Source organism: Cupressus sempervirens, chromosome 1 (assembly GCF_028749045.1).
Source record: "Cupressus sempervirens isolate cs-2001-9-10 chromosome 1, ASM2874904v1, whole genome shotgun sequence".
NCBI classification, from domain to species: Eukaryota; Viridiplantae; Streptophyta; class Pinopsida; order Cupressales; family Cupressaceae; genus Cupressus; species Cupressus sempervirens.
Window position 1 is genome coordinate 849,629,029 of NC_143118.1, and position 144,179 is coordinate 849,773,207.

The window sequence follows — 144,179 nt, forward strand, 5'->3', positions numbered from 1 at the left end:
CTAAGTCACCCAACTCAAATTCTCGAGGTTTGTCTTTTTTGTGAAACTGGACTTGAATGAAATTTTGATACATGTGGAGGTGGTTTAGGTCAGTAATGCATCTTTCATCGAGGAGTTGTAGCTCTTAGAAGTAAGCAACTTGGTATTCTTCTTTGGACATCAGATTCTTGAGAGAGATTTTGAGGGAAGGGAGCTCAATTTTGATGGGTAAAACAATTTTAGAATAAAAAACAAGGGAAAATAGAGTGGCTCCTATGGGGGTATGGATAGAGGTGCAATAGGCCCAAATGATGAGAGCAATTTGGAGGTGCTAGTCACAATCAGCTGCATCAACAATTTTCTTTAGGATTTTCAAAATGGTTTTATTGGTGGCTTTAGCTTGGCCATTCCCTTGGGGGAAGTACTTGGTGGAAAAATGCTGGGTGATTTTGAATTTCCTACACAATGTGGCAACTTACCATTTTTTGAAAGGAGTTCCATTATCAATCAATGATATCCTGAGGGATACCAAAATGATAGAGAATATAGTTCAAGATGAACTTAAAAATATATATTTTGGTGATGTAGGTTAAAGGAATAGTCTCAACCCACTTTGTGAAGTACTTAGTGGTGGCAATAATATACTTGTGGCTATTTGTAGAATTTGGATATATTTGACCAATGAGATCAAATCCCTAATGGGAAAAGGGCTATGGTGTGATGGTGGGTTGAAGATCTTGGGTGGGAGCATGTATCAAATCTCCATGTTGTTGATAAGGAACACATCATTTTGCAAAATGATAGGCATCTAGTTCCATAGTAGGCCAATAGTAATGCATTCTAAGGAGCTTTTTTGCTAACACTAGGTCACTAGAATGGGCACCAAATATATCTTGGTGAACCTCTTCTAACACCAGTTTGACTTCATCTAAACTGAGACACCAGAGGAGGGTTCCATTGAAGTGTTTTTGGAAAAGTGTATCACCTAGGATAATATATTAGGTAGTGTGAAAAATAAAGTTTTTTCTTTAGTTTGTGGAAAGGGCCATGGGGATCATTTTTTGATGAATTTAGGCAAAAATTTTAGAGTACCATGGAGACTTAGGACTGACAATCTCACACACCAACTCTGATTCAGGTTGCTCATAGGTAGGAAGAAAAAGATTCTCAATAAGAAACTCACAATTAGGATTGTACTCAAGCATGGTGATAGGAAATGGTAGCCATAACATCTACTACTTTTTTATTAGTCTTTGGTATCTACTAAAAGACTATCTCAGTGAAGTGTTGTTTAAGATCTTCAACTATCTGGTGATATGGCAACAACTTTTCATCCTTTGTTTGGTATTCATCTATGACTTTCCTAATGACCAATTAAGAGTCTCCAAAGACAAATAGGCTCTTAATGTTCCATCTAATAGCTTGATGGAGCCCTGCTACTAATCCTTCATACTTAGCTATGTTGTTTGTGAAAGGGAATTAAATTTTATAAGACTTAGGAATAAGGTCTCCTTGTGGTGTAACAAACAAAATTCCTACCCTTGATCCCTTTTGTGTGAAGGAACCATCAAAATATAATTTCCATTGTGTACTAGGGGTAATATTCATAATTATGTCATCTTGAAAATTTTCTATAATAGGATGGTCTCCTTGAAGAGGAGCTTTGAAAGGCTGGTTTGCAATTACTTGTCTTTTAAAGACCTTGCAATTTTTAAAGACAATGTCGAATTCACTTAAAATCAAGACCCATTTTGCAGCTCAACTAGAGATGGAAGCTTTTGATAGAAACTATTTGATAGGATCTATCTTGGCAATGAGATGTGTAGTGTGATTAAGCATATAATGGTGTAGTTTCTACTTGCAAAAGACTATTTCCAAACAAGTTATTTCAATAGCAATGTAGTTTAATTTATAGCCAACTAATGTTTGACTGAGATAATATATGACTTCCTCATTACCTTTATCATCTAGTTGTACCAAAAGAGCACATAGGACAGCTAAAGTGGCAAAAATTTATAGAATCAATAGTCATCCTACAATTGGACTAGAACTAGTAGATTAGCTAAGTATAATTTAACTTGCTCAAATGCTTTCTGACATAGGCAATCCCATTGAAACTTAGTGTCTTTTTGAAGAAAATGTTAGAGTGGATGAACCTTATTTGCAAACTAGGACACAAATCGCTTAATGGACTATAATCACCCTTCAAAACTGTGGAGTTGTTTCAATCTAGTAGGTGGAGACATTTCTATGATGGCTTTCACTTTGGTGGGATCTACCTTAATACCTCTTCTTGACACTATGTAACCTAAGAAATTTCCTAATTGGACCCAAAGAAATACTTATTTGGATTAAGGAACACTTTTTATTCTCTAACCTTTCAAAAATGGTTGTAAGCACAACAATGTGGGAATCATGTGTCTTAGATTTTCCTAGAATGCCATCAACATAGTCCTCCATTATGACATGTAGAAGATCATGGAAGATTGTAGTCAGTGTGGATTGATAGGTGCCATTGACATTTTTCAAGCCAAAAGGCATGACTTGGTAACAAAAGGTTCCCCATGAGGTAGTAAATTTCATTTTATGTTGATCTTCTTCTACAATTTTGATCTGATTATAATTGGAGAAACCATCCATTAAAGACAAAATTTCATGTTTGGCAATCAAATCCACTATGATGTCTATGTTAGCAAGTGGAAAATCATCCTAAGGGTATGCAAGATTTAAATCTCAAAAATTTGAATAGATGTGGATACCCCCAGATGCTTTTCCTACAAGAACAATGTTGGAAACCCACTCAGGATAACCAATAGGTTGGATGAATTTTCCCTCTAGCATTTTTTGTAGTTCTTCTTTGACCAAAAGTGCTACCTTAGGATGCATCTTGCACAAATTTTGTTTCACAGTTTCAATCTTTGGATCTATTACTAAGTGATACACAACCAAATTTTTGTCTAAATTAGGCATGTCTTTGTATATCCATGCAAAGTTGAATTTTCCTTTCTGTAGGAACTCTATCATCACTTTTTGTTCTTCAGGACTTAAGGTAGCTACAATGTCGGTGATTTATGGATTATCTACTATACCTAAGTTAACTGGAATTGTATCCTCACTCAACATAGATGACTTTTTGGGTGGTAAAGATTTGAATGGAAATTCAATCTCTCCCTCTTCTGTCTCCTCTAGGAGGTTTTCACTAGAAGATGCGTGCTTTATTTTTTATTTTTCTTCATCCAAAAGTGCTCCAAAAGAGTTTTCACTAGAGCAGTGTCTTCTATTTTTTAATTTTTACTTTCTTTTTCATTTTTTTGACTAAGAGAGTTGACTTGGCTACCAAAGTAGGCTTCTTCATTGTATTAGATCTCATGTTTGTAATCATGGAGATTCTTAAGGCCAAAGAGTGCCATCACTGCTTTGTTAGAGTTATAAATATCAAGAGTTGGTGGTGTGTCCTAAAGGTTTGTGTCTATCATGTTAGGGTTAGTAAGGGGTAAGTTGGTAGATAGGTTGGCTATGGTAATGAAGTAGAAATATTTATTGAGGTCATCTTCAATATATTGGAAGGGGATTTCAAACAATTCCTCCTCCTCAATCTTAGAATCAAGTTCAACCATACAATAGTTGTTAGCAAAGGACAAGTTGGGTTTGATGGAGCCCAAACCACATCCTTTAGGATATCTATTACCCTCAAGGGGTTGTATGATTCCATTTTCTTTAGGTCCAATGTTGGCATTATGATATCCTATGTTTTCAATGATGGGAGGAGCCTTAACACACTTATTTTTAGGGAATTCCATAGGATCATCTTTTTCATCAAAATATAGCCAATCTAAGATATTAGACTCCATATGTTCATCACTAAGTGAATCCCAATGCTTAAATATTGTATTATTAACATGCATAGTATCCTTATTTGTAGAAGGTGGTATTTGGGAAGGTTTTCGAAAGAATCGAGAGGAGAGTGGTAGTTGTCCAACACACAAGGCATTTTCAAACTTATACTCTCCCATTCCTTGGTCAACAAAAGTAACCTTCTTCATTGTATTATTGAACTTAATATCTTCAAACTTTTCTTTTCCTTTATGGGAACTGAAACCAATATTGGATAGCTCTAGTTTTATTGTGGAAGGTGATTCCATTATTGTGAGAGATCTAGGTATAACCTTAGCAAACTCACTAACTGGACAAAAAGTCATTGGGGTATCTTCCAATCTCTTATAAAAGGAAAAAGGAAAAGAATCACCTAGAATCATGACCTCTCTTCCTTGGTGGGGAAATTTCAAGAATTTATGATATGTAGATGGTACCACTTTGAGTGTATGTATCTAGGGTCAACTGAGCAAGATGTTATATGGCAAGTCCAAATCTAGGACATGATATTCAATATTTATTATAGCTGACCCAACCTTTAGTAGTAGCATGATAACTCCTTTTGATTCTCTTTCTCTTTCATCACATTCTTTAATTGTTATCCTTTTATTGATATTTGGGAGGTCTTTTGGAAGTCCCAAGAAATGGATCATCTTTAATGTACAAAGGTTCAAAGTAGATCCATTATCTATAAGGACTCACTTTATTTTATGTCATTTTATAAGGACTTCAATATAGAGCAACATATTTTGGTGTTGATTAGGACCTTGGAAATATTTCTCTATGAAGACAAGGTGTTGTTGTGTGGAAATATTTCCAATCATGGTGGTGAATTGGGATTCATTAATGTTTTCAGGAACACGATACTCTAAAAGAGTAGTCTCCAAAATTTCCTTGTGGACAGGTGAGGTGGTGAGAAGCTCTAGAATGGATATCGGTGTAGGAGCCTTCCCTAACTAGGATAATACATCATAGTGAGAATCAAGTCTTTGTGAAGTGGATGGCATAGCAGGTGCATGCGAAATTAATGGATTAGTGAGATTGGGAGTGCAACTTGCAAAGTAATTCTTCCCTACCATGTGGTTGCACCATAATCAGCTGCTTGTATGACAAGGGTATTTATATGAGTGTCCACTTCTTCAATGTGGCCACACATGGATTCAAAACCACATATATCATATGTTTCTATTTTACCACACAAGGAGCCAAATCCTGATATGTGGTTAGTAGAATAGTCATAGTGTAGCGCATTAGACATGGAAGCTTGGTTGACATTATTCATATTGTTGTTTCTATTTTTTTTATTGTCATTTTTGTGGTTGGGGAATGACTTTTGAAATATCTTCAGTTTAGCAGTTTTAGAGGGTGGTCCTCCTTTAACCTCAATTTCTCCATCATTGACAAGATTTTGAATGAAGACTTTGAGTTTGATACACTTGTTTGTGTCATGTCCTTTGATGCAGTGGTATTTGAAATATTCATTTTCCCTAAACCATTTTTATTTGGGTTGATTTTCATCAAAGGGTCCTGTGTTGGGAAAGATCATTAAAATGTGATCCACTAATTTCTAAAATATGGCATCCAAGGGTTCATAAAAGCTAGTGAATTTTTGATTTCGATCATAATCATGACTATAGTTTTTTTTTTTTTTGTTATTGTAGGGAAATAATTATGTTTGATTATGAGATTGTTGGTTGTTCTAATTGTTGTTTTGATTTTTTTTTGGATTTTCATGGTTCAAATTGTTGTTGTTTCCACCTTGAAGGTTTTGTACACTTTTGACATCAGTGACACCATCGTGGGTAACACCTTTTTTTCTGGACCAAAATTTTGGTTTGCTATTGTTGTTTGTATCATTCTTTGAGGATAAAGAGCTATAATGTTTAATGGAACCCTTTTCTAGGAGTCCATTTTCAATATTCTTTCCTTTCTTGACTAATGTGGCAAAGTCCTCAGGACTAGCCATCTTCATTTGGAAAGACATCTTCAAGATCAAATTCTTGATAAATATGTCTACTAGGTGGGAATCTTCAATTTTGTATGGCATGTGATTAGCAAGATGTCTCTACCATTATAAAAATTTGGTAAATGTTTTACTATTTTATTGTTTCGTGTTGCCCAAATCACTCAATGAGGCATGCTATTCAATGTTGTAAGAATATTGAGCTATGAATTTCCCAATCAAGTCATTAAAAGAGGTGATGTAATCTCTAAGAAAGTTCATTAGCCATTCAAGTGTAAGGCCTCCAAGACTTCATGTGAAGAGTCTCCTAAGATAATCCTCACTATAGGAAAATTCTTGACATAAGATGGAAAACTCTTTGAGATGTGTAATGGGACATGTTTCTCTCATGTACTTATCAAATTTAGGAAACTCAAAGTTTGGTGGAAATGATATCATGTTAATGGATCTGTCAAATGGAAAGGAAAAAATTTCCTCAAAAGAGAAATCCTTCCCCCCTTTGTTGTTCATGTTATGGACCAAATCTCAATGTTCATTCAATTGCTAGGCTAGATCTTGGTTTGGTTGCATTTGTGATTGTTGAGAATTGATGAAGCCACCTCTAAAGTTGTATGGATTCCCAAATGTATTATGAGGTGGTGGAGGTAGTGATGGGCCACTTTGGCCAATGTATAATATGCAATAATTGGAATTGGCATAGATATTTTCATCATACTTGTTGGCATTTGTAAATAAGAGGAATATATCAGTTGTGTCAAGATTGAAATATATTTTAAAGGTACTTTCCCAATGTTTAAGCATCCTATAATTGGACCTGTCAAGGTTGATTGTAGAATAATAACATGTGTAGTAGTATTGGCCATAGCACTAATGATTTTTTGAATATGTTCTACATTCAATTGGAATGTAGGTTGTGTTGAAGCACTTGATGTAGGTATGGAATTAGTTGTCACCACATGTTCTTTTTCCTTGCCAGATGTTTGGGCTATGTTTGAAGTTGGCAGCACAGGAGCACCATTGTTGGTAATTTGTCTAAACAAAGTGCTCACATCAAAACTCATAGAGACATTAATACTATCTTTAACCAAGTTTAGGAAGATTTCAATCTTGTTTTTCCTAATGTACTTTTCCAACATTTCCAAATTTTATGGATCTACAAGAAATATTTGGACATCAATAGGGATATTATTATTTTCAATAGGATCTTCACCTTGGTACACTTCTTTGCAATCATGTGAGTTACTCCTTAGAGTGGTATTTCAAAAAGTATTCTATGGTTCTTGTGTGGATTTTGAGCTAGGCATACCAAGGTTTTTTATAGGGGGAAACATGTTCCCCAATGAGGTTGATCATGGAGGAAAATGATTCAGCATCTCTTGTTGTTTTAGTGATTCCAATAAATGAGACATAGGGTTAAATGTGAGTCTGCCCAATCATGTTTGTACCATACAATTTTGATCAAACCAATGAGTGGAAAATTGTGGGAGAAAGAGAAGATGTGAGAGAGAAATTGAAAATTATATGATAAAAGGGAAAACAATCTAAATTTAAACAAAAGACCTTGTTGATTTGGTAAACAAAGTGTGATACAGTATAAAAGTCTCTATCTCCTACCAAAGATGAACAAGTGATCTTTGGGAAAGATAGGACACCGAAAGAATTACTCACTATTTGGAGATGAACTTGTGATCCCAAGTGAGTGAGTGTAACTATGATAAATGTTTTCTTGTGGATAAAGGTCTAGTGTTGTAATCTTAGAAGTTTTGTAGCTAAGATGTTCTTAGGCCAAAAGATTAAGGTTCAAATGGTTAAGCTCTCTAGAGGAAATTTTACAAATGGAAAACTAGAAATTTAAAAAGTAAATTAATGTGGAAAATGAGGGTGATATGGTCACTATGCGGATAACTCAATCTTCTCTCATTGGAAACAAAAATTTTGGGTTTACTCTAGGGAAAGCAGACCAATTTTGAAGTTTACCATTGTATAAGATTCATTCACAATGGTCCTGTTTGAATTTATTCTTCTTGATGTCTTTGATATCATATTGGAATTGTTTATCATTATGTGCTAGGTCTTTTTTTCCTTGTAGATAAATTGTTTGGATAAGTTCACCTTCTTAGGTTTGACTTTTTCGATCATGGCAAGAATAAAACAAACCCAACTACAAGACCAAGTACAAAAATTTTGCAAACAAGTTTTTTACTAAAAGACCCAATGAATTTCACATGCTAGACCAAACATAAGAACTTATGAAAATAACCGTAGGTCAGGAGAACCCACTTACAACTATTTTACTTATGTTGAATTTTTAGCTCACCATTTCACTCATTTTTGGACTTATTTGATGATTGGTATGATTTTAGATGTTTAAACAATCAAGCACACTAGACACATCAACAATCCTAATAAGGCTACCACTAGGATGTACAAAGATTATCTAGAGGGCATCCTTGATATAAGCAAGGTACATGAGGCCCAGATATGTAGATGAAAGAAAATAGTGCCAGATAGCTGGGAGGAGACGGTAACCCAAATATCCACCTTCACTTCCCAAAAATATAAAGTTCTTTGGGGCTTAGCCAAGAGTGACACAAATTTTTTCTTCCAAGAGAGGTATCTTTCAATTCACCTCCCAATATTTATGCTCCACTAGAATGCTAGAGTTGAGGTCATTCTAAGGGGTGATGAAATCACCAAGTAGGCCCCCTAAAAATAAAATTAAGACTCACTTATTTCTTGTGCACTCAAGATCACTCGAAGGCACAAGAGGAGAGAATACATAAGTGGCCTTGGGGTTTAAAAGAAACTTGTTCTTTTCCAATGAAGCTTAAATTTTATATCTAGTTTTGAAGACACTTGTGTTTAAGTATGCATTATTATTTCCAACTTGATAGAGTCATCAGCATAATAAAAAGTGAGGATTTATCAATAAATGATAAATCAATCATCTTCAACATAAGAAAATTGTTGGAACTCAACAAATTCCCTTAAGTCATTCAAGATTGAGTGTATTCATTTTAAGCAACAAGTCCAAATGTTTCATAGTATTTGTCCCTTCGTCATTCAATATTGTATAAGAGTGTTTTAAACTCAAAATTGAAATATTTCATTGCATTCTTCTTTGACCTTAGGCATTCAAGATTGTATACATTATCTAACCATTCATTCCAATGAAAGCATGTTGACTTCCTTAAGATGCTCAAGATTGTATTTAATTACTCTACACATCCATTCCAATGAAAAGCTTGTTCATTCATTAAGGAATTCAAGAGTGTGTTTGACAATTATTCATTCCAATGAAATGTGTGTAAATTTCCTTAAATCATTTGAGAGTGTGTGTAGTGTTACCTTAATGCATTCAAGAGTGTATTTGACCTTTCAACATTAGTTACAACATGCATTACAAGGAAAAATGATTAGTTCATGCAAGTTCATTTATTGTTTTACATCCTACAAGTGATTGAAATTACTACAAATTTTTAAGTCATTAAAATCACTACAAATATTCAAGTGATCAAAATCACTACAAATAATCCAAGTTTTTTCTCCTACAATAAAAACTAGATTAAAAATCTTTGTATATCAATAGAACAATGAGTTAGGTATTAAAAAGAAAAAGTCAATCTATCAATGCTTGGAGATGATAGACACTAGGCATAGATGACAAAATAATGTAGATGATAAACCTCGTAGATGATAGAACACAGAGAAGTACTATTTACTTTTTACAAATAATTTATAGTCATAGATGATAGATTAATCTTGAAGATGCAAAAATTTTCAGATGACAGAACACACAAATGATAGAAAACAAGAAATATTGATTTTCCTAGATGATAGGGTACTAGGAAAAGACAATAGTTTAATGATGTAGAGACAATAGTACTGGAAAATTACTATAGATGATAGTTTAATAAAATAACTAGTTTTCTAGTCACCTGCTATGCACATGATAGGATGGTAAAATTCTGAGATGACAAAGTAACTTCGGAGATGTCAAAATGTATCAAAGATGAAAAAATGTGTTAGGTCACAGAATCAACAAGGTTTTGTAAAAAATACAAGTGCAAGTGGAGATGCCAATACACAAAGATGGTGATCTACATAGATGACAAAGTGTCTTCACATATGACATTGTGTCCTAGTGGAGTTGACAATGCATAGATTTTGATAGCAAGTTATGGGCTTTTGATGAAATTTGATAGTGGAATATTGATGTGAGTCCTACCAGGCATGCCAAAATGTATGCAAGAAAACCTAACCTATTAGGAGCATGTGTAAACAAGAAAAGTTAGTTGCACATGTGTATCAAAGATTTAAATGAGATTGAACTACAACTATCTATACTTGAGTTTTAAAAATTAATACAACCGAAATGAAAAGTCCTCATGCAACCTCAAAGTAGCTCAACAAGGGTAAGAGGTCTTGTTGGTGTGCTCAAATGTGAGGGATGTGAATGTTCTCTCCCAAACACAACTATGAATGAATCCCTTCAATGATTAAAGTATGAAAATGAGATGAATCTAAGCTAGATGATTGATCAATGTTTCAAGAGGGGGCTATGAAAGAAACCATTCTCAAAAAATCCTAAGAAGTGGAGGTGAATGCAAGAAATCAAGCTAAACTATAAATGTAGGAGTGAAATCTAACATCTACCAAAGGGTTAGTAACAATGCATAAAAATCTCTAAATCCACTAGAAAGCTCTAACTCCAAACTAGCATGATAATAATGCAAATGAGGGAGATGAAAAATACTTGAGACAAGGGCTCTATTTATAGGTTTGAGAAAGGCTTTAGGGAGGTGGCATCTATGTGGTATCCACATAGGTGCCACAAGGGAGACACATGGACTAAGGGGACAAGCCATGCAAAGGTAAACATAAGCCTTTTGGATAAAAGTGATGGCTCAAGGTTTGCTCACACATGTGTGAGAAACCTTGGATAAAGGAAAGGGGGACAAGTGCATAAGAGGTGTGAATAAAATAATAAAATGGAAGCTTTATTAGATCTTGAGTTGCTCACACATGTGTGAGCAAGTACTTAGGGACTAAGATGTGTTTAGAAAGGTGTTTAGGATTAATTAAGTGGGATTAATTAATGGGTAGGTTTAGAAGGATGAGAGTGATGGGTGGTAGAATAGGTTTTAGGTGGGATTATGATTAAATTAAATAGGATTTAACTTAATCATAGGATTAAAGAATTTAATAAAGTGAAGGGAATTAAATAAATTAAAATTTATTTAAAAGGGGATTTATGGAGTAGTATGCATTAAATAAATTTAACACATTAGGGGGAAGTATTCAAATTAAATTTAAATATATTAGGGAAGTGAACTTATTTGAATAAATAAGTAGAAAAATATGACAAATATAATTAATTAATAAATAACCAATTATAGTGTCAAGGAAAATATTAGATAAATTAATATAGTGTTTGGGATGATTTTAAGCATCTACAGTATATTCAAAGGGGGAAGTTAATGAATGGAGTTATGACTTACATGTCAAGAAAGAGAACTTGATGAAGAGAAGAGAAATTGTTGTAGAACTAACATCTTCAATGGTTTGATAATTTATTTTATAATGTCTTAATGTAATATTGTGTTACCATCATTGCTAAAGGGTGAAATTGTTAGCCCCAACTGATAATGATGAAGCTAAGGTAGATAATGTATGTGAAAGAGTCATATTAGCTGTTATGTTGTCATTGATGTCAATAAGAAATTAGTAAGATGTATGCTAATTTAGTAGAGTGCCATATCATTTGATTGATGAAGAGGAATTGAAGAAAGTATGTACAATGGAAGAAAGTATTTATAAGTATGTGGATTTTAATGGGCACTTAATGAGTTATACTTTGATATAAGACTTGATTAAGTGTTGAGATCATGGATAAACATGTTATGAAGTCATGCAGTGGAAAGAAAAAGAATATTAGTGAGTTGCACTGAGCTAAATAGTGAGGTTGGTGAATGAAGGACTAATGGTAATTGAGCATATATTAAGAAAGTGAAGGATGAAAAATATTAATTGAGAAAGCAAATGTTTACCTAGCTTGAGAATTGACTAACAAAGTGTAGTGTTAACTGAGAAAAGAAAAGAAGAATAAGATCTAGAATATTCAATTGATGAATGCCAATTGATGAAAATATGGATTGATCATGAAGTTTGAAGGATAAGGATGAAGTTTTTCATGAGATCTATAGATGGACAAATTCAAACAAGATGTAATAAAGGAGATTTAGTTATTACAAAGAATCTCAAAGTACAATGAGAATGTGTGATACCCAAGTGTCTAGATTAAACAAATATGAGATGAATGAAGATGAGATGGTTGTTGTCAAGTGGCAAAATTTTGGACAATCTGATGAAGCAAAAATAAATTATCTATTTAAGGGATGAATGATATGTTCATTGTTGTTGATCAAGTTTATAGTTTAATTGATAGCTAGAGGGTCACCAAGAAGAGAAGCATTGTGAGATCTAGCAAACAAAGTGTTAAGTTGATGTTTATGTGAGTGGATCAACTAGATGGAAGGAAGATAAGAATAGAGGAGAAAGAATGTGAGAAACAAAGATCTGAAACTGTACATGGTGATTCTCATATTTAACAAAAATTAGTGTTGAAGATGCATAAAATATACCAAATCTAAATGTCTAAATACTAAGATCAAACAAATTAGAACTTTCAAAGACTATCTTTTGTCTCCCTAACCAAAACTTCTAAAATGACCCTTAGAGAAGCATCTTAGTGACAATTCTTAGCAGGAAATGATATGATAATGCTAAATGGATGTAGATCTATCAATAATTATGTATATCTAGATGAAAGATGGATGAATTAGGTAGAAGTGAGATGAAGAAACTAATAAAATATGATTCTAAACATGATAATGAAATATGACAATGCTAAACAAATTCTATAATATCTTAACCAAATGCTATGATAAATGCTTATAGCTTAATGCAAGAAACAATTCTAATGTCTATACTTCTAGATTGTGGGTCCCTTTGCTCTCAATTTTGCCTCCTATTTATAGGATTTTGGAAGGGTTGGGATAAAGATTTAAGATTTACTTTTTTACAAAGGGTAATGGTGAAATTGAAAATATCTCACTAAACCCCAAGAGGAAAAGTCCAATAGACTTGAATTATGAGGATAAATTGGTTTTGATTTCTTTTTAAATCCCAAAAAGATGGATTTTTACTTTTGAGAGGATAATGACTTTATTTGATTTATTGAAACTTACATTTCTTTTCAATTTTTGACTTTTTCTTTTTCATTTGATTCTTGATTTTTTGAATTTTTTTTTTGAATTTTTTCTTTTAATTGGTTTTTTTATTTTTATTTAATTTTTTATTAGATTTAGTGACTAATTTTTGAATTGATTTTAATGCCAATATTAGTGTGACTATAAATGCCCCTCATTGAGACAATATATGAATCATATTACTTCAAAGATTATTGATTTTTTATATTTTAAACTCATTTTGTCCACTAAGTCTTTGATCACTGATGATTTAATAACTCTAATTTTATCATTGTACCTTTTTGTTGATGATTTGATGATGATGTCCCTATGTGATTGATTGATTTATTGATGATGATTTTTTCATATTTGCATGATTTTGTGTTGACAATACTAATTTTTGAAAATACCCAGGTTAGATGGCTCGATGTAGATGATTGGCTGATTTTTGTTGGATATAGGATAGGTTGGTGCCCCCTTAGAAATGAAATTGAAATTAGTGCCAAAGGTAACGATAGGGAAAATTTGACAGATCAGGGGGATGGCCTTAGGTTGGTTGAAAAAAGAATTTAGAACTTGGAAAATTATAATCATAATTTGGCAAACAAGATGATTTCAATTCTAACTTCTCTTAATGAAAACATCTCCTCTCTTGCTAGAAAGCTGAAAGCTAAAAGCTAGGAGTTTCCTAGAGGATAATGAGGAAAAAGATAGAGCCAAAGATAGGATGGATGAGGACATGACTATAGAAAATACCTTCAACAACTTGGATCAAATGGGTTAGAAGAAGTATGAGCATATGGTTGAGGAGATTCAAAAAGCCTATGAAGCAATAGAAACAGTGCAGGAGTTTGAAAGAAAGGTAGAGGAGTAACAAAGGTTTTTTATTTCCTATCTTTTGGATTGTTTGGTTTTCTATAGTTCTTGATTTTTGGCTTTTTGCATGTTTGTCATCTTGGCCTTTTGGTTGGCCATAGTATTGTGGCTGGGCTTTTGTTGCTTATTATCAGCCTTTTGATATGTGTTAACTTTTGGGTTTCAATATCCCTGCAAAACCTATTTTTCTTATAAAAAATAATAGGGAAAATAAAATTTCAATTTTATTTCTAAAAAATATGATGTTATAGAACATAATACCAAAAAGTGATGTGTGTTGATCAATCTAATAGGTTGGATAGGATAAGATATTCCCCTACACAAGATATAGTGGTAGGGAAATTATAATTGGTTCTATATCAAAATATTAGTGAATTAGATAAAAATGGCAATCATAGATTGATGTAGGATGATCACTTTGAAATATTTACTGATATTATTGTTTTGATGTACAAGAAAGTGCATGGACATAAGCCAAATGTTTGTAGACTTTGCCTATGGACATTTGAACTCATAGAGAGATTATCTACTAGGAAACAATAGTTGATTGGTAGTTGTAGGATGGGATAACAACTAGATATGCTCTGATTATGAGTGAACTAGGGGATACTAACAATTGTGGCTAAGGGTTGGCACTTGGACCTCAACACATTTCATATTCTCATGGGTGAGATGACCATCACTCCAGAGGATGTTTCCTAGATATGTCATATTTTAACAGTCGGGGAGCTAGTTTAGTATGATCAAAGAAATGATAGGATGGAGTTCAATGGTTATCAAGATATTTTTATATATGAGGGTGTGTTGTTATTTTGGGTGAAAACAAGAGATGCCACAAGGAGTGGTAGAGTATGCCAGATCAGTCACAAGGTGATGCTTCTAGTGCCCCTTGTGATGAGACTAAATAATCACCTGCCTGATGTAAGCAGACTATTTTTTAATATAGTGACATTATTGTTTCTATTATTATTGATATATTATTGAGATAATTGTTGTGGGCCTTTGATAGAGGACACACATAATAGGTCTGATTTGTCTTTATATCATTGATATCATTATCTTATGGACTTTGCATTTTGTGATGCTATGCAACTACATGATGGATGGTCTATCTTTAAATGCTTATAGATATGTTTATTGATGTTATGTGATGTGATGATGTGTTCAAATTTTTAGTGATGCATATGTGATGCGGGAGTAGATGGATATGATGTATGGATTTATGATTAGAAGAAAATGCATAGGATAGATGGATATATATGATATGTGAAATGGTAATAAATAGAAATGCATAAGTGATAAATATAGTAAAAATGTTCGTGATACAATGAAATGATGTAGGTATGGAAATGAAAATATAATGTTAGGATTTATGGATTATGTAATACATGTAAATGAATGAGAAATGTAGCCTAGATGGATTTGCAAAATGGTATGAATAAAAATATAAGATAGATGGAGAAATAGTGAAACACAAAATGTGTATGATATGAGGTATGGATGAATATGTAATCTCATGATTTTACGAATTGTGTAGATAATAATATACAATGTTAATGAAATTATAATAAGGGAATGATTTATAAAATATGATGTGAAAGGAAATACATTACATGTAAATGTATGTTTGAAATTATACATGAAATATGATAGATAGATGGTAATGAGAAAAATGATGGGGTAACTAATAAGATGCAACTAAAATGAACCTAAAGAAAATGGTATGATAATTGATAAAAGAAGAATGAATGAAAATAAAATTGATATGAGTGTAAGTGTATGCATGTAATGTGAAATTGAGATGTAGTGAGATAAAATGCAAGCTAATGATATAATAAAATGAATCACAATTTATCTAATGATCAATGATTCCTTTGTCATGGAAATTTGAGATTCAAATGCTACCTAAATGATGTGATGCAATATGTGACATTGTTGTTTAGCAATTTTTTTCTTTCTGATTCTAACTCTTAAATGCCCAAACTATGAACAATATCTGATTACTAACAGTTGAAAAGTTGCTTCTGAAAAGGCTAATTTTTCTTTGAATTAATAGGTACAACTCCCTATTGTGGATTTGCAATGAATTATGTTTTGTTCCTAAAACTTATATGGGGTGTGTTCTTGACTTGAGAATAGGAGAGGTAAAATTGAGCTAGGCCTAAATAGGATCTAACTCAGGCAAGAAGTGATTTCTAAAGAATTGATTAAGTTCATGAACCCACACATCTTGTGAACTCACAAAGCTTAATAACTCAAAATGGCGTAACAACTAATATGATCTGATTCAACTAGAATCTAAGCTATAGGTAAAGAAAGATTGATTGAAGGGAAATACATCTAAGAGGTTTCTCTTTGAACATGCAATGACACTACTTATCACATCTATTCACTACTTCAAAATAGGGAAATGAAACTCTGTTTGTTCCTTTCTTCAATTTAGATTAAAGAGAAAATATATAAGTAAAAACTAACAGAAATAGAATAGAAAATAATTGATACAAAATACCATTCAATTGACTCTGCAACATCAAGTGCTTTACACCAAAAATTAGCTGACCTTTTATTAATCTTTCAATTTCATACATCTAGGATTCCCAGATGACCGTTACAATAGAAGTTCAATCAGTTCATCTTCTCAAAAGAATGACAAATGGAAAGAAACTAGTTTGTCATATTACAATGATTACATCAGAAAATAAAAGAGGTGGAATATGAATCACTTCACCTTCTTTCCCTTTTCAACTTTTTCCCTATATGCCTTAGTAGCAAAAATGATTGGGATTAGCTCTTCATGCCTAGGCATGTGTATGTTGGTGTATCTCAAGAGCCACTTTGAATGCTCTCTGGCCAAATCCTTTACAAATTTCAATAAATCTTGCAATTTCTCCATGGCCACATGTATACATCCATTGAGTTTATGGAGTTTCACAACTCTATTTTGATTACTGGAGGATATATCTGTTAGACTATCTATGAATTTGGAGAAATTCTCCTACATGACAGTTATTCCAATGAGTCCTTTCCCTTGGCTACTAGTTTGCAAATCTATATGTAGTCCCCTCATGATCTCAAAACTTCTACCTTGGTCCTTCTTTACTTTCTCCTCTACTTCCTTAAGTCCTTTATCTACTAATAGGACCATTTCTGATTTGAACTACATGCTTTGAAGCCATTCGAACAAAGGCTCATCTCCCTTTGGCAAGATCTTTGCTTTGACAACTTCCTTTGACTTTATTTGAATAATAATCTCTAAAAGAGAGATACAATCATCAATCTTCACTCTTTCTCTAGCCAAAGTATTTCTATTTTTCAAGATGTTATCCTTCTCTATTTTTAATCTTAAGATAACATTGCCAATTTTCTATATAATAGAGACTCCCTCCAATTTGACCTTTCCAGTCCAGTCCTTACCAATTTGAACAAAGTGCCTATCTTCTTAAAGATGAGAGATAAGGGCTTGAACCTTGGTAGTATTAGGATTACTTGTTACTAACATTTTACAAATACTTGCCAGTGGAGTGACCAATTTTCTAATAAATCTATTCAGTTCCTCTATCTTCACCTTCATCCTAATCTTTGACAACTTGAGGCTTTCTATTTGTCCTTCAACTACTTCATTGGTTGACTTCCACAAGCCAACCTTGGTGTCATGTCTAGCCTCTCCAAGATGTATTAAGTGCAGAGTGAAATCATCTATGGTCATATCTTCCATTCTTCCATCCTTGGTGGGCTTCACAATCTCCATTATTAGGTGCCTAGTTTCAAGATCTTGTCCAAGGATAGACAAGGTCTTTTGCTTCTTGATTTTACTCAAAGTAGACACAAAGTGAACTACAAGGGATAAAGAATCCTTGTTTGGAACACCTTCATCCTTCCTTTTTTTGTTCTTCTCCAAAATATCCTCCAACTAGGAATCTATGCCTATCACCTTGCAAGTCGTCCCAAGTGAGTCTATTCTAAACATCTTATTCTTGATTGGAGTAATTTCCATCATAGTTAAAGAGAAGGGGTTCTTTAAGGCCTAAGAAATGAGCTTGGAAGAGCTATAGACTTTCTCTACCTCTGAGGTTTTCTTAGTTACCTCATTAGATTCAGTAGATTCACTATTACTACTCTTTCCAGCTCCCAAATCCACTATCTACACTGGGGAGGTACTTAGTTGTAGAAGTGTAGCAATTACTTGCAAAACTTGACTATGATGGGGTGAGTGAACTAGAGTGACATGAGGAGAGGAAACTAGGGTGGCATGAGGAGAGGGAACTGGGGTGATGGCACTATCTTTTGGCTCCTTTGTCTTCTTCTTCTTAGCCTCAGTTTGGGTTCTAATAACTGGGAGGGAGCCATCATGGCAAGTCTTAGTCATAGGGATGTTCTTGTCTAGAGGTTGGTCACTCCCCCTAATGGTTGAGCTATTCCTTGAGTGATGGCCAAGGTTAGACTTGTTGTGCCACCTTGAGAGGATGAAGGAGCTGCTACTACTTGAGAAGCTTGAGCTAACGTGCTTTTACTTCTCCTCTTTGTAGTAGTCCATTTGACCTACTTTCTAGTTCTTTTGATGATTCAGTCCATCATGACATCTAAGTCTTCCCCAACATCCTCATAAGGTTCTAAATTGATACAAGTGCCTCTTAGCTTAGTCAGATATGTATTACTATACATATTTTGCCCATCATACTCTAATCCTTCAACATCAAGATTGGTATTATATGTTTTTATTTGCTCCACTATAAGCCTAGCGAAAGCATGATCTCAACTTTCAAATTCATCTTTACAATTTTCCCAATAATATTCAACAATGTTAATGTGTTTGATCACACTCCTAATCTGCAACACCTCCCTAGCATATTTGTTTGGATAAAACATAGGTCTTAGGACCTCGTACATCTCTAATTTGTACCTCATCTTGAACACTTTAAGCATATTCTTTGCATCAAATTGGGACTCGCAACTAAAAGTTCCTACTCTCATAGGAAACTCATACCCTTTCTTCTTCAAGCTCCCACTCAGCATGTTCACTTGAATTGTCTGCCTCACAATCTCTATCAACATAATCATGTCACTCAGATATCTAGGCAGCTTTAAGGGGAATCCATCAAATGTTACAAGGGGAAAATATGAGAAGGATGAGAATTGGATAAAATAACTTCTAAACTAGCTAATAGCCATGATTGGTTCTAGGCCAAATCTCCTCTTTGGGCAATCTTAGTGCTCCCTGCAAATTCTCATAGTGAATGCATCATTAACTTTGACATACTCTACATAACTATTTTGTAATTGTAAACAAGGGTAAAACTCATAAGACTTCACATCATCATGAAATTCTTCTACTCTTGGGAGTCCTAGCCATAATTATAAGGAAGCTAGTATATAAATGAGAAAGGAGGACATATAGAAGGTGCTGTAGAATTTCATAGCTCAGAGAGCATTGGACTTTGTCTCACTTACCTCATGATACCAATCAATATACTGAGTATCAAAGCATATAACTTGCACTAAAAAAAAATATTGCTCAATAAATTTTAAAGCCTCTACTTCACCTCTTGCTCTATGCAATAGGACTAGGCTGTCAACAATCTCAGGTCTAAGATTAGTACAAAATGAAGTTTTGGGGACCTTACTCTTGGTGCTCCGTAACTTTTGAAACCAAGATTGCATAATATCCTTCCTCTAGGGCATCTTCTTAGTGGAAAACTCAGAAATTGCTCCTCCCACTATCAAATCCAAAAACTCTTCCCATTCTAGAACTCAGAGACAATTTACCATAGTTTTCCTATCAATGGAGATCAACACTGTATCATCTGGTAACACAATCTATCTGGTATCTAGATTGTAGTGATTTATGCATTCATAAATTAATTTTGGAGCTTGGACGTAATCATTGAGAAACTAGCTACTTCCACTAGCCCACATCCTCAGAGCTTCTCAGTTATGGTATGAATTAGCTCCATTTTCAGCCTCCTTTGAAAATCTTGCATATCATAAAAATGGAGTAAAGTATTTGTGATATTTTGCAATGTGGACATAATTCCATTCAGCCCATGAAAACCTACAAACCTAGTTGCCATTTTGTCTAAAAATGAAATGAGTTGAAATTTCAAATCTAGAAGAAGAACAGGGTATTGAATTCACAATTACAAGTTATTTGAAAAAGTTGTGCAATTTAATAGAATAATAGTTCAAGAAAAAGTGGTAGTTTGAATAACTATTATGTTTCCATCTATATAGGAGCTTCAATTCATCCGTTGATCTTCAAGATTTGTGCAACACAAATGAACTAAAGGATAAATCCATTGAAATAGTAAATGCAGGAGCTTTAATGGATATTTTGGTGTCTTTTCATTGTTTCCATTAGCCCAACAATAACTTTCCATTCTTTCATACTTACTTTCCCATTTCCCTTTAAGTTTCAAAAAATTATGAATAGAGTACCCCATAAGGAAATATCTACTTGGTCGAATTCTACTCAGTATACCTTTCCTGTAATGGTTAGGTTATTTCCATTATCACCTTAAGATGTTTTTGTACAATTTGTGGGTCCAATCCACTTACAGAGTTGATTTTATTTTGAATGCAAAAAATCATTCTCGTGGGTTGAAAACTCATCGAGGAGAAGACAATTTTCATTTCTCCACCCAAACTTTCTTTTAAATTTTATCCTTTGAGTTAATACTTCCTTTGGGTTTAGAGAAGTTTAAAAGGACTATGAAAGTTGAAAGGGGTCCACTTCCTTGTTTCTTTTCCATTACAATTGCCTTTGGCAGAAAATAGACTTCATGGGTTGAAAACCTGCTGAGGAGAAGTTAGTTTTGAGTTTTCTACTTAAGATGATTTTGAGCATTGTGATGAATTCTAAATGTCTCCCAAGGTAGTATATTGAAGTGAAAATAAGAATTTTCCATAAGATATCTCATTATTTTCTTACATGGATCCGTAAGCATCATTTGTTACTCTTCATGGGAAATTTCCTTCATGGGTTAAAAACCTGTCGAGGAGAAGGCAATGCTCAATTTTCCACAAGCTTCTTCTTTTTATTGAAAATATGATAAGCTGTGAGCAAGCTCAGCTTTGTGAATAATTTTTGCCTGTTGCAAGAATCTCCATCAGATTAGGTACTAAGCTACCTATAAGACTCACAACATAAAGGAAAAGCACTTGGCTATGAAATGCAAGGTAAGGGAAAGATGAAAAATTTGATGAAGACTCTTTCCATCAAAGGGAACCTAAAACTAGCCTTAGACATACCTAGGCTTAAATGAGACACAAAATTCTCCACTTTTGCAATATGGTTATAGGGTGAAAAGTGAGGCAACAACTGGCTCTAACTAGGTACTTGGGTAGACTATACCCAGGCAAGGAATCCAAAAACTTTGGTTTCAAAAAAATAAAAGATGACCACACAACAAAAATAAAATGAGGAAAAACAAGGAAGCACAAGGAAGAAAGGAAAACTAACTAGGAAAACATAGAAAGGAACTAAATGTAACTATAATGCAGTATAGGGGTTACCTATTTTCAGTTTGAAATTTGATAATGCTTCAGATCTTGATCATCATAGGTTAGAGGTAGCACTTCACCATCTTGATAAGCCAATTTGAATGAATTATTCTCAAACACTTGATGAATTATGAATGGGCCTTTTCGTAAGGTATCAAACTTTTTATGCATACCCCTTGGAGCTCTTTGCTTATCCTATAGTTACACACTGTCTCCTACCATGAATTTCCACAGACTGACCCTCTTATCAAATAGAATCTTCACTCACATTTGGTGTTGTTTGATGTGATCCATGATTTATTTTCTATCCTCTTCAAGCTTTCTCAAGTAGAAAATTCACTTTTCTAAGCCATCTTTATAGACATCATCTTCAATTAATATCCTAAGTTTGTTCTAGCTAGTTTTGATGGTAATGAGAGATTGGCCTTCGTTCCATATACTAATTCAAAAGGAGATATACCAATCACCCTCTTAGGTGTCACCTTATCTGCCCACAGTGCCTCATGAATTTTCTTGTGCCAAGTTTTCTAATTATTTGATGCCAATTTCTCGAAAATATTCATCAATTTTTTGTTACTAGACTCATCTTGGCCATTTTCTTGTGGGAAATAATCAGATGAATGACTAACTATGGTTCCATACTTAAAGTACAAATTGGTAATCTCAATTGAAGAGAAATATGCTATGTTGTCCATAACCAATTTGATGGGAACACCAAACCTGACAAGTATGTTTTCCTCAATGAATTCACATACTACTTTAGAAGTAGTTTTCTTTGTTGCTTTGGCTTCCACCCACTTAGTGAAATAATCAATTGCTGTTATAACATACTGGTGATGAGCACTGGATGTTTGGTTAATCAAACCAATGAAATAAAGACCCATTGTTGAAAAGGCCCCTCAATGATGACAGCTTTAGCGATAGCACTGCTAATTGAGGATGTCCAATGAACATCTTACATTTTTCACATTTAGCCACCTAGGAATAGACATCCTTGAACATTACCAACCAATAGTAACACTATCTTAATATTTTAAAATCCATGTCTAAGGATGAGAACTGCCATCCACAAGCTTCATCATGAAATGTTTTCAATAGCTTTTCTTGCTATTTTTTTTCTACACATCTGAGGAAAGTACAGTCTGTGGATTTTTATAACAATTTGCCATCCCAAATTATATACTTAGCTACTTTCAATTTAAGATCTCTTTGTCTTGTAGATAGGCCCTCTATAAATTCTCTATAGGTCAATAAATAAGTGATATTCTCAAACCAAGAATCTTGCATGCGTACAGCCAAAACTAATTTCTTTTCTCCCAATTCTTTTGATTCTTCAGCAATATTGTTTTCTACAATCACTCTCCACAAGGCATTACCCCTTACTAGCTTGGTAGGCTTAATTTCTATATCATACTCTTGTGTCTTTTCTATCCATGTTCCTCTGGCATGACATCACACGTCCTACTATGTTAGTACACTTTTTACTGCTACATCTAGGACATAGACCACATAATGTGAATGAAAAATGTAAAATCAAAAAATTTTAAGTTCTTTGAATATTGCAAAAGCATGTTTCTCAATCTATTAGTATTTCAACTCATGATTTTTCATGGGTATGCTCATGAAAGCTATTGGGGCTTGTATCCCTTCATCATTATCTTGCATAAGGATTGCCTATAAAGTGTGTTTAGAGGCATAACAGTAAATGATGAAATCTCACTTATAATTTGGGTGGCATAATACTGGAGCATTAGCAATAGAAGTTTTTATATTCTGAAAGGCTTTCTTTCCCACCTCATTCTATTTAAAATTTGAATTTCCTTTCATCATGTCCATAATACACTTGATGGTTTCTACAAAATTTGGTACAAACTTTTTGAGGAAATTGACCTACCCAAAGAATGATTTAACTCCTATTTTATTTGATGGTAGGCTCAATCTTTGAATGGCTTTGACTCATTCAAGTTCAATTCTAATGCATTCTTGAGAAACTATATGAGCAAGGAGGTTTCCCTTTGTCACACAAAAAAATAGATTTTTTGGGATTAAGTGAGATTCCCATGTTCCTGACATCTTTGCAATACCTTCTTCAAATCTTCTATGTGGTCTTTCTTCTTCTTTGAAAACATAGTCAAGTCATCTAGATATATAACTATAATCTGGTCTTTTAAATCAATGAATGTTTTACTCATACACCTTTGAAATGTAGCACGAGCATTAATGAGCCCAAAGGGCATTCTGTGATATGCAAATGTACCCCAAGGAGAGGTGAATGCTATCTTATGCTAATCCTTTTCTTCCACTTTAGCTTTATGGTAACCTGAGAACCCATTGAGCATGGACATCATTTTGGCTCCAGCCACTACTTGTAGTAAGTAATCCATATTGGGGAGAGCAAAATTATCCTTTAGGGATGCCTGGTTGAAATTTTAGAAATCAACACAAATCATTATTTCTCCATTCTTCTTTCTAACTGGTACTATATTAGCTACCCAAGTGGAGTGATGGATGGGATAGACAATTTTTTCCTTCAACATCTTGTCTACTTCCAGAAATATAGTATCTACTACCTTCAGATTGTAATTCCTCTATTTTTGTTGGAAGGGGATTGCATTGGGTTTTAGGAGAATCTGATGTTTTATCTTCCCACCTCTATAGCTCTTCAAGTCTTTGTAACTCCAGGCAAAAAAATCCCAGTATTCTATGAAGAGTTTTCTTGCAACTTCTTTCTCTTTAGGCAAACAACATTTTCCAATATTAATCATTTTGGGATCATGAGTACCTCCAATATTCACCCCTTCATACTCACCAGTAGTAGGACCCTTTTCTATTCTATTTTGTTTTATGTTAAGCATCATGTCTATTGAACACTTTTTCTAAATATATAAAGTATGGGGGAATGATATTACCTTACAGTTGGACTTCATTATTTTGATTCTCTTTCCACTTGACATCAAAGATTTCATGATTATCATCATTAGATTCATGTCCAAAAATAGGTTTGTCATTTTCTAGGAACAACTACAAACTTGTATCATCTTCAAAAACTTGCCAAGACTCCACATTGTTAGGGATAAAGGCTTGGTATATGATTTCTACTTGATACTTCTTATCCTTGAATTCTAGATGATGTAGCAATAGAAAAGTCAAAACAACTAATGAATCTATTTTGGTATTCATTTCTCTTGGCATTGATTCAATTGAAAAGGTGTCAAGACCTTCTATTTCATCCCAAACTCTATTTCTATAATTCTTCAACTTGTGATTCTTCACATAGTATTGCCCCTTAATTTGTCTTAAAATGACCTCTGCATTGCCTCAAGCTTTCAGGACCTTTATTCCTTTTTCTTTCACAAACACTATCCCAAGAAGTAGGGCTTCATACTCTACAATGTTATTTGTATTTCTAAAGTCCAATTTGAAAGCCATGGGTTTGGGTTCTCCTTTAGAGGGTATTAAAACTACACCTACACCAGATCCTAATGAGGAATAATTTCCATCAAATTCCAATGTCCATATAGATGATGACTCTTTCTCTTTACTTAGGGCTTTCATTTTTGAGTCTTTATTTTCTTGCTCATTTAGAATGTCTTCAGTAAATACCATGTAATTGCCAAATTCTTGTTCTTGGTAGAGGATCTGAGCTTTAGGATCATCTAACTTCAACACAATGAATTTTTCTTTTCCTTTAGTTTCTAGTTTAATTTTCTTATTCCCTATCAGTATTACTTCTTGAGAAAAATCTAGTTTTATTTCTCCTCCTAAGTCTCAACAAAAACTTGTGCTTAATAGGAGCCCATAGCTTGTTGGAATATCTACCACTAGAATGGTCAATAAGAGTCACTTTTCTAGGTAAGAAGCTAAGGCCACTTGAGCATCTTTAATAATGTCCAAGTAAGGGAACCTATTTGGCATCCATAGAATAACATCTCCCATGAACTTTAGTAAGGTTAAAACCCAGGGCTTTAGTTATAGAATAAGGCATAACATTGTCTGACACACTTGAATCTATTATGCAATTTCTCAATTTGCATCCATTGATGTATAGTGAAATATAGAATGGGTCAGGTTTTTGCCTAGAAGAGGTTGCTAGGATAGTAGAATCTTCTTGATTAAACATGTTAGATGTCAAAGCTTCATCTCTTTCTTCCATATTCACATTGTGATTTAAGTCATAAGTATTCCCTTTACAATGATCTACCAGTTTTTGCAACTCGAAGGGATGAGACTTCAAATAATTTATGGGCAAAATTTGGATTTTTGATTCATCACAGAATTGAATGAAATCAAATGGAATTTTTTCCTTACCTATTTGAGATGTGGATACTACTTGATCAACATGAATTTTATTTGTTAAAGGACTGGGGTCATTCTTGTGAGCATGATTATAGGATTGACTCTTTTTCCTTTAACCTTGAGTCAATATTGTGTATGAAGTTCCATCAATAGTTGCATAGCATTCACCTTTTGGTTTAGAATCTAACTCATACTCCAAAAATAAATTTCTAAAGTCACCATTTGAGTATGAATCTAACTTAGCATAAGGAGTTGTAGTGTTCAACTCATTGGTGGATAAAAACTACATCATACGAGTACTTTCCAGACAGCTCTCACTATCATGATCTATTGTTAAATGAAACTACAAGAATCTCCATTGGATTAGGTACTACGCTACTCATAAGACTCACAACATAAAGGAAAACCAGCCGACTATGAAATGTGAGGTAAGGGAAAGATGAAAATTTTGATGAAGACTCTTTACACCTAAGGGAACCTAAAACTAGCCTCAGACATACCTAGGCTTAAATGAGACACAAAATTCTCCACTTTTGCAAAATGGTTACAAGGTGAAAAGTGAGGTAACAAACATAAAATTTGAGATTCAAATGCTATGATGTGATGTGATGAAAATGCAATATGAATAATACAAAAGTCCACAATACTTGATTAGGATCATGATTATTTCAATGTTTTATTATTTTTACATCTTTATAGTGTGAAATACTTTTTAAAAAGTCTAGTGTTTGTCCCTTTCAAGACAATGCTAAATGCCAAATTTTTATCCTGACCCATTGAGAAATGCTATAGATAGGAGGAAAAACTAAGAAAAAGGATAATGCAAATTGTAAAATGGATGGATGAACCTAATTGTCACTTTTCATTTAAAGAAGATTATTTTCAAGTTTCATCATTGGGCACTAAAAGTATATGATAAAGTACAACCACCACTAGTTCAACCATGGTAATATGAATACTTTATCAGTCAAAGAAGATAATCAAAAAGAAAACCATACATGTGAGACAAATATCTTCGATAAACACAACCTCTTAAATATAAGATTTCAAAATATACATCAAATATAGGTAGTAAGGAAACAATCAGGAAAACAAAGGATAGTCATGTTTCCATCCCAACATCTCTAGTCTCAAACATCATTGAGTTTCTAGAAAAGCATGATTATGGAATACAACATATTATATAATCACTTCATGTCTACTAATCATACATCAATTTGGTTCTTTGCATATAACAAAATTTGTTTGTATAAAAATGTAAAGTTGTGTGCTAAGTCTATACCATAAAGGCATGCCCGTGATGTTGGAAACTACAATTGGAACAATTTTTATGTCATCATTGATGTCAAACATTATTAGTGACAAGATTTTCTATTTGATTTGAGTATCATATCTAGATGATTGATGAAGAGGATTTGAGAAGTTGGTCATAACAAAATCACTTAGAGGAAAGGTTGTGTTATGAGAAGAAATTACAATGGACACTTGATTAGTTAAACATTGACAACATAAAGTGATTGTTTAAATCATGTTAAAAGTGAAGAAGAAATTTGTACTAAAGATTTGAAGAAGAGATCAAAGATTGACCAAATGCATAGGTTTGACCAAGCAACAGGGGAAAAGATTAAGAAATTTGTTGAATGATGCTAGTGTCGATCGAGCCACAATATGTGTTGAGTAGAAATAGTGTTGACTGAGCATTAGTATATGTGTCCAAAAAAATGTTAGTAGTTATTGAGTAATCTAGTGATGACCAAGTGTTAGAACATAATGTTGGCAGAGGGACATCTTTTTGAAAATTTATGAGGAAATTATGACTTCTAGTTGACAAAGTTGATTTCTTGGAATATGTAAAGCATGTTGAAGATAAGGATGGATGACATGGAACAATTAAATCAAGGGAAACTATGTTTTTGTATTTCTATGCAAGGATTCAAGGAGAAGTTTGGAGAAGTTTCTAGAAAAAAAGATGAAATGTTGGAATGATTTGATGAATCTAACCTAACCCTAAGATCTATAGTGGTTTTTAAGCAATAAAAGATCATAATTACCCATTTAAAGAGGTACAAGGGCTAGCGCAAAAGGGTTAGAGCTATAATTGATGCTATGGATTGGAAAACTTAAGCAAAAGGTTGAGAAGAGTTGAGAAGAGGTGAAGAGTGACTGCTTGAAGGATTTCCAAGTGAATTAGAGACTAAGATGACAATGAAGGCCACTTAATGGATCAATGCTTGAGCCAAATTGAGATCTTTATTTGCAAAGTGAGTTGTATTTTAATCAAGGTTGACCTAATAGACATGTAAGTCCAATAATCAACATGAAATTCTAATGGAATTTTCTAAAGTCCTTTAACAAGACCACTCCTAATAGGGTGATTAAATATTTTAATAGGGTTAGCTCCTTTAACAAGGTTTTCTCCTTACAAATCTTACTTCAGAAGACTGAAAAGATTGGTGACATGTTGTTGGTTGTTTCTCCTAAATTGGGTTTCCATGTTAAATCCTAGCATCAAACTTGTGTGGATGTTATTTTTGATGATTTACTATTAATATTTACATTTTGCAAGTCTATTATATTTAGGACAATGGACTACTAGTTTATGTTATTGAAAGTTTACTATAGAGGTGAAGATTTAATGGATGTTAAGATCTAAAGTTATTTAAGTGTTTGTTTGTTCAATTGGTGCATTTGTACCTTGGCTTACTAATTCTCCCCCCACTCCTTAGTTATCCTAAAAATTATAACAAGTGGTATTAGGGCATTGGTGTATGTAAAGAAAATTTTGAAGGTACTTGAAGCTAAATATCAAGATGTATAAAAAGGAAGTGTCAAGATTGAACAAAGAGAACATTCCTGCATGAAAAAATTTGATGAGGCTACATCTACTAAGAATTGGAGAGGGTGCAATATATTTGTGGAAATTACAACATTTCCTCTAACAACTCAGTAGCTAATAGAGAAGAAAGAACACAACCAAGCTATGTTGGTGATTGCTTTAGCCCTAATTTATGCCATGTTTGATGACATAAAATACTATAAAACTACTAAAGAAATGTGGGACACAATAAAAACCATCTATGGAGGAGAAAATAATGTCTTGAGAGAAAAATTAGAGAGCTTGGGAGGTAAGTTTCATGAAATGAGAATGATAGTAGGTGAGAATATAGTTTAGTATTGTGAAAGAATCAAAGAAGTTGTAAATTCTATAAGAGGAGCCAAAGGAAAAATTGATGATGAAATTATAATCAATAAGGTATTAAGAACTCTACTTACCATCTATACTATTAGGGTTTCTATACTCCAAGAAATAAGATGTACTCTAGGCAATGGCCTAAGTCTAGAAGGTGTGATTGATAGGCTTACTAATTTTGAGATGTCAAATTTTGATAATTTCACTACTACCATTGTTGAATATGCTTTTAAATCACAATTGGTTTTTAGTAAGAAAGGAAAAGGAAATATGTGAAAAGTGATAGTGATACTTCTGATGATGAACTAGATGACCTTGAAGCATTGATGGTTAGGAGACTTTAAAGAGATAGAGGAAAGTACAAACGTATACTTCCTATAATCTATTTTTCATGCAATAAAGTTGGTCATAGTGCTGCAAGATGTCTTAACAAAGAAGACAAGGATAAAAAAAGGGAACTCAAGTACAAAAGAAGAAGATATGACTGAGACACCAAGATAAACAATGACTACCAAAAAAAAATTTAAGGAATCTTGTTACATTGTTGAAGAAGAAACTAATAATGAGTTTGAAAGTAATAATGAAGAAGTTTTCTATGTTCCTATGAAAGAAGATTTTTATGAAGATGAGAAAACTACATTAATCTCATATGTGAATAAAAGTTATAGGTGGATAACTGATAGTGATTATTCAAATCAAATGATTGGTGATAGAAGTAAATTTGAAACTACTAGACCATACAAGGGTAGTTGTGTTAAGTTTGGTAATGATGTACCATTTCTTGTGAAAGGTAAATGATTAATAAAACTAATTAATAAGATCAATTGTGACAATGTTTATTGGGTTGAAGGACATAAATATAACTTGTTGAGTTTTTTCATAGTTATATAAATTAGGATACAAAGTTCAATTCCATCATAGAAAGGCCAAGATATTTGATATTGATGGTGAACTGATTGGAAGTGGTGATAAAACAAGAGGTAACTTGTTCTATTTGGATTTATCTCAGGAGGCATCTTTTTTTGAACAAGTTGAGAATATATGGTTACAACACAAGAAGTTATGTCATATAAATTTTAGCAATTTGGTTAGCATTTGTAAGATGAAAAGAGTAAGAGGATTTCCTAAACTAAAGAAACTTGACAATGCTATGTGTAAACAATGTCAATTGGGAAAAATGACAGTCTAGTTTCAATAGAAAGACATATTCATCTAATGATATTTTGAAATTCGTTCATACTAGCCTATGTGGACGTACTGATGTTCAAATCTATTGTGGAGACAAATATTGTTGGAATTGTTTAGAATAAATAAGAGGGAGGGTGAATCAATTATCCAAGGTATAGATGTACAAATAAAAAATTTCACAGCTTAGTGAACCCATATCCATAAAACATTTTCATCATGCATGCATCTATTAGATTATGCAGTCACTCAAACTTGTAATTTACTGTCAAATCAATTTGAGAAATGTAAACATGAAACATAACAGATTCAATATCAACATTTGACAAAATGATTTAACGTAGAAACCTAATTTGAAAAAAACCACCAATAACATGCTACTCATTCTCACTCTTCTAAAGTGATTCCCTATGAAAGGCCAACCCTATTAAGGGTTACAATACACACTTTTAAATGTAACCTAGTTAAAGGATTTCAATCACCCTATTAGGAGTGAACCTTGTTAGAGGAATTTAGATTATTCACTTGGAATGTCACCCGGTTGAAAGATTTACAAATGACTATTTGGTCAAACTTAATCCAAAGGATTTACCCTAGACTGATACAATGATTAGAGAATAATAGTAAAGCTTGATCTGATAACAACTTACAACTTTATTTGCAGATTAAAAATCTCTATTTTAGTTCTCCATTCTGCTCGACTTTCATATACTTCAGCTCTGATAGCTTGTTCACCCTTTAAGCATTCATACCCTTAAGCCTTCTTGCTTTGGTTGCAAATGAAATCTCTATACTAAATGAAGAAAATAACCTAGACTCCTTGTCTTCCTTAGGTTCTCACACATCAACTCTTGCTTCTAACCAACCATCTCTATAAATAGAGAATTAAGATATTTTACTATTCATCCCCCATCGTCCATTATAGGGTTAGGTTAGATTAGATAGGATTTAGGGAATCTACCCCTCATTTCATTTTATTCCCTTCTAGAAACTTCTCCTTTAGTCCTCTTTGAAGTCACCTCAAAATGGTTTATCTTAAATTTTGTAACACAAACTTATTATTCTTATCTTCCACATAGTCGACACAATCAAGGATATCAAACTTGTTGACTCAAATTCATTTTATTCTCGATCTTTCTCATAATGCTAACACTCAATATTAACTAGCTTTTGATGCTCAACACATACTGCATTATTTGGAACCCACTATAAAAACACTTGGCACAATCTAAAGCTTACTAGTGCTCGACATCAACTAGACTTTACTTGACTTACACTGTTTCACTTGGCTTACACTAAAATTGACTTTTCTTGGCTCCAACTAATTTTCTACTCAATTTGCACTAACTTTTCTTGGAACCTACTATCCACTTGATCAAGCTTGATGAGAAAACTTCACTTAACTTGTTCTTCTAAACTTACTTAGTGTAACCAACCTTTGTAAACTTTAGTAGATTATCAATGCACTATAATATCACTATCTTAACTAATTCTTGTCTCCTTTTCATATCATAACTCATCCTTTCCTCTAGGTGCTATTATTACCTCATTTGATCAACTTCTCTTCATAAATCAAATGAATAATAATACTTAATGTTGGAATTATAGATGGAGTAACTAAGAGGGGCGAGAGTGAATCAGTTACCACAAAAACAAATCTATAGATTAGATGTCAAACAAGTTACTTACTGCTATCACTCGGTAAACATTCACAAAAATGTTGTAACTTGGTAGATTAACTTGTTACTGATCTTTAAGCATTCATAAATTTTAATATGCATGCAAAAGTAAATAACATGAACACAAGAGACACCAGATTTAAATTGGAACCCCAATATGAGAAAAACCACCAAGTAACTAGCTACCAATTTCCACTCTTCTGAAGTGAGCCCTATTAGGAGCCAACCCTGTTAAAGGTTACAAAATACACTGTTAGGTGTTACCTTGTTAGAGGATTTAATCACACTATTAGGAGTGGCCTTTCTAGAGGTCTTTAGAAAAATTCAACTGAACTGTCCACCTTGTCAGAGGATTTACAAAATGGCTGTTAAAACAACTCTATTAAGAGATTTAGGAAATATTGCTACAATGGTGAGAAAGTAACAACAAGTGACCTGAATGAGATGCAATTGAACTTTGCTGATACAGATCTCTACTTTTCTTCAATAGATCCTTGCTGAAAAAATACAACTCTGCTTCTCCTTCAAGGATATCTGATCCTTCTTCAAAATTTGCTTACACTGCCTTTTCACACAATCAGCTCATTGCATACTCATTCCTTACAATTAGAATCCACAACTTGACCTTTTATTTATGCATTACAAATTGTCAAGTCGGATCAATTAAAAGTTACATTTACCAATAAGACATACATTAGTTGGCTACAAGTATTACATTTAAACAAATAAACTTTATTTTCCAAAACAATGAAATCCTTCATTGGTTGACCCTGCTCAGTAAACATTGCTCCAAAAAAAATTTCCTAAGTTAACCATCTCAACTTGGTTAACACTGCAAATTCTATGAAATCCTTTGGTTTCCGAGTTAACTCGGTAAGAACTAAATTTTCTTCGCTGACCATGAGAGCTTGGTAAGAACTGTTCTCTGCCATAATTTCTTTTGATGACCAAGTGAGCTCGGTAGACTCTAAATTTCTTTTGCTAACCTTAAAATCTTGGTAACAACTGTCTGCACAAGGTAAAGTTTGAGAATGCTCAGTAGACACTGTAAACCTTCTTACAAACCATCTATGATTGGTAGACACTATCTTTTTCCTTGCTGACCAATTAAGCTTAGTAGACTCTAACTGATAACTAATATGGCATTTGTGTAACATCAAAGATAACACACAATTGAACAATTATATCCAATAGTCTCCCTCTTTGGCATTGATGGAAACACAACATGTCATAGTAGAATGAAATTTGAAAATAAGTCTTTTCTTGATAGAATGCTTCTCCCTCTTACATTTCATTCCACAAAACTCCTCAAATATAGTAATCTCCCTCTTTCATAGCAGTCTCTTCCTCTTGCATACACTCTCTTTTTGTTGCAAATTTTAGAAAGATATGATAGTAAACTCTCCCTCTTTGACAACACATGCCAAAGACAACACAACTCAAATGAATACCAATGTACCTTAAGTACTAATTCATATGCAATGTCTTCATTACTTTGCTGCATCAATTGATAGATCTTCAATTTTGTTCCTATTGATGCACCACTAAAACTATATTTTAGTGAGCTTATGATAGGGGAATAACCCCTAACTTACCTCTTAGATACAAGAATACATACTTAGGTAAAGGCTTTGTGAATATTTCAAATTTTTTTCTTTTGTATGGACATATTCCAATCTGATCTCCTTATCTTACACCAATTCTCTGACAAAGTGATACTTTATAGCAATATGTTTGGTTTTTGAGTGCATCACTAGATTCATTGATATGTTAATTACACTTGTATTGTCACAAAACATAACAACAGGTTCTTTGATTTATTCTTTCATACCTTCCAATAATTATTTAAACCAAACAATGTTTGAACAATTTACTACTACTGCAACATATTCTGCCTCTACGATGGATTGGGATGTACAATTTTGCTTTTTACTTGTCTAAGAAACCAACCTCTTTCAAAGAAAGAAAGCTCCTCCACTTGTACTCTTTTTGTAATCAATGTTTCCTACCCAATCTGCATCAGTAAACACTTTTAAATCTTAATTTCCTCCAAATTTATACCATAATTCATAATCTTCAAAACCTTTCAAATATCTCATGATCCTTTTGATTGCCATTATGTGATTTTCTCTTGGTTTTGCTAAAAATCTTGCTATAATACCAACTGCAAGGGCATTGTCTGGTCTTGTATGCATTACATACTGCAACTTTCCAATCATAGATCTTTACAATGTCTAATCTAATTCCTTTGATTCATCATCCTTGGTAAGTTTCAATCCAGTACACATTGGAGTCCCAACTGGTTTGCAGTCTTCCATACGAAACTTTTTCAGTATCTCTTTGATGTATTTTGACTGAGTGATGTAAATACCATTCTTATTCTATTGAATTTGAAGACCAAAAAAGAATTTGATCTCACCAAACATTGACATTTCAAATTCCTTGTTCATTTGTTCTAAAAATTGTTCGCAAAGATGATCATTTCCTATGAACAAAGTATCATCTACAAATATTTTTGCCAAAACAATCTTATTATCTGGTCCTTCCTTGATATACAAGCTATTATTATCATTAGTTCTTTGAAAACCAATCTGAATAAGATAGTTATGCAATCTCTCATACCATGCTCTAGGGGCTTGCTTTAGACCATACGATGCTTTATGTAATTTGCAGACCATGTCCTTCTTGTCTGGATCAACAAAACCTTCAAGTTATTCAATGTAAACCTCTTCATCCAGTATATCATTGAGAAATGCTAACTTGACATACATATGATAAAATTTGAATCCTTTTTATGCAGCATATGCAAGTAAGGTTCTGACACCTTCCGATCTTGCAATAGGAGCAAACGTTTCTCCATAGTCTATACCTTCTTCTTGAGAGTATCCTTTGCATTCTAGTCTAGCTTTGTTTCTTGATACCTTACCATCTTCATTTAGCTTATTTCTAAATACCCACTTAGTTCCAATCACATTTTTTTCTTTAGGCCTGGGTACAAGAGTCCATGTTTTGTTTTTCTCTATCTACTCTATCTCTTCATTCATAGCCTCAATCCAACTTTCATTTTCTAGTGCATCTTTGAAACTTTTAGGTTCAAAATTAGTAAGTAGACAAGTACCTTTTAACTTAGTTCTTGTCATAGTTCCTCCAGATTTATCTCCAATGATCTAATCTGGTGCATGATGTCTCTTGACATACTTGGCTAGCATAAGCTCCTTACCTTTTGAATGACTTGCATTGTTATCTTCTTGAGGTTCAAGTTTTGGAACTAGTTGCTCGGGCTCGGTAGCTATTGATTCAGGAGCTTCTATTTATAGCTCAGCTCCTTCAAACTTGGTAGGCATTAAATTAGTTTGACCTTCCTACAACTTAATTATAGAAGACTCTATAGTAGAAGATTTCTGATTGATAGGTGTACTTTGCACTATATCAGGTTCAATGAAAACAAATCTCCTGTAGTCTTCTAGTTTCCTTTTTCTTTCTTCTTTAGTTCTTTTTGCAAACTCATCAACTTTCACATGTGCACTTTCTATGACTTTGTGAGTAAACAAATTCAAACATCTATATGCTTTACTCTTGCAAAAATATCCCAAAAATATTCCTTCATCACCCATCATATCAAATTTATCTTTTTTAGATTCTTTCAAAATGTAACATTTGCATCCAAACACTTTTAGGTAACTAACATTGGGTTTGTAGCCATACCATAACTCATAGGGGATTTTGAATGAGTCCTTCTTCAATTGTACTTTGTTCAAGGTATGAATTGTAGTGCTGATAGCTTCCTTCTAGTATTTGATAAAAATGCTCTTTTCAATCATTAAGGTTCTTGCACAGTCCATGATAGACCTGTTCCTTCTTTTAGCTATTCCATTTTGTTCAAGAGTTCTAGGTGCTGAAACCTACCTTTTAATTCCTCTTTCAATGCAAAAGTTATTGAACTCATTTGAAATGAATTCACCACCTCTGTCTAGCCTCAAGCATTTTAGTCTTTTTCCTATTTCCTTCTCTACTCTGGCCAAATACTGTTTGAATTTATTGAATGCTTCTAATTTATCTCTTATGTACATGACAATCATCATTCTTGAGCAATCATCAACAAAAAAAATGAACTTTTCACCAATATAACTTTCAATTCTAGTAGGTCCACACAAATCAATATGCACAATTTCTAAAACTTCTTTAGACTAATAGTTCTTTCCTTTAAAGCTAACAGAAAAAGCTCAAGAAATCACTCCTAACAAATATGGACCTAGTCTTAGGCTTATGAAGCATTTTGGTTACAAGGGAACCGGACCTATTGGGTGCAATAACAATGGCCTAATTGATCCTAACAAAGCAAGAGCTCGAAGCAACCATGATACAACTAGCCTAGGGTTTAAGAAGGTCCCTTTCCATTTGGGATCAAATCAATTCATCCCCAAACATGAGAGTTTATTTGAAACTAAGTCACAAGATGAGTTAGATACTCAAGAGGAAGAATTTGATGATGAGGATTCCTATCCTTATCCTATCCCTTATGATCTCGCTAAATTCTTTGCTGACTTTGTGCCACGTGTTAGCACTATGGATGATACTAGTGATTCTTTTGAGGACAATGCTGAGCAACTCAAATATCATTTAGAAAAGGGAGAATCTAGTCAGTCATGTCATGTTGAGTATTTGTGTAAGAATCCAAACGATCAAGGAGACTATGTCCCTATCATTGTGGGAGAGTTCTATAATCTCCCGCCATGTAGCACTGATTCGAAGGAATATGAGTTTGACTCTCTTTCAGAAGTGACTACTAATAAAGACATTGACCAAGTGCATGTCTATGAAAACCAAATTGAAGTGGGTGAAATGTCTAGGGTTAGGCCACATGGGTTAGATTCAACTAGTGTCCTAGAGTCATCAATTACTAACATTCATACTCTGAGGCATTTGAACAAACCTATGGACGAAGTCACCATAGGTCTTGAATTGCTGGTCCACACACTTAATGAGTATACTATGAACATAATTGAACCAGGCACTAGTCTCTCACTCACACATCTCGAGCTTATAAACTGGAACCCTAATACATCTAGTGAAGTCCCCACATTCCAGAATGACTACGCTCTCACCTGTTACCTAAATGCTATCAAACCTGTAACGTCTTCCACCAATGAGTAGAGCATCAACATGACTAAGGCTGACATCAAATATCTCAGTCACACAATAAAAAAGAAAAAATGCAAAAGATCTGATGGTGAAAACCACATTGTGGCAATGTCGGATCCCAAAAAAGTAAAAACAACAGATGTATCCAAGGGTGAAAATGTCTCTAAGGCACCAGCAGATGAGATATTTGATGTCCTTCCCAGTCACTTTTAGGAGAGATCATCAGTGTTTATAGATCCAACAGAGCCAATTAACCTAGGCATAGAAGAACATGCTCATATGATACATCTAGCGCAATCACTATCACCTGAAGAGAAGGAACAATTCATTGCCTTTTTCAAGGAAAAGAAAATAAATTTTGCGTGGACATACTCTGACATGCCAAGATTGGATCCTGATCTTATCATGCATCATTTTTCCATAGCACTAGGCATTAAACTAGTTAAATAGAAGCTTCAAAAAATGCACCCTCACGTTGCATTGCTTGTCAAAATAGAATTGGAGAAACTCCTAAAATCTGGTTTCATCTGTGTAATTGATTATGCTGAATGGACATCCAACATTGTTCTAGTTTCCAAGCATGATAAATCTATCAGGGTTTGTATAGACTTCCGTGATCTTAACTTGGCATGTCCTAAAGATGACTTTTCGCTCCCTAATATTGATATGATCATGGACATGACGGCTAGCTATGAGATGTATTCACTTATGGATGGTTTTTCTGGATACAATCAGATAAAAATTGTGCCAAAAGACTAGAAGAAAATGGCTTTCACATGTGCATGGGGAACCTTTTGTTGGAATGTGATGCCATTTGGTTTGAAGAATGTTGGTGCTACATATCAGCGGGCTGTTACTACAATTTTCCATGACATGATGCATAGAACCATGGAGGACTACGTCGATGATACCTTGGTCAAAAGTGCTAAATGCAATACTCATCTACAATATTTGGGACCCATTCTAGATCGTATGGAAAAATTCAGTCTTTGACTCAATCTAAAGAAATACGCATTTGGTGTCACATCAGGGAAGTTGCTGGGATACATTGTTTCTACAAAAGGAATTGAAGTAGATCTGGAGAAGGTACAAGCAATAATGGACATGCCACCACCTTGAAACATCAGCCAGATGAGAGGTCTATACGGAAGGCTTCAATCTATTCGTAGGTTTATTTCACAATTGGCAGATAGATCACAACCCTTCACAAAGACCTTACATAAAGGTGTGAAATTTAATTGGAGCCAGAATTGTGAGAAAACGTTAACATAGATCAAACAATACCTTGTTAATCCACCCATCTTGATGCCTCCTATTCATGGGAAGCCTTTGCTTTTATACATTTTAGCCACTGAAACATCTCTGGGCATCCTATTGGCCCAGGAAGATAATGCCAAAAAAGAAAGGGCTATTTACTACTTGAGCTGAACATTGGTCTCTTATGAGAAGAACTATAGCATTATTGAGAAAGCTTTTTTGACAGTTGTCTTTTCTTCCCAAAAGTTGAGACACTACATGCTTGCCCACACCACATGGCTCATGGCTAAAATAGACCCACTAAAATACTTACTTAGTAAGGCAGCTCTCACAAGGAGATTGGCTAAATGGGTTATGATACTCAGTGAGTTTGACATACAATATGTTGAACACAAGGCAATTAAGGGACAAGCAATTGCAAACCAGATGGTTGAGGCACCCCTACAGAGTCTTCTACCAATGAACATTGATTTCCCAGATAAGTCAATTCTGACACTCATGCACCAAACATGAATTGTGTTCTACGATGGGTCCTTCACACAACAAGGATTAGGTGTTGGATTACTCTTTATTACACCACAAAGATACTCATTGCCCAAAGTGTACAAGATTATGTTTCCTTGTACAAATAACATTGCTGAATATGAGGCTTTGATCAATGGCATGGAAATTGCAGCTAAATGGAGAGTGGGTCAGTTAGACATCTTTGGTGACTCTTAGCTTGTTATCAACCAGGTAAAAAATGTGTATCAAGCAAAGGATGAGAAACTAATTCCTTACAAGCACATGGTTGATGACTTGAAGAATTATTTTGCACACATTACCTTCCAGCAAGTTCCACAAGCAGATAATAAAGTGGCTGATGCCATGGCCACTTTGGCCTCCCTGCTACAAATGCTAGAAAATGAGCTTCGACATGAGTTCTTGGTGGAAGCGTTACACTACCTAGCCTATGAAACCCCTGATTCCAGGATGATCTATTCTATTATAGGACAAGAATCATCCCACTACAATCACATTTATTCCTACCTTCATAATCAAACCATTCTGAAAGGTCTAACCAAGAATGAGAAACATTACCTAATACATAACACTTCACATTATGTCATTATTGCTGACGATTTGTATAGGAGAGGTCTCAATGGAACTCTCCTTAGGTGTTTAGAACCCGACGAGTCCAAACACGCACTAATTGACGTTCACGAGGGCATTTGTGAATCTCATTCCAATGGCCTGACACTAGCCCACAAACTCCTTCGTGCTAGTTACTACTGGCCTAAAATGGAGCAAGAAGCTATCAAGTATGCTAGGTCCTACAAGAAGTGTTAGCTACATGGGAATCTCATCCATGCTCCAACCAGAGAGTTGATTCCCTCTACTACAGCATGACCATTTCAACAATGGTCCTTTAACTTGGTGGGACAAATCCACCCAACCTCCTTTAATGGACATAAGTTTATTATCACGGCTATAGATTATTTCACGAAGTGGGTAGAGGAAGTACCTCTCACAGTTGTTGATGGCAAAAATGTAGCACTTTTCATCACAAACTACATCATCTATAGATATGGTGTACCATCCTCAATCATTAATGACAATGAAGGATAATTCAAAAATAAAGACCTCAACGAACTGTGCAAGAAATTCAAGATTATACAACATTGATCTTCAATTTATTACCCCCAAGGTAATGGCCAGGCTGAGGCATCCAATAAGGCAATCCTCAAAATTCTTCATCGCATAGTCTGTAAGTTAGGGAGAGATTGACATCTCTAGATCAACCCAACCTTGTGGGCATATAGAACAAGTATCAAAACTCCAACGGGCACAACTCCCTTTTCTTTGGTGTATGGAACAGATGCTATGCTTCCAATAGAGGTTGAGATTCCTACCTTGAGAATCTCTATGAAAGGCCTTATCAATGATGATGACTACAGGATAGCTCAACTTCAAGAGATTATGTTACTGGATGAATGATGACAAGTGGCATGTGATCATCTGCAAGCATACCAACAAAGAATGGCCCAAAGTTACAATTGGAGGGTCAAGCCACATGACTTCCAGCTGGGTGACCTCGTCCTGAGAGAGAACCCTAAGAATCAACAACAATAAGTGAAAAAATGAAAGTTCAAACCAAACTAGCTAGGTCCTTACATCATTACTACCATATATGGATCTGGCTCCTATCAGCTTTCCACAACTGAAGGAGAAGTGCTTAAAGAGCCTATCAACACTCTCCACTTGAAGCATTATTACAGTTGATTTAATCTTAGCAAGCTCTCTATACATATCTATATGTCCTAAAAAAATATAGAAAATCAAAAAATGTATTGAAAAAATTGTTACCCTGGTGAAAACCTAGCAAATAGGAACCTTCGTAACACAAAAAAAAAAAAAATAGTGCCATTGATGAAAACTTGGAAACAGGCATCATGGTAGCAAAAAAAGAGAATCTTGCTAAGAAGGTAAAAACCTAGTAAATAGGCACATCTTTTGGCTACTCTGTACAGTCACTTTCATGCTTTTGCTTTCCTGCTTTTCCTATTTTTTGCTAATGTATCCATGGATTGAGTCTTGTCATAGCTCAGGGGCATTCCCCCTTTAGTGTCACTATTTTTGAGATTCTCCTCACAGAATCTCCTTCACGACAATCAACAATGGTTCTCACTGTGTCTGCCTACAGTCGCTAGTTTCACTATTTTTGAGATTCTCCTTAGAGAATCTCCTTCCTGACACTCACCATTGGTCCTCACTGTGTCTGCTTACTATCACCAGTGACACTCTCTTCAAGATTCTCCTCATAGAATCTCTTTCGCAATAGTCACCAGTTGTTTCAACTGTGTTTGCCTACTGTCACTAGTGTCACTATTTTTGAGATTCTCCTTAGAGAATCTCCTTCGTGATAGTCACCAGTGGTCCTGACTGCATCTGCCTACTGTCACCAGTGACACTCTCTTCAAGATTCTCCTTATAGAATCTCTTCCGCAACAATCACTAGTTGTTTCAACTGTGTTTACCTACTATTGCTAAGTTCATGTCTCTAGATTCCTTTATGGAAGATCTCTTTTGCATCAATCACCAATCATCATGGCTATGTCTGTCTATTATTGCTCAGTCCTTCTTAGGTTCTTCATCATGAAGATTCCTTTTTGACCTCAATCACTAGTTGTTCTGGCTATGTCTGCCTACTATTGTCACCCTACTAAAGAGATTTCTTTCAAACATGTTCTGGACACTGACACTTGACATCAATCCAAAAAATAAACTCAAAAATGATATACTTGTTTGGATATGCTGAGATTTTTCTTTGTTTGCTTTTTTTTTTCTTTATCATATATCCTCAAAAAACTCAATGATGTCATCTTCAACTAGAGAAGTAATGACTAGGGGCATGATCTTTTCTTGGCTTTCTATTTGTGGTTTAGTTCCAACAAGTTGATATGTTCCTATAAAAGGGTTTTCCACTATAAGAGCCTTCATCTCATATTGGATAGCTGTGTGTACCTTGACTCCTTTTATACAGATACATCAATGACATTGGTTCTTCTCCTTGTTTGTTGGAGTGAACTCTTCATGCTATAGTACATACTGATACTCGTCCTATTAAGTGAATGTATAGGTCACTACGAGTATATCTAGCACACTTCTATCTTAGGTTATGAATGCAAGGGTCATTATGGATAGTATAAATACTAAGTACTTAGCATAAGATGGATCTCCCATGTGTTTAGTGTGTCTATTATGCAAGAAACATTCAAGTCATCCTAGCGTCTATGCTTTGATGCTTATGTTAACTTGCTACATTAAAAGGGACAAATGTTCTGGTCATTCTGGCTTCTTGTGCCTTGAATGCTTACATTTAATTCCAACAAACCAATAACGTATGCTATATTCATATTTCCATGATTGCAATGTTAGTGGGAATTGTATAACATACGAGCTTTATTTTATATCCGGTGATGATTAAATATTGAGGCTTGATAACCAGACCTAGGGTTGCATTTAACATAGTCTTGCATTGCATACTTCACTTGCATAAGCATGTGAATCAATTACATATCTACTTTCACCTTCTCTGATGAGGGATTGCTAATCTCTTCAAAGTATCATGTTCTTTCATGAACTACATAATGATTGATTAATCACCCTCTTGGCTACTTTGGTTGCTCTGAACCCATTTTTTTTGCGATCAAATTCAAAATCTGATACACTTAAGTGGCTCAAAATGCATTTATATTTTTTTTGTGCAATCCAAATCTTTTTGATACTTTGCAATTCTTGGAATCTTTTGAACTCAAACTTGGTCTTTTGGATCTCAAAATCACTTCGGATCAACCTCCAAATTTCTTTTGATCATTCTGATCTCTTCATATTTCTTCAAGATCATTCTGATCTCTTTATATTTCTTCAGATCATTCTGATCTCTTTATATTTCTTCAGATTTTTTTGATCTCTTCATATTTCTTCAGATCATTCTGATCTCTCCAAATTTCTTCAGATCATTCTGATCTCTTCATATTTCTTCAAGATCATTCTGATCTCTTTATATTTCTTCTAATTGTTCTAATCTCTTTATATTTCTTCTAATTATTCTAATCTCTTCTATATTCTACTAAACCTTGGATTTCTTCTGTATCTTTCATCACTCTCCTTACATCATACTTCTGGTGTGTCATCTTTCGATTTCACTCTCGAGGGGGTAGGATGATTATATCATTGAACTAAATTTTAACTCATTTTGAGTCTCATTGCTTGGGGCATCTAGTTCCCATTTTAGGTCCTTCTCACTTGGGGCATCTCATTACTCAGGGCATCTTGTCCTCCTCTTTCTGGCATCCTTGTCATCTACTTCATCTTTTCATCATTTGATCACATCTTATAACATTTCTGATCTGAGTCTGATGGACAGGTATTGGGATAGTCTAAACCTTGACTCCTAAGGTTCAAGCCTCATTTTGGGGATGATTTTGTGACTCATAATTAGATCTTATCAACTTAGGTATCTAGGTGTTCTACCTGGATCCCTTAGGATTAAGCTTCATGTTGGAGATGATCCTTAAAAGCTTATTTGTTTCAACTTAGGTATCTAGGTGTTCTACCTAGATTCCTTAGGATTAAGCTCTGTACTGGAGATGATCCTTAAAAGCTTATGTGTTTCAATTCAAGTATCTAGGTATTCTGCTTGGATTCCTTGGGATTAAGCTCTGTTCTAGAGATAGTCCTTAAAAGCTCATCAATTGGTCTCTATAGAATCAATTTCGAAACCAATCTCTTTTTTTTTGATCTACGCATCATACTTTCTGATTTTCTTTGAATTGAATGTGTTGCTTGCACATTCATTCAAAGAGGGGAAAAATGTAATACCCCAAAATTCTCTCATTGCCATGATACCAATTCTAGTCTATTTTGATCATTGCTAAAGTCCTATTTCATTAGACACATTCTTGATCTAACTCACTACTTGACTTAATTGTCAGATGCAGAAGACCCTAATCTGCATTCATCATATTTCTTATTTAATTCCTATAATACGTACTCATATTAGTCACATTAAACCTACTTGATTTAATTATAATTTAATTTAAAAGTATTTATACTTTATTAAATTAAATTATCTCCTAAGACTAATGTACTATGGGATTAAATTTATTTAATTTAATAAATACGCATATCTTGATTAATTAAATGGGAAAGGTATTTCTAATTAATTAAAGAAAATTATTTAATTAAATGGAAGGCTATTCTTTAATTAATTAAACAAAGTTATTTAATTAAATAGGAGTAATTCCTAATTAATTAAATATAGTTATTTAATTAAATAAGAAAGTGCCTCTAATTAATTAAATGAAATTATTTAATTAAATAGGAAATATATTTATGAGAGCATATCTCATTTTATTAAATTAAATATCTCTCCAAAATATTTCTTCAGTTCAAAAAGGGAAATTCCTAGTTCACTATTGATCAAAAAGGAATTAAATCAGTTAACTCCTTATTCTACTCAAATTAAACCAGTTAACTCCATTTAATTTGGGAATCTTCCTTTATGACTTAACTTCACCTTTAATCCTGACCGTTGATTGAAATTGATCTCAACCGTTGATGGATTCCAGGAAAGTCTATTTAAGAGATCCTCATCTCTTCATTTTGGAGATGATGAATTTGGAATTTGCATCAAATTGCTGTTGGAATTCATACTCACATTTGCTCACATTTTCTCATATTTTACATACATTTGCATCCTTAGCTTAATTTCATTTAGCATAATATGCATATGATTAATCTAGTTTCCTTTACTTGTTCTTAGATTAGAATGCATTGCTCATTCTAGATTAATCTACATAATCATATAGATTAATTTCATTTCTTAAATCCTTCATTCTTAGAGGGTCTGGTTGCTTAACACCTCAAATCTAAGGATATCTAATAAGAAAAATCCCTTTAGATAGAAGGTAACAAGTTGCCTTGCCGGCTGATTTTTAGATGAACAATCCAATGTTCATTCTGGGATGAATCTATAAATAAAGACTGTGTTGAAGTGTGTGTGTTAGTAGAGGCCACATATTCATGCATACAAGTCTTTCCCATCTTGCCAATTTGACAATTCTTGCATAAACCAACCTCAAGTTTCTTTATGTTAGGAATTCCTCCTACTTTCCTGAATTTACTTATTTTTACCAAGTTATCAAAGTTCACATGACACAACCTCCTATGCCATAACCAACTTTCTTCAACTTGAGGAATAAAACATGAACATTCACCAAGTTCAAGATAAAACAAGTTACCTTTTTTTGAGTGCTTAAGCCAATCAACTTTCCATTGCCATCTAACAGTCTTGCTTTTTCATGCATGAATTCCACTTTGAATTCATTATTGAGTAGCTATGCCACAGTCAAAAGATTGTGTTTTAGTCCTTCTACTCAATATGCATTATCACATACAAGTTCTTTGGTTAGTGAGATTCTTCCTTTTCCTTTTATGCAACAGGGTTCATTATTACCAAACCTCACACTACCACCATCATAGTCTTCAAAATGTTCAAACTTAGTTTTATCACTAGTCATGTGATGAGAACAACCACTATCTATAATCCATGTATCTTTTTTTCTCACATGAGAAATAAGTTCCATTTCCTCATCATTATCAGATTCTTCCTTTACAGCAATGTAAACAATTTCATCTTCTTCTTCATCATCAAAATCATTAGAATCTTTAGCCATGAAACATGTTTTCTTACCTTTGTCCTTGAGTAATTTGAATTCTTTCTTGCCATTGCACTTGTGACCTTTCTTCTCATCCTTGTTCTGCTTATTTGGGCACCTACCAGCAATATGTTCAATTTCTTCACAAGAAAAATAGATTAGAGGAACCTTACCTTTGTATTTCCCTTTGCCTCTTGAATATTTCCTTGCTAGAAAAACTTCAACCACCTCAAGATCATTGTCTGAACTCTATTTTGATTCATCATCATTGTTTGACTAAGAATCCTTTATCTTCTTGCCTTTCTCCTTGAGTGAAATCTTGGCTTCAAATGTTGATTCAATGTTCTTGGTAGCTAGAACATAATTATCATAGTTATCTAGCTCAAATTCAATCAATATTCCAACTATGGCCTACAAATTTATCATATGATTTTCTTCACATCTTCTTTACTTATAAATATTTCCTCCTTGATATATCCTCCAGATGCTTTGATATCACTAACACTTTCTTTAACTCTTTCAACATATTTTGCAATGTTTTCATCTTCTCTCATCCTCATTTGATCAAGTTGACCTCTCAAACTTTTTGCTTTGACTCTTCTCACATTATCATCACCTCCATAGATCTCTTTCAGCTTGTTCCACATTTCAAAGGCACTTTTGCAATCTTTGATATCATCAAATTCTTCATAACTTAGGGCAGATGCAATATCTATCATCATGTTATTATGAGTCTTCTTTTCAACAATATCATTGATAGATAATGTGACAATAGGTTTTGCATTTTTTTCATCAAGGTACTTCAGCCCTATATCACCAATAGAAGCTAGATGAAGTCTCATCAATCCCTGCCATGCTAAGAAGTTGTCCCTATTAAGTCTTGAAATTTCCCTCTTGTAAGATATCCTGATCTTTAGCTTAGATCTTTGAAATCTTTTCCTACAAGCACCAAAAACTCTAATACCAATTATTGGAATTATAGATGGAGTAACTAAGGGGTTGGGAGTGGGGGGGGTTGAATCAGTTACGAAAAAAAAAATACACATATCCCTTAGATATCAAACAAGTTACTTACTGCTATCACTCGATAAACATTCACAAAAATGTTGTAACTGGGTAGATTGACTTGTTACTGATATTTAAGCATTCATAATTATTAACATGCATGCAAAAGTAAATAACATGAACACAAGAGACACCAGATTTAACATGGAAACCCAATATGAGAAAAACCACCAAGTAACTAGCTACCAATTTCCACTCTTCTGAAGTGAACCCTGTTAGGAGCCAACCTTGTTAAAGGTTACAAAACACACTATTAGGTGTAACCCTATTAGAGGATTTAATCACCTTGTAAGAAATGGCCTTGTTAGAGGTCTTTAGAACAATTCAATTGAACTACCCACCTTGTTAGAGGATTTACAAAATGGCTATTAAACCAACTTTGTTAAGAGATTTAGGAAATATTGCTACAATGGTGAGAAAGTTACAATAAGTGACTGAATGAAATGCAACTGAACTTTGCTGATACAAATCTCTACTTTGCTTCAATAGATCCTCATTGATCAAACACAACTTTTCTTTTCCTTCAAGGATATTTGATCCTTCTTCAAAATTCACTTACATTGCCTTTTCACACAATGAACTCATTGCATACTTGTTCCTTACAATTAGAATCCACAACTTGACCTTTTATTTATACATTACAAATTGTCAAGTTAGCTCAATTACAAGTTACATTTACCAATAAACCATACATTAGTCAACTGCAAGTATTACATTTAAACAAATAAACTTTATTTCCCAAAATAATGAAATCCTTCATTGGCCAACCCTGCTTAGTAAGCATTGCTCCAAAAAAAATTTCCTGAGTTAACCATCTCAACTTTGTTAACATTGCAAATTCTATGAAATACTTTGGCTATCGAGTTAACTTGATAAGAACTAAATTTCCTTCGTTGACCATGAGAGCTCAGTAAGAACTGTTCTCTGCCATAATTTCTTTTGATGACTGAGTGAGCTCAGTAGACACTGAATTTTTTTTGCTAACCTTAAAAGCTTGGTAACAATTATCTGCACAAGGTAAAGTCTAAAAATGCTCGGTAGACACTGTAAACCTTCTGAGCTCTGTAGACACTATCTTTTGCTTTTTCTAACCAACTGAGCTCAATAGAGTTTGACTGATAACTGATATGACATTTGTGTAACATCAAAGACAACACACAATTGAAAAAGTGATTCCAACACTTAAATCATATAAGTAATTGTCTTACCAACAAGTGCAGGTTTGACATTAGTGACAAATTAATGATTGAAACACATTTATCATATTTATATCAATCTATTTTCAAAAAATTTCCTCTTTGGCATTGATGGAAAACCAAACTAACTAGACTTAATCAATAAGACCAACCAAATACCAAAAAAGAAAATAATTCCTTGTATTGAAATCTCTCCCTCTATTAACAACTTCCATCTTCTAAATAGGTTAAAAAATTCTATTCTGATCAACAAAAAATCAATCATCTCATCCTTATGACTTCCTTTTTACCACTTCTTATATCTCCCTCAGCATTATTGCCCTCTTACTAGGTAGATGTAATCAGTAGGTACACTTGTAGACTTTCTCCCTTAGTAGTCAAGATTAGGCAGATTAGGATTTATCCTTCATCTCCCTCAACTTTCATGAAACTTGGTACACTTTCTTGACAACCAAATCTATTTCTCCCTATTTGACCATAATTCCAAAGATGTGTTGTCGTCATATGTAAATATGAATATTTTTTCATTTCTCCCTTTGTTACCTTGCTTGTGACTGATTTATAGATCCATCTCTTTGATTACTTTAGGTAGCTCCTAACATAAGATCCACTACATCAATGTGTAACATATGTCAATCAACTTATTTGATGTAGGGCACTCCTCATGCTTCTCAGATAGCCTTTGATAAGGGTATCACTGCTATTTTACCTCTTAGATACTAATGAGCATCCTTAGATAATACTTTTGTGAACATATCAATAATTTGTTCTTTGGTCTTGACATATTCCATCTTCACCTCTTTATCTTAAACTAATTCTCTCAACTAATGATATTTGATTGCAATGTACTTAATCTTGTTGGAATTACAAATGGTAAATGTATACTTCTGGGGGGGGTGAATCATGTGTACTAAACTCTAATCAATAAAACTTTTAACTTTAAAATATTGTATGTATAAACATATTGAAATAACATGTAAAGGAAATGCATCCACATAAACACTTAACACCAGGTATGACTACCTAGAAACCCTCCAATGAGAAGGTAAAACTTGGGTGGGGATGACATCCACAATTCTTCACTACTATAGCAATAAAATTCACCTGTTAAGGTTACATGATTTGACCATTCTCATGATTTTACCTATGAAAGACTTACAAAGGATTGTTAGATCCTACTCTATTAAAGGATTTTAATACCCTGTTAGAAGTGTGCCTAGATAAAGGACTTTAGAACACTCACTTGAAATGTCACCCTATTAAAGGATTTCTCTATGACTGTTCAATCAACCTTGATACAAGGATTTTGTCCTACTAATATAGTTGTTAGAAAGTATAGTAGAATGTTTGATTTGATACACTTACAATCTAATATTGCTGATTTTAGATCCCAATATAGTTCACCTCAATCCTCTCTGATCTGATATGAAATTGCTATAACCTTGATCCTCTATTCTGATAGCTAACTCTACAATTCTATCCTTCTTCTAAGTCACCTTGAATGTATGTTTGTCAATTCACCCCTTTTACTACCATTATCACCTTCTCACATGCATTCTCTAATAATCTCTCTCATACTCTATAAATTATGGGGCTTTTTCTCCCTTTAAAAAGACTTTGGTGGCTTAGGGTTAGGTATGAATCTACAATTGATATTCATCCAACATTCTCACTCAATTCCCTCCATTTTACTCATTGGTTGCATGTTGATCACATAAGGAATCTAAATAGATTAGATCTTATCTTCAAAGCTTTGAGATCTATCCATATGTTGGCTCAAAAATAGTTTACATATTTGTTTGTGCCATCACAAACAACTAGGTCATTTCTATGTTACTGGTCACTTGTTTAATACTAATGCTTGAAACATAATATAATTTTGCCTAGCTTAACACTTGAACTTGCTTGGCATCTATACATATTATAATTGACATATGTTACTAGCTTGACATGAACTTGGTAAAAGACTTAAGTGTGTTGACACTCAATTATTAAAACCAATCTGACATCAACAATCTCCAACTTTGACATGAGTGGCAAAAACACTCAACTATACATGATAAATCTAATCTCCTTGAGTATAATATACTTCCAATTTGGCATATATACAAAACTTCAAAATTTGTTCAAATTTTTTGTAAAGGCCCCAAAATTTTGTAACCCCCCTTAAGTTAATGTGTCTTTTTTATATCCAAAATCTGGTAGAGTACATTTATTTCTGCTGATACTCCATACTCCTTGTCTTTATTTTGAATTTTGATACTTTTTATCTGATGTGTTCTAATATGATGCCTTGTTTCCTGTTGTTTTCTCCCCCTTTTCTTCTCTTGGTTTATTGTGTAACTTCCCCTTTCACATGTCTCCTTGATGCATAGATATTTCTCCCCTTTAACCATTTCTTCCCCTTTTTGACACTGATGTCAAAGGGTTTATACACAAAGTGTGTATTTATCTAAGAATTTCTTGTTAACTTATATTATAATCTTGAGAGCTACATCCCAATTGTTGATTTTAACATCTAGGGACTTGATTCGGATGGTTGTCTCACTTGCATGGTGAACTAACCATCAAGTGTTGAAAGATTAGAATCTTTCTTGAGTACTATCTCAGCATAGGCTAGTTCTTTCTATAGGATTTCCATGTGTGGGGTCAAGGAAGCTTGAATTTGAACAAACTTGGCTCTTGTATTAGCCTCTTCTACTATCAATACAACTAGTTCATTTTGTGTGTGAAGCATGGAATGAAAATGCTTCTCACTTTAAACTAGGTTCTTGTGGTAACTACATACTAGATACTTTTAGGTTTCTCTCCAAATTGAAAATTCTTTGGCTCATTTCTTGTGTGAAGAGTGTGGGGTCACATAATTTAGTGTATAGTGAGAATATATTCTCAATTACCTTCTTCACCCTTTTTATCTTTACAACTAATTCCACCTATGATAGTGCTATTCCACTTGATATTTTCTTACCTTTCCTTGAAATTTCTTCTTAGACCATTCCATGAGTTTTACATTAGTCTCCTGGTCTTCATTGGTCACCTGTTCAACAATTTATGATAATTATTCCAATATTGGCTTGTTTTCATAAGGTTTTTGAAAGAAAAATGCATCTAGAAACAAGACTTTTATTTCATGCAGTGATTATCTTTGTTTATACTCTCTTCTAAGTATCTCTTGGTTCTTTCTCGCCTCTAATGCCTCCTAAATTTCATTTATCTTTTCAATGTTCATGGTTGCATAGTCATATTTAGGTATGAAAATTTCTTCACCTAATGTAGGGTTTCCATAGTGTAGTACCCTTGCAACCTTTGTGGAGCTCAAGCTTGGTGCTGAAATTTGAAGTGGCATTGCTTTGGTGCTTAGCTTTTGAAGGAATTTTGTAGGAGGTTTAGTAGTTGGTAGATTAACCAACATTTGAATTTCTTCCTGCTCCTTTTCCTTTGGAATGTCCTTCTCCTCTTGTGATCCTCCTTGATCAATCACTATTATCTTTGGTGCACCTTGTGTCTATGTAGTAGAAATAGATACTTTTTCCTATCCTATTTGTTCCTTTTTTGGCTCCTTGGTAGTTATATCAACTTTAACTATGGTATCAACCTTAGCTAATGTATCTATTGATGTTTGTTGTTGTGGTTGTCCATTGGTAGTTTTAGGGATGGCAGATGATGTTTCTTGTGTAGCTACCTGGTCTCTAGTTAGATCTACTATTGCTTTTTATTGCTCATCTACACTAACCAATACTAGATTCTCACACTGACCAATACTGGATTGTCACAATACTTTTCCTGTAAATTTGATAGCTCAAGGATCTTCTTTAGATCCTCTATAGTGAGTGGGTTGATGTTCTGAACTAAGCTGTTAGGACCATCCTTTACTTTGATTGTCTCTATAGGTGTGGTGCTATCATGTGGAGGGCTTGATGGTGGCAATTGTGTGTCTAGCACACTTTGATCTGCTTGTTGTTCCTCAACAATTGTCATTTCATCTTCTTTTTGTGGTGCCTCCTCCATTGTGTTGCCTTCCTTTTCTTTTTCATCTTCTCTTTCCTTATCATTCTCTTCCTCTTCTTCATTATTTCTTCCCTCAGAGGGATCCTCCTCTCCTTACTTGATAGTAGTTAGTCCATATATCAATTTCCACATTTGTGTGGACTTCTTTACAACAACTTCAATCTTATTTTGAAGAATGTTGAAGGCTCTATATTTAGGTGCAAATTTTCTATCATGCTTTTTATTTTCCTTTGTTATTTGTCCTTTTGACAAGTCTAGCATCACTTATGTCAATATAGACTCCCTTATTTCCTTCTCCATGTTTAGGCAATAATGTCATTTATTTTCAACTATGGAATATAAATCCCTAGGCATAGTAGTGTCAAATTGAAGTGGAGTATTCTTAAATTTTGCCATCTTGGCATATATTGACTCCTTAATCTTATTTTTATCTTCTCTATTTAATTTATTGAATTTAAATTTTTTCAAACTAGTCAAGTCTACATTATCCCTAATATTTTCACAAATATTATCAATATTGGACTTGGGTGCATGACTTACCACTTTGAACTAGCTATTTTCATCTAACTCAGTCCTTTCTTCATCAGATTTAGGTTGTGCAACATATTTGCTCAGTAGCCTTCTTCTTTTCTTTTTTTTCTCTTTTCCCTGTTGGGTGGTGGCCCTTGTAGTTGCTCTTGTTTCTGGAGTAGTAGGCCTGGTAGGGCTTGGTTCATAAATCTTCTTACCCTTAGGTTAAGCTACAGGCTATTTCTGAGCCTTTCTCTTCTTTGTCTCTTTTACTACTAGTGATTCCTTGTGTATACATGAAAACAAGGCCTCAATTCTTTCACCTACACTTCAACATGGTCATTGTATGTGGATCCATCCTAGAATGAACATGGAAGAGTTCATCTAAGAGGTCCAACAATGTGACATGTTGCCTTCTATCTAGAAGTATTTTTATTATGTGCTCTTAGGATGAGATGTAAACAACCAAATCATTCTAGAATGAAGGATTTATGCAAAATATGAATGTGCAAATAATTTATATTCTATGCAATCTATTCTATTAAACAATAAAAGAAAACTAAGCTAGATGCATGCATCTTTTAATCCAAATGACAATTTAAAGTGACAATAATGTAAAAGCCTAGAAAACAAGTGAGTACTTGATTTGACAACAATTCAATAGCATCAAAATCCAACCTCTGTAATGAGGGATTGAGAGCCCCTTAAATATAATCCAAGAATGGATCAATGATTAGGATCAACCTTGATGAACGGTTAAGATTAGAAAGAATTCAGTTAAGATGGAAACTTCCTTGTGTAGGTCAAGTTAACTATTTCAGATCTAAGTGTGATAAGTAGTTAACTAAACTTTTCATAAGTGTGAGAGCAATTTAACTGGATTGATTCTAATTTTTAGAGGTAGTTTACTCAGAGTTTCCATTTTAGAATTGAAGAGAGGATTTTGAAGATATTATTTAATTTAATAAGTGATACATGATCTCATAAATATCTTTTCTATTTAATTGAACAATCTAATTCAATTATTTAAAGTGGGCATAATTATTAAATTAAATATTTTAATTCCCTAGTACATTAGCCTTAGGATATGGTTTAATTTAATTAATGTATAAACACTTTGAATTAAGTTAAATCTTAATCAAATAGGTTTAATGTGACTAATATGATTCAATACTTAGGAATTAAATAGATGTCCTGATTAATGTAGACTTAGGGTTTTCTACATTTGACACTTAGTTCAAATAGAAAAAGTTAGAACTAGAATTTCCTAGTGACATAGGACTTTAGAATTAATCAGAATAGACCAGAATTGGTGATCATGGCAATGAGACAATTTTGGAGTATTACATTTTGCCCCTCTTTGAATGAATGTGCAAGCAGCATGTTCGATTCAAAGAAAATCAGAAAGCATGATACAAAGATGAATAAGTAAGATTGGTTTTGAAATTGATGACATAGAGACCAATTGATAAGCTTTTAAAGATTATTTCTAGGAAAAAGTTTAATCTTAAGGAATCCAGCTAGAACACCTAGATACCTGAATTGATAAGTATTTAAAAGGTTTTCTCCAGAATGAAGCCTAACCTTTAAGGATCTAGATAGAACACCTAGATATGTGAATTGATAAGCTTTTAAGGATTGTCTCTAGAATGGAGCTTAAAAGATAAAAGATAACACAATCCAATCATGAGTTTTAGAACCATCCCTAGAATGAGGCTTGATCCTCAGGAGTCAGGATTTAGATTTCCCTAATACCTATCTATCAAACTCTGATAAAGATTGTTATAAGATATAATTAGCTAAATGAAAAGATGAGATAGATGAAAAAGATGCAAGATAGAGGGGAACAACATACCCCTAGTGATGAGATGCCCTATGTGATGAGGTCCTAAGATGCGAACAAGATGCCTTGAGCAATGAAGATTCAGATTGAGTCAAAATTTAGATTCAACAATGTAATCATCCTGCCCCTTTGTGAGCAAAATTGAAAGATGACACACGAGAAATGTGAAATAAAGCAGTATGTTTGAAGACACAGAAGAAATTGAAAAATCAACAAAATATAGAAGAGATCAAAAGGATCAGAAGAAAATTCAGAGTTGATTCAACATGATTTTAAGGTCTAGAAGACCAAGTTTGACCAAAAGTTGACCAAATTTTACCAGAGTTAAATTTTCCCAAAACAAATTTGGAAAATTTGAAGAAATTTGAGTTCAAAAGGTTCCAAGATTCTCAAAATATTAGAAAAATTTAGACCACACAAGCATTCAATTGCATCGGTCCCAAAATTTTAAAATGCATTTTTTAGTTGCCCTTATGTGTCAAAATTTGAATTCATTCAGAATGGTCAAATTAGCTAGGAGGTAATTTTTGCGCAAATCAGAGCACTTTGAAAAATTAGGTCAAAACCTATATAAGGGCCCAAGGGGTCATTTTCAAATCATTTGTGCATTTGTCTTTAGATAGAAGAGAGATCTGAGAGAGATGTGGCAATCCTAGTGTATTTACACCGTTTCAAGTGCTCCAGACGACACAGCTAGCTGGCAGACTATGGACCTCTAGTGAGTAGTCAATAAACTCACTTTGTATTTTATTTTTCATATAGTTTGAGGTTTCTATTACATTTTTTTGCATATTTTTAATTTTAGTCAATCAGTTTTCACACAAGGATGTCCTTCCTCACACGAGCCCAATCCTTCTTCGAGTGAAGATACACAGCCTGGTGTTTCTTCATGCACATCGGTGGAGAATCTTGCATAGGAGATACCCACCTTTCATGCGAGATGCATAAGATTTTTGGTGTTCATTGCTTCTAGTCTTGTTGCCTCTTGTGTGAGAATCTGATTCTTTGTGTGAGGATTTGTTTTCTTGTGCAAGAACATGTCTTGTCTCGCAAAAACATGAATTTTCATGTGAAATACTAGTGTTGAAAGATTGCATTTTTTGATTGATTTGCCTTAATTTTGTAGTTTTTTTTGTCATTTTCTTGACTTGTCGAGCAAGTACTGACCATTTGCATGTTATTTTTGTTAGTGTGTATAGATGGTCTTCAATGAAATCACATTTAGCTCACATTATCCATCGTATGGGGCTCTGTTGTGGAGCTTAGATGATGTCAATATGATAGCTATTGATTGTTTTGACTTACCTCTCTAGGCTAGATCCCAACAATGTTGGTGAATCATGGCCTACTGACAGTACTAGTGGAGCATTTCCATTTAGAGAAAAACACCTTTCATCTTACACAGGGGGATATGATAATCACACCGAAGGACATCTACCAAATATTGTGTATACCCTTCCATAGGCTGAGGGTAGTCTACAACATAGTGCCCTGAGTTGACACATAGGCACTAAGGGCCATTTTCTAGTAGGAGTTGGCAATAGGGTGAGCCATGACATGCGATGAGCTCATCATACCTATGGGACCATGCACAGGTTAGCATCATTGTTAGCCATTTTCATCAACTGATTCTTAGTATCAGACAAAGGACAACATGGGTTGGAGTGCGGATAGGGGATCATGCTTCAGAGGATGCTTGATTCTTTTGAATCATTTAGATGGGGCCAGTGCATGTTGGCACACATGTTCTATGAGATGTACGAGATAGTGTATCATGAGTAGAGGAGTATGGCCGTCAGAGTATATGTTTTGCAAATTTGGGCATGGGAGCACTTACTAGTGATGCAGTCCATTTTTAAGGATGCCCAAGAGCCTATTGACCCATATATATGTAGATATAGAGGTTAGATTACCTAGGTAGGCTTGGGTAAGACAGAGCATTAGCAGACCCATCTCGATGACCTAGTCTCTGTCATATGGTGGCCCTGAAGAGAGACTAAGAATTGGGATGATGCTCTCAAAGAGCTAAGTTGGATGTTTTCCTTGCAGCCACTACTAGGCTAAGCAACATATATTATTGAGAGATTTCCCATCTCATGGGTGTGGAGATAATACAAGTGGCCACAAGATATCTTCCAGGAGTACTATTCTTATGAAAGATTAGCAAGAGATCTAGATTGGGGTTGGTTTGCAAGACTATATCCTAGGAGGTTGATGATAGACATGCACAACCTAGTTGCATCACAATGGGATTACCTCTTGGAGATAGCAGATGTTGGGATGAAACCTGGATACCAAGCATACTTTATCAGTCACCTCTTTGCACAATTCATAGATCCCATGGGATGGTGGCACAGGGACCACAACAAGCACTTGCATAGGGTCTAATCTAGTAGCTAGCACAACAGTAGCCACCACAGGTGAGACATAGGTATGGAAAGTGCAGATTCCCCCATGGAAGATGGGATCAGATGTAGGTGTTGGTGGCAGTGGGGTGGAGGAGTGGGCACTTGAGTAGCAACTTGAGATGCTGGATAAGGAGATGCAAGAGTAGCTTTCTACTAGGCCTTAGGATGCCTTGAGGAGGGTGAGGGAGAGGATTAGGCAGGTCTCTCAATAGCTAGGAGAGTTGTAGATATAAGTGGTGGTGACAGATGCATAAATCATGGAGTAAGACCATGAGATCCAAAGGCTATGTGAGTAGGTTTCCGCAGTTGAGCAAAGGGCAAAGATGTTACAGGATGAGGTGACACTATAGGAAGCCTGAGTGGCCTATTACTTTGTAGCATATTCTATAGTAGTGCCTGATGAGGCTTAGTAGGTGCCTAATTTTTCTTAGTATACTCAAGATTCTAGAGGTGTGCTCTTGCTAGCCAGGCCAAACATGCTGCCTCCTCCTCCTCCAGAAGGTGAGGCTGGTGGATAGAGTTAGAAATCTATTTCTCTTACCTCTAATTTTTTGTGATTCTAGCTATGTATTGATTGTTGTGCCAGTACCATTTTGTATCATTTTTTATCAATAGTGCTCAAGTAGCACTCATTTTGTACTGATACATTCTTTGGATACTGATACATCTTGTGTTCATGTCATTATCAATATCTGTCTTTAAATTTGATATACATGAGATTTTTTATGGCTATGATTATGAGATACAAATGTGATGTGGTGCATGGATGTATTATTGATTTGAGTTGTTTATGTAGATAAGATGGATGTATGGTTTTATGAATGGAATGCACAAGTAAATGAACTAACATCTAATGTATTGTTTCATGTTTTTTGCTTAACATTGATAGGTATCTAATCAAGGAATGCAAGAGGACAAACCATAGAATCAAATTCTTGTGCAGCTGTGAAGAATCATGATACTTTGAAGAGAGTAAGAATCCCTCATCATAGAAGGTGAAAGTAGATTTTCAATCAAATCATATGCTAAATCGAGTAATGCAATCCTATGCTAGATGCAACCCTAGGTCTAGTTACCAAGCCTCAACCATTATAATCATTGAGAACATAGCCAAACCTCTAGATGTCATACAATTCTCACTGATATTGCAATCATGATAATATGAATAGGACATCTAGTTTAGTTTTGTAGGATAAAATGTAAGCATTCAAGGCACAAGAAGTCAGAATGACCAAAACATTTGTCCCTTTTAATGTAGCAAGTTAACATAAGCATCAAAGCATAAATGCTAGGATGACCAGAATGTTGCTTGCATGGTACACACTCCAAATAGACAAGAGATCCATCTCATGCTAAGTAAGTAGTGAATATTCTATTTGCAAAGACCCTTATGTTCGTAACCTAAGACAGAAATTTGCTAAATATACTCGCAATGAACCATACATTCACTTAATAGGATGAGTATTGGTATGTATTGTAGCATGAAGAGTTCACTCAAAAAGACAAGGAGAAGAACCAATGTTATTGATGTATCCATATGAAAGAAGTCGAGGTACACTCAGCCATCCAATACAAGATGGAGGCTCTTATAGTGGGCACCCTTTTTATAGGAATATGTAAACTTATTGGAACTAAACCACAAATAGAAAGCCAAGAAAAGATCATGCCCCCAGTCATTACTTCTCTAGTCAAAAATGACATCATAAAGTTATTTGAGGAGACATGATGAGAGAAAAAGAAAAAAAAACAAAGAAAATGCTCAATATATCCAAAAAAGTATGTCATTTTGAGTTCAACATCTTTGGGATTGATGTCAAGTGTCAATGTCCAAAATATAGATGAAAGGAATCTCTTCAGTAGGGTGATAATAGTAGGCAGACATAGTAATAATGAATTATGACTGAGGTCAAAGAGGAATCTTCAAGATGATGAACCTAAAGAGGACTGACGAATAGTAGATTGACACAACTAGAATGACTGGTGACTAACACAAGAGAGATCTTCCATAAAGGAATCTAGAAATGTGACACAAGCAACAATAGGTAGACATAGCTGAGAACAACTAGTGACTATTACAAAAGTAAGTCTACGAGAAGAATGTCAACAAGGAGTGACACTAGTGACAGTAGGCAGACATAGCTAGAATGACTAGTGACTATTGTAAAAGAGATTCTATGAGGAGAATATCAAAAAGAGTGACACTAGCAACAGTAGGAAGACACATCCAAATAACTAGTGATTGTCATGAAAGAGTTTCTATGAGGAGAATCCTAAAAAGAGTGATAGTAGTGATAGTTTGTAGACATAGTCAGAATGACTGGTGACTATTGTGAAAGAGATTCTATGAGGAGAATCTCGAAAAGAGTGACACTAGAAATAGTAGGTAGACACAGCCAGAATGACTGGTGACTATTGCGAAAGAGATTCTAGGACCCTGTAGAGAAATGCTCCAAAGTCATGACAAGACTCAATCCATGGATACATGAGCAAAAAAGTAGGAAAAGTGAGAAAGAAACTATCCAAGGAGCCATCAGATGCACTATGTGATGGAGTATTGGGAACAAGAGGCACCTGTTAGCCACATTTTCACCTTCTTGGCAACACTTTCATTTTTTTGCTACCATGATGCCTATTTCCAAGTTTTCACCAATGGCACTTTTCTTGTTTTTTCAATTTTTTTAAAAAAAATTCTCTTTTATAACTTTTTTGTATTTTTTATATTTTTGATTTTTTTGGTGTTACCAAAGCACCTATTGCTAGGTTTTCACTAGGGAAACATTTTTTTAGGACTTTAAGATATGTACAAAGAGCTTTTGAGATTAGATCAGCTATAAAACCACTTTAGGTGGAGGGTGATGATAGGTTCTTTGAGTACTTCTCCTTCAGTTGTAGAAAGTTGGTAAGCACCATATCCATACACTACAGTGATTATGTAAGGACCAAGCCAATTTGGTTCGAACTTCCCCTTTTGAACTCATTGTTGTTGATTCTTAGGATTCTCTCTCAAGATGAGATCACCCAGGTGGAAGTCACATGGCCTAACATTCCTATTATAGCTTCTTGAAATTCCCTACTGATAAGCTTGCAAATGATCACACACCACTTGTCAATTTTCATCTAATAGCAGTAGCTCTTGAAGTTAAGCTATCCTATAATCTTCATCAGTAATAAGACCTTTCATAGAGATTCTCAAGGTAGGAAACTCAACCTCTATTGGAAGCACAACATCTACTCCATAAACCAAAGCAAAGGGTGTTTTACTTGTTGGAGTTCTAATGCTTGTCCTATATGCCCACAAGGCTAGATTAATCTGGTGCTAGTCCCTCCTAGATTTGGTGACTGTGTGATGGAGGATCTTGAGGATTGTCTTATTGGATGCCTTTTTCTGACCATTACCCTAGGGGTAATAGATAGAAGACCAATGTTGTGTGATTTTGAATTGTTTGCATAGCTCCTTGAGGTCTTTGTTTTTGAACTCTCCTCCATTGTCAATAATGATGGAGGATGGTACACCATACTTATCGATGATGTAGTTTGTGATAAAAAGAGCTAAAAATTTTCCATTTTCTATTGTGAGAGGTGTTGCCTCTACCCACTTCATGAAGTAGTCTATAGCTATGATAATGAACTTATATCCATTAGAAGAAGTTGGGTGAATCATACCCACCGAGTCAAAGGCTCATTTTTGAAATGGCCAAATTGTATTAGATGGAATTAGTTCCTTGGCTGGAGCATGAATCAAATTCCCATGGAGCTGACACTGCTTGTAGGACTTGGCATACTTGATTGCCTCTTGCTCCATTTTAGGCCAATAGTACCTAGCTCTAATGAGTTTGCGAGCTAGTGTCAAGCCATTTGAGTGGGATCCACAAATGCCCTTGTGTATGTCAATTAATACACATTTGGACTCTTTGGTTTCTAAATACCTAAGGAGTGTTCCATCAAGACCTCTCCTTAACAAGTCATCAACAATAATGACATACCATGAAGCATTATAGATTAGGTAACGTCTCTCATTTTGAGTCAAACCATCTAGAATGGTTTGGTTACAGAGATAGGAATAGATGTAATGGTAGCAAGATGAGTCTTATCCTATAATAGAATAGACCATCCTAGAATTAGGGGTATCATAGGCTAGGTATTGTAACACTTCTACCAGGAACTCATGTTGGAGATCATTTTTGAGCATCTGTAATAGGAAGGCTAGAGTAGCCATGGAATTAACCACTTTATTATCTACTCGAGGAATTTGTTGGAAGGTGATGTGTGCAAAATAATTCTTTAGGTCATCAACCATGCATTTGTAAGGGATCAATTTATCATCCTTTTTCTGGTACACATCATTAACCTAGTTGATTATAAGTTGAGAGTCCCTAAAGATATCTAATTGATCCACTCTCCATTCAACTACCACTTTCATGCCATTAATCAAAGCCTCATATTCTACAATGTTATTTGTTCAAGGAAATAAGATCTTATATGCTTTGGGTATCAAACATCTTTGTGGTGTTATGAAGAACAACCTAGCACCAGATCTCTGTTGTCTGAAGGACCCATCAAAGAACATGACCCATGTTTTGTGTGTGAGTGTTATAATTGACTCAATAGGGAAATTGATGTTCATTGGTAGGAGACACTACATAGGTGCATCTTCTAACTGATCTGCAATTGCTTGTCCCTTGATAGCCTTTTGTTCAACATATTGAATGTCAAACTCACTAAGTATCATGACCCACTTAGCCAATCTTCCTGTGAGAGCTACCTTATTGAGCAAGTACTTTAGTGGATCTATTTTAGCCATGAGCCATGTAGTGTGAGCAAGCATGTAGTGTCTCAAATTTTGGGAAGCAAAGTCAACTGCCAAGCAAGCTTTCTCAATGATCCTATAATTAATCTCATAAGAGATCAATGTGCGAATCAAGTAGTAAATAGCTCTCTCCTTGTTATCATTGTCCTCTTGAGCTAATAAGATTCCCATAGATGTCTCAGTTGCTTGAAATGTAAAAAATCAAAGGCTTCCCATAGATAGGAGGAATCAAGATTGGTGGATTGGCAAGATATTGTTTTATCTATGTTAAGCTTTGCCCATAATCTTGACTCTAGTTGAATTTCACACCCTTATGTAAAGTCATTGTAAAAGGTTCTGATCTATCCGCTAACTGTGAAATGAAACTGTCAATAGATTGGAGTCTTCCTTGTAGGCCTCTCATCTAGTTGATATTTCAAGGTGGAAGCATATCCATAATTGCTTGAACTTTCTCCAAATCCACCTCAAATTCTTTCGCAAACATGATGTATCCTAGTAACTTTCTTGATGCGAAGCCAAATGCACAATTTTTAGGATTGAGCCTAAGACTAAATTTTTCCATGCGATCTAGGATGGGTTTGAAATCTTGTAGATGAGTAGTGTGTTTTGTGCTTTTAACCAAGGTATCATCCACGTAGTCCTCCATGATCTTATGCACCATGTCATGCAAGATTCTATTACTACCCTCTGATAGGATGCACCAACATTTTTCAAAACAAATGGTATTACATTCCAACAAAAGGTTCCCCATGCACATGTGAAAGTAGTCTTTTCTTGATCTTCTAGTGCAATTTTTATCTGATTATAACCAGAAAACACATCCATGAGTGAGTACATCTAATATCCTACTGTCATATCCACTATCATATCAATATTGGGAAGTGGAAAGTTATCTTTAGTGTTAGGAATAAGGTATCTCAACCTTGGATAATTCATATTCTCATTATTTTTTTTGTAAATTGTATTTCTTGCAAATAATGTTGATGTGTCAGCATCTTGAATTGTGTATAAGGAAATCATAACTAAAATGGTTATGATAGATTCCTATGACACGTAAGAGCTATGTTAGGAAGATTCAATGACAGGTGAAGACATGTGGCAATTGATAAATTTGAGTACTGTACACTCTACCTCAATAAATTTTTTTAGGGTTCCTATTTTCTCAGAGAATGGTAAAACCCTAATACGATTACCTTTGGGAGTAACCCAAAAAGTAAAGCGCATGTTATAAGCATTTTTAGGGTTGCGAAGAGGACGTATGCAAAGTAGTGTATTGTTGGTACTGTGAGTTGCTACTGGTGTCTTCTATTGTCACTATTGAACTTGCATTGCAAGTGTATTGTAACCTTTTGTTGAAGATAATACATTGTGCAGGTTCTGGAGGGGTGGGGTTGTTTTACCAAAAGGTTTTTTCCCCACTGAAAAATCTTTGTGTTATGTGTTTCTTTCTCTGTCTATTTTCTTTGTGCTTGCTTGGCTAAAATATTGTTGTTTACATGATGTTGGATCTGTAAGTGTAAAAGATTTTAATAGGATTTGCACCATATTTCTCTTAAGAGATTAGTGTAGGAAGTTGTTTCCGCACCTGAGTTTCCTTACAAGTGGTATCAAAGCTTGATCAAATTTTGATCCTAGTTGTTGGGTAGGGTTTCTTGAGCTAATCTCAAGTTGAGTGGGAGTCTTTTGTAGAGCATCCTAAATCTTATTTGCAGATTGAGATGGTGAGTTCATCATATGGAAGAATGGAGGTGGAGAAATTTAATGGCACTAATTTCGAGTTGTGGAAACTCAAGATGGAAGACATGTTGGAAGATCGTGACCTATGGGAAGTGAATTCAAATGCTACAAGACCAGCAATTGTAGCTCAAGCAGATTGAGATATCAAAGACAATAAAGCTAAGGATCTCATAAGACTCTATTTAACTGATGCAGTTCTTTCAAATGTTCTAGATGAGAAAACCACATATAGTTTGTGGGAAAGACTTGGGGCCATGTATCAGGCCAAATCTTTGGTGAACAAGTTGTTCCTGAGGAAGAAGTTGTACTCTCTACGAATGGAGGAAGGTGGATCCCTAATAGATCATTTAAATGCATTTAATATGCTCTCTACATAGTTGACATCAGCTGGTGTCAAGTTAGAGGAGGAGGATCGTTGCTACACACTTTTGTGTTCTTTGCTAGATTCATGGGACCATCTTGTGATGGCTTTTAGAAGCACATTAGTCACTTTCAAAATGGATGATGTGGTGTCTTCATTGCTATTAGAGGAGATGCAAGAAAGGCTTTCATTTTAGAAAAAGAAGCCCTTGTTGTTCGTGGGAGATCCATGGAAAGAGGGAAGAAAAATGATAATAAGTTTGACAATAAGGGTAGATCCAAATCCCATGGGAAGTCAAAGACTTCCAATAAGTTCAAGGAAAAATGTTGGAACTATGATAAACTTGGGCACTTTTGTAAAGATTGCAAAGAGCCAAAGAAGAAGAAGAAAGGTTCAGATTTAGCTTTAGAAAGATCTCAAGAAGATGGCAATGCATTCATCGTAGCTTTAGTAGCCCATGCATTTGATGATGTGTGGTTGGTTGACTCGGGTGCATCTTTTCACATGACCTCTCATCAAAACTGGTTCTCAAAATATGAAGAGTTCGATGGTGGAAAGGTGTACTTGGGTGATGATTCTTACCTAAAGATAGTTGGAAGCAGAAGGGTCACTATCAAATTTCCTGATGGACAAGTAAAGGGAATCAATGGAGTTATGCACATTCCATTGCAAGATGATGAGAGGATTGATAGTGCTTGCAAGGAGTATTAGGAGAGGTACCTTATTTAAGCTAGATGCATGTATTCCTCTATGTAATAGTTCTTCATCCTCACCATCTGAATGAGTAGTGAAGAATACTATGGTTATTGGTTCTGATGGCAATGCAAACACTTTGGAAGGTAAGCTTCCTAAAGAAAAGACAATGTTATGGCATTTGAGATTTGGTCACATTGGTGAAAAGGGTCTCAAAACCCTAAAAAATAAAAATCTCGTTGAGGGGTTAAATGATTGCAATCTTGAGTTTGACTTTTGTGAACACTATGTCTATGGTAAACAAAATCGTGTTCAATTTTACTCTAGTTCTCACAAATCTTCTGATGTTTTGGATCTTATTCATTCCGATGTATTTGGTCTTATAAAAGTTCCTTCAATCTCCAAGTTTGTATTTTTTGTATCTTTCCTAGATGATTATAGTAGAAGGACATGCATTTATTTCCTTAAAAGTAAGACACAAGTCTTTAGTTGATTCAAGGAATTTAAAGCCCTTGTAGAGAATCAAACTAGTAAGAAGATTAAGTATGTGAGAACTGACAATGGTGGTGAGTTTTGCTCAAAAGAGTTTGAACAGTTCTGTAAAGAGCAAGGTATCGAGAGGCATAAGAGAACTCCTTATACCCCAGAGAAAAATGGAGTTGCAGAGAGAATGAACAGGAAACTGATGGAGAAGGCTAGGAGTATGCTTAGTGGAGCCAATTTAGAACAAGGGTTTTGGGCCAAAGCTATGGCCACTGCTTGCTATCTGGTTAACAGATCTCCTACATCAGCCCTTGTTGGTAAGACACCCATGGAGGTGTGGTTTGGTAAGAAGCCTTCAATTAGACATCTTCATTTTTTTGGTGTTGAAGCTTATGCACATGTTCCAAAGGAGAAAATATCTAAGTTGGAAAACAAAGCTGTTAAATGTATTTTCATCAGGTACAATGCTAGTGTGAAACGATACAAGCTTTGGGATCCTATGACTAGTAAGGTGTTGTATAGTAGAAATGTTATTTTTAGAGAGATAACATCTTCTCCTATTGTACTACAACCAGATGAAAAAGAAAAGGAAAAATATGTTTTTCAGTTGCCTCCTACCCCTAAGAAGACTGAACAGAGAGACCATGTTGGGTCTAATGATGAGGAAAGCTCTAGCAGCTCTGATAGTTTAGAAGAAGAGGAAGAACAACCTCAACCTCATCCCTTGAAGAGATCCATGAGAGAAAGAAAGCAACCAGAAAGGTTTTGTTATTCTATGTTAGATTCTAGTTGTGCCTTTGCTTTGATTACTAACACTAATGAGCCTAGATCTGTGAAAGAGGCTTTGGGCATGGAAGATGCAGGTTCTTGGATTGAGGCTATGGATGATGAGATGGCTTCATTAGAGAAAAAAAAACCTTGGGACCTTGTACCTTTTCCTAAAGAAAGAAAATCTATTGGTTGTAAATGGGTGTTCAAGAAGAAATTGTGTAGATGGCAGTGTTGAAAGGTACAAAGCTAGATTGGTTGCAAAGGGGTATTTATAGGTAAATGGAATACATAATGGTGAAATATTCTCTCCTGTTGCAAAGTTGATAGCCATTAGATTTGTGTTATCTCTTGCTACATCATATGATTTAGAGATAGAACAGATGGATGTGAAGACAACTTTCCTTCATGGTGATTTGGAGGAAGAGATTTAAATGTCACAGCCTGAGCACTACATTATTAAAGGTAAAGAATCCTTAGTTTGTAGATTAAAGAAATCTCTATATGGTTTGAAGACATCTCCTAGGATGTGGTACCTTAAGTTTGATGCCTTTGTGTTGTCAATTGGATTTGTAAGATCGAAATCAGATCATTGTGTTTATTTCAGAGTTGAAAATGATTGCCTTCTTATTGTTGCATTATATGTTGATGATATGTTGCTATTTGGGAAGGGTAAGGGTATGATTTCTGATTTTAAATCTCAGTTGTCAGCACAGTTTGAGATGAAAGATCTTGGGGTAGCTAGGTACATCTTAGGTATGGAAATCAGTAGAGATAGGTCTAACATAAAACTTTGGTTGAGTCAGAGTAAGTATGTGAAGTCTGTGTTGGACAGGTTCAACATGATAGATTGTAGACCACTATGTGTTCCTATTCCTATGGGAACAAAGTTATTTTTAGATGATTGTCCAAAATCTCCTAGTGAGATAGAGGACATGAGTAGAGTACCTTATGCTAGTGCAGTTGGTAGTCTTATGTATGCTATGGTCTGTACTAGACCAAACATTGCCCAAGCAGTGGGATTCTTGAGTTGATTTATGGCTAATCCTAGACAGGTACATTGGGATGCAGTTAAGAGAGTATTTAGATATTTGAGGGGTACATTAGATTACTCCATATTTTATCATGGTAACTCTTCTAGATCTCTATATTGAGTTTTTAGTCATGGGTTTGTGGATTATGTGTTCACTATGTTTGGTGGTGCCATTAGTTGGATGAACAAGCGACAACTTGTGGTTGCTTTGTCCACTACAGAAGCTGAGTACATGGTTGCTACTCATGCTTGTAAGGAAGCCATTTGGCTTAAGAGATTATGTTCTGATGTTGGTGTTGATGCAGAACATATTACTATTTGGTGTGACAGTCAGAGCGCTATTTGCCTTGCTAAGAATCCAACTTTCCATGCCAAAATGAAGCATATTGATGTGGAGTTTCACTTTGTGAGAGATATGGTGGAAGATGGAAAGGTAAATTTGGAGAAGGTAGATACTGTGAAGAATGTTGTAGATGCATTAACAAAACCAGTGGGCACTAAGAAGTTTCGATGGTGTTCGAAGTCTATGGGCCTTTTGGCCTATAGCGGTTAGTTCCTGTTATGTTCCTATTGCTCTTACAAGGTGTTCGACAAGTGGGAGAATGTTAGGAATAAGGTGTCTCAACCTTAGATAATTCCTATTCTCATTATTTTATTTTTAAATTGTATTTCTTGCAAATAATGTTGATGTGTCGGCATCTTGAATTGTGTATAAGGAAATCATAACTAAAATGGTTATGACAGATTCCTATGACACGTAAGAGCTATGTTAGGAAGATTCAATGATAGGTGAAGACATGTGGCAACTAATAAATTTGAGTACTGTACACTCTACCCCAATAAAAAATTTAAGGGTTCCTATTTTCTCAGAGAATGGTAAAACCCTAATATGGTTACCTTTGGGAGTAACCCAAAAAGTGAAGCGCATGTTATAAGCTTTTTTAGGGTTGCGAAGAGGATGTATATGAAGTAGTGTATTGTTGGTACTGTGAGTTACTACTGGTGTCTTCTGTTGTCGCTGTTGAATTTGCATTGCAAGTGTATTGTAACATTGTGTTGAAGATAATACATTGTGCAGGTTCTAGAGGGGTGGGGTTGTTTTACCGAAAGGTTTTTCCCCACCGGCAAATATTTGTGTTATGTTTTTCTTTCTCTGTCTATTTTCTTTATGCTTTCTTGGCTGAAATATTGTTGTTTACATGATATTGGATCTTTAAGCGTAAAAGACTTTAATAGGATTTGCACCATATTTCTCTTAAGAGATTAGTGTAGGAAGCTGTTTCTACACCTGAGTTTCCTTACACTTAGGACATGCTAAGTTGAGATCATGGAAGTTAGTACAAACTCAAATAAATTTATCATGCTTGGAGACATGAACAATTTTGGATATCCATTCAACATAATCAATTGCACAGATGAATCCAACCTTCAAAAGTTTCTCCAGTTCTGCTTTGGCAAGCAATGCAACATGAGGATGCATTTTCCAAAGTTTTTGTTTGACTAGTTTAATGCCTAGTGCAATGGACAAATGATGCATAATGAGCTTAAGATCTAGTCCTAGCATGTTAGAATATGTCCAAGAAAAAATTATCTTCTTCTCTTAGAAGAAGGCATTGAATTCTTCCTTTTCTTCAGGAGACAGTGACTTTGCTAAATTTATCCATAATATGAGGATGTTATTTTGTGCCTAGGTTGATTGGTTGTGTTAGCTCTATCAACACTAATAATATCTCTTAAAAGTGACTTGGAAGTGCATCAAATATCTCATCTATGGGTGCCTTAGAGAGGTTTTCACCCTTATATACGTCTTTTGTTTTTACTTTTTTGGGTTCCAACACTGCCATAATGTGGTTTTCACCATCAGACCTTTTGCATTTTTTCTTTTTAATTGTATGATTGAGATATTTGATGTTAGCTATAGTCATGTTGACACTCTACTCACTCATGGAAGATATTATAGGTTTGACAATGTTTAGGTAGTAGTCAAGAGCATAGTCATTCTGGAATGTGGGGACTTCACTAAATGCATTAGGGTTCTAGTCTATAAGCTTGAGATGTGTGAGTGAAAGAGTAGTGACGGGTTTTATTGCATTCACAGTATAGTTGTTAAGTGCTCGGACCAGCAATTTGAGACCTATGATAACTTTGTCCACAAGTATGTTTGAATGCCCTTGAGTACTAATGTCAATAATTGATGACTCTATGACACTAGTTGAATCAAACTCATCTGACCTAACCCTAGATGTTTCACCCACTTCAAGTTGGTTTTCATAGACATGAACTTGGTCAATGTCTTTATCAATACTCACTTCTGAAAGAGAATCAAACTCATATTCCTTAGAATCAGTGTTACATGGTGAGAGGCTATAGAATTCCCCAACACTTATAGGGACATACTCGCCTTCATCATCTAGATTCTTACACAAGTATTCAACACATAATGCCTGACTAGACTCTCCCTTATTTGAATGAGCTCTAGATGGATTAGTATTATCCTCAGAAGAATCACTAGTATCATCCAAAGTTTTGACACATGGCATAAAGTCATCCAATTCAACAAATAATTTAGCTAGATTATGAGGAATAGGATAAGGATAAGGATCCTTATCATCTAATTTATCATCTTGAGTATCTGACTCAGCTTGTGACTCATTTCAAGATGAATCCTCGAGCTCTGGTATGAATTTGTTAGCTCCCAAATGGGAGGGAACCTTCTTAAAGCCTAAACCAGATGTATCTTTGGTGCCTTGATAGGATCAACTAGACCATTGTTATTGCACTCAATAGGTCCAATTCCCTTATAGCCAAAATTATTCATGAGTCTAAGACCAAGCCCATATTTTTTAGGAGTGATTTCTTGAGCTTGTTCTGTTAGGTCTACTAGAGTCTCTTCTTTGTAAAGCCATGCAACAATGGCTCTATTTTCACTTTCATCCTCTAGGGGAACTATAGCCTTGACAAAAGTTCCATTATACTTGGTTTGAGGTGTCAACACAAATGGCTTATTTTCCTTAGATGGTCTCCCATAATGATGAGGAGACTCAAGAAGGAATGATAATGACAATATTGGTTCGATATGGTACTCACCCATGCTAGTTTCTTTTAGCTTGAGTGACTAATCAATTTGTTTCAGCTTGTTCTCATGATAATCATCAAATTCCCTATTAGCAAGGATGAAATCTTCAACAACTTTGAGCATATTGTAGGTATAGCTAGTAGTGGCAGGAATAGTTACTTTAGAGCCATGAAATGGGAATTTGACACATTGGTGGTATGCGAAGGGTACAACATGCATTTCATGTATCCATGGCCATCCTAGTAGAATTTTATAAGCCAAGGGAATGTTGAGGACTTGACAAGTGACATCCCTTTCCATAGGACCAACACTAAGGGGTAAGACCACAAGACCTAGTGACAAGATCAATAGAGTCCTTAGAATAATTCAATTGTCTAAGAAAAGAAGTAGAGACAATGTTCAATCTAGTGCCATTATCAATGAGAACTCAATGGACACGTGTCTGATGTATCATGACCTCAATGTATAGAGGTTGGTTGTGTGGGTGACTCAATGAGTTGTCATCCTCCTCAGAGAAGGACATAAAGTAAGGTGAGATCAGGTGACCTAGCATGGATTAAAATCGCTTAAGATCAAGATCTTAAGGAACATTTTCCTCAATGAGGGCTTTTCCAAAATTTGCCTATGAGTAGGCGAGATTTTAAGCAACTCAAATATTGAGATTTGAGGATTAGTTCATTTCAATTGATTGAGGACACTATAGCTATTTTCTACTAAATTTGTTGCAAGTTTTGCACCTTTTCTAGATGGACCAGCATGGGTTTTGTCTTTATGTTGTTCAGGATTAGGAGTAGAAGGAATAGGGCCTTTGAGCACCAACTTGGCATGAGATCATGTAATAGTGTTAGCATAGTGTTTTGAAGGTGTGTTGTCCATTGTGTTGGAAATAGGTCCCCTCAAGACAAATGGTGTCTTGGGTTTATCATTATCTTGCTTTCCCTTAACGGTAATGACATCACAGTATTCAAAATTTGTAGGTTCAACCATTTTGATCACATTGTCATCATTAGGGTATGCATAGTTGACCTTGTTATTGGGTTTTGGTTTCAAACTTTCTCCCTTTTCATAGGCTAGGAAGGGCTCTTTGAAGGCCTTGTGATCCAAGTTCTTGTTATGTCCATTTACGATATTGTCCCTAGCATCAATCATGTCCTAGACTTAGTGACACAAGTTTATGTAGTTGCTAGTTTTGTGCCCCTTATTTTGGTGGTAATTATAGAATGTAGTTTCATTCTACCACAGTGGGCACAGTTGTGGATCATAAGGGCAAGAGTTGTCCAATGGTGAAATAAGCTTGTTTTGTAACAAGGTTTTGTAAACCACATCCAAAGGTTCACCCAAGGGTGTATACTCTCACTTAGGATTTGTAGCCCATGAGTTTTTTGATTTGTTCCCGAGTGTCTTATTGTCAGGAGGAGGCTTCTCAACATTTTTGGCCGCATTGAGACCATCTGTGAGATTAAAGGCTACCTTAGAAGGTTTAGGAGTGACATTGTCAACAACCCCATAATATACAATTTCTTAGTTCTGGTTGATGTGGTTTTGTCCTTGTTGGAGGTGGAGCCTTTTTTTGTGCCCTTCTGAAGAGTGAGTTAACCCTTCTTGACCATAAATTCCTCTATGTGGATGGCCTATGTGATCATGTCTTCAAAGGTATGTAGACATTGAATTTGGACTCTATACCCAAAATTAGGTAAGAGATTATCAGTGAAGATGTCAAGAATTTTCATTTTTGGAATCTTGCGTGAATACTTAGTGTAAAGTTGTCTCCACCTCTAGAGGAATGTGAGGAAGGGCTCCCCAACCTTCTGCTTAAGGTTACATAAATCTTGAATATTGACAGGGTGTTGAATTTTATGAGAATACTGCTGGAAAAACAAGTTAGTTATTTCATCAACCATTTTGATACTGGGATGCAAGTGTGAGAACCACTCCAAAGACTAACCACCTAGAATTTTGGGGAATAAATGCATGAGATATGTCTGGTTATGCATAAATTCCATAGACAAGGTACTAAATTCCTGCAAGTGATCTTGGAGATTGGTGATTCCAAAGTATTTTTCATACTTAGGTAGTTCTACTCCTCATGGGAAAGGAGGCATGTCTATGCTCTTGTTGAATAGAAATGGACAGAGAGCATCTAAGGTGTATGTTTTTGTGGGTTTTTCTTTCTCATGCATCATCTGAGCCAATTGGTCTTGGATGATTTTTAGTTATTTTCTAGAGTTTGGAAGTCTCGGTTTCCTCTTTAGGCATGATGATGGTTTCCACATTGAAATCAGAGGGTAGCTTGGCTCCCTCTTGGGAAAGTTTTAGAAAGTACTTTTATTTCTCTTTGTTGAGTAGGATTTCCATGACCTTTTGAAAGCTATTGCCTTTTTGGCACTTTTCTATGTGTTCAAGAAGTATTTCTACCTCTTCCTATTCCTCATCGATTTCATGGTCTTTCTCTCTATCATTCCTAGGTATATCTTGGTGTCTATTGTGACTACCATGTTCAGGTTCATGATCGGCCATTGTAGGAATGTGTTCAATTTCAGTATTTGGTGATTGAAAAGGTCCTTTGAAAAGGAAGTTGGACATTTTGTTGGGAGATACAAGACCTTTTCTAGTCTTAGGATCCTCTTGATACAAAGGGTTCCTAGCTTATTGTAAATTTTTGGAGAATGTTCGCTAGACTTGAGGTGATCTGATGGGTGAGGGAGATCATGAAGATCACTCACCAGAAGAACTAGGTGTAGACCATGTGTAAATGGAAGATGACCTCTACCACAATTACTACCCCTAGCACAACCTTGCCTAAGTCTATGAGGATAAAATATGTTTCCACTTCTTGTTGCAATAGTCATAGACAAGGATGACACTATAATGTAGTCTCAAAAAGAAAAAGGAAGAATGAAGTATACTAAGGTAGGGATAGTCTAAGTGAAGGCTAGAATAGCCAAGGATTATGAATACCATGACATAGAGTATAACAAACACTAGGAAATATGAATGAGACAATGAGAGGCAAGACTAGTTAAATTGTAGATCACAAGTCATCAGTTGAGTGATATGTCATTGTTTGAGACTATTTATAGACAGAGAAGAGGTAACTTGATGTAGAAAATAGACTTAACATAGACCATAGGTTGTTCAAAAAAGGGAATTTAATAATCTTAACTCAAGTTCTTGTGCAAAGATCCTTTGGGAGGCATGCGAGAAAGTTCACAGGTAGGCACAAAATCTTAGAAGAGTGACTAGAACTTGCATGAGGATGTGTCCTAGGTTGCATGAAGAAATGATAGGTCTGATAGAAAACAACAAGAAGATCTCACACAGAGATATGCAAGTTCTTGTGTGAAGATCTAGATAGACCTATGCAAAGATATGACTGCTTGTGTGAAATGTTGTAAAATTGTGCATAAAATTTTGAGACTAGACAAATAGTAAACTTGAATTTCAAAGATATTTTGATAGTTTTAGACTATTTCAAACATATTAAAGGTTTTCTTGACAAATAATAGACAAATTATAGGGTTGATTTCTAGATTTGTGAAAGTGATGTTAGCTTTCAAAATAAGACAAAGTGTTTTCAACAAGACACATGAAGCAAGTAGTAGTTGAATACAATCCAACTAAGGGCAAAGCAACTTAGACGGATAGGGGAGTCTTGACTTTTAGTTTGGTTAAGAAAGTTTGGACATATTTAGGACTTGATAACAAACACGCTTTATCCCTAGGAATAGAAAATGGTAGAGAAGAAAAAACCTTTGTCCAACAACTTATGCACATGTGTGCACCTCACACAACCATGTCACCCCCTAGAGAGTGCCTATGATTTTGGTGTATTCAATGGGCTCAATAACATATACACTGAGTGAACACCCTTTTAGTAGGGGTCAAGCATGTATACCACCTTCCAACACCCACCAGCATGCCTATGGTGAGTTCTACAGGAGAGATTCTTCCCCCTCCTTGCACAAAGATTATGCCTCCTTTTAGAGGTAAACCAGGTAGCTTCTAACTAAAAGATTTTTCCTTGGCTTCCATTCATATTAATTCCCAATGGCTTCACAAGAGGATTTGAGACCAGTAGCCCACACTAGCATCTAAGAGTGCACACACTTGCTTAGCAAGACTAGGGTTGGTGTCGGCCAATGCAATAGATAGAGGTTCCCCTTGATATGCAATATTCAAGAATCAAGGGAAATAAATTAATATGGATTTGGAGTCTTTCACTCTTCAAAGCATCTTGATTATAGTGAGTTGGAATCTTAGGCTAAAGGAGTGTGCTCACTTGGGTTGTTTCTGAAGGTTGTATCACTCTAGCAGGCCCTCTAAAGGATTGACTTAGACTAGTGGTTCGAACATAAGGGTCAAAGTTTTTGATTTCCCTCAAAGGGAAAGAACATACTCCTCTACCTTAGTTTCTCACCCAAATACGTGGAACACATTAATTACTGACTTAGCTTAATCAATCTAGACTCATCCTTCCTAAAGATTTTAATCCCCTTGAAAGGAAGCCATAATCTCATCATAGAAAAGGATTAGCACTAGAGAACCACTAAGTTACTTGCCTCCCTCAAATGTAATCTTTCAAAAGTTTCTAGGTTTTTGATTCACCCTTGGTCATGACCTCCAAGTGGTGAAGAGCATAATCTCCTATTCTTCTATCTTACACCCCATGAAGTTCACAAGCCCTAATTAGACTATGTTTAGAAAGTAGGAAAAAGATACATTATTTTAGTGAGTTTTAAGAGTAGTCTTTGACAATCATATCTTTGACAACATCCTACAAACACACAGTTAGTTCATGTTTTGTGAAAGTTTGTATCAAGGAATCTTCATCAAACATCCTATAGACAACTATCAGGCTGCATAAAACTAGAAAAACTAAAGTAACACTGCTTCACATAAAAGATGTTAGTAAAAAGTGATAAACAAAATTTTGAAAAATTGAATCTTAACTGTGTTGTTGCAAGATTTCGTGCAAAATCTTGTTTTGGTCTGTGCAAAGTCTTTCACTATCCCACACAAGAACTTGTGTAATGGGGCACTTTTTCATGTGAGAAAGTTTATAGAGACATGTGAAACCAATAGATATTTGTGCGAAAATGAAATGTCTCATGCAAAAATCTAGAAATCTATACAAGTAAGTATGATAGAATGATAAAAATGATAGAAAATAAGACAAATGAGACCATAAAAACTGTATTTCTTGGCCTCATGGTGGGTGCCAAAAATGTATACATGAATACAAGGCATCAATTCTTTCACCTACACTTCAACATGGTCATTGTATGTGGATTCATCCTGGAATGAACATGGAAGAGTTCATCCAAGAGGTCCAACAATGCAACCTATTGCCTTCTATCTAGAAGTATTTGTTGGATACAATTAAGTAATTGTGTATTGTCTTTGATGTTACACAAATGTCATATCAGTTATCAGACAGAGTCTACCGAGTTCTATCAACCAGGAAAATAGTCTACAAAGTCTACCGAGCTCAGTCAGTCAGTAAAAGCCTTTTGCAGTGTATACCGAGCATTCCTGTATGTTACACGGTAAGCTAAGGAAAGTTTAGTTCTTACCGAGATCACTCGGGTATCAAAGGATTTTGTAGCGAATGGTTAGTGTTAACCGAGTTCACTCGGTAAGCTAAGGAAAGTTTAGTTCTTACCGAGATCACTCGGGTATCAAAGGATTTTGCAGCAAACGGTTAGTGTTAACCGAGTTCGCACGGTAAGCTAAGGAAAGCCAAGTTTTCACCGAGCTCACTCGGTAGTTGAAGACAGCTTTTACCGAGTCCAGTCGGTTTCCAAAGGAAGTGGCAGGTTTACCGAATTCCCCGGTAATTGTAGTTTTTATCGAGTTCTGCCGGTTAACACAGGAAGGAAGTTTTTGTTCTATATTGACCGAGCAGCGTCGGCCAGTGAAGAATTTTGTTTTTAGTTCAAGCCAACTTTGGAATATGTTTCGTCAAGTTGGTTGGGCAAGCCGACTTTGGAATTGTTTTAACAAGTTGGTTGGGCCGACCTGGTATTATGTATAGTATATAAAGAGGTGCTCAAGATGCGGAAAATGTGTGGAAGAGAGGAGGAAATGAATATACGAAAAGTGCAAGGAAGTGCAAGGAAGAGACTTGCGTGTGCCTAAGCAGAATTGAGCAAAGGGAAATCTTGGAGCTGCAGAGATATATTTGATCAGTAAGGATCTTGTGGAGCAAAACTGAGATCTGTATTCAGTAAGATAAGTTGCATGTATTTTCAGATCATTCATTGTTGCTTTCTAACCATTGTAACAGTGATTCCAAAATCTCCTAACAGAGTTGGTTTAATAGCCATTTCATAAATCCTTTAACAGGGTGGCAATTCAGTTGAATTGTTCAAAAGACCTCTTACAAGGCCACTCCTAACAGGGTGATTAAATCCTCTAACAGGGTCACACCTAATAGTGTGTTTTGTAACCTTTAACAGGGTTGGCTCCTAACAGGGCTCACTTCAGAAGAGTGAAAATTGGTGACTAGTTGCTGGTGGTTTTTCCCATATTGGGTTTCCACATAAATCTGGTGTCTACTGTGTTAATGATTACTTTCTTTTGCATAGTCACTTATTTCAGTAAATGCTTCATAAATTAACTAAACACCTATCAAGTTTTAAGCAGTGATTTTTTAAGTAGCAGCAACTAAGTTTAAGGCATCTTTGGGACTTTTGAAAATGTTTTTGTGGTAACTGATTCACCCCTCCCCTCTCAGTTACACCATCTTCATTTTCCAACAATTGGTATCAGAGCATTTGGTGCTTGCAGGAGAAGATTTCAAAGATCTAAGCCAAAGATCAAGATGTCTTACAAGAGGGAAATCCCAAGGCTTAACCGAAACAACTTCTTAGCATGGCAGGGATTAATGAGACTTCATCTAGCTTCCATTGGTGACACTGGTCTGAAATATCTTGATGAGAAATATGAAGAACCATCAGGTACATTATCAGTCAATGACATTGCTATAAAGAAGACTCATAACATTATGATGATTGATATTGCATCTGCCTTGAGTTATGAAGAGTTTGATGATATCAAGGACTGCACTACTGCCTATGAAATGTGGGAAAGACTGAAAGAGATCTATGGTGGAGATGACAATGTTAGAAGAGCCAAAGCTGAAAGTCTGAGAGGACAGTTCGATTAGATGAAAATGAAAGAAGATGAAAGTATTGCCAAATATGTTGAAAGAATTAAAGCATGTGTCAGTGCTATCAAAGCTTCTGGAGGAAGTATCAGTGAAGAGACAGTCATAAGTAAAGTTCTTAGAACTCTACTTCCAGTTTATGCCATCAGGGTATCAGCCATTCAAGAAAGAAGGTGTGAGGCCAATCACAAGATAAACCTAGAGGCCATAGTTAGAAGATTGACAACATTTGAATTAGATAATTTTGATAATTATGTTCCAGCTGCAAAGAACATTGAGTCTGCATTTGAAGCCAAGCTTTCACTCAAGGACAAAGGCAAAAAGAAGAAGGAATCTCAGTCAAAGAGTGAAGATCAATCAGATCAGAGCTCTGACAACGACCTTGAAGTAATTGAAGCCCTACTTGCAAAGAAATATTCAAGAGGAAGAGGTAAATATAGAGGTAAAGTACCCCTAATCTGCTTTTCATGTGAAGAAGTCGGTCATATTGCTGCAAGGTGTCCAAACAAGAAAGATAAAGATGAAAAGAAAGATAATAAATGGAACAGTAAGAAAGATTTCAAATCATTTAAGGATAAAAGTAAGAAATCATGTTTTATGGCTAAAGATTCTAATGATTCTAATGATGAAGAAGAGGATGAGATTGTTTACATTGCTGTAAAAGATGAATCTGACAATGAAGAAATGGCACTCATCTCTCACATAAGTAAGAATGATACATGGATCATTGATAGTGGCTGCTCACATCATATGACTGGAGATAAAACAAAATTTGATCAATTTGAAGAGTATGATGGTGGCAGTGTAAGATTTGGAAACAATGAACCTTGTTGCATCAAAGGAAAAGGAAGAATCACTCTAACCCAAGAACTTGTATGTGATAATGCTTATTGGGTAGAAGGACTAAGGCACAATTTATTGAGTGTGGCACAGTTACTCAACAATGGACTCAAAGTAGAATTCATCCAAGGCAAAGCAAGACTGCTGAACAGTAAAGGAAAGCTGATTGGATCTGGTATTCAAACTAAAGGTAACTTGTTCTATCTTGAACTTGATGAACATTCATGTTTTATTGTTCAAATAGAAGAGAGTTGGTTATGGCATAAAAGATTATGTCATGTGAATTTTGACAATCTGGTAAAGATAAGCAAATTCAAGAAAGTGAGAGGCATTCCTGATTTAAAGAAACCAGAGGTCGGTTTATGCAAGAATTGTCAAATTGGAAAGATGGGTAAGTCTAGTTTCAAAAGCAAAAATTATCAGTCTGAAGATTTATTAGAAATTGTGCATACTGACTTATGTGGACCTATTGAAACTGAAAGCTATACTGGTGAAAAATATTTTATTCTTTTTGTTGATGATTATTCAAGAATGATGACCATCATGTACCTAAGGAACAAATCAGAAGCATTTGAAAAGTTCAAATGGTATTTGGCAAGAGTAGAAAAAGAAACAAGGAAAAGATTGAAATGCCTAAGGTCAGACAGAGGTGGTGAATTTATTTCACATGAATTTAATAACTTTTGTATTGAAAGAGGAATCAAAAGACAGGTTTCAGCACCAGGTACACCTGAACAAAATGGCATAGCTGAAAGAAGAAACAGATCCATCATGGATTGTGCAAGAACCTTGATGATAGAAAAAAATGTTGCTATCAAATACTGGAAAGAGGCTATCAGTACAGCAGTTCATACCTTAAACTGAGTACAGTTGAAAAAGGACTCATTCAAAACTCCCTATGAAATATGGTATGGCTATAAACCCAATGTAAGTTATCTGAAAGTATTTGGAAGCAAATGTTATATCTTGAAAGAATCTAGAAAAGGTAAATTTAATATAAAAAGTGATGAAGGTATATTTCTTGGATACTCATTCAAGAGTAAAGCATATAGATTCTTGAACTTATCTACTCACAAAGTCATAGAAAGTATACATGTGAAAGTTGATGAATTTGTAGAAAAGACTGAAGAAGAAAGCAGAAAAGAACCAGAAGATTACAAAAGATTCGTCTTCAGTGATTCAGATATAATATCAACTGCATCTGAGAATCAGAAATCTTCTTCTACCGAGTCATCACTAACCGAGTTGCAGGAAACATCTACCGAGCCAACGTCTATCGAGTTATAGATTACCGAGCCTGAGGTAATCGAGCAGGTACATACTGTGCCAGTTGATACCGAGCCAGACCAAACCGAGCAAGGAGGAGAAATGCAAGAAGATAACGAAAAAATTCATCCAAAAGAAAAAGAACCTGTTCTAGCCAAATATGTCAGGAGACATCATTCAGCAGATCAGATCATTGGAAATAAATCTGATGGAACCATCACAAGAAGTAAGTTGAAAGGTACTTGTTTACTTGCTGATTTTGAACCTAGAACTGTCAAAGATGCATTAGAAAATGATAATTGGATTGAAGCAATGAATGAATAAATAGAGCAGATAGAGAAGAACAAAACATGGACTCTTATACCCAGGCCTAAAGACAAAAATGTAATCGGTACAAAGTGGGTTTTCAGAAATAAGTTGGATGAAAATGGTAAAGTATCAAGAAACAAAGCTAGATTAGTGTGCAAAGGATATTCTCAAGAAGAAGGCATAGATTATGGAGAAACTTTTGCTCCTGTTGCTAGATTGGAAGGTGTTAGAACCTTATTAGCATATGCTGCCTACAAAGGATTTAAAGTTTATCAGATGGATGTCAAGTCAGCATTTCTAAATGGTATACTGGATGAAGAGGTCTACATTGAACAACCTGAAGGTTTTATTGATCCAGATAAAAAGAACATGGTTTGCAAATTGCACAAGGCATTGTATGGTCTGAAACAAGCCCCTAGAGCATGGTATGAAAGATTGCATAGCTATCTTATTCAAATTGGATTTCAAAGAAATAATGATAACAGTAGTTTGTATATCAAGGAAGGACCAGAAAACAAGATTGTCCTGGCAGAAATATTTGTAGATGATACTATTTTTACAGGGAATGATGATCTTTGCAAAGAATTTTTAGAACAAATGAGCAAGGAATTTGAAATATCAATGTTCAGTGAAATCAAATTCTTTGTGGGACTTCAAATTCAGCAGAACAAGAATGGCATCTACATCACTCAAGCAAAATATATCAAAGAGATATTGAAAAAGTTTGGTATGGAAGACTGTAAACCAGTTGGAACTCCCATGTGTACTGGACTAAAACTTACCAAAGAAGATGATTCAAAGGAAATAGATCAGACATTGTATAGATCTATGATTGAAAAGTTGCAATATGTCATTCATACTAGGCCAGATATTGCTCTTGCAGTTGGAATAGTGGCAGGATTTTCAGCCAAACCAAGAGAAAATCACATGATGGCAATCAAGAGAATAATGAGATATCTGAAAGGAACTGAAGATTATGGATTATGGTATAAACTTGGAGGAAACCTAGACTTAAAAGTGTTTACTGATGCTGATTGGGCAGGAAACCTTGACGACAGAAAAAGCACAAGTGGAGGTACATTCTTTCTTGGAAAGAGGTTGGTTTCTTGGATAAGCAAAAAGCAAAACTGTATAGCTCAATCAACAGCAGAGGCAGAGTATGTTGCTGCAGCAGTAAACTGTTCTAATATTGTTTGGTTCAAGCAATTGCTACAAGGCATGAAGATGGAAATCAAGGAACCAGTCATCATGTTTTGTGATAACACAAGTGCAATCAATATATCTAAAAATCCAGTAATGCATTCTAAGACTAAGCACATTGCAATCAAGTATCACTTTGTCAGAGAATTGGTGCAGGACAAGGAAATCAGATTGGAATATGTACATACAAAGGAACAGATTGCTGACATATTCACAAAGCCTTTACCTAAGGATGCATTTTTGTATCTCAGAGGTAAGTTAGGGGTTATTCCCCTATCTGAAGTTCACTAAAATAAGTTTTAGTGATGCATCAGCTCTTACAAAATTGAACAATCATCAGTTGATGCATAAAATCAAGGAAATATTGCATATGAATCAGTACTAAAGGTACAATGACATTCATTTGAAATTAGATGGTCTTTGGCATGTGTTGTCAAAGAGGGAGAGTTTTACTGTCATATCTTTTCCGAAATTCGAAATTTGATTAAGTAATTTCTTCACAGAGGGAGATTACTGTAAGAGGGAGAGTTCTCTATCTTAGAGGGAGAATTGTTAATTGTGTTGTGTTGCAATAGACTTGCTTTCAAATTTCATTTCTACTATGACATGTTGTGTTGCCATCAATGCCAAAGAGGGAGATTGTTGGATACAATTAAGTAATTGTGTATTGTCTTTGATGTTACACAAATGTCATATCAGTTATCAGACAGAGTCTACGGAGTTCTATCAACCAGGAAAATAGTTTACAAAGTCTACCGAGCTCAATCGGTCAGTAAAAGCCTTTTGCAGTGTATACCAAGCATTCCTGTATGTTACACGGTAAGCTAAGGAAAGTTTAGTTCTTACCGAGATCACTCGGGTATCAAAGGATTTTGTAGCGAACGGTTAGTGTTAACCGAGTTCACTCGATAAGCTAAGGAAAGTTTAGTTCTTACCGAGATCACTCGGGTATCAAAGGATTTTGCAGCAAACGGTTAGTGTTAACCGAGTTTGCACGGTAAGCTAAGGAAAGCCGAGTTTTCACCGAGCTCACTCGGTAGTTGAAGACAACTTTTACCGAGTCCAGTCAGTTTCCAAAGGAAGTGGCAGGTTTATCGAATTCCCCGGTAATTGTAGTTTTTACCGAGTTCTATCGGTTAACACAGGAAGGAAGTTTTTGTTCTGTATTGACCGAGCAGCGTCGGCCAGTGAAGAATTTTGTTTTTAGTTCAAGCCGACTTTGGAATATGTTTCGTCAAGTTGGTTGGGCAAGCCGACTTTGGAATTTTTTTGACAAGTTGGTTGGGCCGACCTGGTATTATGTATAGTATATAAAGAGGTGCTCAAGATGCGGAAAATGTGTGGAAGAGAGGAGGAAATGAATATACGAAAAGTGCAAGGAAGTGCAAGGAAGAGACTTGCGTCTGCCTAAGCAGAATTGAGCAGAGGGAAATCTTGGAGCTGCAGAGATATATTTGATCAGTAAGGATCTTGTGGAGCAAAACTGAGATCTGTATTCAGCAAGATAAGTTGCATGTATTTTCAGATCATTCATTGTTGCTTTCTAACCATTGTAACAGTGATTCCAAAATCTCCTAACAGAGTTGGTTTAATAGCCATTTCATAAATCCTTTAACAGGGTGGCAATTCAGTTGAATTTTTCAAAAGACCTCTTACAAGGCCACTCCTAACAGGGTGATTAAATCCTCTAACAGGGTCACACCTAACAGTGTGTTTTGTAACCTTTAACAGGGTTGGCTCCTAATAGGGCTCACTTCAGAAGAGTGAAAATTGGTGACTAGTTGCTGGTGGTTTTTCCCATATTGGGTTTCCACGTAAATCTGGTGTCTACTGTGTTAATGATTACTTTCTTTTGCATAGTCACTTATTTCAGTAAATGCTTCATAAATTAACTAAACACCTATCAAGTTTTAAGCAGTGATTTTTTAAGCAGCAACAACTAAGTTTAAGGCATCTTTGGGACTTTTGAAAATGTTTTTGTGGTAACTGATTCACCCCTCCCCTCTCAGTTACACCATCTTCATTTTCCAACAGTATTTTGTATATGTGCTCTCAGGATGATATTTAGGCAACCAAACTGGTCTAGAATGAAGGATTTATGCAAAATATGAATGTGCAAATAATTGATATGATATGAAATCTATTCTATTGAAAAATAAAAGAAAACTAAGCTAGATGTATGCATCTTTTAATCTAAATGAAAATTTAAAGTGATAGCAATGTAAAATCCTAGAAAGCAAGTGATTACTCAATTCGATAGCAATTTAATTGCATCAAAATCTAACCTCTATAATGAGGGACTTAGAACCCCTTAAATAGAATCCAAGAATGGATCAACGGTCATGATCAAACTTGATGAACAATTAAGATTAGACAAAAGACTTAGTTAAGATGGAAACTTCCTTGTGCAAGTCAAGTTAAATATTTCAGATCTGAGTTTGATGAGTACTTAATTGAACTTTTCATAAGTGTGAGAGCAAGTTAACTAGATTGATTCTAATTTTGAAAGGTAGTTCACTCAGAGTTTCCATTTTAGAACTAAAGAGAGGATTTTGAAGATATTATTTAATTTAATAAGTGGGACATGATCTCATAAATGCCTTTTCTATTTAATCGAACAATCTAATTCAATTAATTAAAGTGGGAATAATTATTAAATTAAATATTTTAATTCCCTAGTACATTAGCATTAGGATATGATCTAATTTAATTAATGTATAAACACTTTGAATTAAATTAAATCTAAATCAAATAGATTTAATGTGACTAATATGAATCAGTACTTAGGAATTAAATATATGTCCTAATTAATGTAGATTTAGGGTTTTCTACATTTGACACTTAGGTCAAATAGCAAAAATCAGAACTAGAATTGCCTAGTGACATAGGACTTTAGAATTAATCAGAATAGACCAGAATTGGTGATAATGGCAATGAGGCAATTTTGGGGAATTACACCTTGGCTTGTTCCTTCTTGACACCTTCTTCTTCATCTTCACCCATTGCTTGTGTTATGGCATGAGGTTCTTGTCCCTATTCTTGTTCTTGTTCTTGTTCTTGTTCTTCATCTTCATCTCCTTCAACTCCCTCACCAAATTTTGCTTTCAACTTTTTGACCAATTTACATTTCTTTTTGAGAGTTGAGGTAGTTTTCGACTCCTTTTCTACCTTGGATTTGACAACATCATAATTTCCAAAGATCTTTGCTAACTTATCAATGTCCCCTACAAGTAATGTCGTGATAGTGGCTGATTTATATTAATCTCATACCCCAAAGGCCTTAGCCATCTTACTCTGGGTACTACAGCCTATATAAATGTATAATCAATGTCTACTAAGAAACATATGTCATTGTAATACTTTTCCACCAGGGAAACTGGGACTCTCAACCTTTGTTTCATGATTTTCTTGAAATCCTCAAAATAACTAGTCATTATTGTCTCAAAGTTGTCTCCCATTTTCTCTATGTACTCATTTGTTTGTACTACCATAGACCTATTGGTCTTCCAACCTACCTTACCAAAAGAAGGAAACTCATTCTATACATAAAGAATATACATACCAAAATTGAACCAAATTTACATTGACCACCTTTTGATCTCCTTATTGCTCCTAAATTCTCCATGATTTGTCACAATTGTAGCTCTGCCACATCATAAGTGTGATCTTTCTTTACAATCTTGTACCCTACATAAAATATAATGCATGGAAAATTATTTTATTGGCTTGACTAATAATTTTTTTGAGATATGGCCCTCACTATAAATTCTAGAAGTTGATTCTTGATGGTGTCAATAGTCATTCCCCTCTTATTGCACTTTCCCCTATATTCTTTTCTATTGCTTCTTTAGAATCACTTCTTAGGGTTTTGGGTCATTCTAGGTTTGGAAATCTTTTAACCATATGCACAATCCTTTTTGACAACTTTATGGGTCCTCCTTCCAGCCATAAAAATCCATCATGGATTCTACTCAAAAGGATTCTTATCAATTCAATCTTCAAGATAGTGGGAAAATCTAGGGCACAAGTTAAGCCCTTTGTTTCAATGATATGAAATTCCTCCTTCAACACTCCATTCTCATGCAATTTTTCATATGCTTGTTGAATTTCTATATCTCCTATCCCTCCAACCTTACAGTTATAACATTTTCTTATGTCTTGAACCATTACGACCTTGGGTGGAATGGTTGACAATGCTCCTGTTGAATCGTTCTTGTATGCAACTTTAGGAATTGGCCTAAAATTTGGTTGCTTGACCTCATTACTAACCAACTGAACTTCAAAAGGTTCCTTGTCCTTAGGATTTCTAGAGCTTGAGGCTATTTCATAAAAACTAGGGTTTCAAAATATAAAATTGCTTTACTGCATACCTCAGCTCATGAGGAATACCTTTTTAAATTGATGAATTTATGCTCAAACTCTACTAGAATTTGTGTAAAAGCTTCAATCTCTAGTCACCAATAATGTCTTCACTCTGATCACTCTTGCTTTGTGTTCATAATGATAAAAAATGAGCATAAATTTTCCTTATACCCTTTCAAAATATTGCATTTAATGCATGGTGCATGTACAACTGTAAACTCATCTTCTATGCATTTTTTTCTTTACTTGGCATCCATTAGAATTACCCTTACTTGGATTCAATAGCAGTTTCTTTTTACTTGGAAACCATTACTAACTCGGCTTCAACTAAATTTGGCTAATAAATTAGCACACACTGGAATTCTACTTGGCAGTTGAAGTGAACTTCTCACACTTGGCAATAAGATGAAAAACTTAAAGATTTGATCTTGGTCTTTTTTTTTCAAAATAAATTTATAATTTGCATCCTTATTCATGCTAATTTATTTTTTTCAACACTAACTTACCTTGGAACTAATGTATGATGAAACATTTAAATATCAGTCCCACATACCTTCTTTTTTCTTAGTTTGATGAGGTGTGATCACTTGACCTTTCAAGTGAAGTGATCCCTTTATTTGATGTGCTGCATCTATTTTTCTTCTTCTATGTCTTTTTCATCTCTCGTTTGATGTGCTCAACATCTACCTTGCCTTTTCCTTTATTGAACTTTGAGTTAGGTTTCTTTGTCCTTGTTAGGCAATGCTTGTTGATATGATCAATCTTCAAACAACTAAAAACTTAACCATCTATTGTAACTTCCATTGAAATGTGTTCTTATGCAATTCTTAGGGATGTGTCCATACTCTTGGCAATAATGATAGCTATACCTTGTATTGTAATCCCAATTTTAGGAATTTTCATGGCTTATTTCCTTATTTGATGACCATGTGGGCTTGGATCTACATTCAAAGGCTTTGTGTCCAAAATTATGACAATTGTAGCAATGTCCATCAAATTTTGGTGGATGCATGGTCCTTACTTTGCATTCATGTCCCTAATGACCTCGTTTGCTGCACTTGTAACAATGTGTCATGTTCTTTGGCTTAGCATTCTAACTAGCATTCTTGCTCCTAAAAACATTAGTCATATGCCCTTTCTTTCCACAATGATGACAAGTAGGTTCAGAGTTCTTACCTTTATTGTTCCTTTCCTCAGTAGCTTTGGATGATTCTCCTTCTTCAGTGCCTATGTAGCCCAATCCTAATGTGTCTTTGCTAGATCTAGTAGACTTTAGTAGTTGCTCAAAGTATTTGATGGCTTCATTTGGCTTGTTGAAACTTTCTATAAACTCCTTCTCTCTCTTTTTAGATCATTCTACAGTTGCTCATTCTGCAACTTCAATGTAGTTATCTCAATGTACATTCAACTCAAGATGGGCATTCATCATTTAGCTTAGGGTGTCTAATTGCATTTTTGAGATCCTATATAGCTTTTCTGATTTTTCTTCCATTATGTTTTCCAAAATTCTTTTGTCTTCTTCAATCATGGCCTTATCTTCTATAGGTTTCTTCTTTTGTTTAGTCACCTCACATAGCAGTATTGCTTGTGATTCTTGCTCCAACTTGAGATTTCTGGTCTCCTTAGCTTGTGCTCTATTCTTGTCCATGGTATCTACAATTGTTGGATCAAATTCACAAGAGCTACCATCTACAAATAACTTTGTAGTGTCGATCTCCTTATATTGAGTGTCATTTTCTACTATGGTAATCTCTTTCCTTCTCTTTAGCAAAAATCTCAAGGAATCTCTGGCTTCATCCAGTTGTTGCAATAAGAGATGTATCTCAATCTCTTCATTTTCTATGGTCTTTCCCAACTTGTAAACCTCCATCTCAAGATATTTTCTCCAAGCTGTAAGGTTTCTCCTTATGAGAACTTAGCTCTAATATGAATTGTTGGAATTACAAATGGGAAATGTATACTTTTGAGGGGGGGTGGGGGTGGGGGGTGAATCAGAAGTACTAATATCTAACCAATAAAACTTTTAACTTTAAAACATTTCATGCATAAACATATTGAAATAATAGGTAAAGTAAATTCATCTACATAAACACTTAACACCAGATATGATTACCCAAAAATCCTCCAATGAGAAGGTCAAGTTGGGGTGGCGATGAGAACCACAATTCTTCACTTTTGCAGCAATAAAGCTCACCTGTTAAGGTTACATGACTTGACCATTCTCATGATCTACCCTATGAAATGCCTGTCCTATTAAAGGCTTACAAAGGATTGTTAGATCCTACCTTGTTAAAGGATTTTAACACCCTATTAGAAGTGTGCTTGGCTAAAGGACTTTAGAACACTCACTTAGAATGTCACAATGTTAAAGGATTTCTTTATGACTATTAAATCAACCTTGATACAAGGATTTCATCTTTCTAATATAGTTGTTAGAAAGTATAGTAGAATGTTTGATCTAATATGAGATTGCTATAACCTTGATCCTCTATTCTGATAACTAACTCTACAATTCTGTCCTTCTTCTAAGTCACCTTGAATGTATGTTGATTAGTTCACCCCTTTTACTACTATTATCATCTTCTCACATGCATTCTTTAATAATCTCTCTCATACTCTATAAATTATGGGGCTTTGTCTCCCTTTAAAAAGACTTTGGTGGCTTAGGGTTCAGTATGAATCTACAATTGAGATTCATCCAACTTTCCCACTCATTTCCCTCCATTTTCCTCAGTGGTTTCATATTGATTACATAGGGAATCCAAATAGATTCAATCTTATCTTTAAAACTTTGATATCTATCTATATGTTAGCTCAAAAATGGTTTATATATTTGTTTGTGCCATCAAAAGCAACTAGGTCATTTCTATGTTGCTCAACACTTGTTTGATACTAATGCTCAACACATATTATAATTATGTCTAGCTCAACACTTGAACTTGCTCGACATCTATACATATTATACTTAGCATATGTTACTAGCTCTACATGAACTTGGTAAAAAGCTTAAGTGTGTTGACACTCAATTGTCAAAACTAATCTGAGATCAACAAGTCTTTGTATGCATCATAGGATTCTTTGATATATTTATAGCACTTGTATTATCACAATAACATATCACAAGTTTAGTGATTTTCTCCTTCATATCTTTGAGTAGCTGTTTGATCCATACAATATTTGTACAATTTACTGCAGCAAAAAAATATTTAGCTTCAATAGTAGATCGAGAAATATAGATTTTTTTCTTGCTATTCCATGTAACTAGCCTTTTGCCTAAGAAAAATGCTCCTCCATTGGTGCTCTTTCTGTCATCTATATTTCTAACCTGATCAGCATTAGTATAGGCTCTCATTTTAAAATTCTCATTTTTCTTGTTGTATAGACCATACTCCTCTATTCCTTTCAGATATCTTATTATTCTCTTTACTACCATCAAGTGATTCTCTCTGGGATTAGTAGAGGATCTTGCAACTATCCCTATAGATAATATAATATTAGGTATTTTATATACTACACGTTGTAATTTTTCAATCATAGACCTATATAATGTTTGATTCATCTCAGCTGAATCATCATTCTTTGACAATTTATGTCCCATCACCATAGGTGTGCTTACTAGTTTGGAATCTTCCAATGCAAAAGTTTTTAGTATCTCCTTTACATATTTTGAATGAGTGATGTATATACCATATTTCATCTGATGTACTTACAAATCCACAAAGAACTTGATCTCTCTAAACATAGACATCTCAAAATCTTTTTTCATTTCATTTGCAAAGGCCTTACATAAAGTATCTTGACCTCCAAATATGATATCATCAACAAAAAATTTAGATAATAGAATACCTTTTCCTTTGTCTATCTTCAAGTATATATTGCTATTATCATTAGTGCTCTCAAATCCAATCTTCACTAGATAATTATATAGTCTCTCATCTCTCATACCATGCTCTTGGTGTTTGCTTCAAACCTTAAAGGGCTTTATGTAGTCTACATACCATGTTTTTGTTGTTAGCATCAACAAATCCTTCTGATTTTTCTATATAAATCTCTTCCTCCAATATATCAATTAGAAATCTAGACTTAACATCCATTTGATAAACTTTGAAACCTTTGTGTGTAGAGTAAACAAGAAGAGTTCTTACTCCTTCCAATCTTGTAACAAGAGTGAACGTCTCTCCATAGTCTATCCTTTCTTCTTGTGCATATCCTTTACAAACTAATCTTGCCTTATTCCTTATGACTTCACCATTTTCATCTAACTTGTTTTTGTATACCCACTTAGTACCAATCACATTTTTGTCTTCTAGTTTAGGAACTAGAGTCCATGTTTTATTTTCTCAATTTGTTCAATCTCTTCTTCCATGGCTTTACTCTAGTCCACATCTTCTAAGGCATCTTTCACTTGGATTTTTGCATTCTTAGTAGACATGTATCATTTCTCAACTTGTCCTTATCATTGGTCTATCATCTTTATCTCCAATGATTTGTGTAGTAGGATGATGTCTCTTGACATATTTATACAATCTTGGTTCAGCTCTAGCTTCTACATTTGGTCTCACAACTTCTAAATCACTGTGTACCTCTCTATCAGGTAGTTTAACATCTCTTTAAAGTACACTAATTTCAAAATAATTTTTTTTCTCAACTTCATCTTGTAACTTGGTACCTAAAATTGGCTTCGTTCCTAAATGCAACCTGACATTCATAGTATGTGACTCAACAGTCACTAAAACTTGTTGTTGGTTTGTGACTTGATTTACAACATCTTCATCAATAGGCATACATTCATAAAAGTATACAAATTATTTGTGTTCTTCTAGTTCCTTCATAGGTTCAACCTCATATACTTCTATATATTCATCAAATTTCACATTTTCACTTTCCACAACTTTGTTAGTGTTAGTATTTAAACACTAATAAGCTTTTCTTTTTGTGGAATAACCAAGAAATATACCTTCTTCACTTTTTGCATCTACTTTACCATTCCTAGAATATTTGAGAATATAGCATTTTCATCCAAATACCTTAAAGTATTTTACATTTGGTGAGTATCCATACCATAGTTTAAAACATGTTAAAATGAGTACCTTTCTTGACTTGTACATGGTTCATAGTATAGACAACTCTACTTATAGCTTCTCTCCAATATTTCAAAGCAACATTTTTCTCCATCATGAGTGTCTTAGCATAGTCCATTACAAACCTATTTCTCCTTTCAGCAATCCTATTTTGTGGAGGGGTTCTAGGTGAAGATGTTTGTCTTTTGATTCCTCTATCATTACAAAACATCTCAAACTTATTTGATGTAAATTCTCCTCCTCTATCAGATCTCAAACATTTCAAAATTCTACCTGGTTCTTTCTCAACTCTTGCTAAGTACCACTTAAACATTTAGAAAGCATCAAATTTATGTTTTAGAAACATAACAGTAATCATTCTAGGATAATCATCAATAAGCAACATAATGTACTTATCTCCTTTGTAGCTTTGCACTGCAATTGTTCCACACAAGTTAGTACAAACAATCTCTAATATTCCTTTAGAGGTATAAGTCTCACTCTTAAAACTTGACTTTGTCATTTTGCCTAACTGATATTTGTTGATCTTAGATTGGTTTTGACAAATGAGTGTCAACATACTTAAGTTATTTACTTAGTTCATGCTAAACTAGCAATGCATGCTGAGTATAATATGTAAATACAAGACTATGTTTAGTTGCAATGAGTGTCAAGTCACTCATGTGCCAAGTCACTCAATTATCTAGCAGATAGACCATGCCAATGATTCAAGTGCCAAGTGAATAGTAGATGTCGAGTGGTTCAAGTGTCATTTCAGAAGAAAAATTATAGTGTATACCAAGCATCATTAACTACATATGTTGAGTAACATAGATTGGACATATTTTTTTGTTATGGCACAAAAAACTATGTAAACCATTTTTCATCTGACATAAGGTTCGATTTTGATTCTTTAAAGATAAGGGAAAATTTACATATAGAATCCCTATGTAATTACATGAAGCTAATTAGAAAAATGAAAGGTTTTAATGGAAAAATGGATGAATCTCAGCCATAGATTCATACCTAACCCTAAACCATCTAAGTCTTCTTAAGGAGGACAAAGCCCTAAAAATTTTATGTGAGATAAGAGAATTGAGAGTAGTGTGAAGGGGTGAATGATCAAATTGAAGGTGTGAACAAGATAGTTAGTAGAGCATTCAAGATAACTTAGCAGTAAGAGTGAATTGCATTTTTAGTTAAGTGAAGAACAAAGGATAGAGAATACATCATTGTTACATTAGATCATAAAAGGATTCATTAGAGATTGGACAGAGGTGATCTGTTATTAGAAAAGAAAGTACCAACCATAAGATCTTTGTTGAGACATTTTGACAAGTGATTTTAGTTAAATCTCCTAAGTGGAGTGGTCCTAATAGGCCTTATCAAATCCTTTAATAGGGTGATATTCCAAGTGAGTGATCAGACTAGGCACACTTCTAGTAGGGTGTTGAAATCCTCCAACAAGGTGGGACTTAACAATATTTGTAAGCCTTTAACAAGGTAGGCCTTTCATAGGGTAGATCATGTTTCATGGTCAAACCCTTGTAACCTTAATTGGCTACACTTTATTATTGCAATAGTGAAGATTTGTGGGTTTCATCCCCACCCTAGTTTTACCTAATCATTTGGAGGGTTTTTGGGTAATCATATCTGGTGTCAAGTGTGTGTGTTTAAATGCTTACATGTTTTAGATGCATTTACTTTACTTGTTTTTTCAGTATGTTAGTGCATGTGATGTATGAATGGTGAAAGTTTTATGGGCCCAAGTTTAAACTTCTGATTCACCCCCATTAGAAGTTTACCTTTTCCACTTGTAATTCCAATAATTGGTATCAGAGCCTAGTTCTCAAAAGAAGAAGCTTTGTAGCTTAGATGAAAGATCTTGAAATGGGAGTCTACAAATTGGGAAAGATCATTGAGAACTAGGAGATCAAGATACATCTTATGCTACATCAACTAAATTAAGCTTGAGATGCCTTAAAGAGTTCCTTGAAGAGAATGAAAGAGATTTCTATCGTAGAAAATGACACACAATACAAAGAGATTGACAACACAAGGCTATCTGTAGATGGTAACTCTAGTGTATTTGATGTAGTAATTGTAGATCTAATGGAGAAGAATAGAGCACAAGTTGAAGAAATCAAAAATCTCAAGTTGGAGCAAGAATTACAAGTTATACTATTATGTGAGGTGATTGAAAAAAAGAAGAAAGCCATAGAAGACAAAACTATGATTGAAGAATAAAAAAGAATGTTGGCAAATAGATTGGAAAAGAAGTCAATAGAGCTATCCGAGATCTAAAACATGCAATTGGATACCTTGAGCCAAATGATGAATGCTCATCATGAGTTTAATGTCAAGGACATTGAGATAACTACATTGAAGTTGTAGAATGAACAACTACAAAATGACTTGAAAAGAGAAAAGGAATTTGCTAAAAGTTTCAACAAGCCAAATGAAACCATCAAGTACATTGAGCAATTACTAAAATCCCCTAGATCCAATAGAGATACATGAGCAATGAAGGAGAAACATCCAAAACTACTAAGGAAAGGAACAAAAAGGTAAGGATTCCAAACCTACTTGTCATAATTGTGGTAAGAAAGAGCATACTACTAATATGTGCATGAGCAAGAATGCAAAGTAGAGTGTTAAGCCTAAGAACATGATCCATTGTCATAAGTGCAATAAATGAGGTCATCAAGCACATGAATGCAGAACCAGAACCATGCATGCACCAAAATTTGAAGGATATTTCTATAACTATCAAAAGTATGGACATAGAGCCTTTGAATGTAGATCCAAGTTCACATGGTCATCAAACAAGAAAAAAAGGTAAGAAGCTATGGAAATTCTTATAATTGGCATTATAATACAAGATATAGCTATCACTATTGTCAAGAATATGGTCATGTACCTAAAAATTGCATCAGGGCTCACTTTAGTGGTAATTACAAGAGATGATTGAGTCAAATCACATGCTTTAGTTGTCTAAAGACTAGTCATATTAGCAAGCATTGTTAAACTAGGTCCAAGGCACAAAGTTGTGAATTTGATAAAGGAAAAGGAAAGGTAGATGTTGAACACATCAAGAATGAGATTAATAAGACATGGAAGAAGAAAGATGGTTGCAGTACATCAAATTGAGAAGGGGTCACTTTACCTAATGGGTAAAGTGGTCACACCTCATCAAATTAAGCAAATAAGAGGTATGTGGTATTGATACTTAAAGTGTTGTACCATACATCAGTTCCAGAAGAAGTATGTACTAAAAAGATTACATTAGCATGAATGAAGATGCAATAAGTTGTAGAAAATTCAATGTTAAATCTTTTAGTTTTAATGTTGTTGCTGAGCATGAAAATTTTTCAATGGATGCCTAGTAGAACACTAGTTAGTGTCAAGCTACTAGGCTAACTAGTTGATGTCAAGTCTATAGTAGCTACCAAGTGATGATAATACCTATAGATGCCAAGTGAATCTAAAATTGTGTTGATGCTGACTTTATAGATGTACAAGAACTAAGCATTAAATACAAGGTTTTTTGAAGGGTGTATGGTCATTTTTTCCCCATTTTCATCATTTCAAATTTGAGCAAGAGCTAAAGGTGTAGAAGGTGATTCAAAAGTTTTTTTGAAATGACTACAAAGATCATAGTGATGATCTCATTCACATTCTTTGAATCTCAAAGGTATTTATTCATAAGCCAAACTACATAGTTTACATTGGTAGAAACCCTAATTTTTCATAATGGCATCAAGCTCAACAAATGTAGAAGGAAAAGAAGCGTTGAATGTGCAATTAGTTAGTAATGAGGTAAAGAAAACAAATTTTTGAGCAATTCTAGATGTTGCATATAAACAAGACCCATCAGGCACATTATCCATGATTTCCTTGAAATTTATTATGGTTTAGGATGTTAGAAAATGTTATAACTGCAAGATAGGTAGAATTGGTGATATGGGGATAAGGGAAGCATACAACACATTGTATGAAAATGGTGTCTTAAAAGAAGAGTTCAAAATTGTTGAAAGGAAGCATTTGACACAAGCCCTAGAATTCCCAAATATTTTCAAAATTGACTAGATAAAAATAGTTTTGAGCAAAATTCATGATGGATCCCTATGGCTAGAAGGAGGGCTAATAAAGAATTTGAAGAGAATAATCCACAGGATGACTAGTTTTCCAACCCTAGATTGGCCAAAGACTCCACAAAGTGATTCAAAGGAGGTAATAGAAAGGAACACAAGTTCAAAATGGAATAAATGTGGACTGACAATAGATAGCACAACTGATCCATTAATAAACTTTTTAGTTAGGGTCATATCTCACAAGTTTTATCAATCAAGCAGATTGAATAGTTTACCCTACATTGCAGTGGATTTGGGATATAAAATTGTGAAGAAAGATCATACTTATGATCTAGTTGAAGTTCAATTCAACAAATAATGGTGAACCTAAGAGTAGTTAGGAAGACAAAGAGTGCTCAGTGCAAATTTGGATCAATCCTAATTTGCATATTTTTCTATGTACAAAATGCATTCCCATCTTTTGGTAATTTAGGATGGAAGGCAAACAGGATAGTTGCTGCCCAGATAAATGAACACATTAAGTAGATGGGTGAGAACTTTGAAACTATCATGACAAGCTATTTTGAAGACTTTTAAGAAGATTATGAAGCAAAGGATGAGAATACTTATTTCCTTAGTTGAACAGTATTACAATGACATATGTTTTCTTGTTGATATTGATTACACATATGTACAAATTTCCATACCTATGGTAAGATGGCTAAGACCCTTATGATATGAGATTAATGTTGATGAAGCCTCAGCTGCCACCACTACACTTCTTACTAAAGAAGTTGAAAAAATAGACAAAAAATTTGAAAATTATGATGTCATGAAGTCCAAAGTAGAAATGGAGTTAAAGATAGCCTATATATTGAAAAAGAAGGATAAACTGGTAAAGAAACTTATTGAAAAATTTGGTGAAGGTGTTGAAGAAGAAGAAGATGATAACGAGGAAGAACAAGAACAAACTAAAGAACCTCTTGCATTAACCCAAGGCATGGGTGAGGAAATAGAATAAGAAGAGGGTGCCAAGGAAGAAGAAGCTAAGGAAGCACCAATACATGCTGAGCCCAAAAAGAGAAAGGCCAAGGCATAACCTATGGTCAAAGCTAAGAAGGTTGCAAAACCTAGTCTAGTGAAGCCAATAGCACTAGCCACCAGAGCAAGCACAAGAGCCACCACTCAAAAGGCCAAGGAGAAGACAAAAAAAATAGAATGAGGAGTCCAAGAGAAGAAGAAGTAAAGAAGGAAGTATATTGCTCAACCAAATTCAGATGAAGAAAGAACTGAATCACAAGATACTAGCCAATTCAAAGTGGTAAGTCATACACCACTTTTAGATCTTGAAAATATATGAGAATGTTAGAAATAATGTAGATCTATATGGTTTGAAAAATATTGATTTTGAAAAACTTGGAAGAGAGGAGAAAAATCTTGTTGAAGAAGTAATATATGCAATGATGTTCAAATTCAAGAACACTCTACTTGAATTTGACAAAACCATACCAAAAGGGTTATATGGCATTGTTGAATAGAAGTGGCATTATTGCTTAAACCTAGAAAAATAAATTTGAGAATCAACATTAGGCCAAGTTATGCCAAAACTATCAAAAGAGAAAATTACTAAGGAAAATAAGAAATATGGTAGAAGGTTCACACCAAAGTAGAGAGTCTTCAACATTCTCAAAATGATCATTGACAATGTTGTGAGGAAATCCACTCAAATGTGGAAATTAATTTATGGATTCACAACTATAAAGAAAGGAGAGAAGGACCCCTTTGAGGGTGAAGTTGATGATAAAGAAGAGGATGAAAATAAAGATAGCAAGGAAGAGAAGAATACAAAGGAGGATACTAAGAAGATGGACATTTACACAAAAAAAACTAATCAACAACATGAGGAATAGAGTGTGCAAGACACAAAAATGCTGAGTGCTAGTCCTCCTCATGACACAAATACACTTGAAGAAACTATAATTGTTAAGGATGTCTTTGATGCCTCAGCTCAAAACATCAATCCATTAACTATAGAAGATTTGAAAAAGATTTTAGATCAATCTACACTGCAAGCTCAACTTTACACAAATCTAATTTTGATTAGTGTATAATTTTAGAAGGTAGTAATAGAAGTTACAAGGGATAAGGTGAACACATAAGAACAACCTTCTGCCATCCCTACTATTACTAGTGATCAACTCTTGATTCAAATAACCAAAGATACATCTATCAAGGTTGAAACAAGTGTCAAAAAAGACAAAGTTGAGTAGGGGAAAATTTCCATAGAAAAGGAAAAGGAGATAGCAACAAAGCAAATAGGACAAATAGATACTTCTATACCTACAACATAGACATAGGGTGCAACTCCAGTCATTGTCATAGATCAAGAAAAGGCTGAAGAAGGTGAACAAAGACCAAAGGTAAAGGAGTAGGAGGCCATTCAAACATTAGTAACTTTACCAACATTAGGCTCATCACCTAAAAAACTTCTTTAGAAGCTGAGCACCGAAGCAATACTCCTGCAAATCTTAGTTCCAGGATCAAGCTCTTCTAAGATTGAAAAGGTAATTCACTATGGTGATGTCACTTTAGATGAAGAGATGGTGATTGCAAAATTTGATTATGATACAATGACTATTTATCAACTAAGAATTTTGCAACAAGCATTAGAGAAGAAGAAACACCAAGAAATTCTTATAAAGGAGTATAGACAAAAGAAAGCATCACAAGAAATTAAAGACATCTTCTTAGATGCATTTAGCTTGCCTACTCCAAAAGAAACCAAGCTACTATTGGAATAGTTATCAGATATTATGTTTAAGGTTAAAAATGAAGACCTAGATACAAATGCCAAACTTTTGGAATGGTTTGAAAGAAAGTTCCAAGGAAAAGTAAATGAGAAGATATCTGGTGATATAGCACTAACACAAGTTGCTTTAGCAAACAAGGTTAAGGATGTGAAGAAGGTACTTGAGAATATTTTCTCATTATATATAAAACTATGTTATCCCACACTCTTCACCCAAGACACCAAACATAGAATACTAAGCCTAGAGAGGAATCTAAGCATATTAGGTACCCAACTACCTAAGAACCCAGCTCATAGTTAGAAGCATTTCTACACATTACTTCAATTGTAGAGTCACTTAGCTATATTAACAATAGAAGAGGCTAATATAAGAGCCAAATTAACAAAAATTCAAGCCTCTCTCACCCCACACATGGAAACCCTCCACAAAGATACCAATATTTCTACATTAGATGGCCTAGTACACCTTGTAGCCAAGCTCACCATCCAAGTGAAGTCATTAGATGTTGCATGTGACAGTTGGGATGTAACTTTAAAAATAATTATGGAAGTCCATAAATCATTTTTTGACAAATACATTGTAAGTTTATAAACCCTTTGACATAAGTGTAAAAAAGGGGGATATAAAATAAGAAAGGGAGAGATAAAATAAGCAAGGGGGAGATAAATAAGCAAGGGGTAGATAGATTACAAGGAGGAAGTAAAAATGCAAGAAGAAAGGTGGAGAGATATAATTGAATCAAACAAGAGATATGAATAGAGAAAAAGAGGAAGCATGAATAAAGGGGGAACTAATTAGATTTATGCCCTGGTGATATACATTTTGAGGAATACAATGCAGAAACAAAAATAGAGTAGAGTAGATATCAGCTAAAGGTAGAGCATAAAGAGTGTAAGTGCAATTAAGACAAAGAGTATCTTTTAGCAAAGACAAATCTACTTAGAATGGATAATAGATTTTAGAAATAGAATAGACACATTAACTTAGAGGAAATTATACATTTTTGAGGTATATAGAATATTTGCAAAAAAAAAATTTTAAAATTTTGAAGTTCTATATATAAGCCGAGTCATGGTTATGTTATACTTGAGAAGAACAAATTGTTTGCATATATTCAAGTGCTTCTGACACTCATGTCAAAGGGGGAGATTGTTGATCTCAGATTGGTTTTAACACACTTAAGTCATTTACTTAGTTCATGCCAAATTAATAATGCATGTCAAGTATAATATGTAAATACAAGACTATGCCAAGTTGCGATGAGTATCGAGTCACTCATGTGCCGAGTCACTCAAGTGTTGAGCATATAGGCCATGCTAAGTGATTCAAGTGCTAAGTAGTTCAAGTGTTGAGCAAGAAGCAAATTTATAGTATATGTCGAGCATTAGTAACTACATATGTTGAGTAACACAGATTGGACATATTTATTTGTTATGGCACAAAAAACTATGTAAACCATTTTTCAGCTAAAATAAGGTTAGATTTTTATTCTTTAAAGATAAGGACAAATCTACATGCAAAATCCCTATGTAATTATATGAAACCAGTCAGAAAAAGGGAAGGTTTAATAAGAAAAATTGATGAATCTCAGCTATAGATTCATACCTAACCCTAAGTCACCTAAGTCTTCTTAAGGAGGATGAAGCCCTAAACTTTTTATGAGAGATAAGAGAATTGAGAGCAATGTGAAGGGGTGAATGATCAAATTGAAGGTGTGAACAAGATAGTTTGTAGAGCATTCAAGGTGACTTAATAGTAAGAGTGAATTTCATTTTTAGTTAAGTGAAGAACATAGGATAGATGATACACCATTGTTACATCAGATCATAAAAGGATTCATTAGAGATTGGACATAGGTGATCTTTTATCATGCAAGCAAGTGCCAACCGCAAGATCTATGCTAAGATATTTTGATAGGTGATTTCAATTAAATCTCTTAAGTGGAGTGGTCCTAATAGGCCTTATCAAATCCTTTAACATGGTGACATTCCAAGTGAGCGATCAGAATTCCTTTAACCAAACACACTTCTAATAGGGTGTTGAAATCCTCTAGCAAGGTGAGACTTAATAGTCTTTGTAAGCCTTTAGTAGGGTATGCCTTTCACAGGGTAGATCATGTTTCATGGTCAAAACATTGTAACCTTAATTGGCTACACTTTATTGCTGCAATAGTGAAGATTTGTGGGTAATATCCCCACCCCAATTTTACCTTCTCATTTTGAGGGTTTTTGGGTAATCATATTTGGTGTCAAGTGTGTGTTTAAATGCTTAGATGTTTTAGATGCATTTACTTTACTTGTTATTTTAGTATGTTAATGCATGTGAAGTATGAATGGTGAAAGTTTTATGGGTCCAAGTTTAAACTCCTAATTCACCCCTCCCCCTCTTAGAAGTTTACCTTTTCCACTTGTAATTCCAACAACATTGTTTGTAAATTATGTTGTCTAGCTTTTTTTAACATAGGAAAATATTTGATTCTTCTCATGTTACTAATACTAACCAAGTTATCAAAATTAAGATGACATAACCTCTTGTGACATAGCCACACATCATCATATTTATAACTAAACAAGTAGCATCTTCTATATCAAGGTAGAATATATAACTTCTAGTTTGATCACCTTTTCTAATCAATTTTCCATTAGTATCATATATCTTAGCAATTATGTTCTCAAACTCACCCTTACAACCCAAATTATTTAGTAGTGACACACTCAAAAAGTTATAGTTAAGTCCTTCAACATAGTAAGAATTGTCACATAAAATCTTTTTTGTGAGCTTAATAAAACCTTTTTCTTTTATCATACATGGTGAATCATTACCAAACCTTTTACTATTTCCATCATAATAATTCAAGGTAATGAACTTACTTTTATCTCTATTCATGTGATGTGAACATCCAATTTCAATGATCCATCTATCATTTTTGTTTACACGAGACACTAGTGCAACTGGCTCATCTTCATTAGATTCATCCTTCATTGCAACATACACCACTTCATCATCATGATCTTCATATCCATCTTTTGTTTCTTCTTCAACAATGTAGCAAGACTTCTTTCCTTTGTCTTTGTATTCTTTGTTGTCTTCATCCCATTTACTTTTGTACTTATCACCAGCTTTGTAATTCTTCTTATTTGAACATCTAGCAGTGATATGACTAGCCTCATTGTAATTGAAACACATGATAGGTAACTGACCTTTAAACTTGCCTTTACTTCTGTGAAAACTCCTGGCTAGTAAAGCTTTGACTTGATCTATATCTTCCTTATCTATATCACTATCACTAAACAAATAGTTTAACTTTTTCTTCTTCTTCTCACTAGGTTCCTTCAATGACAACTTAGCTTTGAAAGCAGATTCAATATTTTCAAATTTCTAATGATCAAAATTAGATAACTCAAAAGCAATGAGCCTACCTACTAGACTTTCAAGAGTTAGATCATTCCCTAGTATACATCTTAATTCTTGTATTGTAGAAACACTAATAGCATAGATGAGAAAAAATATTCTCAAAACTTTGCTTGGTACAATATCATCACCTATTTTACTAGTAGTTCCTCTTATTGCATTAACAACATCTTTTACCCTAGAGAAATATTAAGCAATATTCTCACCTTCTTGCATTCTCATATCATCAAACTTACCTCTAAGACTTTCAACTTTGGCTCTTAGCACATTCTTGTCACCTCCATAGATTGTGTGTAGAGAATCCCACATTTTCTTTGTACTGTCACAACCCTTGATATCATCAAATTCAAAAAAACTTAGGGTAGAGGCAATCTTTAACATTGTTTGGTTGTGTTCTTTCTTCTTTTTTCAGATCTTCACTTGTTAGGGTTACAACAGGATTAGTATTCTCAACAACAATGGTAGATTATGCATGATCTCCAAGACATCCTAGGTGTAGCTTCATTAGACTTTTCCATGTAGGAAAGCTATCTCTATTAAGCTTGGGTGCTTCTCTTTTTGACATCTTGATCTTTGTGCTTGTAGTACCTTCAAACTAATCTTCTTAAGAAAATGAATCTGATACCAATTGTTGGAATTCTTTAGAATAACTAGGGGGTGAATTAGTTATCCAAGGTTCAGAGGTATAGCTAAAACTTTTCATAGCTTAGTGAACCCATATCCATAAGACATTTTTATCATGCATGCATCCATTAGACTATGCAATCACTCAAACTTGTAGGTTACTGTCAAATCAATTGGCAGAAATGTAAACATGAAACATAATAGATTCAATAAAACATTTGACATAATGATTTGATGTGAAAACCCAATTTGGGAAAAACCACCAATAACATGCTACTAATTCTCACTCTTCTGAAGTGATGGCCTGTAAAAGGCTAACCCTATTAAAGGTTACAATACACACTATTAAATATGACTTGGTTAAAGGATTTTAGTCACCTTGTTAGGAGTGAGCCTTGTTAGAGGACTTTAGATCATTCACTTAGAATGTCACCACATGAAATGATTTAAAAATGACTTTTAGGTCAACCCTAATCCAAAGGATTTACCCTAGACTAATATAATAATTAGAGAGTAATAGTAAGGCTTGATTTAATAAAAACTTACAACTTCATTTGTAGATTACAGATCTATATCTCAATCCTTCATTCTACTTGGCTTTCATACACTTCAGCTCTAATAGCTTGTTCACCCTTCAAGCATTTATACCCTTAAGCCTTCATCTTTTGTTTGGAAATGCAGTCTCTTCCCTTAGGTCATTGAATGAAGAAAATACCCTAGACTCCTTGTCTTCCTTAGGTTCTCGCACATCAACTTTTGCTTCTAACCAACCATTTCTATAAAGAGAGAATTAAGATATTTTGTCATTCATCCTCTATCGTCCATTTTAGGGTTAGGTTATATTAAATAGGATTTAATGAATCTACCCCTCATTTCATTTCATTCCCTTCTAGAAACTTCTCCTTCAATCCTCTTTGAATTCACCTCAAAATGGTTTATCTTGAATTCTATGCTACCAACTCATCAATCTTATCTTCCACATGGTTCAAACAATCCAAGAAATCAAACTTGTCGGCTTAGATTCATCAAATTCTTGATCTTTCTTACAATGCTGACACTCGACATTAACTAGCTTGTAATATTCAACATAGACTATGTTGCTTGGCATCCACTATCAAAACACTCAGCACAAACTAAAGTTTACTAGTGTTTGGTATCAACTAAAATTTACTCGGCTTATACTATTTCACTCGGCTTACACTAAAATTGAGTTTTCTTGACTCCAACTAATTTTCTTCTTGGCTTGCACTAACTTTGCTGGACACCTACTATCCACTCAATCAAACTTGGCAGACAAACTTCACTTAACTTGTTCTTCTAAACTTACTCAGTGTAACCAACCTTTGCAACTTTAAGTAGATTATCAATGCACTATAATATCATTGTCTTAACTGATTCTCATACTCCTTTTCATATCATAACTCAACTTTTCTTCTAGGTGCTATTGTTATGTTATTTGATCAACTCCTCTTCATCAATCCAACAAATTATATTACTTAAATCATATAAGCAATTGTCTTACCAGGAAATAGCAGGTTTGACACTAGTGACAAAAAAATATTGAAATACATTTATCATACATATATCAATCTATTTTCAAAAAATATTTCATTCTATTTGTTAATGACTATTCTATGATGATGACTATGATGTTTCTAAAAGAAAAATGTGATGTTTTTCTAGTTGTTTAAGTGGTATTTGGCTAGAGTTGAGAAGGAGACTAGAAAGAATCAAAAGTGTTTGAGATTTTGTAGATGTGGTGAATTCATTTCCAATGAATTTAATATATTATGCAATGATAGAAGAATCAAGAGACAAATTTTAGCAGCTAGGACCACTCCTCAAAATAGAATAGTTGAAAGGAGAAATATATCAATCATGGACTATGCTAGAACACTAGTGATGGAGAAAAATGTATCACATAAATATTGGACGGAAATTGTAAGTACATTGGTTTATATTTTGAACGGAGTGTGAGTTAAGAAAGGTAGAAATGTTACACCATTTGAAATATGATATGGATATGTATGTAATGTGAAGTATTTTAAAAATTTTGGAAGAAAATCCTATATACTTAAAGATAATAGAAATGGAAAAATTGAAGCTAAAAGTGGTGAAGGCATATTTTTAGGTTTTTCCACTAAGAGAAAAGCTTATAAGTGTTTTAAATATAACACTAAAAGAGTTGTGGAAAATGAAAATGTCTAAGTTGATGAATATGTAGAAAAGAATGAAGTTGAATGCATGATAGATGATGACATGAAGAAATAGAAGTCTTATTAGCCCTTTTTGTGAACATTTTTCTATAACATACTGAACTTTATCATCTTTTAGTATAAATGTTTTTGAACTTTTCATGTATAAAGTATGGACATAGGGCCTAAAAATGAAAATTGAAATTATATTTGTGGTAAAAATATTTCTTCATGAATGTTCAATCTGGGTAGATCTTCCTACAGCTGAAGAGATTTCAAAAACTATTAGTTGAATAATTAATGCCTTTTCTTTATAAACTAATATTTGAAAATAAATGTTTGCGAGAAGTCTTGTGTGTATTAAACGTTGATCACAAGGACACAAGCTGAGTGGGAGTTAAAAAAACTATGAAGGAATAGCGCTAAAGAATTGATGCTATTAAAGAGAACTGTTATGACACAGTCGTAACTAGAAGACTTGGCAGAAAAGTTAGAAGGGACCTATTTTAATGACTAACAAAGTGAGACTTGATAAAGCGACTGAGCAAGGAAGAAAGCATCAAAGCAATCAGTTAAACATGCAACACACGATACCTAGATTCTTGGAAGCTATTTGAAGATAGATAAAAGAGCAGATCTAGCATTCGTTATGATCTATATTTATGGGGGATTTAAGGAATAATTAATGTCTTTCCAATTGCATGTTTGTAGTATTAAGTTGTAACTGACTTTCCTTCATGAGAAAGTCATATTTTTAGGATTTTTTTGTTCTTCCTTCCATTTAAATAAAGACCTGATCTGTATCTATGAGGTTAAGTAGTGAGTAGATAGATAGAGTTGATAGACATCTTATTATTTTTCCCAAGTTATTGTAATACTGCATATTTGATGAATACATGCCTTTACTAAGTTTCTACACTTTTATCTGAGCTTATATTTCCTTCATTCTTCTATGGGGGCCCACATGGAAGGTGGAGTTTACTTTAGTAAGTAGGAGTTAGACTCAGTTTTCTAAGTTAAGATAGAACTTTTGTTCCTGCAGCTACTGGAAACAGAACCAGTCACTATTCCTGTAGTAGTAGGTGCATAGATGTATGGCTAAATAATTAGAATTTCCTTATAAGTATTTGATAGTTGTCTTTCCTTTGGATAAACTAGATTTCTTTAATGGTTATTGCATTCAAGGTAGTAATGACTTTTAGTGAAAACTAGAGCATATACTTTGCAGACATCATCTCAAGTTCACACTCCCGAATTGACACTTAATGAAAATCAACATAGTACTTTGGTAGTAAGGGATGTCCAATCATGTAACTAAAAAGGTTTTATATTGATTAGACAATAGAACCTAAAGACTATAGTACATTCATATGTGTGAATGAAGGTGCTCCATCACCTCACCTAAATAAGAGAACATAGGAGTAAACTAATAATAAAATGTTAATGCTGAGTTGTAATAGGTACACTATTACATTTGGGCCTAAATTGCAACAATAAACTATCACAATTTTGATGATCACCCATCAGCCAAGTGACAATATCATGAATTGGCTACCATTAGATAGGTTTCAGAATTTTGTTGTCACAAATTGTGATAGAAAGGGCAGCCATCACACTTGTGATGGAAAAATAAATTATAACTTGGAAGATGGAAAGGGCAAGGGTTCATCTTCATGCTATCACAATTGTGCTAGTAGATCATCACAAATATGATGGAATAAGCATTCAATCTGTCATCCCAATTGCAATGGCTATGATGTAAGATCGACGACTATCTGTTGGAATAGGTCATCAAGAGAGAAATAGGTATGCAATAACAGTGTTGTGGGAACAAAGGTTATCCATTCGAACAAGCCATCACAATTGTGATGGCTTGCTAGATTATTAAAAAAAATTAATGGAAAATATTAAATTAGTATTCTGAAATTTCCTATTAGGACATCACAAAGAGGCTCAAAAGTTAGCTATGATGCTCTAGATAAGAAAGAGAAGGATATGTTCTTGAATGCAACATGTTTCTTCATTAGTGAAATAAGAAGTGCAGCCATTGTAGCATAGGACGCTAATTTTTGTTGAATAATTGGTTGGGGAATTCTTTTCAATAGATGTCTTATTAAGGAGGAAAAAGATGGTAAGAAAAGAATGCACAATCACTTGAGGGACATTGTGATGTAGGAGCATCTTGGGTGTATGAGTAATCTTGCATCACCCAAAAATGTTTTATTTTTAGTCTTTCCTATTTTAATAAAGACTAGTAGATAGGGTGGTTAATATTTATGGGAACTAGCCATTTTTAGTAATTTTGTCATATGAGCTTAGAATGTTCTCATTTTCTACAAGAAGGTTTAGTTTAGAGATATAAGCCTACCATCAAAATCTCATTCCTCCATCTCAAGTAATAGAGAAATTATTGCTGATTTTCAATGAAAACATTTGCAGAAAAATCTTGAGGCTCACTATTGGAGGTCTTAGAGTTTCTAGATGAGGTCTACAAACTCAACAGAAGGGCATTATTGCAATTTTGAGCCTGTAGATTAAGAGCTAGCATTTATGAAAAGTGGTTATAATTTTCAATTAGAGCATTGCTTCCTGAGTTATGGCCTTTGGAAGTTGGGCTACCTAAAATTTGTAAAATAATTGTCAAAGATATATTTGGCTAATTCTATATGTTTTGTTAGAGTTTGCTAGCCCTAGGTAATAAGTTTCATTGTCTAGAACCTTCTCAGATGACATCAAATTGCCTATTAAAGAAAGGTGTAAAAATTCTCTAAGATAGCTCTAGGTGATAGTTTGCAACTCGTCTTGTAGATTAATGTAATGAAGGCACCCATGTGGGTTAGCATATTATACTTATGAATTCTGTAATTCCACATTTTTGGCACAAATAAGAAGTCCATATTTTATTTTCACATTTGTTGTTGTTTGGTTGTTTCTATTATGAGTTTATGGTTAAGGGGATCACCCTTCATTAAGTGATATCAAAGCTAGAGTTCATGAGTGTGTGGATAGATTTCTAATTCTAAGGTAGTTCATACTAGAATCATGGTTTGGGCTCAACATGTAGACAAATCACCGATTGTGATGTCATTCTCTCTAGGGTTTCAATGAAAGTGCAAAAATGCCTCCATAAAGGGAGTGTAGTAGAAGAGCTATAGGTGTTACACCTGAGGGTTTTAGAGCCCTCTAAAGCTAGATGCAAGCATTGGAAGAAAAAATGAGTAGAGGAATAAATATTCCTATAAGAGATGAAAGAAAAAATGAGGACAAAGTAGAAGAAAATGTTGGAGCAGAAGTAGTTCCAAACCTAGAGGAAGAGAGGCTTTTTAGGGCCATCTTAAAGATTGGTAAAAGACCTAAGTTTTAAGTTCCCACATTTTTGGAATATCTTAATCTAGAGGAGCTAATTGATTAGATCAATTAACTAGAGGATTACTTTGAGTATGAAGATATTGAGGATCCTGATAGGGTCAAGTTTGTGAAGGTGAAACTGAAGGGACATGTAAAGATCTAGTGGTAGGAGGTTTAGTTGGAGTGAAATAGAAAGGGTAAGGGAAAATTCACCAAATGAGATCAGATGATAGCTAAAGTAAAGTGACAAATCATTCTCATGGATTATGAGCTTGATCTATTGAAGAAAATGCAAGGGTTGAAGCAAACAAGAAAATATAATCAAGAGTATACTGAAGAGTTCTACTAAGTTCTCATTAGAACTAGTCATATAGAAGCTGATAAGGAGAAGTGGCTTATTATCTTCATGGGTTAAGGCCAAGTATTTATGACAAGTTTAGTCTAGTTTGAATGAACAGTATTGAGGAGGCATACTAGTTTTCCCTAAGAGTTGAGGAGAAGCTGAGTGAGAAGTTTGACAACAAGAATAGTGGAAGAGGTCATGATGGAAGATCTGGTAGACAAGCTTATGGTGGTTGTAATGATGATGAAAAGAATAAGGATGAGGCTAAAAGTAGCATTCAAAACTAGAGGGCAAAAAATTCCAATAATTTCCATGATCAGAACAATAGAGATTAGAGAGGAAGAGGAAGATGACAAGGATCTGGAAGAGGAGGCTTCTATGGGAAATGTTTTGACTGTAGAGAAGGGCATAGAGCATTTGAATGTACCCAAAACCAAGGAAGGATAGATTGAAGGATAGAAGAGTAGCCCATAGTTGTACATTTTGATGAAGATGCAAGATTATTACATTTTGAAAATGCTAAAAGAGGAGACATCCTAGTTAATAGAAGAATCCTGGTGAGTGGTGAGAATGAACCTGATCATAGAAGGAGCTTGTTTCACACAAGGTATAGATGTGAAGATAAGTGTTGTGATGTGACCATTAATGGTGAAAGTACTAACAATATTCTATTTTAAATTATGATCACCAAGTTGAAGATGAAGAGGTAGAAACACCTGCATCCATACCATATTGCTTAGGTGCAAGATGACCACAAGGTCATGGTCAATGACTAGTGCTCAGTGAAGTTAAAGATTGGAAGTTACCAAAATGAGGTACTATGTGATATTATACCTATGGACATATGCCATCTATTGTTGAGTATGTTGTGGAAGTTTGATAGGCATGTTGTACACTGGGTGTGCAAATAACTGCACTCTGACTAAGGATGGAGTGATGCATAAGTTGAAGTCATTGAAGGAGAAAGAAGAAAAGGTATGTAGTGCTTCCAAAATATGTTTTATTGATTTAAAAGAGTTTCTCAAGGGTTTGAAGTGTAAGCATATGTGTTTCACTATAATTCTAAAATATAGTGAAGAAGAAGTAGAAGAGGTGCCTGTAGAAGTTGCAGATATGTTGGGAGTGTTTTCTAATATTATATCAAATAATGTACCTGATGGATTTCCCCCAATAAAGAAGATTAATCACCATATGGATTTGGTTCTAGGAGCTAATTTTCCAAACAAGGTAGCACACAGAATGACTCTAGTAAAAAGTGAAGAGTTGAACCAAAAAGTTCATGAGTTGTTGTAGAAGGGGTTGATTCAAGAGAGTCTGAGTCAATGTGTTGTACTAGCAGTATTAGCACCAAAGATGAATAGAGAATGGAGGATGTGAAAAAAATTTCATGCTATCAACAAGATCATAATAAAGCATAAATTTCTATTACCAAGGATGAATGATATTATGAACTATTTGAGTGGAGCTAAGTATTTTACAAAGATAGATCTGAAGAGCGGGTACCATCAGATTCGTATCAGAGAAGGTGATGAGTGGAAGACTATTTTCAAGACCAAAGGACTATATGATTGGTTAGTCATGTCTTTGGGGCTCACCAATGCACTAAGCACTTTCATGCAGCTCATGAATGATGTACTGAAGGAGTTTTTGGGTAATTTTATAATTGTTTACCTAGATGATATTTTGATCTTTAGTAAGACATTAGAGGAGCATTTGATTCATATTTGCAAGGTGTTTGATAAGTTGAGGGAAGAAAAGGTGTTGATAAACCTGAAGAATGTAGTTTTATAAAGAAGGAGTTGGTGTACCTAGGATTTGTAGTAAAATCTTTTCATGGACTAGCTACATTTTAAAGAAAGTTCATAAGAATTTTTAGCAGTATTTGTGCACCCTTGATTGAAACAATGAGAATGGATAAGAAAGAGTTTAAGTGGACTATAGGAGTAGATAAAAGTTTTAACCTATTGAAATAAAAAGTTATTGAGCAACCTATTTTAGCACTTCCTAATTTTAACAAGGTGTTTCAAGTAGATTATGATGCTAATAGTACTACAATAAGAGCTTTTTTGAGCCAAGAAGGTAGACCTATTACTTATTTTAGTGAGAAGTTGAATGATGCAAAAAGACAAATTTATTTATATCAAGAATTCTATGCTATAGTTCAAGCATTGCAGAAGTGGAGACACCACCTTCTTCCTAAGGAGTTTGTTTTGTATATTGATAGTGAAGCTTTGTAATATTTGAATAGTCAAGGAAAATTGAACCAAAGGCATTTAAAGTGGGTTTAGTTTTTGCAGAGTTATACATTTATTTTGAAACACATAAGTGGGAAGTCTAACAAAGTTGCAGATGCTCTTAGTAGAAGACAATATTTGCTGACAAAAATATAGATAGAGGTGGTTGGGTTCAAGGAACTCAATAGTTCGTATCCAGATGATCTTGATTTTGGTGAAGCATGGAAGGCTTGTATAGAACTTGTTAGACTTGATAGGACTAAGTAGTTGGATTTCATGATCCAAGATAATATGTTGTTAAAAGGAAGCCAATTGTGCATTCCCAGAAGTTCAATGAGAGAGAATCTCATCAAGGAGAAGCATAGTGGAGGATTGGCTTGGCAAAGATAAAACCATAGATTTGGTTGTTGAAAATTATTACTAGCCATAGTTGTAGCAAGATGTGACAAATTTTGCACAAATTTGCATAATATGTCAGATGACAAAAGGAGTGAAAAAAAATATATCGTTGTATTAGCCATTACCTGTACCAAAGAAGCAGTGGGAGGATGTCAGCATAGATTTTGTTCTTGGATAATTGAGGATACAGTGTGGGCATGACTATATTTTTGTGGTGGTTGAAAATTTTTCAAAGATGGCACATTTTATTCCTTGCAAGAAGACTAGTGATGTTGTTCATGTGGCAGAGTTTATTTTTAGAGAAGTGGTGAAACTACATGGTTGCCAAAGAGTATAGCTTCACATCAAGATACCAAATTTTTTGGGTATTTCTAGAATACATTATGGAATAAGTTGAAGATAGATTTGAATTTTAGTTCATCACATCATCCATAGACTAATGGACAGATAGAAGCTTTGAATTGTAGTTTGGGAAACCTTCTGAGATGCTTGGTTGAAGATAAACAAAAAGATGGGATATGATTTTGGCATAGGAAGAATTTGCATATAATAATTTTGTTAATAGGAGTATTAGTAAATCACCATTCTAGATTGTATATGGGAGTAGTCCTAAAAATAATTCTAAATTGAGGTAGTTGGATAAAGGAGAGATAAGTAGTGCTAAAGCAAAAGATTTTGCTGAACATTTGAAGAACATCCATGAGGAGGTGGGGAAACACATCATAAATATGAATACATAGTATAAGGCTAATTAAGATGTGAAAATGATATATAAGGAATTTCATATTAGAGATGAAGTCATGGTTCATTTGAGAAAGGAGCATTTTCTAGTGGGTAAATGTAATAAGCTAAAGATGAAGAAGTTTGGACCATTCAAGATAGTGAAAAGGTATGATTTTAGAAATGCATATGACATGGAGTTGTCTGCTAAATTGAAAATTTCACCAGTATTTAACATTTTAGATTTGATAGAGTATTATGAAGGAGGTGATAGAGATGAATTTTTAGAAGTGCAATAGAGCATTCTAGTAGCTAGTTCAGCTACAAAAGAGATTGAGGAAATATTGGATAGCTGTGTTGTACAAGTACATAGAACATAACTTATGAAGAATACCTGGTCAAATGGAAAGGGAGACTAGTAGAGGATTCATCATGGCTAGCAAGGGAGGAGGTTAACTATCTTGGTTTTCCTCTCAACACCTAAGATGTGATAGGGTCACTTCTCAAATTACCCCGAGTGTCTACTGCAAGAGCATCCTAGTGTATTAGCAATCTTGCATCACCCAAAAATGTTTTATTTTTAGTCTTTCCTATTTTAATAAGGACTAGTAGATAGGTGGTTACTATTTATGGAAACTTTCTATTTTTAATAAGTTTGTCATATGAGCTCAAAATGTTCTCATTTTCTACAAGAAGGTTCATTTTAGAGATATAAGCCTACCATAAAAATCCCATTTCTCTAGCTTAAGTATCAAAGAAATTATTACAAATTTTTAGTGGAAACATTTGTAGAAAAATCTTTAAGCTCATCCTTGGAGGCCTTAGAGTGCTTGGATGAGGTCTAAAAACTCAACAGAAGAGTAGTAGCATGAATCCAATCCTGTAGATTAGGAGCTAGCATTTTTTAAAAGTGGTTATAATAGCCAATCAAAGCAATGGTTTGTGAGTTATGGCCTTCCGAAGTTGGGCTACACAAAATTTATAAATTAATTGTCAAAGATGTGTTTGGCTAAATCTATATGTTTTTTAATGATCTACTAGCCCTAGATATTAAGTTTTATTTTGTAGAACCTTCTTAGGCAGCATAACATTGCCTATTTAAGAAAGGTCCAAACATTGTTTAGGACAACTCTGGGTGATAGTTCACAACTTGTCTTGCAAATTAATATAATGAAGGCACCCATGTGGGTTAGCATATTGTACTTATGAATTCTATAATTCTACATTTATTGTGCAAATAAGAAGTCTATATTTTGTTCTCTCATTTTCTATTGTTTCTTTGTTTCTTCTATGAGTTTATGGTTTTAAGGGGAGCACCCTTCATCACATGGGGATGGACATTGCGAATGTATAGCCATCATACTACCTTTGGTCTCTAAAGAAGTTTATTGAGGTAAAGTCAATGCCTTATTGCATGGATATATTATTCATGGCATGGTTTCACCTTTGGTCTCGAGATATTCCTCCTCAACAGGTGAAGTCAATGCCTTCCTTTTATGGATTTAATAATCATGGATAGGGCACCTAGCATCTCCAATTATAATGAGCTCTAAGTATTTCTTATGTTTACTTTGATAATTCGGGAAGAAATATGAGTCTGAAGAATAATAATAGATTCACATAGTTAGTTGTCATGCAGTCATAGTTTAATGTTAAGCTTCACTTGGTTTCAAGAATAGTTTAATATTCTTTATTAATCAGGGCCAACCACATGAAGGTGTAAGCTCATTTGACCCCACCCCCCTAACATCCAAATTCCCCATTAACATCTAAAATCTTTAAGAAAGGATTAATATTTAATGTATAAAAAAAGGTTCTAGACCTGCATAAGTGACATCATTTTCCCATCTTTTGATGCATGTCATTTTTCTATGTTCAAGTGCATGTCATTCTTCTATGACACCCAAAATAAGATTCCACCACTTGAATTAATAATGCACATTAAATTGTGTTCTATATGCATGGACAATAGATGTAGCTGAAAAATGTAGCACAACTACATTTACTTAATAGGTCTATTAAGTTTTTAAAATTATAGACCATCATGAACATTAGAACTCTAGCTGCTATGGCCAGAAGAATGTCCCTAGCAAGCTAACACATAGAAAGTCTTGATTTTTTGCATGCTAAGGACATAACCTAATGTAGGAGCATCCTAGGTTGCCTTTTTAGCCTACTCATTTTGTTGACCTAGTAGTCCTTCATGTGCCTAGCAATTCCTTCATGTACCTAGTAGTCCTTCATGTGCCTAGCAGTCCTTTATGTGCCTAGTAACCCTATTTTCTTCATGTGTCAAGTTACTATAGCAATTCCTTCATGTGCCAAGTTACTGTAGCATTCTTTCATGTGTTGAGTTACCTTGTGTATGTTGAGTGATTCTTCATGTGCCGAGTTACTAAGTATATGCTAAGTGTTTCTTCATGTGCCGAGTTACTCTATGTATGTTGAGTGTTTCTTCATGTGTCAAGTTACCCAATGTATGCTAAGTGTTTCTTCATGTGTCAAGTTACTCAGTGCATGCCGAGTGTTTCTTCATGTGCTAAGTTACCTAGTGTATGCCAAGTGCCAGTATTTGGATGTGATTTTGTGAGCTGACTTGCGAGATTTATTTCATTCGTGACATTTATGTTAAGATATTTTCTTGGGATGAGTCTAGACCATTATTGAGTCATCCTTCCTCTTAGGTAATGATTCTAGAATGATTTGTAAGCCATTTTGGAAAGTATAAATAGAATGTTCAAGCTTAGAATTAGGTAAGTTTTTGGGAGAAAAATTTTTAGAGAAGAATTTTTTTTGGAAGAAGATTAGAGAGCAGAATTGAAAGTGTGAATGTATTTGTAATTGGTCGTAACCTAGAAGGCCTTACAACTGGGCATGTATGAAGATATCTTGATGAATCAATAAAAGTAATTCACTCTTCTTCCTCCTTTGGTTGTTGTTCTTTGTGTTTGTTTATGTTGTGTTAACTCTTGTAGGGTGGTTCGGATAGCTGGGTGAGCCTTTGGCCCTAGTTATTCACCCTCTTGCCTGTGTCAATTGGTGTCAGAGCTTGAGGTTCATCCTTATGGAGATTGGATTGTGTAGAACCCTAATTTAGATTTGGTTGTAGGGTGGAAGATCTATGGATTTGACCTATAACTTGTAGAGGGTTACGATCTTGCAGGAACTTGATTTGTAAAGATGGTTTGTGGTAGAGGAAATAATGTTGATAATGCTATATTGGATCAGTTGAGACAAATTGAAGCCAAATTAGATGTTGTGGAGACAATCCAAAGGAGAGGAGCACATATTGATGATGTAAGTGATGATGAAGCAGCAACACCAAACCATAATCTAGAACTCGAAGAAGATTAAGATGAAGAAAGATTGTTGAGAGTATTGGCTAGAGAAAATTCAAAACCTACTATAGAAGTTATTCCTTATGATAGAAAATTGGACACAAATGTTGTGCTGGATTGGATCTTTGATATGGAAAAGTTCTTTGAGTATGAAAACACTCTTGATAATAAAAAGGTGAACATTGCAGTCACTAGGTTGAAAGGGCATGCATCACTATGGTGGGAGTACTTGCAAACTGATAGACAAAGGAGATGAAAGGAGAAGATCATAACTTGGCCAAAGATGGTGAAAAATGTAAAGAAAAAATTCCTTCTTGTTGATTACCAAGTTAGCTTGTTGAGAAATATGCAAAATTTGAAGCAAAAGGACATGATTGTGAAAGAGTATACTGAGAAATTCTATAGACTGGACATCAGATCTAGACATGTGGATGATGATGTTGAGAAAATTGCAAGGTACATTAATGGATTAAGATCTAGAATACAAGATGAGATAAGTTTTGTGAAGTTGGAAAGTGTGGAAGGAGCATACCAGTATGCCTTGAAGGCTAAGGAGATCTTGACTAAGAAGCATGAACAAAGACAAAGAGGTAGAGGTGGCAGATTCCAAAAAGGTAGAGGTAAATCTTATGGATAAAGTGGCAAATCTGACAGTTCTATGCAAGATAAAGGCAAATCTAAATGGAAGAATGATAAAAAAGAGCAAGACCAAATGGAAAAGTGGCAATTCTTACCAAGGAGGCACTAATTCTTATCAAGGAAGAGGTAATTCTTATTCTAGAGGTGGATTTCATAGTAATTGTTTTAGATGTAGCAAAGAAGGGCATAGATCCTTTGAATGTAGATCTTCTAAAGGTGGGTAGAATAATAAAAATTTTATGATTCAAGAAGAAATTGAGAGTTCACCAAGTGGACTTAAGGCTGGAGAAAATTTGATGGTGAGAAGAACCTTATGTAATAAGGGAGGTGATGAGGAACCTATTTTAAGGAGAAGTATTTTCAAGACAAGATGTAAGATGGCTAGAAAATGTTGTAACGTAATCATTGACAGTGGAAGTTCTACAAATTTGGCATTAGAAGAGTTGGTTACAAAGTTGAAGTTACAGAGGTTGAAACATCCCAAACCTTATGTTTCATGGATCAAAGATGAGCATAAGATATTGGTAAGTGAACAATGCCTTGTAAAGTTCAAAATTAGACATTACTTTGATGAAGTTTTGTGTGATATTATGCCCATGGATTGTTGTCATATTTTTTTGGGTAGACCTTGGCAATATGATAGATATGTTGTACATGATGGAAGATTGAATCAATATACTCTTTGGGTAAATGGGAAGAAACAAACATTGTTTCCTTTGATCGAAAGTCCAGATGAGGTTAATTGTACTGCTATAAAAAATTTCATGGTTAATGGGAAACAATTTGAAAAGGAAATGAAAAAGAATCAAGTCTATTTTGCTATAATTCCAAGAAAATTGAGTTTTGTCAATGGAGACCGAGTGCAAGAAAATAGTGTTAACCATGTGCTAGTTAGTGGTGACTAAATGACAGATGGTAGTATTGACCGAGTGCCAAAAGAAATTGCAAAGTTGTTGAATGAGTATAAAGAAATTATTGCTGATGATATTCCTGATGGTTTACCTCTAGTAAGAAGTATAAGTCATTGTATGGATCTAATCCTTGGAGCTAGTTTGCCAAACAAAGCACCATATAGATTGACACCTACAGAGAATGAAGAACTTAATAGACAAGTGCATGAGTTTTTGCAAAAAGGTTTGATCAGAGAAAGCTTGAGTCCATGTGTTGTACCTATTGTATTAGCACCTAAAAAGAATGGAGAATGGAGAATGTGTACTGATTCTAGAGCCATTAACATGATAACAGTGAAATATAGGTTTCCTATGCCAAGGATGGATGATATAATGGATTGTTTGAGTGGAGAAAAGTATTTTACCAAGATTGATTTGAAGAGTGGCTATCATCAGATCAGAATCAAAGAAGGTGATGAATGGAAGACTACTTTCAAGACAAAAGATGGTTTGTATGAATGGTTGGTTATGCCTTTTGGTTTGATTAATGCACCTAGTACTTTCATGAGGTTGATGAATGAAGTTATGAGAAGATTCTTGGGTAAATTTGTGATTGTTTATTTGGATGATATTCTAATATTTAGCAAGACTAAGGAATAACATCTTGAACATATTAGACAAGTATTGCAGAGGTTGAAAGAGGAAAAGTTGTTGATTAATTTGGAAAAGTGTTCTTTTATGCAAGAGGAGATTGTGTATTTGGGATTTTTGATTTCAGTTGATAGATTGAAGATGGATCTTGAGAAGGTTAAAGCAATTTTGGAATGGCCTACACCTGAGAATGTGAGTGAGGTAAGATTATTTCATGGTCTGGCTAGTTTTACAAAAAGTTTATCAAGAATTTTAGTGTTATTTGTAATGCTATGACTAAAACAAAGAGGGGAGATAAAAAGGAATTCAAGTGGACACAAGGAGCTGATAAGAGTTTTGAGACTTTGAAACAAAAGGTTACTAAATTACCTATATTGGCTTTACCTGATTTCAACAAAGTATTTCAAGTTGAATGTGATGCAAGTGGTAATGCAATAGGAGCTGTATTAAGTCAAAAAGGTAAGCCAATTGCTTTCTTTAGTGAAAATTTGAATGATGCTAAAAAGAAATATTTTGTGTATGATCAAGAGTTTTATGCTATTGTTCAAGCATTGAAGAAGTGGAGACATTATTTGATGCCTAAGAAGTTTGTGTTGTATACTGATCATAAAGCTTTACAATACTTGGGAAGTCAACATAAATTGAATCAAAGATATATGAAGTGGGTTGAGTATTTGCAGAGTTTTACATTTTTGATCAAGCACAAGAGTGGAGTTACTAACAAAGTTGTTGATGCATTGAGTAGAAGATGCTCTTTGTTGACTAAAATGAAGGTTGAAGTTCTTGGTTTTGATGAGATGAAAGAGTTATATGATGCTGATCCTAATTTTTTTGAGGCATGGAGAGAGTACAAAGCACAAAATCTGACAGATTACATAAGTAAGTATGATGAATGTTTCATTCAAGAAGGTATTCTATTCAAGGGCATTCAATTGTGTATTCCTAGAAGTCCTATGAGGTTGAATTTGATTAAGGAAAAACGTAGTGGTGGATTAGCTAGACATTTTGAAATTGATAAGACATTGAGTTTGCTGAAAGAGAAGTATTATTGGCCACAAATGTATAAGGATGTTCAAAAATTTGTAAAGAGTTGTGGAGTTTGTCAAGTTGCAAAGGGAGTGAGTCAAAATACTTGTTTGTATACACCTATTATTGTTCCTGAGAAACTTTGGACTAACATTAGTATGGATTTTGTTCTTGGATTGCCTAAAATAGTGAAGGGGTATGATTCCATATTTGTTATAGTGGACAAATTTTCTAAGATGGCTCATTTCATACCATGTAAGAAGACATCAGATGCTGAGCATGTTGCTGAACTTTTCTTTAAAGAGATTATGAGATTACATGGATTACCAAGAAGTATTATTTCAGATAGAGATAGTAAGTGTTTTGGTTATTTTTGGAAGACTTTTGTGGAAGAAGATGGGTACTGAATTGAAGTTTAGTTCTACATTCCATCCACAAACAGATGGACAGATAGAGGTTGTGAATAGAAGCTTGGGTAATTTTCTGAGATGTTTAGTTGGGAATAAGCCAAGTAATTGGGAGATGGTATTGGCACAAGCTGAATTTGCATATAATAATTTTGTGAATAGGAGTACAAGGAAGACACCTTTTGAGATTGTTACTAGAATGCATCCTAGAGGTATATTAGATTTGAGAGATGTTTCTAGTGAAGAAAAGAAAAGTGTTGCAGGAGAATAATTTGCTGATTTTATGCAGTCCTTGCTTAAGGAAGTGAAGTTGAGGCTGGAACAAAGTAATCAGAAGTATAAGGAGAATGCTGATCAGTCTAGAAGACACTATGATTTTCAAGTTGGTGATGAGGTGATGGTTCATCTAAAGAAAGGAAGATTCCTAGTTAGAACATATAGCAAACTGAAGATGAAGAAATTTGGAACTTGTAAGATCCTAAAGAAATTTGACAATGGTAATGCTTATGAAGTTGAGTTACCTGATGACATGGATATATCTCCTATATTTAATATTGCTGATTTTTATAAGTATCATGAGTCAGAGGATGAAGTTGTTATACCAAATGATTATCTTACAAAACAGACTGAAGAAGTTGAACAGATATTGGATCAGAGAGTTGGCAAGAGTACAAGAGGAAAAGATTACTATGAATATTTGGTGAAGTGGAAGAACATACCTATTGAAGATGCTTCATGGATTTCTCAATTTGAGTTGGATTCAGCTCAGGTTGGGACATCTCAATGATTCATGAGAATCATTTCTTTCAACCCCAGTTATCTGATGCAGGAGCATCCTGGGTTGCCTTGTTATCCTACTCATTTTGTTCACCTAGTAGTCCTTCATGTGCCTAGTAGTCCTTCATGTGCCTAGTAATTCTTTCATGTGCCTAGTAGTCCTTCATGTTCCTAGTAGATCCTTCATGTGCCTAGTAGTCCTTCATGTGCCTAGAAATTCCTTCATGTGCCTAACAGTTCTTCATGTGCCTAGTAACCCTATTTTCTTCATGTGCCTAGTAACCCTATTTTCTTCATGTGCCTAGTAACCTTTTTTTCTTCATGTTCCTAGTAACCCTATTTTCTTCATGTACCAAGTTACTATAGCAATTCTTTCATGTGTCGAGTTACTGTAGCATTCCTTCATGTGCTAAGTTACCCAATGTATGTTGTGTGATTCTTCATATGCCGAGTTACTCAGTGTATGTCGAGTGTTTCTTCATGTGCTGAGTTACTCAATGTATGCTGAGTGTTTCTTCATGTGCAAAGTTACCCAGTGTATGCCAAGTGTTTCTTCATGTGCTGAGTTACTCAATGCATGTTGAGTGTTTCTTCATGTGTTGAGTTGCCTAGTGTATGCCGAGTGTCAGTATTTGGATGTGATTTTGTGAGCTTACTTGCGAGATTTATTTCATTCATGACATTTATGGTAAGATTTTTTCTTGGGATGAGTCCACACTGTTGTTGGGTCGTCCTTCCTCTTAGGTAATTATTGTAGAATGATCTATAAGCCATTTTGGCAAGTATAAATAGAATGTCCAGGCTTAGAATTAGGAATTTTTTTGGGAGAAAAAGTTTTAGAGAAGAAGGCTTTTTGGAAGAAGATTAGAGAGCATAACTGAAAGTGCAAATTTGCAGTTGGATCTTTGAATGTGAATATATTTGTAATTGGCCATAAACCATAAGGCCTTACAGTTGGGCCTGTATGAAGATATCTTGATGAATCAATAAAAGTAATTCACTCTTCTTCCTCTTTTGGTTGTTGTTCTTTGTGTTCGTTTCCATTGTGTTAACTCTTGCAGGGTGGTTTGGATAGCTAGTTGAGCCTTTGGCCCTAGTTATTCACCCTCTTACATGTGTCATAACCCTTTCCTATAAGAATCAAAGTTACAATTCTCATGATGGTCTATAACTTAAAATATCTAATTAAAGAACTCTAACAAAAATGAAAACATGTTAGATTTTTTAGCTGCATCTGATGTTGTGTGTATATGAATTGAAATTGCATATGAAACTATGGCCCCCTTCTACATTTCCTAAAACCAAGAGATTCACATAGTTATTTTTCATGCAATCATAGGTTAATATTGAGATTTTATTAGTTTTGAAAATAGTTTAATATTCTCTAATAATTAGGGACAGCCACATAAAGGTGGAAGCTCATTTGACCCCACTCCCCCTCCTAACATCTAGATTCTGCATTAACATCTAAAATATTTAAGAAAGGATTAATCTTTAAAGTACTTGAAATTTGCTCATTGGCTCCTTCTACTCTTAGGAAAATTCCATCTTCATTTCTCACAAGCAATTCATCATAGTTCTTTAGTGATTCTTGTACATCTAACACAGGTACATCTAGGAGTGTCCTCATTGTCTCTTTCATAAAATGAATCCAATATTACAAAATGCCCCCTAAGAAATAATAGTTCAAGTGAAATAAACATATGAAAATGAGAAAGAAAAAGAGGAATCTACCTTTCAATAGGCTTTTCCATCGCATCTATGGCCATGCTATGCCTTTAATGAGTTTTATTGTTTTTATGTTGTGCCAAGATTTCTCTATTTATATACATACATACATACATAGGCACACACATGTGTGTGTATGTATATATACACATATACACATATACATATGTATATATGTATATACATACATACATATACGAAGATCACAAGGGCACAACAAAAAAATGTAGTGATCATAAGGGAATGACAACAAAATCCTAGATCTCCATTGATCTCCACAATCCTCAAAATCTCTTTGTTTATATACATACATATATACATTATAGTGCCTCTTGTGTTTACAGTTTGCACCTTGTATATTTTGTTTTGAGAGATACCTAATACTCTTATTATTTGTACCTTGATTCAATATCATAGATGCTATATGGCTATGTTGTTTAGTTTACCATATTTGCATGTTGATGCCATTTTGAGATGATAGTAGTTCTATCATGATATCTGATTATCTGGTATTTGGACTTATTTTCTGATTATGCTATGTGATGAATTTTACACTATGGTTATTTACTTCATTCTTTTCTTTTTATGCTTTATGCAAACATGAGTGATATAAATGGATTTTTAGATATAATTGCATAAATGGTTAAATTAGTTATTTAATGCATTTATTGCCTCAACTATATTATTATATGCAATTGTACTTGTTCGTATATTTTAGTGCAAATGAATTATATCCATGGCAGTGACACATGGAGTTAGTGATTCAGCTATTCATATTTTACCAGTGACATCCCTATATGGTCGATGTATCCTTATTTAATTGTTTAGATTAAACCTTTCAGTGATTATTAAATCTAAACTCATTTGCATTATGTGATTAGACTAGTGAGTATGTTTGTGCATTTAGAGGATCACATTATTGTGAAAGTTGTTAAGTGATTTTCTGTGATGTTGGGGTTTCAAGCTCTAAATCTTCTCAAATTTGATTTCTCGCAACTTTTCCTTATGTGAATTCCTGTTAGAATTAATAACATATTTTCATTTGGGTCAAGTCAAAGACTAGCTAGTCTAATACGCTATTTTCACTAATTGACTATTCACTCAAAAAGTGAATAAGTATTGAAAAAGGGATTTGTTTTCTCACTTGTCAATTTTTCAAATTAGAAATTAAAGAGCTTTTCTGAAATCCTCCTTTTGAAGGATTGGTTTTCTGCTCATTCTAAGAGCTGTGAGCATGAGATTTTCACAAGATCAATCTCATTAGATCCAACTCAAGTAGACCTTGCTTTGCCATGATTTTTGGCAGATTCAATAGGTGACTTATTTTATTGTGTTGTTTTCAATTTCAAACCCTTTTTCTATCAAATAGGGCCTTCTAGTTTTCTTGTTTCTGCTTCATTTTAGCCGATGTTTCTGGTAGCAGTTTGTTAGGAGGTTGAGAACTAGTGTTCCCCTCTATTTCTATTTGCTAGTTTTGCCTGATTGGTTGAGCATGAACATTTTCCATGTTTTTGGGATGGGAGTTTGGGTTTTCATGTCGTTATGCTAGTCATTTTTGTATACAATGTCCAAACCCAAATATTATTAGTTTTTCAGGGTTTTTTTACCTAAAAGCCAAATGGGTTTTAATTTCAAAGTTTTCCAGTTCTCAAGGTTTTTACGTTGTTTTGAGTGTTGCCCTATTTTTTCAAGTTTTCTTGGCATGAGTTTGGTTGTAAACCTAGATTATTCATTTGGATGTTGGTCAAGCCTTTATTGTACCTTTGTGTTGCATTGGGATGCATGCCATATTTGTCCTCTTGAGTCTATTTTTGGTTGAGTGACTTATTGCTTTGTGTTCTCATCTAGTACTTGTGTTATGATCTTTGTGATGGTGGTGTGCCACACACAAGTACATGCATGCACATTTGTTAGGTGACTTGTGAGGCCCTATCTTCCATGGCACTTCCAAAAGTTATGATCATTAGGGTTGGGTTGGGAATTTACATGCCTATGGGCAGTCATCATTGGATGAGCATGGGTAGGGTAGGGTAGCATATGGAGGGGGCTTCCTTTCTACAACCTAGTGCCTATTTCTTGAGGGTTGGCACATAGAAGTTTTAAAAATTGATAACTAAAGAAAATATTGGGTGGTAATAAAACTTAAGATAATAAAATGTATGTGCTAGAGCCTTTCCATTGAGGGAGTTAAATTTTCATGATCCAAGCTTGGCTTGTTGATGCCAAGTGATTCTCCATGATGTCGGCCCCTACTTAGTAGCCCATTGAGTGTTTGACTAGGACCTATAGTTTATGCATTGTCTATTTCTTAGTTTTAGTCATCAAACTATCTAGCATGTGTGTTAGCCATGGACATTTTATTTGTGTGTGTTTATGGTTGGATCATTATATCCATTAGCATGATGGATGTAGGCCTATGGGATCCATGTCGTTGGGAGGCATAGCTACCTATACCACTACTAGGGACCCATGTTTAGAGATAGTCTTTTATCCTAGTACGACCACTGCTGGATGTTTTCACTTGGTACTTTGGGTTCCAACGTATGCTTTCTTGTGATTTATGCTTTTATTGGAATGCTTGTATATCACGTTTAAATGATGTTAATATTGATGCATTTCTTATTATGATGTTTAGCATATGTAGATGATGAGTTTTATAGGAGTATCTTATGCTTTACTTCTAGCATGTTATATGTTGGTGCTCAAAATTGCACTCCCATTTTGAGCATCCATTTGAAATTTTGAGAAAGTCAAGCCCTATGAATGCCCATAATTGAATGTGCAGTCAGTTGTCCTTTTGAGGTCCTTAAGATGTTCAATGGCTTCGACACTTTCCATTTAGTTTTCCTAAGCCTTCCATGATGATAATTTGTCATTTTGAGTTATATGACAAAGTCTTATTTTGAACAAATCCTAAAATCTACTTTCTACCCCATTTAATATGCAGAGTTTAGTCAAGAACCTTTCCTTATACAAATCCACCAAGTCCTTTGAAATCCTTTAGCCCCTTCTCATTTTCTTACTCAGAGCATGCCCTTTTAAACCTTAGGCAAACTTGAAATAATGTTTTGATTAAATCTGCTTTAAGTTTAAGGTAATCAAGGTTTACACCTTTTTAAATCCAAAAAATTGTTTTTCAAACTTACCATGCAAGTTTCGGTGATCATAGATCTTGTTCAGATCGACGGACCACACATTCTCACATTTTCGAAATGCGAGGCCATTACAAAATGAGGGCAAGCACATAAGTGACATCTGTCCCTTATGAAGTCACAAGGAGATGTTCATACGAGCGTAGAAGACAAGTTATGAACATCGTCGATCTATGTGAGATCGACGGATGAGGCATTCTCGCATTTTCAAGATGAGAGGCAGATAAATATTGTGAGCATGCCACTTTGTGACGCGTGGCACAGTGGGACCAAAATGCGAGGAAGTAACGATGTCATGGGTGCTGAAGTCTTGAATGCCGTGGTCAGGCTTGTCAGAACATGTGTAGTAAAAGGTATTTTCTCATTGGTTAGGATCATGGTGATGGGCCGCCTATTTTTGAAACTCTGAATCACCATCGATCTAAGCCAGCATCAAGGGCTAGCATTTTCCCACATTATTTTATCTCCGTATGATTTTATAATGCGGGTAAAAAGATTGTGGACCCGTGTCAAAATTAACCAAATCATGCCATTTTGAAATATCACGTGTTTTGTGATAAAGGAATAGTGCAATAGTTATTCAAAAAAAAATTCATCAGCCATCGATCTTCTCTAAATTAACAGAAGGTGCTAGCTCGCTATATCAACATGCTTGCAAGATAAGAAATGTGGGAGTGCGCAAGCATGACATGTGGGGCAGACTCAGATCGTTGATTCAATTCAGCTCTGCGGTTCTTGCGCGTTTGCATTTCTTAGAAGCAAGAAGTGTGCACTAAAAGATAAATTGCACACATGGCTAATTATGATTGGGTTATTCTGGACCAGCTTGCCTAGTGGATTTTGAAGCCATCATGCTCACATTTTCAACTTATAAGATCTTCAAGATTGACGGTGCATATTTTACTATTGAAGGTGGTATCATTATGCATATTAATGAGACATGAAAACCTTTGTGTGTGAAAGTAAAGAACAGGGTGTAACAAGTGAGATTTTCCCAATATCAACTTGTGCGAGTAGAAATTTGTGAGTCATCTCTGAACGGAAAAATTATTGCCAGGATTGAGATAAATTTGGCATGAGTGTCAAGTTGTTGGCTCAAGGATAAAATGCAAAAGTTACAGAGATAAAAGAAAAGGCTTCAGGTAAGTTTGAATACCAAAGTCTCTGCATTTTCCAGTCTTGGTGATTTATTCAAAAGATGTTTCTAAAGATTTCACTAAGTCTGAGGGTATGGATAGTGGAAGGATTGTTCATTAAGAGTAGTTAGTTTTGGGACACTGATAATTTGAAAAATGATTTATTTATTTCTAGAGGATGGCTCAGAAAAGGAAAATGGTTAGCTTCATATGTCTATGTATGGTTTTTTGATAGAGGAAACCAAGTAATCAGGTGTCATAGTCAAGTCACCAAGGTGATAAGAAGAACAAGGAATAGACTTTGTAAGCTAACAACCTTTTTAGTAGAAACATCATCTTTTAAACAAATTTTCAAAGCATCTTAGTTTGATGCCAGGGTAGTAGAGATATTTGAGACCCTGTGCATAGTTTTGGAAGAAGGTGAAGAAGATTTTATACCCTGGGGTATAGTCTTTTTCAATTTTTGTGCGTGTCCCCCCTTTTTGTGTCAGTAGATGGAAAATTTTGGCAAGAAGTCTATTAAGGAAGCAGACGTGGCTAGGGATCAGAGCATCCCTATTTTGTTATTTTTAATAACCACATTGTTTTTTGGCTTTTGTACTACATGCTAAGTAATGATTCTGTTATTTCTGAAGCCTGACATGATCAGTAAAGAGTGGGAAGTAAAGATGATTCTCATTCAGTAGTCATCTTGACAAAACCCATGGGCCTAGGTTGGTGCATATTTTTCAGAGTTGATTTTGTCATTGATAAGGCGGTCTTAGCAGTTGCGCATACAACAAATTAGTGGTAGAGCCGAATCATCAAAAAGTGGTAACAGAAAAGAAGTTTACAGGAGAATCTTTGATCTACATGATGTTCTATTAATCTTTTTCTTCTTTCTTCTGTTACAAACTTGTGATATCTTTTGTAAGGGACACTTGTCAGTTCTCTATGCCTGAAGCTTGTTGCATCTCACAGTATTTAAGTGAGATCCCAAGGCTAGACGAAAGTGGGGGTTTTTTTTTTTGGTTGGTTGGTTTTCTATTCTTCCAGTTTTTAGAGCTCTGCTCAGGCTGTGGAAGCCACATACCCAGCATGTCTTGTATGAATAGCATATGGATTTTGCAGATAGTTTTGATACACTAGTGTGATCTTGTATCTTGTTTTATGCATCCCTAATGTACTTATTTCAAGGAGATAAATACAATGTGCAGAAGGTTTTGAATTTCAATATGACTCTGTCTCCTTTCTTGTTGAGTTTGTAAAGTTATATGTTCAAGAACAAAGATCTTGAACCTATTTGCAATTGTCTAGTTGTATGTTTGAAGTTTTCTTGCCTTTGACTCAAGGAGTCATGTAATTGTTTGTGGTTTCAGACAAGGTTGTAGATTCAATTAAGAAGGATGTGAGAAAGTATGGAGTTATATTGGATATTGTTGTCTAATTCATAAGGTGAACAGACTGAACATGAATATATTAACGTATGCCATATGTTGATTGATGTTCAAGGATGCATAATTATGGAGTGTAGGATTACCCTAATGATAAGGCACTGGTCATTTGTAGGGTCATTAAAGTTTTTGCTGCATATTGAACATGCTATCTTTCCTCAATATAAATCAAAATTTTCCCTTCATGTTGAAGTGTACATAAAAGTTTTAACCCTCACTCAGTTTATGAATAATATCGGTTTGCATCTAGCTATTGTAGAATCTATGTTGTTTCATAAACTACTAGGAGATTTTAGGGGTTTCATCTGCTTTTCTAGATCCTGAAAGTGGTTATTGCACTGGTCACATAGTCAGATCTAAAGAGGTTCACCCACCTAGTTTTTGTAGAGCCTAAAGAAGAAGAAGGGTCATGCCTTATAGTTGGCCCTATGTCTAAAATGATATCTTCATAATGGGAGTTAGCTGCCCCTAGATGTGTCATATTCTCATGGGGATAATTGGAAACAGGTAACGTTTTCAAACACCAACAAAATGGTGACTCTGTTGGGGAAATCTGTGTTGCAAGGACAAGAATCTCTGGTGTATAATTTGAAAAGAAGAGATTCAATACAGTAGGAGAAGTGCATTAAAAGGTTTCACTAGTAAGTTCTTTGATGTTCTTTTCAAGTTTTCTTACTCCAAATCATGCACCCCAGTAATTTTTATCCATTTACTGCAGTATTTTTCAAGGTTGAATATAGATTGTGTTGCTAAGGGTGTTCATCTTCAGTCATGTCAACCGGTTGTTATTTTCAGAATACTGTTGTTGTTCAGAGTCAGAATTGGTGAGAGATGTTTTCTCTCTTTTAAATGATGTTAAAAGTTTTGCAAAGTTTTCAAGTTGAATTTTCAATTCAGATCTGTAGTGTTATGAATAATGTTTAAAATCTTTCTCACAATAGTGAGTGGTGACTCTATCTAAAGGATCTCTGAATCATTGTAGATCAGTGATGTATAAATTGTTTTAAAGAGTTTTCATGGGAATCAAGCAGATCTAAAAGTTAGATGAATTTGCAAGCAAGAAGAGAGATCTATTATAAGTTTCTGACAAATAAGTCTGGAAGTGTTGTTTGATCTGTTGTCACAAGAATTTTAATGATAAAGATGAATCACAACTATGATTTCATTTCTGTCTTAAATAAGATGGAAACTCTATAAGGTTATGATCAGTGGTGTGAGGAATTCATGTTAGCATCAAGCTAATCGGCAGATCAGTGGTTTCATACAGCAACACTTGAGGTATTTTATACTTTCATGCAATTTTCTTTCCCATGAAAGTTAGTTCTACATATGTATTCCCCATCAAGTGAAGTTTAAGCACTAAGAAGAGGAGATTATGTTGTATACATTTCACTGGATTAGGTTTTAATTGTTGTTTTAAAGTTGTGAAGTATATTTGAAACATTCATTTGGTAGAGGGTTGTGAAGATCTGCTGCAAATTATGAATTCTGAAAGTTTTTAATGATGAATGAGTCTTGAGTTGAAGAATGTCAACTTTCATCTCATCTAGTATGTAGCCTATTAGCGAAATTCCTAGATCCATCTCTACCAGGAGGTATATGCCATTAAATTTTAATGGTATCCATGGTTTCCCAAATACTGTGCCTTGTAACCTCAGACAGTATTTGCCTAAGTTTGGTGGAAACCATGAAAATTCAGCCAGTCATCATGTTCAGTTGTTTAGTGACTTGGTTGGTGATTTTGAAATTGCTCATGAAGACATTCAAATGAAATTGTTTGTTCAGACTTTAGAGGATGATGCTAGGGACTAGTTTTCATTTTTACCAGCATGTTCAATTTCATCCTGGGATGAATTACTGTCAGCTTTCATGATGTAGTTTGAGGAAAGAGTAAGCATCTCTGATTATTTTGATAAGTTTTTGAAAATTGAAATCAGGAATGGTGAGTTAGTTCGTGAATTTAATATCAGATTTCCAAAGATTTTGAATGAATTTCCTGAAAGTTACAAGCCAAATGATCAAATGTGTTTAGTGGTTTATCTCGGTGCATTTGATAAAAAGATGAACTATCTGTTGAGAGATAATGAACCTAGAACTTTGCATCAGGCATTCATGATAGCAATAGAGAGTGAGAATAACATAAAATATGGCTTAACTCAGAGTCACTTCTCTAGAAATGTTTTCTGGCAAGATGAGGTGCAAAGAACAAATCAATGTTGTATAGAATGTTTAAATTCAGATCAGCAAATAAGCACTCCTGTTATTGTAAATAGTTTTGCTGAAAATTTAGAAATAAAAGCATGTGAACATGATATCTCTTTGTTGCAAAAAGGAAATGATTGCATTATTGCTGATTTGAATGCACGTGTTTTTGGTATTACAACAGTGAATGATAGAATTGATTCATTTGATGAGTTATCCAGGCAAGATATAAATCCAGTCATTCATTTTCCCATTGATGATTCACATTATGTTGAAAACATAATGAATCAGAAATAGGAAAGGTATTTATCTCAGTATGAGAATGAAGAACCTGGAAGTGATGCATCAAGTGATGAAGATGAAATTGCTGATCCAACATATTGTGAAGAAGCATCATGTGAAGATAATGGCGACACTATTTTCTCAAAGGATTGTGATAGTACATATGCGTCTTCATGTGAATCAGATGCTAATTGGGAAGAAGAAAGTAATGATAAAAGTGAGTGCTCGTATGTTAGTAAAGGTATGAATTCTTTTCTTAAATTTGAAAGTAAGTGTCCATTTCAGAATTGTGTAAATCAGTTTGAGATTAAAAGTTATGAAGAAAATGTGTCTACACAATATGAAGACAAAGAGGTTATCTATAAGGACATATTACCTAATTGTGTAGAAGAGTGTCTTGAGGAGGAATGCAGTGATGATCAGTACATGATTGATCCTGAGATTAATGCATCAGCCCCTATTGATAAGATAAATGATGATTTGCTTGCAAGAAATTGTAATCACCTATATGGAGACAATGAAAGCAACTTTGATTTGTATTCTACATGCTTCATTCATGGAGTGGATGTTGAGTCTTCATATGATTCTGATTTTTCTTCTTCATATGCTGAAAGTGTCCATGAAAAAAATGTTAGAAATGGTTTTAAAGTTTTCACTAATCTATTATATGGTGAGGAGTTTGATGTTGATCAACACATCACTTGTCCTAATGTCTACAAAGGCACTTTGCATGGAATTATCAATCCCTTTTTTGAAGAACACATGGAAAATTCAGATTTAGTTGAGAATGAGTTTGATGATGATACCTTGTCTTACTACTGTAGGAGATTAGAATTTTTTGCTTCTGAGTTTGATAGTGAAACTAATGGTTATGTTGCATCTGAGGAGGTAAATGACAAGATGTTTGATGAAGTTGTTTTTAAACAAAAATATGCACCTTGCAATGAGATTTATGAGGAACTCTCTGATGTGAAGACTAATTTATTTGCTGATTGTGAAGAACGATTTGAAGATTATGGATTAGTTTCAGATTATGATGTGGATGACATATGTGAATATCAATCAGGTTGTTCATTTGATTCCTATCCGGTTATGCAGAGGGATAAACATTTTGAAGGTATGAGTGGTCTTTTTCCCCAAGTTGAATATGAAGCCTTCATATTCAAGAATGATAGCATGCATGAGCCATTAAATGAAGAGAGTTTTTAGTTTCAATTTGATATGTTTAAGCATGATGATCAGTATCTTCATAATGAGCTAACAGTTGAAGATGAAATAAGTTTTTATATGCATTGTGAAAATAAGAGTGATGATTTTGTTTTGCCAAGTGATCTGTTATATAATGATAATACGATTGATGAAATTGATAGGAGAAGAAATTTCAGTTTACCTCATGAAAGTTCAGATGAGAATCATGTTTATGACAGAGGTAAACAATTCTGTTAAAGTTCGGTGGCCCGGGGTCATCGTTTGTAAAGAGTAGAATTAGTTGTTTCCTTGCTTTCAATAAGTTGTTCGAGAGAAGTTTTGTTGTTTCAGGCATGTGGTCTACTTCTCCCAGAGATCTGGAACCTTACCATGCCCACAAGGGACATGTTTCCCTAGACAGAGCCACTGTTGGTGCTCAAAATTGCATTCCCATTTTGAGCATCCATTTGAAATTTTGAGAAAGTCAAGCCCTATGAATGCCCATAATTGAATGTGCACTCGACTGTCCTTTTAAGGTCCTTAAGATGTTCAATAGCTCTAACACTTTCCATTCAGTTGCCTAAGCCTTCCATGATGATAATTTGTCATTCTGAGTTATATGAAAAAGTCTTATTTTGAACAAATCCTAAAATCTGCTTTCTACCCCATTTAATATGCAGAGTTTAGTCAAGAACCTTTCCTTATACAAATCCACCAAGTCCTTTGAAATCCTTTAGCCCCTTCTCATTTTCTTACTCAGAGCATGCCCTTTTAAACCTTAGGCAAACTTGAAATAATGTTTTGATTAAATCTGCTTTAAGTTTAAGGTAATCCGGGTTTACACCTTTTTAATTCCAAAAAGTTGCTTTTCAAACTTACCATGCAAGTTTTGGCAATCATAGATCTTGTTCAGATCGACGGACCATGCATTCCCGCATTTTCAAAATGCGAGGCCGTTACAAAATGCGGGCAAGGGCATAAGTGACACTTGTCCCTTATGAAGACACAAGGAGATGTTCGTATGAGCGTAGAAGACAAGTTATGAACATCGTCAATCTATGTGAGATTGACGAATGAGGCATTCTCGCATTTTCAAGATGAGAGGCAAATAAATATTGCGGGCGTGCCACTTTGCAATGCATGGCACAGTGGGACCAAAATGCGAGGAAGTAATGATGTCATGGGCGTCAAAGTCTTGAATGCCGCGGTCAGGCTTGTTAGAACACATGCAGTAAAAGGTATTTTCTCATTGGTCTGGATCATGGTGATGGGCCGCCTATTTTTGAAACTCTGAATCACTGTTGATCTAAGCCAACATCAAGGGCTAGCATTTTCTCGCATTATTTTATCTCCGTATGATTTTATAATGTGGGTAAAAGGATTGTGGACCCATGTCAAAATTAACCAAATCATGGCATTTTGAAATATCACGTGTTTTGTGATAAAGGAATAGTGCAATAGTTATTCAAAAAAAAATTCATCAGCCATCAATCTTCTCTAAATCGATGGAAGGCGCTAGCCCACTATATCAACATGCTTGCAAGATAAGAAATGCGGGAGTGCACAAGCTTGACATGTGGGGCAGACTCAGGTCGTTGATTCAATTCAACTCTGTGGTTCTTGCACGTTTTCATTTCTTAGAAGCAAGAAGTGTGCACTAAAAGATAAATTGTACACATGGCTAATTATGATTGGGTTATTTCGGACCAGCTTGCCTAGTGGATTTTGAAGCCGTCATGCTCACATTTTCAACTTATAAGATCTTCAAGATCGATGGTGCATATTTTAGTATTGAAGGTGGTATCATTATGCATATTAATGAGACATGAAAACCTTCGCGTGTGAAAGTAAAGAACAGGGTGTAACAACTGAGATTTTCCCAATATCAACTTGTGTGAGTAGAAATTTGTGAGTCATCTCTGAACAAAAAATTTAATGCCAGGATTGAGATAAATTTGGCACGAGTGTCAAGTAGTTGGCTCAAAGATAAAATGCAGAAGTTACCGAGATAAAAGAAAAGGCTTTAGGTAAGTTTGAATACCAAAGTCTCTGCATTTTCGAGTCCTGGTGATTTATTCAAAAGATGTTTCTAAAGATTTCACTAAGTTTGAGGGTATGGATAGTGAAAGGATTGTTAGTTAAGAGTAGTTGGTTCTGGGACACTGATACTTTGAAAAATGATTTACCCATTCTCTAGAGGATGGCTCAGAAAAGGAAAATGGTTAGCTTCGTATGCCTGTGTATGGTTTTTTGATAGAGGAAAGCAAGTAATTAGGTGTCATAGTCAAGTCACCAAGGTGATAAGAAGAACAAGGAATAGACTTTGTAAGCTAACAACCTTTTCAGCAGAAACATCATCTTTTAAACAAATTTTCAAAGCATCTTAGTTTGATACCAGGGTAGCAGAGATATTTGAGACCCTATGCATAGTTTTGGAAGAAGGTGAAGAATAGTTTATACCCTGGGGTATAGTCTTTTTCAATTTTTGTGCGTGTCCCCCCTTTTTGTGTCAGTAGATGGAAAATTTTGGCAAGAAGTCAGTTAAGGAAGCAGACGTGGCTAGGAATCAGTGCATCCCTATTTTGTTATTTTTAATAACCACATTGTTTTTTGGATTTTGTACTACATGCTAAGTAATGATTCTGTTATTTTTGAAGCCTGGCATGATCAGTAAAGAGTGGGAAGTAAAGATGATTCTCATTCAGTAGTCATCTTGACAAAACCCACGGGCCTAGGTTGGTGCGTATTTTTTAGAGTTGATTTTGTCATTGATAAGACGGTCTTAGCAGTTGCGCATACAACAAATTAGTGGTAGAGCTGAATCATCAAAAAGTGGTAACATAAAAGAAGCTTATAGGAGAATCTTTGATCTACATGATGTTCTGTTAATCTTTTTCTTCTTTCTTCTGTTACAAACTTGTGATATCTTTTGTGAGGGACACTTGTCAGTTCTCTATGCCTGAAGCTTGATGCATCTCACAGTATTTAAGTGAGATCCCAAGGCTAGATGAAAGGGGGGGGTTTTTTTTTTTGGTTGGTTGGTTTTCTATTCTTCTAATTTTTAGAGCTCTTCTCAGGCTGTGAAAGCCACATACCTAGCATTTCTTGTATGAACAACATATAGATTTTGTAGATAGTTCTGATACAATAGTGTGATCTTGTATCTTGTTTTATGCATCCCTAATGTACTTATTTCAAGGAGATAAATACAGTGTGCAGAAGGTTTTGAATTTCAATATGACTCTGTCTCCTTTCTTGTTGAGTTTGTAATGTTATATGTTCAAGAACAAAGATCTTGAACCTATTTGCAATTGTCCAGTTGTATGTTTGAAGTTTGCTTGCCTTTGACTCAAGGAGTCATGTAATTGTTTGTGGTTTCAGACAAGGTTGCAGATTCAATTAAGAAGGATGTGAGAAAGTATGGAGTTATATTGGATATTGTTGTCTAATTCATAAGGTGAACAGACTGAACATGAATACATTAACGTATGCCATATGTTGATTGATGTTCAAGGATGCATAATTCTGGAGTGTAGGATTGCCCTAATGATAAGGCACTGGTCATTTGTAGGGTCATTAAAGTTTTTTCTGCATATTGAACATGTTGTCTTTCCTCAATATAAATCAAATTTTTCCCTTCATGTTGAAGTGGACATAAAAGTTTTAACCCTCACTCAGTTTATGAATAATATCAGTTTGTATCTAGCTATTGTAGAATCTATGTTGTTTCATAAACCACTAAGAGATTTTAGGGGTTTCATATGCTTTTCTAGATCCTGAAAGTGGTTATTGCACTGGTCACATAGTCAGATCTAAAGAGGTTCACCCGCCTAGGTTTTGCAGAGCCTGAAGAAGAAGAAGGGTGATGCCTTATAGTTGGCCCTGTGTTTGAAATGATATCTTCATAATGGGAGTTAGCTGCCCCTAGATGTGTCATATTCTCATGGGGATAATTGGAAATGGGTAACATTTTCAAACACCAACATTATATTTCCTTATGCTTATGTTACAACACATTTTAGTAGTGACATACTTATATGATAGTACCAATGATCTAATTGGTAGCTTGGGATGTTACGCATAGGGGATGGCTAGGGCCCATGATGGTCTTATGATGCTATTATGGTTGGGAGGAACCATATAATTAGTTTGTATGTTTTACACATTATGACGTTGTTTCAGTTTATTGCAATGTTGTTTTAAGTACACTGTGATGTTACCTTTTATACTTTTCCTTTACTACTTTTTAGATGGCTAGATTGTATTTCCATCTTTCAATATTGGGTTCAAGTGTTTATGTCTTGAGATGTGGATCTTATACTCCCCAATGTGTAGGAACTTTATTCCTTAGCTTTTTACCTTTTCATTTTCTAGCATGTTATCTTGGGATCTTGTGTGAAATTGTGCTTTCTCACATGAGAATGCAAAATCTCACTTGTTGTGGTGGGTTTCATCGCCTGGCCTTGGGCACTTTCTCATGTGAAACCCAACACCAGTTTTGGGTGTCTTGGCTATTTGGCCAAGCACTTTCTCATGTCATATGGTGCACATCTTTGTGCAAAAGGTACTTCCTCATGTGGCATGTTGCACATCTTCGTGCAAAAACCTGTCAGTCTATGGTCCTAGTGCAGAAAATAGGGGACATCTCCACTAGTTTTTTGGGATCAATTTTTGGTAATTCTAGTACCCTTTGGGTTAAATTAATTTACCATGCTCTGATAGATCTTAGATTCTTTGTATTATTTTTATTTTGGATTTCAATTTCTAGTTGTGTGTGTGTCAATTTAGGTAATGGCATTTGGAGATTCATTGGTTGCTAGGATGGTGGTTAAGTCTTCCATTACAATCTATGTGATCCATGTATGATGTTTTCATGTACACTCATACTTGTTCAAAACAAATATCCTGGCTTTTATTTCATCCTTTTTCCAAGGATCTCCAAGCATGACATTACATACAAACATACATACATCTACATATCAATTTATCTTCTTGGAAAAGTGTATTTGATCCTGTTAGCTAGGAACACCTGATTATTCCGGCTATGATATGTTTTTATAGACTTTCTTGTGAGCTCTACCCATTTTCCCTAGTCTGCATTATTTTTGTGTAGGATCTTGAGGTAAGTCACTTAGCATTGGTTGAGTGAGTTTTATTTTATTATAATTTGGATTCTAGAATATGCATTTAGTTAGATCTTCTTCTTTTTTTGTGCCAAGATCTCTCTATATATAGACATACATAGGCACACACATATATATATTTACATATGTATATATATTTATATACATACATATATACATACGTACATACATAAATAATAGTAATATATGTATTTCACCTACATTTCTTATAAGAGTGTTTCAAGGTTGGAAACAACTTCAACATCCTTTGCATGGTTTAGAGGTAATGTTATTGTGATAGTGAGAATAATTTTAGTGAAGATTTGAGTGTAAGGAGTTAGTACCCCAAACCTATGCTACAAATTCTATGGAGCCAAGGGACCCTAAACATATGCTATTCTTTTTGGAGACATGGGGAAAGTTACTACTAGCTTTAGTACTTCATAACATTATAGATCATATAGTGATACCCAAATCAACAATAATAGTAGATATGTGGGGTCCTTGTAGGGAGAGTGTGCCAATACATGCATGGTTACATCCTTGGCTTCCATTGTTGGGCCATATTATGGAGCCTTTATATCCAACCATTCATTATAAATTGGGGAATGCACTTCATACCTAGTATGCAAGTGATGCATCTACATATGTAATATTATCACCTTGGAAAATTGTATTTGATCCTACTAGTTAGGAACAACTAATTTTTAATTTTATCATACCTAATATGAATATAATTCTATAGCAATTTGTAATAAACCTAGCTAATCAAACACTCAATCTATTTAATTGGGTTATGGCTTGGGCATGTGCTATTCCCATTTATCATATGGCTTCAATATTAGAGGCAACATTTTTTCCAAAGTAGCAATAGATTTTTTTATCATTGGCTTTATTCAAGTCCTAATTTAAAAAAGAAAAAAAGTGTTTTTTAGGGTGGAAAGGACTATTTTCCCCTAATATTCATCCTATTGGTAGGATAAGATGTCAGCTAAATGTATCCCTTGAAATGATAAATCAAGTTGTAGAGGGTATGACTATGGAACAACCTAGGGCTAGAGAGAATGTAAGCTATCCTAGGGTGATGGATCAACATTAATTTGAGGCACTTCAAAATAACCAAGCATCAACATGCGCTTGAAAAAAATCCTTAGCTTCTATGGGTAGTGGGATTCACCTGAATAATTCCATGGACACACCTTAGTTGAGTTTGAATGAAGTGATTGAAATATATGCACAAGAACATGATGTCCAATTTTTCCCTAAAGTGTGACACACACACATGATAGTCTTTAGGTTTATGTCATTGGAACTCTTGGTATCTATCTAGATTCTATAAAGCAACAAGTACTTTTAAAATCTGGAGATAGATGGTTGATTGCATCATTGTAGCATCTAGTTTTGGATGCACTATGATCAAACTGGAGGAAATCATTGATAAACCAAACATATAATGAAGAGGAAACTTTAAAACTTGAAAGCTAAAAGGCTAAAATGGAAGCTACTAAGGATCAAGTACTTATGGAAAATATACAACACAATGTGAATTTGATTTTAGATATAAACAAAAAAATAACTTAAAAGATGACATAAATCATCCCCTATTTGTTTTTATTTTGGAGATCTACATGTGAAATATGATGGAGAGCTCTAAAAATTGGTGGAGATTTCATTATCATTCCCTTGTGATCGCTACATTTTGTTTTCATGGCCTTATGATCTCTGCATTTCATTTCCATACCCTTAGTGGAGATTAGTGGAGATCTAGGATTTCATTTTTGTACCCTTGTGATCACTGCATTTCATTGTCATGTCATTGTGATCTCTAGGCCCTTGTTATTTTATTTCATTTTTGTTTCATGTCCATGTGATCTTTGTGCCCTTTCTAAGCGATATTCTTCAAGGGGGGAAGAGGTACCTGTGTAAATTTTCTTTTCTTTTTCCTTCTAAATATGTATCTCTTTATATTTCCCCATAAGGTGATTAGATAAGCTTGTCTTTATGTATATGTATGTGTATATACATACACATACATATGTGTGTCTATGTATGTATGCATGTATGTATGTATCTCTTTATGTATATGTATGTGTATATATACATATATATAGATATATATGTATATATATATACATACAAACATACATACATATATAGAGATCACAAAGGCATGACAATGGAATGCAGAGATCACAAGGGCATGTAAGGAAATCCTATATCTCCATTGATCTCCACAATCCACAAGATCTCTCTGTATATATACATAGATACATACATAGACACACACATATTTGTATTTATGCATGTATATGTACACATACATACATTCAAACATATATATACATACATATATACATATATATATATATATATACATACATATCTACATACATACATACATATATACATACATAAATATATGCATACATACATATACACATACATACATACATGCATACATACAGACACATACATATATACATGCATTTGCATATGCAATTTTATCACCTTGGAAAACTGTATTTGATCTTTACTCAATCACCAAGAGATAATATAATTTGTAAGTACATATTTCTACATACTTTCTTTGGTATGAATAGTTTCAATTGAATTCATCTAAGCAAAGTCAATCTACTCATGATGATAATGGATCCATTTATTAGGGCTTTAGAGGATAGAGACTTACAAAAGATTAGATGTTTTTCCTAGCTCAAATGTTCCTAATTTTATGTTCACAACTCAAATGCTCTCCCATGGCCTAAGCTAAAACCCTAATTACTGCATCCAACATTAAGGAATAAAATATGATTATATCTGTAATGAACCATTTTTGGAACATTAGAATTCATAACCTTACCGTGTGTAATTCTCTCCTTTTTCTCCTAGATTATGACTGGTTCCCTTTTATTTCCCTTTATATTTCTCCTTCTTATCCTATATCACTCCATATTATATTCCTCCATGTATATATAGTTTTCATTTCTAAGAGTCACATATTTTTATAATATTAGTTATATTATATTAATAATAATATATTGTAACATTAATTATTATTAATATATTAGTAACTATAATATTAATATAATAATTATATTGTAACATATATCATTTGATTAATATATCAACTGTATAAATTATAATATTTTATATTAATAGTGTTTCTATATTAAATCATATAAAATATTATTACTTTAATATTTTTATTAATATCACTTTATGTATAATACTTATTTATTATTTAATTTATATATTAGAGTGGCCCTCTCGAATTGGCCCTCTCGAATTTGTTAGCCCTCAAGCAAAATATTTCATACACAAACTTTGTCATAGACACAAAACACATTTGCATTCAAGGACAAGAGAGATTTATGAAAAACACAAAGTAGACATGATGCAGACAGATGAAGGCATGAAGCAAACACGATGAAGACACATCATACATAACCTTGGTTAGATCCTAAAATTAACAATGTGCAATGACTATATTCTTCATTAGACTTATGAACCTTGCAACCACAAAATAAACATCAGTACATGCATATATATATATACTTCAAAGAAATTTGAATAATAATAAGTTAATCCAAGCCAGTTCCATACAAAGCCCAAGAGTGAAACTTTGGCCCCCTTGGCCTCGGTGGAAGGTGTTAGGAATCCACATGAGGTGGTCTACTTAGTGGATTGATTTTTTGGCTAGAAAGGTTCTTGTGAAAAGGAGCCATTACTATCTTTCCCTTAACTAGCACTACAATAGGGTGTCCTAATTGCTCTCCCTTGATTGGAGACTCCATAGGAAAGTTGATAGGGTGCCCTTACTATCTTCCCCTTAACTAGTACTACAATAAGTTGTTCTCCCCTAATTGCATAATCCATAGGAAAGTGGTAGGACTTCCTTACTATCTTCTCCTTAACTAGTATTGAAATAGGGTATCATAGCAGCTCTTCCTTGATTGTAGTCTCCATAGGAAGGATAGATTCCCTTATAGTCTTTCCCTTAACTAGTACTACAATAAGTTGTCTTAACAAACCTCCCTTAATTGCAGAGACTCCATAGGAAAGTATATATGGCCTTTCCCTTAACTAGTACTACAATAAGGTGTCTTAACAGACCTCCCTTAATTACAAACTCCATAGGAAAGTTATATATGGTAGGATTTCTATATAGTCTTTCCCTTAACTAGTACTACAATAAGGTGTCTTATAGACATTCCTTGATTGTAGACTCCATAGGAAAGCTACTTGAAATCCCTAAATCATTTCTCAAATAATCAATTTTACACCTTTATGATTACATTAATTAAGAAAACTTACAATTTCATATTTTTAACTATGGTTGAACTTCCTTGAAGCTCCATCTGTTCCCTTGATCATATCTCATCTTCTTTGATGTTGTCCCTTCTAATTTTGGGTCAAGTATTTCCTCTATTCTATGAACTTGACTTTTCTTCCTACATTTATGTCTTGGTTCCCATGATTCCTTTCATTTGAAGCATAAAAAATGTTAGTATCTATAAGAAGTATATGTTGGCACCTTGCAATATTCCCTTGGTAGCATTGTCATTATCTTATCTAAGCTGCTCAACATCCTACATTGGCAACATCAACAACAATCACAGATCAGCACCACTTAGAGCATCTGATATCATTCATTGGCAACTTTATAATCTAATTTATCTATTCCTTGAGAGCTGAATCACTCTTGATAGTGATCATCTTGGTTTGTTTCTACAATTCCTCTCATCCATTCAAAACACTATCCGATCACACCCTTGCTGCAATTTCACTCATAACATTTAAAGTGCACAGTCTTCCAAGAACATAGGTTTCGATCACCTACACTAAGCACAAAGCTGTAATTTCCTTCATTTGATAAGGGAGATTATTCTACATCCATCTTAGAGCCCTCTTAAATTCTTGACCTAGAAGTGCAGCAAAAACCTCTATAGAAATTGCAAGGAGATCAGCTATTGATTCCAATCAATATTAGACGTATTAATACTTTAGTGCAGAGGGCATTAGCCTTAATATATTTGTATCATTAACAGAAATGAACAAGAAAACAATAACATGCATATTTATGCATGGTCTTCATTAACTCATTCCTCTTTGTTCCCAAGCTTCACTCAGCTACCTCCTAAACATTCGCACCTAGAGAGATAATGATGGTGAATTTGCTAGCTACCACAAATTTGAAAGACAATCTTCCTAACTACAATACACCTTTCTTGTCATTCATACATGCTCATATATAAATCTTTGTACTTGATGGCCTCCTAACCATGAAATACTTGGAAATTTTGTTTGCAAGAATGTTCTTAGGTTTAGTCTTTATCGGATCTAGAAATCTTTGCACAAAAGTTTATTATGTTGAATATTATGGGCTCAAATTCCCAAGTCCAACTCGTAAGATACTATATTGAAATTATTAAATATAGAAAGATGTCAACAAAAACAACAAGGTTGTCTTCTATTATCACACATAATCACCAGCAAACCTTCCATCATATTCTCTTTAAGATTTTGAGTGCCATCTGGAAGTGAAGATCATCTTCTTTTGCATACGCCAACTCCAATTTCAAAGAGTATAACTTCATGCAAGAACTTCATATATTGGTTTAGGTATGCAAAGCTTCATTTTTTTAACATACACCATCCAACCGAGCCAAGACATATATAAGTCTGGGATTATTCATCTATAATTTCTAAACAAAGACAAACTGAGAGTCTGGTTCATTAATCTGCAGGTACTAGCCTATAGCCGAAAGATTTTGATATGCTAAAAATGGAATTTGTAAATATTTTTTGAATGAAATATCCATAGCCAACTTTACATTAATATTCTTCTCTACCATATAATACTGCAAATTTTTCTTCTAATAAGTTATGATAAGAAATTTTACAAAAACAATCCACACAGGCTTGCAGAATACACTGCTCTAATACCATTTGTAATGAACCATTTTTGGAACATTAGAATTCATAACCTTACTATGTGTAATTTTCTCCTTTTTCTCCCAGATTATGGCTGGTTCCCTTTTATTTCCCTTTATATTTCTCCTTCTTATCCTATATCACTCCATATTATATTCCTCTATGTATATATAGTTTTCATTTCTAAGAGTCATGTCTTTTTATAATATTAATTATATAATAATAATAATAATAATAATAATAATATATTATAACATTAATTATTATTAATATATTTTATATTAATAGTGTTTCTATATTAAATCATATAAAATATTATTACTTTAATATTTTTATTAATATCACTTTATGTATAATACTTATTTATTATTTAATTTATATATTAGAGTGGGGACATCACAATGTCCCCAACAAAGAATCAAAATGTAAATTTCTTGGATTCCACTTAGCACTATGTTGATAAATTTAAGAAATTCTATTAACATGAAATTAACGTACATTGATTTTGAAGCATAGGCCCTAACAATAGTCAAAAGGTAAATTGTTGTCAAAGAATGTGCTAAAAACAAGAAAGAGTGCATATTTAAAATGAACATAGATATTGGAGACAATGACTAAACATATAATATTCTTATACAATAGAATTATGTGAGAGCCATATGAACTCAAGAAATTGAGCAATTAAGTAATCCAAATCTAACCTTTCAATTACTACTCTATATCCATCATATCATTTTATCAAACTGCACAACAATTCTAGAGATTTATCCAAATAATAAATTATGCTCATACAAAAAGCTTATACCGTGATACATATTAGAACTTTTGGACTATTTGGAATTAAGACTACTTTACCAGTAAGATGACACTATAATTGATCCATAGAGATATACTTTTGGTTGTGTGTCATTCTTGAAGACCAACTGATATTTCCAATATCAAAATTATAATATCCCTACTCACTCAAAATCCCTACTCGCTTAGAAGATAATAGCCTGAGATAAGGTTTTAATAAAATTATTGTGATGTTGTTTTCCAAAGAACTTATATAGATTCATATCTAATGATCATAGGCCAAAGATATTCATGTGTATCATACACTTTTCATGAAAAAAAACCCTAGTTATAGAAATTGCTTCTACCACTGGATCAAGTATTCACACTTGAGTGAGAAACTGTATGCCATTTGTAAAAGCCCTTTACATTTTTGCAACATGAATCACATTCTATGTTAGTAAAATTCAAGTCTGTAGTTATTTGCATTTTTTTTTCAAAGATATGAACAATGATTGATTAGAATTTCATACATTTGTTTATATATATTACCCTCTATCATTTCCTTCATTCAGACATTATTGTTATCTTTAATTTTTTAAATCTATCCATACACACCTTCCTTCTACCCTACCATAGGCAGGGAATAGATTTGCGCATATGGTCAAATATAGACATGAATTACATAGGCATTATTTTCTAACCTACACATGATCTTTTATTTTACACAGTCCTCCATTAAAAATATACAGTCTTATTTTAAGAAAAATAATAGTCTTAAATGTATATGATTAAATAAAATAGACAAGAGTACTAGTTGTAGCTATATAATTCTAGTATTACTAATTATGTTAAACAAAATTTTCAATAAAACAAGTATTTAACATAAATGATACATCTACTCAATCCTGTTATGACTTAATGTGAATGCATCTGATCATTACCTGGATGATATTATGCATGAGATCTTTACTCAATCACCAAGAGATAATATAATCTTTAAAGACAAATTTTTGCATACTTAGTTTGGTATGAATAGTTTTGATTGAATGAAAGGATAATTGCTTATGTGAATACAAGATATGAATGATTAATTTAATTTAGCACAAGTACTATGCAAGTATATATGTATGCATGTAAAGTAGTTTACATAGTGAACTAATATACATACATACATGCACATATACATACGATCATCATAATCAGTTATCCTTGAATCTTACCAAAGCTATTATATATGAACAAGTGATACATGTTCAGAAGGAAAAAAATGAACATTTACATATGTACCTCTTCTCCCCTTGATGAAAATCATAGAGCAAGGGCACAAAGATCACAATGGCATGACATAGAAATAAAAGGTAGAGATCACAAGGGAACGACAAAAAAATCCTAGATCTCCACTAATCTCCATGAATGTTTAGAGTTGTCCACCCTCTTTCATCCACATCTCTCCATAATCAATCAAAACAAATAGGGAATGATTAATTTCATGTTTTCTTTTCTTTTTTGTTTATAATCCATAATCCACAATCCACTAGATCTCTTTGTATATATGCATGCATACACACATAAACACATGGATATGTGTGTGTATGTATTTATATATAAACACATATATACATACATACATACATACATACATGAAAAAAATAATGCCCTTTCTAAGAGTTTACAATTGTTCTACAAAGTTAATGTTTTACAAGAAAATACACGTGAAGAACAATTAGCTCAAAAGCAAGAACATGGTGTTGAAATAGTACAAAAAGTTCTTGACATGAGAGGTCCACAAGTGAGGGTGTTGACCAATATTGAAAACTTGAATGCTAAAATGAAAGCTATCGATGATCAAACACCTATTCAAGAGTTACAACACAATGTGAAGTTGATTTTAGATATGTTAGAGGAAAATATTCAAAAATTTGATAATAAAAATTTAAGAGATAAGAGCGAAGAAGAAGGAGCAGTTTTAGAAAGAGACTACATGATAGAAACAACAACTAGACAACATAGAAGATATTATCAGAGCCACTAGATAGAATCTAGGAAAATTTTACAATAGGCACTATGCCATTGGAATCACTTGCAAGTGTCTTTGAGAATTTATAGTCCAAATAACAGGAGGACTACAAGCTATGCAATTTGTCTTGTATTGAATCTGCATTTTTTGATAAGAGTGTTTCAAGTATTGGCACAGTCTCCCTATGATGATCCCAAGTATCAAATGCTTATAAGAGTGTTTCAAGGTTAGGAACCACTTCAACATTCTTTGCATGGTTTAGAGCTAATGTCATTATGGTAGATGCTTCTTCAAGGGAATGAGCCTCATGATTCTGGCATTTCCATAGATGTAGAACTTGCTTCTTCAACTCCTTACATTGAACTCTTACTGAAGTTATTCCTTCAACTCAATGAGAATAGCTACTATAAACTCATGGGAGCCAAGGGACCCTAAACCTAATTTGATGAAAATTCTACATGAATTTTTAATCAACCCAACTAGTTAGCAACTAGACCCATTTAACTAGGTTGTGGTTAGTTTCTTTCTAAAAATATCTACTATGATATGTTTTTCCTAAAATCTATTGTAAACTCTACCCATTTTTCCTTGTCTACATTATTTTTGTGTAGGATCTTGAGGTAAGTCACTGTTGCTTATTTTTGCACCCCCACCAAAATTTGAATTCAAATACAAACCCCACCCAATGGCTAGTTCCCAGGTTTAATGTTATTTTAATGCCTGAAAAATACCAAAAAATTAAATGATTAAAACCTTAGTGTATTTCACTTTTTCCTTCTGCTAGCCTGCAACTGCCCGCGCCATTAGATCTTCCCCAAATCTACAGTTGGTGCTATCTCACCATGGGAAGTGCATCATTTTTCTATGGTGACATAGTGCCTTCTTTCCATGTGGTAGGTGGGTCCTCCCTTTTACCTCGTTGTTTCTCTAGCGCTGGGTTTGTTCCATCCATGGTGGGCGCTATGGCTCTATCAAGAAATATTTGTTCCTCGTTGTTAGTGACATAGCACCCAGATGAAAAATGTTACTATGAAAACATCAGTTTTCAGGTGGGTCCCAAGTATGTCTCATCAGATATCAGCGAGGATTTGTTAGACATGTCAAAAGTGGTCACTTGTTTCATTGGTTGAGGTATGACTATGTGGAATGTGGGTCCTGCTTCACTTGGTGGGCCGCAAACGAGGGTTGTCAAACAAGTTGGTGTGTGGCTAGTTCTTATTGGTTAGTACACTAGTAGATTGGATCCATCTTTCCTACCATCAGATCTCAGAGGATCAATGGTGGGTGCTATCTCGCTATGAAAAGCTGCAAGAATTTTAACCATAGTGACATAGTGCCTAGGCGACACGTGGCACAGATGACATAATGGTCCCACCCTTCTCCAAAGCAATATTACAGCTTGTCCTCAGTGGCAGTTGTAAGGTGGGTCACTGTACAATGGTGATTTTTCATTGGTCCATTCAGCTAGCTCAGTGTGTGGTTGTACAATTTTTCTCATGATCGTAGATCTAAGGATTAAATCAATGGTAGGCGCTATCTTGCTATTGGAAGTTGCACAAATGTTACGCATAGTGACATAGTGCCCTTTCGCCATGTGGATCAGTGGGGCTAGGTCTCGCCAAGATGGATATGCCAGGATGTACTAGGTGGTTGCCAAGTGGATTCATGGATTAGAAACCTTATGGAGGCAAGTGCAGATCTTCAACCATGGTTGATCTCATGGAGATCAATGGTAGGTGCTAT